The 139,093-nt window shown below is 45.9% G+C and overlaps 13 protein-coding genes across 21 annotated transcripts; 7 read left to right on the forward strand and 6 right to left on the reverse strand.

Moving 5' to 3' along the window:
* Positions 1-4,226: 4,226 nt before the first annotated feature.
* LOC120691410 (protein DETOXIFICATION 42-like) lies at positions 4,227-13,210 on the forward strand. Its single transcript, XM_039974464.1, has 14 exons — positions 4,227-4,398; positions 8,735-9,131; positions 9,226-9,347; positions 10,184-10,390; positions 10,486-10,679; positions 10,779-10,914; positions 11,444-11,540; positions 11,643-11,743; positions 11,828-11,991; positions 12,099-12,170; positions 12,275-12,391; positions 12,484-12,579; positions 12,674-12,795; positions 12,885-13,210. Exons 2-14 carry the CDS (start codon positions 8,932-8,934, stop codon positions 12,925-12,927), a joined length of 1,671 nt encoding a protein of 556 aa, XP_039830398.1. The 5' UTR covers positions 4,227-4,398; positions 8,735-8,931; the 3' UTR covers positions 12,928-13,210.
* Positions 13,211-13,682: 472 nt separating this feature from the next.
* On the reverse strand, positions 13,683-17,747 carry LOC120688281 (probable glucan 1,3-alpha-glucosidase). Its single transcript, XM_039970535.1, has 6 exons — positions 16,104-17,747; positions 15,704-15,977; positions 15,491-15,626; positions 15,072-15,282; positions 14,775-14,981; positions 13,683-14,333 (listed from the first exon to the last, which is right to left on the reverse strand). The coding sequence occupies exons 1-6, from the start codon at positions 17,664-17,666 to the stop codon at positions 13,965-13,967; spliced, it is 2,760 nt and encodes a 919-aa protein (XP_039826469.1). The 5' UTR covers positions 17,667-17,747; the 3' UTR covers positions 13,683-13,964.
* A 1,151-nt stretch (positions 17,748-18,898) lies between these two features.
* Positions 18,899-20,455, forward strand: LOC120693416. Its single transcript, XM_039976840.1, has 2 exons — positions 18,899-19,766; positions 19,877-20,455. Exons 1-2 carry the CDS (start codon positions 19,026-19,028, stop codon positions 20,180-20,182), a joined length of 1,047 nt encoding a protein of 348 aa, XP_039832774.1. The 5' UTR covers positions 18,899-19,025; the 3' UTR covers positions 20,183-20,455.
* An 89-nt stretch (positions 20,456-20,544) lies between these two features.
* On the forward strand, positions 20,545-22,112 carry LOC120693415 (pentatricopeptide repeat-containing protein At2g13600-like). The gene has a single exon (XM_039976839.1). The coding sequence runs from the start codon at positions 20,760-20,762 to the stop codon at positions 21,939-21,941; it is 1,182 nt and encodes a 393-aa protein (XP_039832773.1). The 5' UTR covers positions 20,545-20,759; the 3' UTR covers positions 21,942-22,112.
* Positions 22,113-25,337: 3,225 nt separating this feature from the next.
* Positions 25,338-35,202, reverse strand: LOC120688635 (pentatricopeptide repeat-containing protein At5g65560-like). Of its 2 annotated transcripts, XM_039971029.1 has the most exons (11): positions 33,098-35,202; positions 32,926-33,011; positions 31,736-32,194; positions 31,088-31,656; positions 30,434-30,862; positions 30,086-30,342; positions 29,727-29,990; positions 29,573-29,631; positions 27,017-27,089; positions 25,910-26,836; positions 25,338-25,795 (listed from the first exon to the last, which is right to left on the reverse strand). In XM_039971029.1, exon 1 carries the CDS (start codon positions 34,876-34,878, stop codon positions 33,193-33,195), a length of 1,686 nt encoding a protein of 561 aa, XP_039826963.1. In that variant the 5' UTR covers positions 34,879-35,202; the 3' UTR covers positions 25,338-25,795; positions 25,910-26,836; positions 27,017-27,089; positions 29,573-29,631; positions 29,727-29,990; positions 30,086-30,342; positions 30,434-30,862; positions 31,088-31,656; positions 31,736-32,194; positions 32,926-33,011; positions 33,098-33,192. The 2 variants fall into 2 exon arrangements, with proteins under 2 accessions (XP_039826963.1, XP_039826962.1); XM_039971028.1 differs by having other exon boundaries at positions 25,338-26,836.
* Positions 29,569-31,653, reverse strand: LOC120689347 (KH domain-containing protein HEN4-like). Its single transcript, XM_039971635.1, has 7 exons — positions 31,272-31,653; positions 30,664-30,744; positions 30,434-30,558; positions 30,282-30,342; positions 30,086-30,171; positions 29,727-29,990; positions 29,569-29,631 (listed from the first exon to the last, which is right to left on the reverse strand). The coding sequence occupies exons 1-7, from the start codon at positions 31,651-31,653 to the stop codon at positions 29,569-29,571; spliced, it is 1,062 nt and encodes a 353-aa protein (XP_039827569.1).
* An 11,243-nt stretch (positions 35,203-46,445) lies between the features above and the next one.
* Positions 46,446-49,878, forward strand: LOC120692906 (zinc finger protein 8-like). Of its 2 annotated transcripts, XM_039976292.1 has the most exons (2): positions 46,446-47,779; positions 49,462-49,878. In XM_039976292.1, the coding sequence occupies exons 1-2, from the start codon at positions 47,008-47,010 to the stop codon at positions 49,821-49,823; spliced, it is 1,134 nt and encodes a 377-aa protein (XP_039832226.1). In that variant the 5' UTR covers positions 46,446-47,007; the 3' UTR covers positions 49,824-49,878. The 2 variants fall into 2 exon arrangements, with proteins under 2 accessions (XP_039832226.1, XP_039832227.1); XM_039976293.1 differs by lacking the exon at positions 49,462-49,878 and having other exon boundaries at positions 46,462-48,001.
* Positions 49,879-54,268: 4,390 nt separating this feature from the next.
* On the forward strand, positions 54,269-72,432 carry LOC120689348 (pentatricopeptide repeat-containing protein ATP4, chloroplastic-like). The gene is made up of 3 exons (XM_039971636.1): positions 54,269-54,291; positions 54,389-54,899; positions 72,361-72,432. The coding sequence occupies exons 1-3, from the start codon at positions 54,269-54,271 to the stop codon at positions 72,430-72,432; spliced, it is 606 nt and encodes a 201-aa protein (XP_039827570.1).
* Positions 72,433-76,444: 4,012 nt separating this feature from the next.
* LOC120691253 (cysteine synthase 2) lies at positions 76,445-79,412 on the reverse strand. 2 transcript variants are annotated; one of them, XM_039974284.1, is made up of 6 exons: positions 79,107-79,411; positions 78,936-79,010; positions 78,488-78,631; positions 77,732-78,223; positions 77,412-77,647; positions 76,445-77,011 (listed from the first exon to the last, which is right to left on the reverse strand). In XM_039974284.1, exons 1-6 carry the CDS (start codon positions 79,329-79,331, stop codon positions 76,792-76,794), a joined length of 1,392 nt encoding a protein of 463 aa, XP_039830218.1. In that variant the 5' UTR covers positions 79,332-79,411; the 3' UTR covers positions 76,445-76,791. The 2 variants fall into 2 exon arrangements, with proteins under 2 accessions (XP_039830218.1, XP_039830219.1); XM_039974285.1 differs by having other exon boundaries at positions 76,455-77,011; positions 77,412-77,641; positions 79,107-79,412.
* Positions 79,413-80,624: 1,212 nt separating this feature from the next.
* Positions 80,625-85,883, reverse strand: LOC120691254 (microtubule-associated protein 70-4-like). 2 transcript variants are annotated; one of them, XM_039974286.1, is made up of 11 exons: positions 85,867-85,883; positions 85,550-85,766; positions 83,519-83,604; positions 83,094-83,159; positions 82,810-82,980; positions 82,537-82,707; positions 82,279-82,434; positions 82,048-82,194; positions 81,877-81,948; positions 81,121-81,770; positions 80,625-80,957 (listed from the first exon to the last, which is right to left on the reverse strand). In XM_039974286.1, exons 2-10 carry the CDS (start codon positions 85,653-85,655, stop codon positions 81,213-81,215), a joined length of 1,533 nt encoding a protein of 510 aa, XP_039830220.1. In that variant the 5' UTR covers positions 85,656-85,766; positions 85,867-85,883; the 3' UTR covers positions 80,625-80,957; positions 81,121-81,212. The 2 variants fall into 2 exon arrangements, with proteins under 2 accessions (XP_039830220.1, XP_039830221.1); XM_039974287.1 differs by lacking the exons at positions 85,550-85,766; positions 85,867-85,883 and adding an exon at positions 84,732-84,878 and having other exon boundaries at positions 80,650-80,957.
* Positions 85,884-89,993: 4,110 nt separating this feature from the next.
* On the forward strand, positions 89,994-96,749 carry LOC120691252 (probable methionine--tRNA ligase). Of its 3 annotated transcripts, none has more exons than XM_039974280.1 (17): positions 89,994-90,201; positions 90,299-90,443; positions 91,227-91,380; positions 91,459-91,611; positions 91,714-91,944; positions 92,023-92,166; positions 92,827-92,917; positions 94,107-94,213; positions 94,301-94,415; positions 94,546-94,664; positions 94,790-94,855; positions 94,947-95,075; positions 95,164-95,307; positions 95,383-95,509; positions 95,793-96,022; positions 96,112-96,213; positions 96,338-96,744. In XM_039974280.1, exons 1-17 carry the CDS (start codon positions 90,084-90,086, stop codon positions 96,566-96,568), a joined length of 2,406 nt encoding a protein of 801 aa, XP_039830214.1. In that variant the 5' UTR covers positions 89,994-90,083; the 3' UTR covers positions 96,569-96,744. The 3 variants fall into 3 exon arrangements, with proteins under 3 accessions (XP_039830214.1, XP_039830215.1, XP_039830216.1); XM_039974281.1 differs by having other exon boundaries at positions 89,995-90,201; positions 94,552-94,664; positions 96,338-96,749; XM_039974282.1 differs by having other exon boundaries at positions 90,041-90,201; positions 91,201-91,380.
* Positions 96,750-101,929: 5,180 nt separating this feature from the next.
* Positions 101,930-109,484, forward strand: LOC120693088 (MADS-box transcription factor 1-like). 2 transcript variants are annotated; one of them, XM_039976493.1, is made up of 8 exons: positions 101,930-102,356; positions 106,790-106,865; positions 108,045-108,106; positions 108,172-108,271; positions 108,356-108,397; positions 108,483-108,524; positions 108,775-108,917; positions 109,105-109,484. In XM_039976493.1, the coding sequence occupies exons 1-8, from the start codon at positions 102,172-102,174 to the stop codon at positions 109,187-109,189; spliced, it is 735 nt and encodes a 244-aa protein (XP_039832427.1). In that variant the 5' UTR covers positions 101,930-102,171; the 3' UTR covers positions 109,190-109,484. The 2 variants fall into 2 exon arrangements, with proteins under 2 accessions (XP_039832427.1, XP_039832428.1); XM_039976494.1 differs by having other exon boundaries at positions 108,781-108,917.
* Positions 109,485-127,320: 17,836 nt separating this feature from the next.
* On the reverse strand, positions 127,321-132,142 carry LOC120687647 (protein DROOPING LEAF-like). 2 transcript variants are annotated; one of them, XM_039969677.1, is made up of 7 exons: positions 131,853-132,142; positions 131,014-131,151; positions 130,196-130,295; positions 129,953-130,001; positions 127,973-128,048; positions 127,754-127,843; positions 127,321-127,627 (listed from the first exon to the last, which is right to left on the reverse strand). In XM_039969677.1, exons 1-7 carry the CDS (start codon positions 131,919-131,921, stop codon positions 127,562-127,564), a joined length of 588 nt encoding a protein of 195 aa, XP_039825611.1. In that variant the 5' UTR covers positions 131,922-132,142; the 3' UTR covers positions 127,321-127,561. The 2 variants fall into 2 exon arrangements, with proteins under 2 accessions (XP_039825611.1, XP_039825610.1); XM_039969676.1 differs by having other exon boundaries at positions 131,014-131,157; positions 131,853-132,133.
* Between the last annotated feature and the right edge of the window lie 6,951 nt (positions 132,143-139,093).

Below are 139,093 nucleotides of genomic sequence, written 5' to 3' on the forward strand. Positions count from 1 at the left end.
ACAACATAACACGACAATGGAATTGCTTTTTCCCCTCTAAAGGTGCACGTACCACTGCCCTTTTTCCAATTCTTGCTGGCACCCCTTCTTCGATCATGCGCTAGATGTCACCTCCCATCGCGCTCTTTTTCGGCGTTCGATGAACTAGCAAGTGTAAAGAGCAATCAAGTACATGGCCGGCCGGCGGTCCACAGCGTGATTGGAACAAGAAACAAGTCCACTCGAGAAACTGAACCATCTCGCTATAAACAGGAACACTGCACCGAAGCACTCTGAAACTTGGATATGGAATTCCCCCACTTAGCCAATAAAGCAAGCCATGTTGTTCGCAACCCCTTTCCGAAAAGGATAGAGTCGATATGAGCACTTGCATTTTCTTTGGGTAGAGTAGAGAGATGAATGCGGGAGTTGGAATCGGAAATGCTACTAGGAGTTTGGCAATGCATGATCTTTCGGGAAAAAAAAAGAGTTTGGCCATGCACAATTGGACATAGAACTTTCTTTAGCTTGTAATTGTATATTTGCATGTCTAGCTAGTGTGTGAGGTTGGGAGCTGCCTGCCGTTCAGCTGGGCCGGCAGCACGAATGGTGCCGCCTCCGCCTAAAGCAGCCGAGACACACGGAGCCATTCAGGCCAGAAAGGTAATCAATAGATCAGTTTATCAAAGCGGCGCAGTGCTCCCCGCAAAGCGCTCCAACTCGGGCTCGCAGGGGATTTTTTTTAAAAAAATACCCCCGGCGTGTGCACCACACTGGGGCGGTTATTTATTTATTTATTTATTTATTTATTGTTTTTTACAAAAATATATTTCGATTTGAAAATTTACAGGAATATAACCGGCCGCCCCGCTGCCGGGCCGCCGGGACCTAGCCGCTCGGCAGCGGGGCGGCAGGGACATTTCTGAAAAAATTCACGGAGAAAATTGCGCGTAGATCCCTGCTGGCTACAGGGCGACCGGCTCTCCCACCCTTATATAAGGGTTGGCTGGTCCCCCACCCCTCATTTGCATCACTAAAATTCCAGAAATCAAGAAAAAAGATGGAGGGAGGGAGAGAGGCGAAGCCCTACCGAATTTTCGAGCCGGCGACTGCAGATAACCAAAATTCTTCTACGCTTTATAAATAGATTATGTTGTAATTATTTTTGTTGAAACAGTAGATTAGCAATCAATTTAATTATTGTTAGGAGTGATTAGTGGTACGTTTAGATGCAGTTACTTGTAATGATTAGCGTTAATACAGTATATTTAGTGTTAGATTAAGTATTAGAAAGTACCAGAAAATTGTTAGAGAAGTATTAGAAAGTCTTAAAAATTGGAAGATAATATTAATTTTTTTAGAAAATGTTAGAAAATTGTAGAAAGTATTTTGTTGAAACAGTAGTTTAGCAATCAGTTTAATTATTATTAGGAATGATTAGTGGTACATTTAGGTGTAGTTATTGATAATGATTAGCGTTGATATAGTATATTAGCAATCTGATTGCTCACTTGTGATTGTCAGGGCTCAACACCATGGCATCCTCAGGATCCACCTACATTCCATGGAGTAAGGTGACGGAAACAGTCCCCCAAGGAGTCCAGGTGCCTATGTGTTTTTGCGGATCCTTGTGCAAACTAATGAAATCAAACGTTTTGGGGGACGACTTTGGCAAGAGGTTCTTCATGTGCGAGAATTACGAGGACGACCCGCCCAAGCATTACGGCAAGGACCGAGCAAAGGTACTACAAAACACTATCAGAGTTTTGTCACTTTCAGATCTAGTAATGACTTCTAACATGATTTGGGAAAAGACTCCACCGCCTCTATGTGATTTCGTGCAGTGGTTAGACACCGAGCAATCTCAGCAGGATAAGGACCACGTGGAGCGTCAAGCAAGGTGGGCTGCACAAAGGTGGCAACGAATGCTGCATGAAGAACAGATGGAGGAGAAGCGCAAGAAAAACCAAAAAGAGATTCAGAAGAGAATTGCAGAAGTGGAACGTCAGAAGGCAGAGGAACGTGAAGCTGATAGGGAGAGGAAGCGAGAGAGGGCCCGCCGTGCTAAGGAAGCAGGGTCTGAAGCTATTAGGAAGGGAAAATATCCCCGGTGCACTCGGTAAAGCACCACCATGTAATCCCGGCATTTTACATTTCCTAAGACATGTTAGGTTTACTCACAACACGAACACGAGGTTATCGTGTTGCGCATGCCATGCTTTTCATTGTTCAAGTACCTAGTAGTACGAACGTCTTATGCCTCTACTTTGTAATCGCAGCATTGTTTACAAAACTGTATTGCAAACCGAAAATTTATGATTCGTAACTACCCTTCTATTTTCAGTACACTACATTCAGTGAGCAATCTAATTGAACCAACCTACACATTTAGAACTGCAACTAAGAAATCTTACTACACAAATACATTCGTAATATTACATGCTACAATCTGGTACAAATACATATCCATACATAACGAAATGTAATTATCACATACAGGTCGGAATACATATCCATACATCTGGTTCAAATACATATGCACACATAACAAAATCTAGACGCGACGGGCTCCAAAATCTGGAGGCAATTCATTGGTGGGATTTCCAGAAGGTCCAACCTCAGCACCAGCATTATCTTCTTGCATTTTAGCGCACTTATTGTAAGTGTGATCATCTCCTCCACACAGGTTGCATCATTTTTTCTTCTTTCCTGCCTCAGACTCATCCATTCCGTTACGAATACGAAGGTCCCGGCCGCCCGGCAGCGGGGCGGCCGGGGTATATTCCTGTAAATTTCCAAATCAAAAATATATTTTAGTAAAAAACGAAAATAAAAAATAAAAAAATAAAAAAACCGCCCACACTACGTCGCTACCACTGCCGTCCCTCTTCCGCGTAAGGCCGGACCTAACATTCCCACGGGGTTGTAGAGCTAGTGCTCCTGGGTGTCCCTATATGTCTTCCGGAAGGTAGATAAGCCAACCATCTATAAAGCCCAATAAGGCCCGTTAACAGTAGCCTCTGGCCCACACAAAGATTTTAAAATGTTGAACTAGCATTTTCTAATGTTGAACCAATAATTTGAAAATGTTGAATCAATAGTTTGAAAATGTTGAATCGGTATTTTAAAAATATTGAACATCAATATTTTTTCTCACCTTCTTCCCCGATGCCGGCGACAGCTCTGGGGCGCGCGAGCGGCGCAGGGGCACGCGGCGGCGGCTCAGGGGAGCGCGAGCAGCGCAGGGGCCCACGGCAGCACACGTGGTTCGCGGCGGCGCGCGTGGCCGGCGGAGGCGTGCGAGCGGCGCAGGGGCACGCGAAGGCGGCTCAGGGGCGCACGAGCGGCGCGTGGCTGGCGGGGGTGCGTGGCACACGCAGCGGCCGGCGGGGTACGCGGCAGCGCGCATGGGCGAGCGGTGCGCAGGGGCCTCGGGGCGGCAGGTTGCGGGTGCCGGCGGAGTGCGGGAGGAGCTGGGAAGAGAGGAAGGAGAAGGAGGGGAGAGGAAGAGAAAGTTAGGGTTTGGTTGGATCTTAGGGTTATAATTATTTGCACGAATCTCAAACACTGGAAGGTAAGTTGGAAAAAATATTGCGGAAGATAGAATAGGTTTTCTTAGTGCTCCTCCCCTCCACTGGCAGGCCCAATCACCAGGCCCCGCCGGAGGCGGGCGACGAAACCGGCGGCGGCGAGCGGGCGGGCCGAGTGGGACGTGGGCTGAGATAAGTGGGCCAGGCTTTCCATTGCCGGCCTTTCCCTAATCCCGACTAGCTCGAGATATATATATTATCCCTCCGTTTCTACAGCGGAACACACACAACCCCGCGCACATTGCCGCGCTCCGATTGGCACGGCCCCGCCGCGCCGCCAGCGATCCGCCAATGCGGCGGTGACACGTCGGGCACGGGACCGGTGCTCGGTGCTCCGCCCGGGGCGCGGAGGGATCCGGCGGGCGGCGACAAGCGAGGGCTCGTGGAGACCACGCGGCGCGCGAGTAAACAAGCCATTCTTTCCCGTGCCCCCTCGCTGTTGCGACTCCGTCCTGGACTCCATCCAATTCTGTTGTGGCAAACAACTGCGCCGGCAGGAGGGAGCCTGCCTGCCCGAGAATCCGCCGGGCCCTCGAGCCGTCGCGCGACCGCGCGGGCAAGTACACGCGCACCCGCCCGGCAGCCTGCGCACGCCTCCGCCTTTGCGTTTTGCCCTTTTGCCCTTGCATGCCGCCTATTTATACAGCCCACCAGCCAGCCCCGGCAAAGCAAGTGAGCAGCAACCAGCAGAAGCAGCAGCAGAAGCTCGACGTCAAGAGTGCGAGTGCGAGAACGAAGCTGATCGAGCGGAGAGGAGGGTCAGGTGGGCACCCGGGCCGCCGGGCGGGACGACGTGTGGGTGCCAGCCAATCCGATCCCCAGGCCAGAGGTACGTGCGCACCACCGCGATCTCGGCTCCCGTTCCCGCTGCTTCGGCTCGCGCGGCTCTCCGACCATTGATGCGCCGTGTTCGTTACTGCTTTGGCTCCGGAATAACCGGACGGCGCCGCGAAGTGCACACGTACAGGGCGTGACCACACGCGCTGTCGCGCGGCGTGCGGCGCCGACGTTTCTAGCGACCAGGCCGGCTTTGGCGGTGACGTCATCTTCGTCCCTGGCAGGTTTCCTTGCGACTACGGCTCACTGACTGATCTCTCCTGATCCTGGAGTCATGCACGTTGATGGTGTGAGTTAACTGGCTCTCTTGCGCCGTACATGGATGTCGCTGTTTTTTTTCTATAGGTGCACGTCGCTGTTTGTTGGGGGTTAGGTTTCTATCTAATTTTTTTAAGAAAAAGAGCTTCATTTCACTATGCTCATCTCAATCGGTTCCATTACCGAAACATTTTTTTTTTGAAACGGAAATTCGAAACATCACCAACAAAAGTTTCATTGGAAACAATATCACGAGGCGAGTTCCTGCCCGGCCATGTTGTTGGGCCTCAACAGTGACTAGTTTTTTTTTCCTCTTTTTTTTTTTGAGGCAACGAGCCAACGAATCAGCAAGTGGCCCACATTTCAGTTTCAGGAGATGCACGGCTGGCGCGAACCTAAAGCTCGCCTTGCCGTTGTGTTGAAGAAAACAGCGGTCAGGCTAGGGCGCCAGGCACACCGCACACGCGCACGGCACGGTGTATAGCTCCCTCTGTTTTATGTGAAAGACATTTGCCCCCTTTTGCTGGCTCGTTTCGATCGCACGTCGAAAAGCTGGCGGATACGAGATCACCGGAAGCGTCTGGATGGAGGGCATTAGTTTCCTAAAGGCGCTTAACTTGGCTGTGACGCAGCTCGCACATTTTAGCGAGCTTTTCTTGGGTACAAGAACCGTGATCGGCGTTACAATCTTTTTTCTCCTTTTGCTTCTAGATAGAGTGGCTAAACAGTCAAAAGATTGTCGCCACCCCTGAACCTTGCAAAAAAAGGATTTCCATATCAATATTTTGCTTCTTTCTTTTTGGTGATCGAATCTTTGGGGACATACTCTCGTTGGGAGATCGATTACAAGGGCATGCATGATGGAATAACAAGTGACCGAATCTCAAAAAAAAGAAAGAATAACAAGTGATCACTATGTTGAAAGAGAACCCGAACAATTTTCATTCTAGTTTGGTGGACTTTTCTTGTCTCGCCACTAATAATGTTGAACGCGTGCTTCGGAGAAAATACAGAATATGAACCTGCTAACATCAATCGATCCTGCATATACAGTACTACACTACTGAACATATGAAGAAGCACACTTTGTGCAGCCAGAGAAAAGGTATGAGTTGCCGATCGAATTGGTGACCCGAAAATATCCATCACACCTCATAATTCAACTAATTGGTTCCAAAATGGGGCACATGCATCTTTGGTTATTTAAGGAACTGAGGACATCCATTTGAACCAAAATATAATAATTTACATATGCTGTGTGGGTCTATATGACTTCTTTAATTGTTTTCAGACGTTATTTGCATGTATCTTTTTTTTATAGAAAACCCATGAACATTTTAACTAACGCGTGTGCCCCTAGGAAAAAAAATAAAAGAAGAAGAATTTTTCTCATTTTTTTTTGGCGGATCAAAGTTATCCAAAGATCGTACACGTGTTCCGTAGACCAAGGTGCAAAATAATTGAGGTCGGGACAGTAGACGTGCTCAAGGATTTCCTCAAAACGTATCTATATATTGTCCCATCACTCGAACCTTGCTATAGGATGTCTTCATTTTTTGGGACCTAAATGTCACAACTTATTTGACGTCTTGACGAGACATCCTCACCCATGAACAAACACTAAAGCGTGCTCAATGCTTGCACTTATGGTATAGGCTTAATGGAGTATACATCAAGTGGAAACAATCCCTTCGGTGGACTTATTGCATGATGCCTTCTGTTGCTCTTACTTGTACGGAGATATCCAAGACCACTTTTTACCATGCACGTTAGGAACGTACTCTTTTTAAAATAAGAGTAGGAGCGTACTCATGATCTTTTTTTTTACTTGGCACCTATATAAAAATGATTCCACTTTGATGTCGTTATGTATGGCCTAGATTAGAAAGGTACAAGTCACATTGGCAAAGAGCTACTACCCACTAACCTTCTTATCATTGCAATAATTTACATCCGTGATCACTCCAAACATTGCTAGTGGATTAGCATCATGCCGGCACTAATATGACATATAGTTAGTGGAGTCAGATAGAATGATAGATGCTGTTTTTTTTCCTTTTCCTTTATTGCGAGGGATTACATAATTCACATATGATTTTGGGGGGGGGGTGTTATTAGTTTGCTTGGCAAAGTTAACAGCGAGAGGTAAGACCAATCTTAGTGGGAGTTTCATAGGCACAATTACCAAGACTGGAAACTAGGTAGCTATGCTAGATAGGTTTTATGGTGATGAAACTCTCTTCACATCTCATAAAACTTCAGCCTTCTCTCTCCTTACCATATCAGCAAAATTGATAATATTTAATGCTATGAAACCCTCTATAAAACTCCCATTAAGACCGGCCTAATGATGTTTTGGCTTCTTTGAACTGAATATGAAAGGAAAGCAAACGATTACCGATGAAGGAAAACTAGTGCAACACACTACACCTACAGAGAATAAACTAGCAATCTATCATGGAAACATTGATTACTTTGCACTACCATGTTTCGACAATAGAAAAGAAAAACTAAACGGAACTGAGGAATGATAGTCCTCCACTTTTCATCTTTCTCCTTGGGAGGAGTGAGCGATGGAAGAGCTCCACTTCAAGTGGGCAAACCAAGAGGACTTGCCTCTTTTCGTTGCCCCCAAAAGGAGAAAAGGAGAAGGGGGAACCCGATCGAATGCAACGCGCTATTAGAACTTTCAAGGAAATAGAAAGCACCTCGAAAAACTCAGGACCCTACTCTGCTCAGCGCAGAATCGTTTTGGCAGACAGTTTTGGTGACGAATCCATAAAACCGTCCCGTCAAGCCAGACCGGCAAGGCCATTACGAAAATATTATTGAAAAAATCTTTCAAAAATACATTAAAAAAAAGAATCTTCGTTGTGGATCGCTAATAACTTAGCGACATACTAATCAACACAATTTCTTCCCTGCAAAAATTACCTGAGTATACTGTTGTAAACACGGCATGAAACAGACCTGAAACGTTCTGTTTTGCATCGGAACATCCGGAGCAGAACGAGCTTTCATCCAGGCGACAAGGGCGCGAGGCGTAAGCCGCCACCAATCCAATCCACCCTGCACCTGGTCAAAAGTGTCGCCGCAAATCCTTGCCTGCCCAGCGCCTATTGCTGCCCATGTCCCGCTGCCGCTGTTGATCCCGAATCTCTCTATCCGGTCGCCGAAGAGCCGCCGCCGGATTTGCGGCTGTGCAGGCGGCGGCTACCTGATCATCAAGATTCAAGACATCAATCTAGCGCCGCCGGCCGGCACCCGCAGATGCCCTCGGAGTGGTGGCCAGCAGTTCCACACTCCCGGTCCCTGCATCTGCATGCGATTCAGCCTGGGCAGTCGCTTCCCGTTTCCCGTACGAGAAAACAGGGTTGACGAGGACCGAGCAGGGCTTGTTAACGGGCGTTTGTCACTTTTGGTGCGGAGTCCAGCAGAGGCTGTCGAGACCGGCACAGGCGCCCGCTGCCCTCGCCGGCCGGCGAGAGCCGCGCCCGTACGTATCATGATCATGACACAAGCCACAACACAACTACACAAGGCAAGGCAAGGTTCGAGAGCGAGCAGTCCTAACGGCGGTGTGTGCAGGAGTGGCAACTGGCAAGTGCCGATGCTGAAGTGCAGGGTGCAGCAGCAGCAGCGACGCCGCCGCGGCCGACCGTGGCGCGCGTCACTTTGCACCGGCAGGCACGCAACCTCACAGCGGCCGTGGATTCCCACAGCATCCCGCAGCCCACGCCCCCGCGCATGCCGATGCCGGCGCCAGGCCGAGGCGTCTCCCCACTGCCGCGCCGCGCAGCCCCCCGCCTCGGGTCGCGTCCGTTCTCGCCTAGAGTAGCTAGTAGCTGCCGCCACGATCGAGGCCCCGGCTCGACAGCATGAGCCCCACCCCAGGTGACGGTGCCTGCACGCTGCGTGGCGCACGTCACGTTCGCCTTTCAGTTTCGTCGGCGCTCGCTCGACGGGGTGCTAATTGTAACCGATGCTCCTGTGCTGTGCTACCAGAGACGAGACGAGACGAGAACACGCCTGAGCCTGACACACCCGCCTCGCCTTTTCCCCTGTGGCAGCTGATCGGGTGATCGCCTCCTGATAAGCAAAAGGCAAGCGCGGCAAGGCACGGCACGCGCGGCCCGGAGGTGTTTAAGTACGGGAGCGTCCTCCGCTCCGCTTGCCGCGACGTCTCCCCCTCGCTCGCTTCCGCCGACTGCTCGATCGGACTCGAGCGAGCAAGGAGCATCGAGCCACCACACCGGCCGGTCGGAGCATGGAGGACAACGGCGCTGCGGCTGCTGCCGACGCTTCTGCGACGAGCGTGCCTACCGAGAAGCGCGTGGCGATCCCCGCCGCCGCGGTGGCGGCGACGGACGGCGAGGGGGACAAGGCGGCGGAGGAACTGCCGCCGGCGCCGGCATTGCCGTGCGGGCCCAGGAAGACGGGGCTCCATCTGTTCATCATGAACATCAGGTGCGTGCGTTTCCTCGGGGACTCATGCGCTGGTCGACCGATCATGCTATGCGCTGTGCTGATGCCTGACTCGGTTGCAACTTCTTTGCCGCAGGAGCGTCTTCAAGCTCGACGAGCTCGGATCCGAGGTGCTCCGCATTGCGGTGCCCGCGTCGCTGGCTTTGGCGGCCGATCCGCTCGCTTCCCTGGTCGACACGGCGTTCATCGGCCGCTTAGGTAACTAACCTTCCAGCTCAACATCTTCCCGTCTACGAAGATTATTCATCATTCACCTGCGCATTACTATGGCTGCGCTTGCCGCTTGATGATCACCGCGTTTCACAGTCAGGCTCTCATTACCTGCTCGTTTCCTTCCTGTTTACACGTCAGTTCTTGTGAATGGATCGACGATCGTTAGCTTACTTCATTTTTCGATGTCAGCCTTGTGCGTGCTCTCGAACGTCTCATGTTTACTAATGATGCTCACCGGGTCATTTTCTGTTCTTGTCAATGTTGGTGAGATCTGACTTGAAGGTCCTCACCTAGACGGCTAGACCTATTATTGATTCCACAGCATTCCACTTTTACTCTTTCTTCCTTGAGCTTCATCTAGATAGGCAATTGTACATATACTTTCATCAGGAGCCTTCAGGTAACTGTCCTTTTCTTTTGGCATATAGAACTCCGTCGGCAAGCATATCTGCATATGTCGTTTTATACCTACATATCACAATAGCGTCCTTTCTGAATCTTCCTCCACGTGTGCTGCTAGTTCCACATTACCATTGGTTACCTCAGATAGGACCAGGTCATGTGCACGCCAACAGAATCATTTCTGTTTTGTTCTTTATTTGATATAAGAAGGTTATCATTTCCTTTTTGTCAAATTGCACCATATATAGTAGCCTCTTTCACCATTTTTCCAGTTTTTCACGTTTGTACTCTTCTAATTTGTCAGCTCGGCAACTTCAGTTTGCCACTGAAAAATTAAGTTACCTTTCAAGCTATAAGTGGAAAGAAATACTATAGCCGATAAGACCAAATTAACTTGTGTACAATCGATTGATGATCAGGTTCGGTGGAGATTGCTGCTGTTGGTGTCTCAATTGCCATATTTAACCAAGTCTCAAAAGTCTGCATCTACCCTCTTGTTAGCGTAACAACATCATTTGTCGCGGAGGAAGATGCTATCATTAGTAAAGCTATCGAAGAAAACAGCAGCCAGGACCTGGAGAAAGCTTCCTGTGTGGATTCAGAAACCAACAATTTGCCTGTAGCTGGTACCTGCTAGTTCTTGGCACATAATATGGTTTCAGATTTTGAGTCATAACTTATTCCACCTCTGCATAGATCTAATGTCAAGCTTTGTTTCCAGGTCCTGATATGGCAGAATGTGTCAACTCATGTATCCCCACAGAGTGTACAGATCTCTCTAACCATGGGAGCAAGAAGAAGTACATACCTTCAGTCACGTCAGCGCTAATAGTTGGTTCAATTCTTGGGCTACTTCAGGCCATATTCCTGGTTTTTTCAGCGAAATTTGTACTAAGCATCATGGGTGTGAAATCTGTGAGTGCTATTATGTTACCTTTTTCTTCTCAACCGTTATTTGCTAGTGTAGTTTCATACATCATAATACTTCTGTTTTGTTTCTGTTGTGCTATTAAGGGTTCGCCAATGCAAGGGCCTGCAGTTCGCTACCTAACAATAAGATCACTTGGTGCACCTGCTGTGCTACTGTCACTGGCCATGCAAGGGGTTTTCCGAGGTTTCAAGGACACAAAGACACCGTTATATGCTACTGGTAAGGCCTTGTTTGGTTCGCGCTAGGATTTTAGCGTGCTAATGAATAGTGACATTTTGACCGCTAATTACGGTGTCAAACAAAGTCAGTTTACAAAACTAACTCTAAAACCCCCGCGCTAGTGACCCTGAATAATCTAATAAGGCCTTTGGCCGCACGGTTAGAGGATGGTTACTGTAGCATCACTGTAGCCAATCATCGTTTAATTACCGTCGCTAGATTCGTCGCAAAAAGTTACACTCATCCCTAAAAAAAATTTACAAATAGACTTCATTTAGTACACCACGCATGCGAGATTCTCTTCTCGGGAAACGTGCGCGCTAGAATCGTGGAATAGCCGAACAAGAACAAAGAACAGTGTCCCTCACCTGCAGCACCAATGAAACTGAGGAACTGTTCATTCATCCGACAAAATTCACAGTAGCAAGCTTAAAATGCAATTTTTCTTTTTGAAGTTGAGCTTTATAGTGTAGATTCACTGCCTGCTTCAAATATATCGTAGCTAACAAAGCAACCTTTTTCTTTTCAGTGGTTGGGGATGCGGCGAACATCATACTAGACCCAATTTTGATGTTTGTTTGCCATATGGGTGTCACCGGCGCAGCTGTTGCTCATGTTGCTTCTCAGTAAGTTTCGGACAGCTTCTTGTTTTTCCCCAGAGAAAAGCTACAGCGTCTGTATTCCGATGATAAGCTTACCCTGATATGATATCTTTCTCCTTATTGCAGGTACCTGATAACATTGATACTGCTTTGCCGGCTCGTCCAGCAAGTTGATGTTATCCCGCCTAGCATTAAATCTCTGAAATTTGGGCGATTTCTTGGATGTGGTGAGATACCGTTGGAATCCTGAAAGAAGATAACAACTCTAACGGATCCTCGAAAAAGGACTCTGAACTTTCTTTCTGTTTCAGGATTCCTACTGCTAGCAAGGGTTGTGGCCGTGACGTTCTGTGTCACCCTGGCGGCGTCGCTGGCTGCCCGCCATGGACCAACCATCATGGCTGGTTTCCAAATCTGCTGCCAGCTCTGGCTCGCCACGTCTCTTCTTGCCGATGGATTGGCCGTCGCAGGACAGGTCATATTACTGTTTCGTTATCATGTAGACTGGTTCACGGAGAAATTGCATAGCAGAAAAGTCCATTACCAACTGAACTGAACTGTTTTGTCAATGACTGATTGCAGGCTGTGCTTGCAAGTGCGTTTGCCAAAAATGATAACAAGAAAGTAGTAGCTGCAACATCTCGTGTGCTTCAGGTAATTCACAATTTATTGGAGTAGTAGCATTTACCAGATTCTTGTCAATTCTTTTCCTTCTACTGCAAATTGGGTTCATGCTAATGGTCCATTTCACCTTGCAGCTGAGCATCGTTCTGGGCATGGCTCTCACTGTTGTGCTGGGACTTGCAATGAGGTTTGGAGCTGGAATTTTCACAAAGGACCTGCCCGTGATTGAAGTCATCCACAAAGGCATCCCAGTAAGAACCAAGCCTGGCTGTTAAAAGAGAGCTCTGTCCGTGAGCATTTCTTAAGGTCCAGACACTGAAAGAAAGTGCTATTTTTGGTTCAGTTTGTTGCCGGCACGCAGACGATCAATGCCCTGGCCTTCGTGTTCGATGGCATCAACTTTGGAGCATCAGACTACACATACTCTGCTTACTCCATGGTAAACTCTCTTCTCATCTGATAAAAATCACCCCATGTTTCAGCTCTAAAACTCTTCGCATCAATGAACCTCTGAACCCAATGAGAATCTTCAGGTTGCTGTTGCGTCTGTGTCGATCCCATGCCTGGTGTACCTTTCCGCGCATAACGGATTCATTGGTATATGGGTCGCATTGACGATCTACATGAGCCTGAGGACCATAGCTAGCACCTGGAGGTATGATACTACTAGCTCCTGTGATTCAGCAGCTTCTAGCTCTGACCATTAGGATGCAGGCTCATGTATGCTGCTGCTTTTATCTGCAGGATGGGAGCAGCGAGGGGACCATGGAAATTTCTCCGGGAGTGATGAACTGATGATGTATTGGCTTCAAAGATGATCCGCGGCACACTGCTGATAGATAGGCTGCCTGCGCATGCTCGTCTCATGTAAAATCAGCACAGTATAGTATGTGTCGAGTTGTTCAAGGCTTCAAGCTACGGATATAGAATGTAGATGGAGCCAGTGCTTCTTCCTGATCGTTGACGTGTGGGGAGAGTTTACGTTGCCCCTGTGATTCATGATGCTGTAGTACGCCAGTGATGACAGTTTAATATATCATACTACATGAGTACAATGGTCTTTCTAGCAATTCCACTTTTTTTTTTAAAAAAAAAATCTTGTTTGACGTCATGCAACAACTCTTGCTTCGTGAAAGGAGCGATACAACAGCGGGAGAAGAGAGAGATGTCAAGTTCCTTCTCAGTTCCAGTTCAGGTGAAAGCGGTAACCAGACAATTCAAATTCCAAATCCTACGGGTACCACAAACACGCAAGTTCTGGAATTCCAAATCCTACTGCCTAATGAATCTGGTGAACTTAGGGCCAATTTACAGATAAACAGTATTGCACAACATTGTACTGTATAGTCAAACCATACTCAGTTTACTAGGTTCAGAAAGATTTCTGTACATGTATAAAGGCTTTCAACCTACATCTGAGAATATAGAAAAGGTGGAAACAACATGAAATCATTCTAGTTACATGTTGGAACAATTATACGAATAATATGATATAACAGAGTGGCCAGTCACATTATAGTATCAGCTAAGGAATATAGAAGATAAGAAAATTCGATTGTTATGTTCTCCGGAAATTGTATCTTTCTTTTGCAAGATAAAAAACTCAAATATACACCAGCAATCTGTGTCTCGATTTATGTCAAAATTGGGAGTTGGAACAGCTTGAGTACCAATTACATAATTTTGAGGCCACAAAAGCGTATTGATTTGCAGTATCACAGACATTGCTTGGGCCAAAACTAAACTTCTACAAGTTTGGCCTAATTTTCCAACCTGACAGTGACCAAAAGAGACATCAGGCTCCAGATGCGAATGGCCTACCTCTTAAGCTATCCTTATCGTCCAATCGTCCGCAATGCGAACATTGGGCCTCCGGATTGTTGGCGCAACTGGGCTAGAACCACTCCTTAAACTAACCGGACCTGATTCAATTTCCACTTCTCGGTTTCCAGGCTCAATAATAGCCTTCTTTGCTCCCGATCGTAAGCCAAGGATTATAATTCTTTCAACCACACAGTCACTAGTAAATTTCTTCTTGCCCAAATTATCAGGTGCAATATTCAATGAAGTTAGCTTACTGTCTGCAAAAACAAAGCGGCGATGGATGAATGCCCCTTGCTGGTAATCATAACTTTTCCCATCATCCACATAAAGTTCGCCTTCAGCAGCATTTGAGCTATTGAGGGCTATCACCTGGTCAATGCAATGTAATACAAGTTAATTAGTTTCTTTGGATATACTTGAGACTGGATTGTACCAGTAGCATGGCTACTTCAATCAAACAGGCATACGTAGCTGATACACAATTTGAGGAACATATATATATGTGTTCTACTTCAAAGCATCAACTCACGTGTGCCCTTGTCAAACAGACAAATGAATCTGGTACTTTAATTGGAAATTGATGTATTAGTTGAGCATCAGAACTAGCAGGAATGTAGCTATCAACTAAGGTTTACATGCAACTTGTCAAGAAATATCAGCCATAGGGTCTATATTTAGTAATTATTTGTACATCAGTTAAATAAACAAGTCAATGGAAACCCAATCATACCAAATAAAAGAAAAGAAAAGAAAAGATGTGTGTTGAATTGATTAAATGCATTTTAAAATAGGAAAACATGCATGGCATACCAGGGTGTATGGGTCGTTCACCATCTGAGTAGAACTGCGCCTGAATCTATCCTTTCTTGGGACAATTGTGCCACCCCTTTGGAAGCTGGGAATGCTATCTTCTAGAACTTGTAGTTTGTGTGACATGCTTCCCTTGTATGGAGATCCATTCCTTAAGTCATACCATGACTCCTTCCCAGGAAGGTAGACGGACACTGATTTCTGGCCCTGCATGAAGGTTGGCATATTACCAGATAAATTATTTTATTATCCAGCAAATGATACATTAACCATGAAAAACATAGTACTTTTGCTTACCTCTTCATATATTCCTTGAGCTAAAAGGCTTGACCCCACCATAAATGCCTCACCATTGTTATATGTTTCTTTGTCATCAGGGAATTCTAACCATAAAGGACGCATGACAGGAATTCCAGATACACTAGCCTCTCTGAACAGCGTGTAGAAGTAGGGCAACAATGAATATCGTACATGAATTGCTTCCCTTATGATGGCAGTTCTTCGCTCTCTAAAGTGAGTAAGAAGATTGTGTTAGTATTGCAACAGCACATAGAATGAAATTTTATGTTTCACAACCTTGCATCTAAAAAAGTTTAAATCACAGGAGTGAAGTCAAATCCTGTGACTTCTTCCCCTCTAATATCAGGCACGTCCAAGATAAGTTACAGAACTTCAAAGGTTGAAACTTTTACAAATTTCAGCTTCTGAAGAATTACCCGAATAACCATGGCTCGCGTCTCTTGGTGTCATGATGAGCGTGACCCCTAAAAAAAGGATAAAAGGCTCCTACTTGGTACCAGCGCACCAATAGGTCAGGTTCTGGATTTCCAAAGAATCCACCAACATCCGCACCTGTTGAAGCTTCAAATGTTAGTAAGGCTTCTAGCATCAGGATTGCTGAAATGAAGATTTAAGGTAGTTTGACCCACCAGAGAAAGGCAAGCCAGTAAGACCAAGAGTTAAAACCATCGGAATAGAAGATTTGAGGTGATCCCAGTCCGCGGAGTTGTCGCCTGTCCAAACTGCACCATATCTTTGAGTTCCAGCAAAGAAAGCCCTTGACAAAACGAACGGTCTATCTTTCCCCTCGCCTCGCTTGAGAAGCCCATCTGCAGTAGCCATATGGAAGTAGTACCCATATGCATTGTGCAATTCTCGGTGTTCAACATCTCCATAGTGCAGCGCATCCCTTGGCATGGTGACCTATTTGCGGGGGGAGGGACATTTTATCAAGATTGATCCATGCACCGGTTCCATGTTTTTTTTTCTATTTACTAAATCATCACAGATCACAAGAGAATGCAAGGGCATCACATATCAATGACATACCTCAGGACCATTGAAGACGGATGGTTCATTCATATCATTCCAAATGTACAGTGTTGGAGTTGATCCCTTGTAGCTTTCATAGGAGAACTTGTCGGCCCACCACTCACGTATCTCAGGGTTCAACATGTCAGGATACGATGATGATCCAGGCCAGCACCATCCGTCATAGTCATTCCCATTAGCATCTTTCACATAGTACCCCTTCTCCGTTGCCTCCTGGTGGAGATGGAACGAGCTGTCCCGCTTGATATGGGGATCCACAATGGTCACCATCTTCCTCCCCTTATCTGCTATCTTCCGCTGCATCTCCTCCGGGTTGGGGAAGGCTGAATGGTCCCATGTAAAATAGCGCTTCCCATCAGTATGCTCAATGTCGAGCCAGAGCACATCATATGGAATATCATGCTCATCAAAACCAGCATCCACTCCATCAACATCTGCCTCATCTCGGTAGTTCCATCGGCATTGGTGATACGCTGTAGCAAATTGCTGTGGCATTGCCGGTGTGCCTGTCACACTTACGTACTGCTTCACCACATCCTTCGGCTCAGAACCAACAAAGAAGAAAGCATCAATGACACCAGCCTCAGCCATCCAGAGAGTGTCGATCCGCCCATTCTCCGGGGTAGTGGACCCATCCCAACCTGGTGCAAGTACGTCGATCTGCATCTCCGCGGCGTTGAGCCAGAAGAAACCTGACGACGCCCGAGCACCGTGCCCAATCATGAAGGGGATCGAGCCATACAGCCCGAAGGGCGATTCGTGGAGGTACTCGAACACGTCGAGGTTGAAGAGGCGGTACGGCTCGGACTCCTCGACCCCCGGGCCGCGAGTGGGACGGAGGGCGAGCGAGGTGGAGCCGTGCTCCGGGAGACCGTAGACGAAGTCGGCGCCATAGAAGGAGACGTCGAAGGTGATCGACTGCGGGCCGCGGGGGCGCTTGTCCGTGTGGCTCCGGAAGTGCTCCTCCCAGGTCTCGTCCTCCGGCTTCGACTCCCGCAGCGGCTCGAAGTCGAAGAGACCGTGGGAGTTGAAGGAGAGCACGGGATCGCCGGACCCAGCTCGGCGGACGGTCAGCTCGAACGGATCGTGCTTGACGACGACGTCGAGGTCGGAGGAGAGCGCGACGGTGGAGACGCCTCCGGCGGACTTGGGCTCGGGGAGGTGGAGCGTGCGGGCCTCGAGGTCCGGAAGGAGGACGTCGGGGACGTGGAACCGGCGGTGCGGCGGCGTGGCGGTGGAGTAGTCCTCGTCGATCTGGAGCCGCAGCGCGTGCGGGGGCAGCGCAGAGAGGCGGAGCACGAGGGGCCGCGGGCGGGACGGGTGGGAGAGCTCGGCGGAGATGGAGCCGTCGGGGGAGACGGAGAGGGAGCCGGCGGCGAGGGAGAGCGGCGCGTCGAGCGAGTGCGGGGCGCGGGTCCGCGCGCGCTTGCAGAAGGGCGTCTGGTTGCAGTTGCGGAACTCGTCCTTCTTCCACGCGCGCGCGGCGGGGGAGGACGCGGCGATGAGCAGGAGGAGCAGGAGGAGCGGGGCGGCTAGCCGCCGCTGCGGCGGCGGATCCATGGTGCGCGCGGCGGTGCCGGGGGCGGATGGGTGAATCTGGGACTGGCGACAGTAGTAGACTGCCTCGTTCGTTGTTGCGTCGGCCGGAGTTCTGGAAGGAAGGGTCAGCCACCCGAGAGAGCAGGCTGGGCTGGGCTGGGGATCCCGCGATGGAGTTTTTAGCCCGTGTTTGCGAAGGCCCGGTTCGTGTCATCTTGGGCTTAAATTCGAAGATGTTTCATGGGCCAATTCGATCTTGGGCCATAAGCCATTTATCTCTCCCCCGTGATTGCGAAGGCCCAGTTCGTGTCAGCTTACTGTGGCGCTATCATCATGATCATGATGATAAGATGATCATGGCTTCCATGAGGCAGCAGCCCACAGGCTTCAGCTATCATCTGTTCGGCGCGCACACTTGCACCTCCTGCCTTGCCATCTAAGTCACTCGTCGCCGGGTCGGAGCAGAGCACATGCGCCACGGTTGCCATCCATCATGACGCATGATGGCGTGGCGCCGGCCGGCCCGGGGCGGGCGTGCCATCTGCGTTGCTAATCGTCAAGCTTGCGAAAAGCGCAAAGATCTCTGGAGCAGATAGCCGCGGAGAACCCACCAAACCCCCGTCGATTTGCCATGGAGCGGAGCAATATTCAAATGGAGATGTGTGTTTTGATGCCCAAAAAGGCTAATCTGGTGCATTTTCAGTTAAATTATCCATTGACATGCTTGCTTGGTTACCCATCATTCGGGGCTGCCTCGCCGGCACGTTCCTCGTTAATTATTCCTGCTCGAAGTGGAAGGCAAGAGATTTGGCCATCATAATTAGGGCGCGCGTGTATTCAGAGGGCAAAGCGCCCGCCCAGAAGGTGAGTGAGGTCCATGAATTGCGGCATGCATGGGTACTCATCACTTAGCCCGGCCCGTTTCACTGCTAAGTGTGATGGATCATCATGGGCATTTGCCACCATGCCACCCGGCTACTCGATGAAATCCTGCCTGTAATCCATGAAAAGTAATCTTAACTGTTTTTCTGAACTAATTATATCCCTACTCGCGTCTGTATCATCATGCTTACGATCTCTGAAAAATCAACCCCCTTTACTTGTTTAACTGTTAAAGAAAAAAGTAGGAGCTCTGACGTTCAGTTAGCCACCGTCGCTTGACCGGTGTGTCAATTGAAGTTCAGAGATTCATAGAAAAAATGAAGAAAAGAAAGAGTAAATCATTGCCGTCAAGCTCGACGCAGCTCTTTTGCTCCTACATAAGCGATCGAAGTATGTTTGGCATAGCAAGGCCAGCAGCACAACCAATTGGCGCCTTTGGCAGCAAGTGGCGCGCGCGCTGAGCTCGGAGCCTCGGACAGCAAAAAAAACTGTGTCCCCATGGCAGCTGCGGCCAATGGCGCGGACGACCATGAGCTGCCGCTCTTCCACCCGTCCCCTCCGTGCGCGCACTACTACGTGCAGAGCCCCTCCGCGGCGTCGCACACGCTCAGCCACCCGGCGTCCGAGTCCATGGCGCTCATCCTCTCCCCGTTCCCCAACCTCCACCACGACGCCGACGACGCCCGCCACTCCCGCGACGGCCGCGACCACGACCACGACCACGACCACGAGGAGGCCTCCCGCCTCACCCTGTCCCGCTACTCCTCCTCCCGCGGCTCCAACAGCTTCTTCCCCGCCGGCGACAAGAAGCCCGGCCGCCGCCGGCAGGTGCTGAGGGTGCTGTCGGGGCGCTCATCGGGCGGCGACGACGGCGACGACGCAGACGGCGAGGCCCAGCGGAGCGGAGCGTGGCGGTACGTGAAGCTGGACCCGGAGGCCCCCTGCTGCTGCATCGCGTTCCAGGTGGCGTGGCGGGTGGCGGCGAGCGCGGCGCTGGCGCTGCTCGTCTTCGTCCTGGCCACCAGGCCGCGGCACCCCGGGGTGTCCTTCCGGGTCGGCAGGGTCCAGCGGTTCGCGCTGGGCGAAGGCCTGGACGGCTCGGGCGTCGAGACCAGCTTCCTCAACTGCAACTCCTCCGTCGACATGGTGGTCGAGAACCACTCCAAGGTCTTCACCCTGCGCGTCCGCCCGCCGCGGCTCGAGATGTCCTTCGGCCGCTTCGTCTTCGCAACCTCGCAGGCACGCCTCGCACTCGCACACCCCTCGTCTCCATCGATCAGCTATAGCTGATCGCCAGCACGTACACGCGCACGCAGCGACAAAGCCGACTGATTTAGCTGCTGCTGCAGGGGGACGGCGGGTCTTCGCACGACGTCGGGCCGCGCGGCACATCGACGGTGAGGCTCTTCGTGGCGGCGCAGGAGAAGCCCATGTACGCGGCGGGGCGGGGCATGCAGGACCTTCTCGAGTCCAGCCGCGGCCTGCCGCTCACCATCACGGTCCGGGCGCGGTCCCGGTACCGAGTGGTGGGGAGCCTGGTCAGGCTCACGTACCGCCACGACTCCCAGTGCGTCGTGCTCCTCAGGAGGACGCCCGACCGGAGCAACGGCATCGTCGCCGCCGCCGGCAGGGACACCTGCTCCGCCGCAAGCTAGCGCACGCGTGCCCGGCACATAGCTGCCGCTGTCTCTCCGATCCTCTGCTTTGCCCTTTCACGTATTTCTCCTGATTCCTTACCAGGATCGAGTACAGGAGCAACCGGAATTTCTAGACGTGTTGTGCAACCATGACCGCGGATGTGCAACCATGAATTGTGATGCGTTGTAGTGTGTGACCCTGAGCAACTGTGATGTGATGTGTTGTGCGTGTACAGTGGTGTTTCACCGAAGTGACAGTGCATAGTGGCGTGCCTCTTCCCTGCTTTTCTATTGGTTTCCTTGTGCACTGCGTGTGTACTCGTTCCGTTCCGCTATGTTTGTCCAAGAGACCAAGACCTTGGGAGAATACGTCTCTCGATGTTTGTCCATTAAGGAGCAAACAGAATTTCAAGACGTGCCGTAAGAGGCAGGATCACGGGGCTCCGTTTCAGATCGCAGGCTAGGACCTTGCCCTACCACAGAGCCAATCAATATTGGACTCATAATATCTCCCAGGAGTATGTTTTTTCCGCTTGGAGCAAGGAAGGGGAAGCCCAGTATGGTGAGCGTCCGAGCGATTTTGATGGCGGGATGAATGATCCGCTCGCGCGGGGACGTGGTGTCATGGACGAAGCGCGTGTCGGCGCTGGCGCGGAGCGGCCGCGCGGCGGAGGCGGTCGCGGCGTTCGCCCGGATGGACGCGGCGCCGAACGCGCTGACGCTCGCGAGCGTGCTCCCGGCGTGCGCGGCCCTGCGGAGCCTCGGCCCGGGGCGGGCCGTCCACGGGTTCTGGCTCCGCCGCGCGGGCGCACCCGGCGCGAACCTCATCGTGGACAACGCCGTGCTGGACATGTACGCCAAGTGCGGCGCGCTGGGCAGCGCGCGCCGCCTGTTCGACGAAATGCCGGAGCGGGACGTGCGCTCCTGGACCGCGCTGGTGTGGGGGCTCGCGAGGGGCGGCAGCCCACACGACGCCGTGGGGATGTTCCGGGCGATGCTCTCGGGCGTCGGCGGGGCCGCGCCGAACGAGGCCACCGTCGTCAGCGTCCTGCACGCCGTGGCGCGCATGGGCTCGCTGGCCTGCGGCGAGGCGCTGCACTCGTACGCGCTCAAGCAAGGCCTCGCCGGCGAGCAGGTCGTCGGCAACGCGTTGATCAACGCCTACGCCAAGTGCGGGGACGCCCGGATGGCGTTCAGGGCGTTCGGCGAGCTCCCGGAGAAAGACCTGGTATCCTGGGGCACCGTCACCATGGCCATGGCCGTGAACGGCCGGTGCAGGGAGGCGCTGCTGCTGCTCTCGCTGATGCTGCGCCGCGGGGTCCGGCCGGACGGCCCGGTGTTCCTGGCGCTGCTCTCTGCTTGCTGCCACGCTGGGCTGGCGGACCAGGCGCTGCTGTTCCTGGACGCCATGACGAGAGTGTACGGGGTCGCGCCGGGGAAAGAGCACTACACGTGCGCGCTCGATGCGTGCGGCCGAGCGGGGCGGCTTGACAGGTTTGAGGAAATTGTCAGCCAGCTGCCGGTGGAATACGACCAGCAGGTGCTTGGAGTCTATTACGCCTCTGCGAGTGAGTGGCGAGCCAGAGGCGTTGCCAGCGTCGGAGGCGAGCCGCTCTGGGAGCGGTTTCTCGACGGAGAAGTGGACGCCGGCGGAGGCATGTACGCGCTCATGTCCAAATCGCTGGCTGATGCAGGGAGATGGGAGGATGCATGTGCTGTCAGGGAGAGGATGGCTGCAAAAAGGATAGAGAAGGATGTTGCATGTACTTGGATTTAAGTGAAGCACAAATGTTCTGATGGCATCAATAACACAATTTATTTTCGATGAAGCCAGATAAAAAAACATATGCGAAGTTTCATAGACAGTTCCAGATCAATATGTTCATAGACAAATTATTCCCTCCGTGCCAAAGATGTTTTGACTTTTCTAGATACATTGGTTTTACTATATACCTAGATAAACTATTAGTCGTTTTAAATTTTCTAAATGCATAATTTTTGCTATAAGATATATATATATATATATATATATATATATATATATATATATATATATATATATATATATATATATATTATGTCTAGATGTGTATGAGGGAGTGAGACGGAGGGAGTACCTTCTGATGATGAAAGATTGAATGATGACCCCAAACTTTATTTTCCTTTCCTAGCTTGGGGTGATGGTTACAATAAGGCAGACCCAGACAAGCAGATCAACCGATGCGTTGCTGCAGTTATGCTAATTTTTTTTATTCATGTATATAACTCCAAATATACAGCATCCATCGGTACTTGATACAACTTATGCATCCATCAGCATAGATTACAGTGTCAATCTCGTGAGCTTCATATTACAACAATTTATTCTTGCTCAGTCCATCAAACCTACCAAACGGTTGATACAAGCCTGATCCAAGTAGGAAACAAGTCGCTAACATGAAAACTATTTGGTTACGGACCACCTCTGAATTCGGAAAGCATGAATGCAGCACCATCAAAACGAGGTGATTTCCCAGGTCCTAAAAGTTGAAACAGGGTCAAGAATTACTCCAAGGTCATGACACATTCGTTAGTCATCCAGAACCTATTTCTGAAGTAGAACTATTGGAAAGTTTTCAAGAATCTGCACAGTTGCACAAGCACAATCAGTGACTAGAAACCTAAATGGTGACAATAAGATTTTGCAGCCCAGAATTCAGAGTGTAAGAGATTAAGAGAACTAAAAAGATGGTAGATTTCAATATAAACTTTCAACCCACTGATCATTCACTACCAGCTACCACTAATGACAGTTTCCTCTCAACAAGCTAGTAGTCAATAACCTTGCTCCTTGAGATCACTGATTTCTTCCTCTAATGTAACAGCTGGACCCAAAACAACAAGAACGATAAGCTTGACAAATCATGGTGATGAGGAAAACAGAAAAGGTTGAGAAGCACATACAGAAGGTGATGTATATCTCTATTTTTAATCTCTAATTTTTATCTTTATCTATTTTTAAAGAGCAAACCGTTTTTGCGGTACTTTTAACTTTTGGTTGGTTTTTAGTCATTGACATATGGGCCCATATCACCTCCGCATGCCTGCCTCGGACTCTTTGACGAGAACCAGAAGCACAACAATGCAATATGCAATAGTTCCTCTTCTCCCTTCCGCAGGCTACTCCCGAACCCCGCTTCCGCCTGCTTCCCGGATGCCTGCGCCGCAATGCCGAGCCTTCGGTCATCGGCCAGCCCCCTCCCACCTCTTCTTCTCCCTCAGGGCCAGATCCGCGCGGAGCTCAGGGCGGGGCGAGCTCGGGCCGCCACGGCTTGCCCGGGCGGAGGAGCGAGCGGCGCCGCGGCCAGCAAGAGCTTCCATGTGGGCGCTCGGCTGAACCCCGCCGACGCCGGCCCCGTCCTTGCTTGCTTGATTGATTGATTCCGCTATTAGCTTGCTTGCTTCCGTCGGGTGACTGGCTTGCTTGCTTGAATCCGAATCAATTCCGCAAATTAGTTTGCTTGATTGATTAGCAGCTGGCCACCGCGAGCTTCGAGTGCGTCGCTACTCTGGAGGTGAGTCGCTAGCCTTGAGAATCGTGGTTGGGCAGCACCACTTGCGGTATTCCTGTGAATGCTGACTCTGCCGCCGCGGGTGCGTGGGCGCGCGGCCAGCAGCTCGCGGCGCACGCAGCAGCCTTGGACGCGGCCAGCGGTGGCGGTTCGCGACGCGGACGGCAGGGACGAGCAAGCGCGAGGCAGCAGCTGCTCGGCGGCGGACGGGGCGGGGCTGAGTCAGAGGAAGGGGATGAGAAAAAAAAACAGAGTATGACAGGTGGGGCTATAAAACATGTAGGTTTTTACTTAAATTTTTAGTTTAGTCCACTTAAATTTTTAATTTGATCTGCTTATGTGACTGGTAGATAAATTTATGCAAGTCAGACTAACCCTCTGTCGATCACGCAGGTTCCTACAAATTAACGCACGAATAACTATTTGCATCTGACTTTATCCATTGCAAGTATATGCGCACATTTATCTATCTCTATCTCTTCTTTACTATTTCTAAAGCAAGCAATAATTTCTTGGTCCATCAGTCAAAAATCTAATGGGAACTCGAACGAATCAATTGGAATCCTAATAGGAACCCCAAAAATCAATCTGGATCCCAATCGAAACCCCAACAATCAATATTTTGTGTGTCATAGAGTGAAAGAGCAAAAAGTTGGTGGTCTCTTATAATTTTAGGTAAAATTTATATTACCCGTAGCAACGCACGGACATTATACTAGAATTTCTAAAGAAAGCAATGTTTCTCTGGTCCGTCGATCGGAATCCTAATCGGAATTCGGACAAATCAACCTGAATCCTGATCGGAATCCCAATCAGAACACGGACAATCAAATATCCCGTACAATCACGACACGTCCGGTATATGAAGTGAATGAACACAAAGTTAATAATATAATATTGATCTATTATATTACCAGTAGCAACGCACGGCGACTATATTAGTTACACTAATATGAAGCATGGGGGCTTCGTGCTTACCGAGCAAATTCTCTTGTGTTTGGCATCATTCATGCTTCTTGTTAAAAACCATAAAAGCCACCAACGTAAATACAATAGTTTACAATATTCTGATTCCAAAGTACAAACGTATTGAATGGTTCACTTACAATTAGAATATACTCCCTCCTTACAATTAGAATATATTCCCTCCGTCCCTAAATAATTGTCGTTTTCGTTTTTTGAGAAATAATTTTGATTAATTTTATATAAAAAATATTAATATTTATGACACATAATTAATATCATTAGATAGATCTTTTAATCTAGTTTTTTAACAAATGTATTTGGAGATACAAATGTTGCATATTTTTTTCTACAAATCGAGTCAAATTTGCGACACGCGCACCAACGGCGATACTTAAAAAGAAACAGAGAGTATTTTATACCAACATTATTCAACAATTTGGCCATTATAACAACGGGGCAGGTCGGGGCAGGGTTTGCTCCCCGTCCCCACCCCAAGACCCGAACTTCAATCCCCGCCCCGACCCCGAGTTGCATATCGGGGCAAAATCCATCTCCGTCCCGACCCGTCGGGGCCGAAAGGATCCGTGGGGAATCATCCCATCAGAAATTTAAGTACATGTGCGTCAATAAAAATTGCAGATTTTGATTTGATCAAGTAAAGAAGAAACCAAATCCGCCTCTAAACTTCCAATTGATCAAATCAAATCAGCAAGCTTATCAGGAAAGAAAAATCAAATCAGCAGCCACGCAATGGCCAACAATCAGCTTTCCAATTTATCGATGCAAGCAAACAAATACAAAGGAATCAGATCTTGGCGTTGATGCGGCTTGCGACGAGCCAATGAGATTTCTCTCTTCACGATGATGTGGTTGTGGATCTGGACAAGGCGCGTGGAAGGAAGAAAACTGGTCGGTGGACGGAGTACATCTGCTGCACGGCGATGCTTGCCCATCAGCCCCCGCGGGATCTTGGCCTCGCGCCCTCTCCATAGTCGCCCGTCGCCTTGTGTCTTCCTTGCAGCTCGTCGTCTCGCGCCCCCGTCGCAGGCTCGCAGCCCCTGTCGCCTCGTGCCTTGATGAGAGAGTGGACGAGAGTAGGCAGCAGCCGCCGCCACTCGTTTCCATAAAGTGGGCCAGGGTTAGGTTCCTGAACTGTATACTGAACCTATACTCATATTGTTACCTAGTCCTGTAAACTTCTAGCATCTAGATAGAATAAATTGTCAACCTGCAAAATATTGGGGGGTGTCTTCACCACGTGAACTGCTTCCTGTGACTAAAACTGAATACCTTCAGTTAGGTAGACTTTAGCATACAGTTCAGCCAACACGACGAGTGTATAACCAACATTAAATCAGCAACACTTATTTTAAGCATCAGAACAACAATTGCATGAGACTGAGAGGTCAGAAGGTTCAGTAAGATCATGAGATTTCCTAGTGCATTTCAAGGTCATTGTGATATAAACCAATCCATGCTAAGTTTCCAGCTATCTACAGTTAAGCTCTTAGCTGTCACACAAAGTACATAATAAAATCTATAACCAATTAAAAATTTTGTGCTCCAAAACATCAGTTGAAATACATAAATGTCTTTCTATGCTGTAGTATATTTCAAGCTCATTTGAGTATCATAAGGATGTTGCAAGTTGCAGCGGTGCAATCATCTTGTGAAATGTCGGCCAACAGGAACAAGGTTGGTATATGTGGTCTCTGGTGCTACTTTCAAGAATGGCATGTGGTTCTAGTGTTACTTTTAAGGATGGCAGTCGCACATACCACGGAGAAGTAACCTGCATCTCAAAGAATGACAAGTAACAACTCCCTATGTTTTTTTTTCTCAAGTAAATCTTCCTGGCTTTTGGGTGGCACATAGGAAACAAGTATTTCAACAAAAGCGGCTAAACTGAAGCAGGTCTCAAACGAGTAATACACGCAATCTCGACCTTCATCAATCATAGGTTCGGAAAATTTACGATAGGGTTACAAACACAGGCCCGGTGGAAGATATAAGTAATGTAGTGTGAGGAAAATCAATGGTCTATGGCATCCAGACAGGTCCTCTTAAACAAGCTTCCAGGATGGGCAATAATACTCTTGGTCATCTGGTTTGGGAAGGGGCTCCAATAAGCAGGCTCCGAACTTCATTGTCTTGGCTGTTTTTAGTGCGGGAGGGGAGTGGGGGGGGGGGGGGGGGCAAAGGTGAAAAGAACAGGTCCATCAGAAGATAGCTGAGCTGGTTTAAATGTGTTAAAAAAGGCAGCAAAACATTAAAGCAAGCAAGGCACAATCACATAATCATTCTTACAAGTCAAGACAAAATTGAAGAACCATACCTGAGTTATTCAACAAATCTAGATCCTGATAACCATGACGCTTTCCATAGGAAGAGAACTATGACCAGACAACCTGATGTCCGTTATTTGTCAATTACAAGGAAGCTGAGTGAGCACAATGTTCAATAAAAAGATAAATGAAAAGTAGCTGTACTCAATTATGTATCAAATTCAATTTTTATTGCTGGTGGATAAAAAAATGGCTATCCTTACTATTAGAGTATATTTGGTAGTAGTAGATATACGTATCGTAGACTGCCATATGTATCCCGGGGAGTCTTGCCCCCCAAGTCATATACTCTTATATATACCGGCCGAGGCCTCAATGCAATCCATCCATTATACACCAATCATATTATTCTACATGGTATCACGAGTTTGGGTTCTAACCTTAGGCCTTAAACCCTAGTTTTCCGCTGCTCGCACCGCCGGCGCCCCTCCTTTCCCCGCCGCCGGTGCTCCTGACCATCACGACGCGCATCCAGCGCGCCCTTGCGACGATCCGCTAGAGATGTCGATCTCCGCCGGGGAGCGCGCCCTCCTGCTGGTCTTCTAGGTGTCGCGGTAGATCAATCTGATATGCCGCCATCGTCGTCAGGCAACAACAGATCGTGATGGAACTCACCTTGGATGCGTCATCCTCGCCGGGATCTGCTGCCGCGGGGATCTGACGCACCGCGCCTCCAACCCCGGCGGACTTCTCCGCAATACGCCACCGGGAGCCTTCTCGCCCCACGTCGCCGGCCGACGGGAACCGCCGCGCACTGCCCAGCGGGATCCGTTGCCGTCGAACCACCTTCCCGGTGGGATCCGCTCCGCCCTGTCCTGACGCCTCCACCCCTCCGCCGGCGGCCCAGTGCCGCCCTCTTCCTTCCCCGTCGGGGGAAGGGGGGTGCGCCTGGCCACGGGCCACCTAGTCTGGCGCGGATGCGCCTGGCCGGGCTGCCCCGGCGACCTCTTCTCCAGGCCACCGCCGACCTCTTCGACCAGACTCCGACGCCCACACCCTCCTCTCTCTGTTTTTCTTTCCCTTCTCTCTTCTCTAGTCATGTGCGTGCGGGCATCTTGCCTGTGCTGTGCGTGCAAGAGAAGTGACGAGGGAGTTAAGACGGAGGGGTGTGCTACGTGCACCCAAGGACATCCCCACGAGATGTTGCTGTTGTATCTCTTTTTAGGTTTACCCGATCAGAGATTGGGATTGCGTCGCCCAACGCCTGTCGACCTCACGCCTCTACTTCGACGTCGGCGTCGACTTCACTGGCTTCTTCTTCATCCACGACTGTGCGGCATGGCAACATGGACGGTGCCTAGGGGACGCCCGTCTGCACCGCCTACCTCGCCGCTTCGTCCGCATGTCGTCCTCCACCGGCTCGTCGTCGCCTCCACCGATCGGGGCGCCTCCGCCAGCTTCGCCCATGGTCGTCTCGCCTCGCGCATACTCGGCCTGATCAACCGATGTGCGTGATCCACCCGGCTCCCGTGACGTCCATCCTCGTCGAGCGCGCCCTTCACAGAGCACGGAAGGCTGCCGCTGCATCGCCTCTTCGGGCAGCAGTGGCGTCACCCCGTGGTCTTCGTCGCCGTTGCTTCCTCACCGCCACCGACCACGTCCCCGACCTCATCGTCGACCCATCGCTACGCGCCCCGCGCATGGTCTTCGTCAAGCTGTACGACTTCTTCGCCGTCTCTTTCGAGCACCGCTGCCGCGCCATCCGGATCATTCGGCCTTGTGCTAGAAAGTCTGGGTTCCCCTTCTCGTTTCGTCTAGCACAACCACGTCGCGAGCGTCGCCATCTCGTCCCCGACTACTTCTACTACTCCAGCAACAGCAGGTGTTGGCACCTTCTACCCCGCCTTCTTCTGTGCCTGCGACCGCCATGGAGGCCCCCCAGGCGACGGCGTCTGGTTTTGCATCCTCCCTTGCACGTCCGGTATTGGCAACACCGGTGCGTGCCCATCATCCCCGGTGCATTCCCGAGCCTGGCAAACCTGGGCATGTGTCGCCCGATGGCCTGACTGCATCGACTTCGGCATCGCTCCCTCTACGACTGCCTTGATGCGTCGCCATCTTCGTCTCCGGCGTCTTCTCCATTACGCCACCATCATGGCGCCTCCTCCTGCGTTCGCGGCTTCATGTGCGGCTACCTCGTCTTCGGCAAACTCGACAGCTCTACTTCGACCACGGCTACTCTACGCACGGCATCTTCGACCATGGCTCCTCGTCCTCCAGCTCAGCTACCTCGACATCGGCACAAAGGGCCACCATCCGCATGAGTTACTCGCCGGTTTTCTCTTCAGTCGCAGCATCCGCACCACATAGACGTTATGACTGCGGGGGGATGTTAGTCCGTTGGCTCAGTCTCAACGTTTGCGGTGCTCCCACTGTGACTGCGGGGGAGTATTAGAGTATATTTGGTAGTTGTAGATATACGTGTCGTAGACTGCCATATGTATCCCGGGGAGTCTTGCCCCCCAAGTCATGTACTCTTATATATACCGGCCGAGTCCTCAATGCAATCCATCCATTATACACCAATCATATTATTCTACACTTACCCACTGCCGGTTGAGAGGCCACTGTACCCACTGTAAGTCCCACATCTGCCTCCAGGTGCCTAGAGAAAGTTTAGTTGATAGTGGGAATAAAAAAAACTTGATTAGTAAGCTGCCAACATGCATAGCAAAGAATACAACATGGCATATGTAATACCTGGGAGCTGCTATAACTTCCATAGCTGTCAGACGGAATCATATCATCTGATTCACGAAAACCACTAGAATATAGATAATGCCCAACAGGCTTCATGTCTCTGCTTAGATACTTTGGTTCATCTGAAACACCAGCAGGCAAAGGATGATAACGGATCACAGGTGGAAATGCAGATAAAGCAACCTCTCTTTCAAAGAAATTGGCTTTCAGCCTTGTAGCTATTTGCACAAGAGCATGTCTTGCAACATCAAGGTCTCCACTGATCTGGTGCACAGGAAAAATATGATGTAACTTTTGCTATAGCACAACTGCACAGAGACTCAAAAAAATGAAGAACATCAGAAAGTCCGAACTGATACCTGAACCATCTCTTCATCTTCTGCTGCTACCTTTGGAACATTTCCTTTGAAAGAATGCGTATGCTTGCTCTTGTTGTTCTCCGTATCTCAGTAATGATTGAACCACCTTTGCCAATTAGGCACCCAATACGTGATGTAGACATTAACAAGCGTGTTGTGTATGATGGCTCTGCTGATTCTGCATCACTTTTCTCACTGCACCTAGGCTGCAAACGAATTGCAGCATCAATTGTTGGAGAGACAGGATCTTCAAAGAACTGCATGAAAAAAAAGCAGCTGGTCAGGAAAAACAATAAAGTATAACTAAGGAGGCACAATAAAAGCATGCCAATAGGAGGAAGAGATCACCTCTTTTGCAGAAACTGTAATTATGCAATAATCTTCAGCACCTGAATTGGAGCTATCCACTTTAATAAAAGCCCCAGATTCCTGCCTAATCTGTTTGATAATTCCACCACCCTTCCCGATTACACCTCCCACATTCACAGCAGCACAGAGTAAACGCAAACAAAACTCCTTTGCAGAGCTCTCATCCCTCCGAGGTTGATATACAGAGGGCCAATCTCCTGCAACATCACCTTTGTATCCTCCAAAAGCAGGAATTACATGAGTAATCCCAACAACAGGTGCAGTGGAGGAACTACCAAGGTGGGAGCTCCCTGCATAAGGTTGGGTCAAGCTGGATGCAAGAAGATGCTGTGACATAGATGGATTGTCATGGACGCGAGATGACACTTGACGAAGAGCCCTTCTGACAACTACGGCATCCCCGGATATCTGGTGTCCAAAATATTGGAAGCATTGTCAGTAAATATTAAAAAATTGCACAGACAGCAAAACTTAGAATTCCATACATCTTCATGTTTTGATGACAATCAAATGCTGCAGACATTTAACAAAGCTACATATACCACCAATATTACGCAAAAAGTAAATTTAGACAGACATGCCTATATAGTACCACTTGTTTAGGTAATGCAGGAATTGACATGGGCCACCAACCTGGAGTTCATCACTATTAATGGCACATGCTGGAATGTGATCATTACTAAGCACGCGTATTTGCGCGCCAGTCTCACTGCAGATTCCTTGGATGATATGCCCACCGGCCTTTTCCAATAATGCATCCAAATCTGGTCTGATGGCACAAGCAAACGAACAGTAACTTGAGGTACAACTTCTTAACTGTCTTCATTCCCTGGACCCTCATCAGAAGCAAGCCTCTCATGAACTCTAAAGAGAGCATCTTGAGCAGGGCAAACCTTATCTTCAGCATCGTCAATAGTATTAGTTTCCCTGCTTGAGCTAAATATTGTGATAACCCGCTCTTCACAGCCAGAAACACTCTCGCCAATCCTAATCTTAGCTTGAATCTCAATCCTCAACTGCTTCGCATTCTCTCCACCACGGCCAATGATACTCCCAATTTTTCTAGAGGCGCAGAGGTAGCAATACACAGTATCATCGGGACCAGCATAGGAATCATCACCAGAATTTCTTCTCTTACCGCCTCCATTTTCAGCATAATCAGAGTGCCGTTTTCCATGACTGTTTCGGTGTCCAGCCATTATCTGGGAGTAGAGATAAAAGAGTCAGCAACACAGAATATTGCCTCAAGTAGATGCAAACTTAAATACCAGAAAAGCACACCATTAATAGCAGAGCATGTGATGCGGTACAATATAACCATCTTTTGCATATACAGGGTAATCTTTTTGCACATCGAATTCCTCATGAAACATCTGAACTGCAAATTCCGTTATTCCCATCCAACAGGGAAAAGATGTGACCTTTCCTAAGTTAGGCATACATTAATTGATCCTTCCAAGTGTATAGTACCCAGGCTAGCTCTAGTCCTCTGTATATACATCCAAGGGTTGTTGGGCCATTGGGCCGTAATGTTTTTCTGGGCCAGAAGTTTAGCATCTGTTATTTCGGGTCCCCATGGGTGAACCACGGGGCAAATATCGTCCCCAGCCCGCCCCGATTGATTTTGGGGCCCCGCCCCGCTCTCCCCACGGGGAAAAATTTCCCCCCATTTTGTTCGGGTCGGGTCCCCGCGGGGATCCGCCCCCACGGGGAAAACTGCCATCCTGACATTAAACCAACCTGCACCAATTATGCCATTGGTGAAAATGTGTTCTTCAATTCGATCCAACGCAAGTTAAGATGAAATTATATCCATCCAATACCCCACATTTAATATTTGACAAAACATACACACGTCAAGGACAGTGCAACTTATTTTATGTTTGGCTCTTCAGTTAGATCCAGGGTGAATGACGAAATTTATAAAAAAACTTTCATAGTATATGCAATACAATATGTAGAAGACTGATCGTAAACATAACATGAATCATAATTCTAGACTAACGAACACCACATCTTCAGTTTCCTTAGCAGTATCAATAGGATGAACAATAATACAAGTAGCACAACCACAGCAATTGAGATATTCTTGTCTATTTGGTAAGGATTATGAGATATAATGATCAGGTAAGCAATATGCTTGACTACTGACTGAAGAGTAATACATAGATGAGTAGCCACAAAATATGCTCTTCTAATTATTATCAATACAACAAAGAGGCATGCTGAACCCTTTTAGTTGACATTGAAATAATTTACAGCATAATGCCAGTTTAGAGGTTACAGGAGCAGTGGGTGCATACCAGAATCTCTATGTTATACAGTAAAAACGTGACGATGAGAAAATTAATCTCCAACAGCATATAACACCAACATGATTAAAAATCTTCTCGACCAAAAGCAAAAGAGTATGACAAAAAATAATGATGTATTCAGCAATTGTTTTGTCCACGAGAAGCAAAAGAGTATACCTTTATGTCAATCTTAATAATCTTGTTCCGACTACTTGAATCTGTGTCCCATAAAGTGGTTTGCTAGCCGTAACTCAGCTCCTTGCCTGAAAAGTTAGATGAATTGACATCATGTATAGGATCCAATAAAGCATAGCAACAGGAAACTTTGTCATTATCAGTGCCAACTGACCTTGTAGTTCAATCTATCAATGGACAGCTAGTTGAATAGCTTAGGGAGGATGAGACAGCAAACTGGATTTTGCACTACTTGCATTGCTTGCTGAGTTATGTTGTTTGCTGGCTGGAGAGGCATTCCAGCATTCTGTCAAGTATAAAAGAAACTTCATAGAAGTTCTCATGCTTACAGTACCCTTCCCAGCAAAATATCCTAACCAGTGGATTAAATAAGAAGACATCTAGTGCAAGACCTTTAGAACGTATCTTACGGAGAAGGATCAGTACATATCCCAATCCTTTTGCTTTTACCAGCCAATTAGTCAGGCGAATGAAATGATCCGGAACCAAACATTTTCTCGAAGATTCAAGATCAAGAACCAAACATTTGCTCAAAGATTCATGACCAGGAAGCAAATATTCTACCGATGGTTCAAGAAGAAAATTGATTGCGGTAAGAAACTTCTTCTGTTTGCATAAACTGTCGATTACCATAGCAAAGGTAAAGTTATTTGGAATAACATTCCTACTGGTCATGTCCATATAAATTTCTATCACTCCATGTAAATCCCCAACCATGCATAATCCATGAATTAAGGTATTGAATGCCACAACATCATATGACATTGCCTCGTTATCCAGTAGGTACTTTGCCACCTGAAACTTCCCAGCCCCACAGAGGCTCCGGATTGCAATTGTAAAACTGAACATATCTGGCCCAATGCCCTTCTTTATAAGATCAACCAATAGCTTCAAAACCCTAGCAAAATCACCAAACTCACAGAGCCTACTCATCAGTGTGTTATAGCAGAACACATCAACCTCCCAGCCCAGCTCTCCGCTGTATTCCAGCAAGCACACTGCTTCAGAAAACCTCGAGTCTCGGCACAAGCAATCAAAGAGAATGTTAACTGTCTCAACTGTCATGGACAATCCTCTGCTCCGCATAATATCTACTTGCCGGAATGCCTCATCCAAGAATCCCATTCTGCACAGGGCAGACATGTATATAGTATAGGTGACAGAATTTGGCGTCCACCCCATCTCCTCACTCTCTCCTAAAACCCTTTCCACCTTGCCGAATTCCCCTACACTACAAAGCCCCTCTATGAGAACGCTGTATGTGATGACATCCGGCAGACACCCTACTTCGATCATGGTATCAACTAACCTCTCTGCCTCTAGAATCCTGCTTTGCTCACAGTACCCGTGCAGGATCGTGGTGTAGGAGCGAATAGTGGGCCAGATGTGGTTGTCTAGCATGAGGTCAAGGACGCCCAAGGCCTCATCGACCCGCCCGAAGTCGCAGAGCGCCGAAATGAGGCAGTTGTAGACAGCGGCGTCGGCAGAGCAGCCCGCAGCGGCCATAGCGGCCAAGAAGTCCGAGAAGACGTGGTACACGGATTCGACCGAGGCGGTGCGGTGGGCCTTGAGCAGCGCGGTGAGGACGGAGGTCGTGGGCGGGAGGCCAGAGACGAGAAGGGAGGAAAAGGCGGCGCGCGCGGCGCGGTGGTCGCCGGAGTCCGCGAGGGAGGAGATGAGGGTAGTGAAGAGCGGGGCGGTGGGCTGGAAGGGGAGGGAGCGGAAGAGGCGGAGGACCTCGTCGGGGCGGCCGGCGCGGGAGTAGGCGGACATGAGGGCGTTGTAAGCAGCGGGGGTGGGAGCTGCAGGCACTGCGCCGGCGGGCGGCGAGGGCGTCGGTTTGAGAGGGTCGGAGAGGGAGGCGACAGCGGCTAGGAAGGAGGTGAGTTTGCGTTCGCGGGGGCAGCTTCGCGGGAGCGTGGGGCGGAAGGGCATAGGAGGAGGAGGCGGCGGCGGCCGGCGAGGGGGGCGGCCGGGCGGGTAGGGATGGCAACGGGGCTATCCCCGAGCGGGGATCGCAGACCCACCAGGGACTCCGGCCCCGTTTAATCCCCGAGGCGTAGGTGTGGTGGGTGAGCTCGCGCAGGGGCGGCGGCGCTGTCGTCGGTCGCGGAAGCCGCCGGAAGGGGAGCCGCGCGCAGGGGAGAAGAGGAAGGGGCGGCGGCCGCACAGGGGAGAGGAGGAAGGGGGCGGCGGCCGCACAGGGGAGAGGAGGAGGGGGCGGCGGCCGCACAGGAGAGGGAGGCGGCGGCAGCTGGGCGACGTGCCGACGCGCGACTCCCGCCGCCCCTCCACGAGCTCAGTTCGAACTCTGGACGAAATCAGCCCGCCAGATTGTTGGGCCTCTCCGGCGGGGCTGTTGGATTGTTGGGCCGGGCGAGTCGGTGGTTTCAGCCTATATTAACTTTTTGATCCACGCCTAGATTTCTTTTTTTTGTTTCCACTTTCCAGCATAACAATCCACTACGCTGGAAAACGTTCAAAATAGCAAGGACGGGGTAACACACTGCCAAAGAGCTTGTCCATCTTCATACATGTATAGACTTAGACCGGCATCTAATAAGCCATAGCGGAGGCGCGGAGCCAAGAGTGGTTTCTCCCTGAATTTCTTTCCACAGGCACAGGCTCGTCGGCTGCAAGTTTGGACGCCGGCCGGTCGTCGAACTAGCGGCGGCAGTCACATGGATGGACGGGAGTACCCGCAGCACTGTAGCGCTTATATTTTTCTCGGGCCGGCTTACCTACCTTAAACTCGTGCATGGAAAGGGCAACGCAAGCTAGTACAGGCGTACAGCCGTGCGGACGCTAACGAGGGATGATTTGGGGCGCTGTTGGTGAACAGTACAGGGCGCGCGAAAGCGGCACCGTACGGCCGGCCGGGGCGCCGATTCATCGACATCAATCACGTTTGCGGAATGGCACAATCAGTGGCGCCTGACGACGCTGCACCCCGCCGCGCGCGACAGCTAAACGCCAACCGGAACTGTTGCCCGCGAGCGGCAGGAGGCGCGCCAATGGCGGCACGCCGCACGCCGTCCATTCTCTCTCTCTCTCTCTCTCTAGCTCGATCGGCTCCCGGACATGGCCATGAGCTCCCATGGCCCATGGAATTTCTGCCCAACAGCGACGGATCTCCGGCCAATCGGCAGCCGCTGTTGCGGCCCGATCGGAGCGGAGCTCGCGTGCGGCCAGCCGCGCGGGGCGCGCGGTCACGCCTCACGCGCGCGCAAGCTAGCTACTAGGCCCTGGCCCGCCCCCACAACTCGTGCCCGAATTGAACACCCCGGCGCGCACGCGAGGAACTGAGCGATCAATACTGCAAGCCTCGGATCCAGCGGCAACGTACGAGGCGCGCGCAGAGGTGGCAGAGCGCTACATGACCCGCCAGCGTACTGGATCTGGCGCGCGCGCGATGGCTGGCAGCCGGGGCGCATCGGGATTGGCCGGCACCAGGCACCACCGTTGGCAGCGGCAGCAGCAGCTAGCAGACCGGCCGTACGGCGGCGCTGGGAGATACAGCTAGCTTTAGCTCGCTGGGCCGGCCTTCTGGGCCAGGGCGCGCACATCGACAGCGTCGCGTCAGCTTCAGCCTTGTTTAGTTGCGTAAAGATTTGGGTGTAAAACACTGTATCACTTTCGTTTGTATTTGATAATTATTGTCCCGTCATGGGTTAACTAGGCTCAAAAGATTCGTCTCGCAAATTACAATCTAACTGTGTAATTAGTTATTTTATTTAGCTACATTTAATACTTCATGCATGCGTTGAAACATTCGATGTGATGGGAAATCTTATAAAGTTTTGGAATTTTGAAGGGAACTAAACAGGGCCTTCGTCACGTACCCTTCATCTGTCGAGCGAGCCAGAGCCCGCACCTGGAGAGGGCGCGTACGTACATGCATGTGTGCTGGCGCTGCCGGCGGCTGGCTCTCTGCTACTGCTACTAGCTGCTAGCCGAATTATTCCTCCGATAGAGAGAGAAGAAGAAGAGAGAAAAAAGGGGCAGCTACCTGAATTATTATCGGCGATCGATCGGCTCCGATCCCGTTCCGTGTCGTGGCACCCATCATTCCTACCCCGACAAGCTCCTGTTAGCCGCCAGTGTTCGTTCCATAGGGAAAAGGGGAGGCCGGGCAACGTAACCCTGTCGTGTCGATGTGTCATGCGGAGCACAGATTTGGGGGTGCCCTGCTCCATGCAGGCGAGCATGTGCACGGACGGCAGCTTCATTTTACAGCCGTGTGGTTGTCGATCGCCCTGTTGTGTTCATGGCCGGACCCGATCGACCTGTTGTGTTGTGGCCAGGGTTAACCAAACCCATCGGTCCGGTCAAACCGCCGCCCTCCGGTAGCGGTTTACCGGACCGGTTTGACCGGTAACCGGTGGAAACCGGTTGAATTTAAATCCAAATTCAAATAAATTCAAAAGCACCCGTGCAACCGGTTCCGACTGATTTACCGGCCGGTTTTACCGGTTTACCGGTCAGTTTGACTGGTTTGAATTCAAATCCAAATTCAAAAACTCCCGTGCAACCGGTTTACCGGCCGATTTGACCGGTTTGACTGATGGGCCTTAATGGGCCGGCCTATTTTTTCTTTTTCTTTTTTGATTTAACTTTAAATCCCCGCAAACTATACTAAATGAACGGATTTTTGAGAAAATTTGACACCATTAGATTCATCGTACCTTGAAGTATTTTTAGTAATTTTTTGTGAATTTTTCATTTTTTGAATTTAAATTTAAATTTTGAATTTTGGCCAGTTGGGTACCGGCCGAAACCGGAACCGGCCCGGACCGGTTTGACCGGTAATCGGTCAAACCGGACCGGTTCCCACCGGTTTGGTGAACCCTGGTTGTGGCTCGAACTTGGAGCTGTATCTCGACCAGCTGCTGCCTGTAGCGTGCGTTCTGCGTACATGTCTACAGTGTACGTGGGTACTTGCCTGGTGTATGTACGTGCGTAGTACGCATCCAGCTAACTCACTACGGGAGACTGCTGCTTTGCCGTGTGCCAAAGCACACGGCAAAGCCCTATATGCACACGGCAAAGAGCGCACGGCATTCAGACGTCGGCAAAGGCGTCGTTTGCCGTGTGCCAAAGCGGACACTCGGCAAACAATTATCCAAAAAAATAAAAAAACATCGGCAGCCGCTGCAGTGGCAGTGCTGGCCACCACAACCACGCCGCCGGCCATCGTCACCACCACCACACCGGCCCGCCAGGAGAGGAGGTGCCGCCGCTCGTGGTCTCGCCGTCGCCGCCGCCCGCGGATGCCCCCGCCGGCCCGCCAGGAGAGGAGGCGCCGCCGCCGCCGCCGCCGCCCGCGGACGCCCCCGCCGGCCGCCGCCTCTCACGGGCGCCCCAGCCGGCCGTGGCCGGGCCGCGACGCCCCCGGGCACCCCGCCGGTCGGCATTCGGGGCCACGCCGCCGCCGCCCGCGGGCGCCCCTGCCAACCGCCGTTCGGGGCCAGGCCGCCGCCTCCCGCGAGCGCCCCGGCCGGCCGTGGCCGGTCCGCCGCCCGTGGCCGCGCTGCCGCTGCCCCGCGGGCGCCCCCACCAGCTGCCATTCGGGGCTGCGCCGCCGCCGCCCGGAGCCACGCCGCCGCCTCCCGCGGACGCCCCCGCCGGCCGCCGGCCGGGGCCACGCCACCGCCTGTGGCCGCGCTGCCGCCGCCTGTGGCCGGGCCGCCGCCTCCCGCAGGCGCCCCCGCCGTTCGGGGCCGCGCCGCCGTTCGGGGCCCTCGTCGCGCCGGCCACCACTCGGGGCTGCGCCGCTGCAACTGTCGGCAGAGATGGAGGGAGGGAAGGAGAGAGAGTGAGGGGTGGGAGAGAAATGAGAGGGGGCTGATCTGGTGGGGGAGGAGGGGACCAATAGGAGAGCCCCATTTGAAGGGATGGATTGATGACATGTCATCTTTGCCGTGTGCCCAATTCCAACCCACGACAAAGTTCTATTTTTCCAAAATTGTTTGAAATGTATTTATTTAATTAAATATAGCAAATAAATACAAAAAATTCCAAATTTTAACATGGAGTACCACATGTTGTATGTGAAGAGTAGAAAAACTTTCAAAGTCGAACTCAAATTCGACCGTCACTTTTACTCTAAACTGAACTGCATCCTTCTCAAATCTCCGAGTCTTCTCGAGAGATGTTTCCATTTGTAAGCATCGTACGTGAAAAAATTACGAAACCTACTTAATTTTTTACCATTGCCTCCACATATAATATAACGAGGTATTGACAAATATCATAATTTTCAGACTTCATTTGCTTTTTTTAAAATTTTAAAATCATTCGAACACACGTTCGTGACCGTGTTTTCTAGACAAGATGTTGAGAATTTCTTTTCATTTCACGTGTAAGGCCTCAAACTGAGCTAAATAACATGAATATTATTTTTTCACTCATTTTATTCTATTATTTGAATAACTTGCAGTTCAAATATGACTTGATTCAAAAAATTGCTCGAAATGCAATTAATTAGTTATATATAGCAAAAAAAATTTTAAAAATGTACTCAATTTTAACTTGGGGTACTACATGTTGTATGTGGTGGGTAGAAAAAGTTTTGAGGTGAGAAGAGAAAAAAAATTATAACTTTGCCGTGTGCCGAAAATAACACACGGCAAACTATTTACTTTGCCGTGTGAAAAAAAAAGCACACGGCAAAGCATGAATTTTGCCATTTGTTTTTTCATGTGTTTTCACCATGGCACACGGCAAAGAACCACTTTGCCGTGTGCCCAACAAAAAACACACGGCAAACAGAGAGGCACACGACATTCTAGCAATTTCCGGTAGTGACTGTAGCAGCATGTGTAGCTGTAGCTTGTAACCTGTAACTAACAGCACGTACTACGCACGTAGGCATAACAGCACGTACTATACACATAGGCAGAGGTCTGGAATGGTCACCGCACGTCGGCACGCGTGTGTTAAATTAAATTTTAATTTGTGAAACCCACACTGTTGGGCGTGACGACCAAGCACACAAACTGCTGTTGGGCGTGACGATCGAGCACACAAATTAAATTCGTTTTGATTCTTTTAAATACATATATTTTGCAATGTATGCATATACATAGTAAAAATTATGTATTTAAAATTTTTAAAATAAACTATAATTTGAAACGGAAGGAGTACTATGGATGGAGATCCGATCGACGGCTGACCAATGACACCGACCTGAACGCATATGTATATATAGTTACGTAGTGCAAAGACGCGGACGCGATAGAGTACAGACGTACGTACACTCTGGTCTTGCATCGGGACCCACTCGATCTGTACACCGCCGGTCCCGTGCAGGCGGCGGTACCAGCGCGGTACACGCATTCCGGCATGCATGCAGGTACGTGCGTACGCCCGCGGTTGTGGGTCAATTAATTGAACAGTCCGCCGCCCGGGCCGGACGGACACGCTAGCTAGCCTGGTCGATCTGGTCGCCTCGCCGCCGGGGTGGTGGTCCTGCGTGCATGCGCGCGCAGCCGGCCGGCCGGGTGAAGGCCGCGAGAGCTAGGTCTCGAGATCTCTACCCCGACAGGGTCACAGGCCTATAACGCCGTGCCCATCGACCCGGCCGGCCGCAGCGCCAAAGCCTGTGACGGGGATCAATTCGGACGTAACGCACACATTGATGGACGGGAGCCGCGACTGGCAAGGGTCCCCCATGCAACTGCGTGCAGGCGATGCGCCCCCCTTGTGCAGTTGTGCCCGGCCCGCCACGGCCGAGCCATGGACGATGACAAGGACCCACGACTGCGACGTACGCGCGCGGTAGGACGCGTACGCCGTCGGCGTCTCGTCGTCTCGTGCATGCATGCAATGGAGATGATGGACCAGACGGGCGGTGGAGCGGCCAAGGCTGAGCAAGATGGAAGAGAGCGCGCGAGCCAGTGTTACTTGGCCGCATGCATATCAGTCGACCAATGGTTCCAACTTCCGAGGGTTAGCTGACATGCATGTTTCTTAAATGAAGAGGGGGACTTTTGTCACCAGTCACCAGCTTCGTCGTTATAGGTCGCCAGCATGGCCTTCGGTGCAGTACGTGGTTCTAACGGCTAATTTACAAGTACGTCTGGCAATGCGCGAAGGACCCCGTTTCCAAATATCCAGTTCCCCACTATTACAAGCAAGGCTGTGTTTAGATCCTAAAATTTTACACCAAAAAACGTCACATCAAATGTTTAATTATATGCACGGAGTATTAAATAAAATCTATTTACAAAACTTTTTTGTACAGATAGGTTGCAAATCGCGAAATGAATCTAATGAGCCTACTTAGTCCATGTGTTTACAACAGTGATGCTACATTAAACATCGCTATCGATGGATTAATCATGAATAATTAGGCTCATTAGATTCATCTCGCGATTTACAACCCATCCGTGCAAAAAGTTTTGTAAATAGATTTTATTTAATACTCTAAATTAGCAAGATTTTTTTCAAATTTTTTTAGGCAAAGTGATCTAAACACGGCCTTAGGTCCCAGTCTCCCAGATACTTGAATTTAGCAGTTAAGCATCCCACACTACTGCAAATTCGCAACTTTGCATGGAGCGAACCTGCTTGTGCGCACGGAAATATGAGCTAGGGATGCAAGTTCCATCTTTTTTGGGTCATTGGGTCAACCCAAAACTTGATAAAATGAATTAGAATGGCTTGTTACGTAATTAGTTTGGGAGAGAAAATGAACTAAAATGAGAAACCCAATAACACCAATGGGTACCCACTTGCATCTCTAAGAACAAGTATTATGGTGGGCTAAAAGCAGACTGAATGCTGAGGTGGAGGAGAGAGAAAAGGAGAGAGGGGGAAGTGGGCTGTTAGCTTACAGTCAGCTTGAACACAAGAACCAAGAAATTTTATGAGATAGATAGTGGGCCATGTATTTATGGTGGAGAGCTAAACTATTATACAAGTGGACTGAGAGATGAGCTGCAAATGTTCTTGCAGCCAGCAACAAGCTAAATCATTAGCCTTGCATGATGAATCAGGGGTGGAGTTGAGGAACATCACTTTGTTCATAGTATAGGGTGTATTAGGATTAAAGGAACTCAGGCACCAGTTGCAAGATTTGAAATATCTTTCAGTAATATATTTTAGTTTCATAGCGATCGACAACATATTATAGGAGATTGATGATGGCCAAACTATATATAATTCATAAGACTTTCTCATTTCCTAATAATATGCCTTATAAAAAGTTGGAGGGATCGGAGTATTACATTGACTACGTCCTGTGTGGCTTAGTATTTCCCTCGCTCTCGCCCACCTGTCCAAGCGGGGAAACCGCAAGGAGAATCACATAATGATGAAGTGGATAGTGGCATCCTAAAGACACTTAAGGGTTCATTTGGATAAAAAAAATAGTTCCTCACGAAACAAATAAATGACTTACTGGAGAATAAACTAGCTTCCCTACCGATCCCTCCCAAATACATATACATAATTAACCTCTATCCAAACTAAGTTTAAGGTGTGAATTTACAAAAGGGTTAGACGACATGCCAGGTGCTGTGAACTTACAGCGCGACTAGTTGCAAAGTAGGTACTGATCGGTGTTCATGCAATTATTTCTCCAAGTAAACTGCGTGTAGCTGCTGTCTAGGCAGATATTAACTTATAATTATATGATAATGGAATAACGCGGCCGAATAGCAGTGAAATGGAGTATGCAGTCCTTGCATGTATAGGAGTTACTTAAACACCTAATGTTTGCACTGATGCATAGAATAGCTGCACACCTAATGCTGTTTGTTCTCAGCTTCTTTAACACGGGTCCAACTGGTAGCTGTTGAGTTGCAGATAGCTAGTAATTCCTTTTACCTGCGCGCGACAATAACAGAAACTTCTCCATCTTGTTCCAAAGGGTCCATGGTCCATATGCAAATCCATCTAGTTGTTGATGTCTGGTTGATTGATGACTGATGAGGACATCCCAACATATATAGTAATACCCGATAGACAGTCCTAGAATTTATTTCCTTATCGACTTTAGATTTGGCATTATATTGCACACTGAAGCCTCAAGGACCAGAGAGAAGTTTTTTGGTTTAGTGTCAGACCCACCAAACCTCAAAATAATCTAAGATCAAATGTCATGTTAATCCAGCTGCCTGTGTATTGGAGACGAAGTGGAAGCGGTTCAGGAATCAAGATCCCTCTCGGCCCCAAAATATTGCAGTGCAGCTCTTGTCAGCCTGCCCGTCAGTAGTGATATGCGCCGGCGACAAAATCAGCAGCATGTGTCACCCACCTTAAGTTACTGGAACTTACTTATTGGTAATTTATAATTTTTTAAGCTTCCTTGTGTAAAATGGGATGCAGTCAATTTACTAATGAATAGATTCCAGCTCTTGAGGGCATTATGCCTTAAAAAGAAAAAAAAAGAACGAACAAAAGTACACCATTTATGCTAACAAAACAGGTAGGCCCACGACTGGCCAATCTATTGATGCGAGGCTGCAGGCAAGTACCTTGTTCCACCGTCTAGCAGACTAGCAGGGTAGCAGAGATGGGGAGTGGTTGCGCACCTGTGTGCTGAGCTGAGCCTGAGCAGCCGAGCCAATAGCTAGGCTAGTGTCCATGTCTCACAAGCCCAGGAAGGTGGATGGGAACTGCAGAATGCAGAGCAAGTGTGAGCCTTTATGCTAGGAGGAATAATTGCATATGAGTCAGGAATTGCATGAGTAAAGCAGCCACATCGTTCACACAGTTTATATGGATCATCAGTCCCTGCGTGAAAGTTTGGGCACTGGCCAGTAGTGGTCAGTAACATAGGTTTCATCATGGAAGCATCTAGCACAACCAAGCTGGCAAGCTCTGTATATTTTTGGAAACTTTTCATATCAGTATGATGCTCATGCCAAAATGACCATGATTACACCAAAGTCTGGGTTCACAACAAATATATTCCCAGTGTAAAATGCATTAGTCTCAAATATTTTTCACCGATCAGTATCCTTGTGTTCCATTTCCTCAGTTTGTGCCAAGGGACACTTTAGTATATATGCAGAAACAGCCATAACTTTTACTTTTTATAAGCTTTACTGTAAATAGCTAAGAGAAACAATCAAAATGCACATGGATGGTTATGGACACTCCCACTTTATCAATATAGTATGTAAAAAAGATCGTAATGTGGGAGGCCCCATCCCCATGCCTTAATGATCAAGTTGCTGCTTTGGTAGGAACATATGTAACCCACAGTCAAAAAAGTCAGTACACACGCATACTGCATATATGAATGAGAATTGATAGCGAAAGAGGAGCAACTGGCAGTTTTTCCCAAAAGAAAATGAGAGAGGAATCACTACTAGAGAACTAGCTATTGCAAATTGCACAAGCAGCAGTCCTTTAATAACCTTGCTCCATTGGACTGCTGACAAAAACTGACAAGGTTCATTATTTTCTCTCTTTCCATATGGCCCCACCACCAAGAAGAGCAACTTCCTCACGAGGACAAGGATGGTGGAATTTTTCCTGGGAATGGCAGGGAGGTCCCTTTCTGATTAGCACAAGTAGCTGTTGATCAAGTGCTGCGGAGTGCTGGTGAGATCTAGACCTCTAACCAACCACACAACGATTTGTATGTTTTTGGCTCTGGTCAAGTGGGTCTTGATCAATCAATTAGCAACTATTCTTTCTGTCCGGATCATTTAGTACGACTGGTTAGCAAGTAGTACAACGCACCTAGCATGATTTAGTCCACAGACTCCTGGATAGCAACCCCAGCTGCTGAATCTAGAGAGCTTCTACACGCAAAGTTATGCAGGTTCAAGTTCACCGCTATGCTGTGAACAGCTTTAATATTTTCACAGGAACAAGCAGAAGGCCTACATATGTTATACGCCACATGTACGTGCACAAACAGATACTTGTCGAGAACTTATGTCCTTGTCCAACATACGGTACTCTCAGCGCACATAGCAACCTTCTTGAAATAGTTGGGTGATTTCTCAAGTGAGCGCTCTAGTTCTTGGGCTCAAAACCATATAGTTATGGTATGTGCTTGCAACATGATTTGGGTGACAGCAGTAGTGGCAGTGCTTGCGAAATGATTTGGGCGACAGCAGCAGTGACAGTGCTGATAACTAACTAATCATTCTGGGGTCATGTCTACATGGATTCTCAGCTGCTGCCGACTATTACCCTTTTCTTGGGAAGCTATAACAATCCCCAAAGCCAGGATACGGGTGGACAAGATGAGAAAAGTATCTAGTAGTTGATCTTTTGACAAAGGTATTTATGCTTCACAAAAACAAAGGTTATGGAGGAGCGCACCTTTCGATATAGCAGAGCAGGCAGCATACACGTTGCTGCAGATCAGCAGAATAATCCCCTTCGCCCAGGAACGTGACAAGCCCGCAAGAGGAGAAACAGCCATCTGCCTTTCTCACCTGAAACGATAATATATTCTGGACAAATTGTGAGAAAGATCAAAGCCATGACCTGATAGAGTAGTATGTTACGGCTGGGGTAGCATCTATCATTGATTTTGAATTTTTCAAGTGGCGAATGGTTCAATTAATTCCCTTAAGATAATGAGACGTGTATGTGTGTGTGTGTCTATATATATATATATATATATATATATATATATATATATATATATATATATATATATATATATATATATATATATATATGACGAACCAGCAGCAGACGGAAGGACGATGAAACTACAGCGATTTTTGTTTCAACTCACGCTTGGATGATGGATGCTTGGGAATAGTGGGTTTAATTAACTCGAACATTCCTTTCTTCCTCCAACCATTGAGCGCATCTGCAAAGCATGCATGTCGCCGATACATCAGGTGAGCCTCGCTTTAATCATATGGACAAAAAAACCAAAGCGAGTGGAGTAGCTTGATTATAGCAAAAGGCCAAAGCAAAACATTGGATGATGAACCTAGTTATAACATCCTGCTGCACCGATCATATGTCGATCTGAGTGCCTACATGTAGGTCTCTCATTCTGTCTAGCTAGTCAAGTCATTAGGTTACCAAGTTTTATTACTTAACAACCTAGGCAGGTGGACTGGTGGAGGCTTGCTCTCTGATGAGTGGTAGTAACAAGAGAGATATTTTAGGACGTTCCCATATGGGGTATGACTTGAGAAAAGAGAAAAACAAACAGGATAAGAAACGACTAAGGCACAGACTCCTTAGAGGAGGTAGAGAGAAATCAGTCACGCGCAGGGGCAGCAGCTAGCCAGGGCAGTAAGGCACAAGGCTACAACTAGATCTGTACGCAGGACCACTTCCAAACACAAGCCTGCAGCTCCAGATGTAAAGAAGCCAACAGCTATAAAGAGCCTCCATAAAACAGCCAGTACCACCCCCACATATAGCTATATAACGCGACAGGCCCACGCTCAGAGCTTGTCACGTATTCACTGATGCTTACACATGCATGAAAGCCAGAGAAATGAAGAATGCAAAGAAAATCATTTCAAAAAAAATGCAAAGAAAAAAGGAGGAGGAGAGAGAGAGAGGGGCTACGTCTGCTATGTGCTTATGCTGTGCGTATGCAGAGAGAGACAGTGAGAGAGAGATGGGCAGATGGCCTTTCCTCTCCCAGTGACAGGTACTTGTTTGTTATGAGAGCGCAAAAGCCTCCGAGTGCAGTAGTACTTGCCAGAGCTTACTGTGTACTATGGCCACCCGACCCCTGCTCAAGAATTTACTACAACACCACCGTGGACGATGTATCCACACATCTCCGATCCTTTCCCCCTATCCTCCCGGCAGGCCCACCCTCCTCCTAACTAACGTTACTAACCACGATATAGTAAGGTGACAATTACCCTGCCTGCTCCACAGGCAGTTGGCACTCCTTTGAGCAACACGAGCACAGGCCTCCCTGCTGCTCTTTCCATTCCCTAGCTCCCTTGTCTCTCCCCTCCACCCAGTTCCTCTCTCCTTGCCATCGCCGAGGAAGAGTGCTGAGAGGGTTCCCCAACCTCATTGCTAGCTAGACCACCTTAGACACCAGCCAGTTACTTCGTACTGCAAATTATTCCGCAAAGACACGAGAAATTCTGTACCTTGGCTTGCATGGGGAGCGGCAGCGAAGGCGGCAGCGGTGGCGCCGCGGCGAGCGTTCGGGAGCCTCACGACTTCAGCAACGTCGCGTCGTCCTTCTCTGAGCTGCCGTTCCTGCGCTCCGCTCCACCTCGTGAAAGCCCCAACTCCGGTATCCGCATCTTCGGCATCGACGTCCCGCATTCGTCACCGGAGAGCAAGGCTAAAGAAACAACCGCCACCACGGCTGCCGCCGCCGCCGCCGCTGCCGCTCCCACCGACAGCAGCCGAAAGTTCGAGTGCCACTACTGCTGCAGGCACTTCCCGACGTCGCAGGCGCTCGGCGGCCACCAGAACGCGCATAAACGCGAGCGGCAGCACGCCAAGCGGGTGCAGATGCAGTCGGCGATGGCCGCCGCAGCGGCGGCGGCTGGCGGCGCGCACCACCACCACCTCCTCGGCTACCCGCAGCATCGCTTCGGCGTGGCAGGCCCTACGGTGGCGACATTGTACCCGTGGCACACAACAATGAGGGCTCCAGGCCCCGGCGGTGGCGTCGCCATCGGCCCGCAGGTCTACGGCGGGGCCGGGTCGATCGCTCAGCCGATCAACGGGAACCCCCTGACGGCTGGGCTCGGGAGGGGGCCGTCTGCTGGGCATGGGAACACGAGCATGCCGCCGGCTGGAGAGCGGCGGCCAGTCGCGCTGTCCGTGTTCCGCGGAGACGAGTCAGACCCAAGGGCTTCATCAACGTCTCTTTTGGTGTCGCCCTCCTCGTCTTCCTCTTTGCTGCTGTCTCCACAAGGTCAGTTTGTTTGTGAGCAGCCAGCAACCACCGCAGCCGAGGGCGTGAGCTTAGATTTGCATCTATAGTTGTTACCTTTTCTCTGCTGCTTTTAGCGGATCAACTCGGCCAAGAACTCATTTCAGTACCTTTCCCATATCTACGATTACTCTTCACTGAATCCAGATCTTGCCTTATTTTCTGGCATAGTGCAAAAGAAGTCCATTTATCAAAGTTTGAATCTTTTATTTGCGTGCATATATACATATAGAAAGAAATTCAGATTATATAATTAGGGTCTCGGGTTTTACCATTCAACAAGACATCAATGAATTTCAACTAGGGCAACTTGTACTCAACTGTACATTTCATATGGAACTTACAATGTTTTAGACTCTAGAGAAAATAGGCTAACATCAGGAGAAGTTTCTTGTTTAATTCATAGAAGCATCTTAGGCAAAAACAGATTGCAGGCTACAGCATCTTTAAATAAATACCTGGGTGAATTAATATCCCACATAGATAAAAACAATATCTCAGATGAGATAATGGAACACGATCTATTTCTTGTATTATGAAATATTATACTTTTTATTTTGCTTTGCTAACAGTCTGCATCTGTGTGCATACTATGCACGCTAGCTAGAAAAGGTACATGAACAAAAGGTGAAAATAACAAAAGAGAAATTGAAGGCCCACAAGTCATACCTTGTAGCTTTGAACTGAACGTATAGGTATACAGTTACTGCTCCATGATGCATGGGCAACGAGGCAATGCTTTATAATATATATTAAGAATATCTGCATCTGAAGAAATACATAATTATATATACATATATGAATGACGGCTGAACGGAGAGAGACCATAAAAAAACAGTGTAAGCTCTTATCAGTTGACTTCCGGAAAAAAATTTAATAGCGACTTCTGAAAAGTTTGAAGATGTGCAGTGTTGACTATATATATATGTAAAAGGTTCAACATATAATTTTAAATTCACCAGTCCTACAAAAGAATCAATTAATATATATAACAAAAAGATTAAAGCGTCTACACACTTGCAACAAGGAAAGGCAAGGAAAGTACAAGTATGACGAGGGAGCAGAAGGGATAAAGAGTGCAGAAAGACTAGGCACATGAGAAATGACAGATCAAGCTGGTCATAAAAAAATGACCTGATCTGAAAAGGCCAACCCCCCCGGGTTACTCCCACACTAATTCCATCCAAGATTGGCTTTCGTACTGTTAGTATATGCAAGTAGTAACATATAACTGGGATTACGGCCACCTAGCTCCTGCAACTTAATATTGCCCTAGCTAGGATATTATATATTTCACCCTCAATGAAGCTCTAAACTGTCGGGCTGAAAGGATAGCCCTTATCTAATGTCTAGTGATAGTAAGACCGAAGACCTTGTGCTTGGTGGGGTTTTCTCTGGCTGAAGAACTGTTGTTTTATTCTTTGAATATGCAAGCTTTATATTGTATAAAGAAGGAAGGGAACAGTAGAATACAGCAGACACGCACCCAGAATACTGGAAGCACGAATAATGCTCCACGAAAAATAGTAAAAGATTTTTTTATTAGCAAATACATAGAACAAATAGTACTTCAACCCATGAAACAGTTGGTTATTAAACTGTACATGTAGATGTATGATGAAAATGGCTATGGAGTAAATGAATGTTTACCAACCATGCAACAGGTAGCAGGCACCCAGCTTCCTGCCTTAAGCAAGTGGTCTGTCCTGCTTTGGAGCTTTTAACGTTCAATGCTATCATTTTTGATGTTGCTGCTCCTGTTTCTGCTGCACTGCTGTTCCTGTCACTTTTTTTGTGGAGCGGAAGCAGGAGACCCCTACTGTCACTATTGTTGGTGATAGATCCAATGCAACTTCAGGATGTGTCGTTTTCTCCCTCCTGCATGCAAACACGAACTGCCTACAAGATTCAAAAAATACTGGGGACAGAATCTAGCACTTTTATCTTGCATGCAGAAAACCTTTGTACTATTCTTTGGAGTTTGGACATGCAACATCTTATTTTATTAAGTAAATCACCAATGTAATGAACACCATGAATACTCTACTGCCAAATGCTAAGGAGTCACTATTTTGGTTAAACATGCAACCGGGATGAAAAAAATCTAAAGCAGGTGCGACTGTGAAGGCTGACAGCAGAGTAGGAAAAGAAGGAAACACCTAGAGGCAACATTTCAGGCACAAACCTCCCATCAGGCCATCACCAGCAGTTTCCCAAGACAAGATTGAAATTGCAACCCTAGCTAGTCCAATTGCTTCTACCTGTGCTGCAACTGTACTACCCCCATGTTATACTACAGCTAGACTTTTGCTCCTAGACCATATATAGGTCCTTGCCTGGACAACACGCCTTTCTTTTCTCCAATATTGCAACCACACAGATTTGCATCCTGTACTGCATGTATAGCTCACTCAGTCAGTACTGAATCTAGCTACAATGCTACATAGGTGTGCACCACCTATCTTTGCCTATATGGGCAGATAGAGTCCAATCGAAATTGCAATGATAATTAAAAAGTATTGTTCAATCTAATTAAATGCTACATTCCTTTAATTATTTGAAGTGAGAATATGTTAGGCCTGGGAAGTCTGGACATTGAAATTTAACGGCAACAACCATGCATCATGTCAGCCCCAAAAGAAAAGGGCTTCACAAATTTAAGGGTGTGGAAGATGGCAGTACAGATTGTACAATGCTTGTATACTAGATGGCAGGCTTTGGCCCAGGGTGCGCCAGTTAAATCCTGGTTCTTCTGCTCGAGACATACACAAAAGGCTGGGCATGTAAACAGGTAGCAGCAGAGAAGGAACCCACACGACCTTCTGACATTAAAACTCTTATCTTCTAGTTCCACCACACAGCAAAGCAGATCAAGTATGTGTTTTAAGGCCAGAGTTAACAGCTGCTTACCGTCATAGCAACATGAATCTATAATGGCCACTACCCCCTCTCAGGGCAGGAGCCTTGTGCTGTCCAGTGGATGACCGATGTGATGCTGGTGCAGCTCTTCTACATCGACAGATGTTTCTGTTTTGCATACACGAGAAAGGCAAATAAGTGGCTAATAAGTACCAACCAACATTTAGGGAAACTGAAGAAAACATGTCACGTGAAAGTGAGTAGTGACAAGAAATGTTTCTGTCAATTCAAAGTCACTGTAACCCACTAACTTCCCTGAAACAATGAGTACGTTAAGCTTCAGATGGCATGGTATGCAATTCTTAGTAGTTACACATCTCTGAATCAATTTTCTAGTGCTGCAGTCACGTTGAGCTTAAAAGCTTCTAGGGCTAAGCTTGTGGGCTCATATGACTGCTTAAGATCAGCATTGCAAGATATTGAAAATCAGCAAAGTTCACATTGTCGGGTATGGATGGGCCAGCACATAGATTGTTCACTACTGATGCCTTTAGATGGGATGCTGAAGCAACGATTGGTTCATTTCCACTATTAATATCAACGCATTTCAGTGTGACAAACTTGGTTTGAAATCAATTTATGCTTATCTGTTATCACCATAGCATCCTCCTTATTCTGAATTAAGGTCAACAATTGTGACTTCACAGGCATGCAAAAGCAGCTACAGGAAAATGTTCTTGCTCAGACAGGCATATACATAGATGGTGTGTGGATATATACCAATGGCTCAGCGAAGGTATCATGTATCCTCGTAGCAAGACACAAAAAAACCTTTGACCCATGTTCCTTACTCGTTCGACTGACAGGAATCCAATGTGCAAGTGACACATATATTTGCAATGGCCTAAGAAAGAGGGTTATGCTAGGTCTTCAAGCATTTTAAGCTTCTGTGAAACTTTAAACTAAATAAACCTTTTACAACTTTTAAACCAATGATAAAACCTGCTTGAAAAAGGTGGAGTTGAGAATGAAGTCTGCAAAAATATAGGTAGTTCAAAACATTTTTTAAGCCCCCATTGGTCTAGGGACCTCTTGTAACATTACATATGGAAGCTTGCAAAGGATAAAATAACGAAAAGTATTTTAAATGTCTCCATTGCTACTATAGTTGTATATGCATTGTATATGACTTGACTTGTAACTCAAGCCATATTCTGGCTTATATAATGAAAGGTCACCCAACCCTATGGGTGTGTGGTGTTTTCCCAATCTACTTGTCTCTCACAATTGCAATAGGTAGCAGACAGTATTTGTTCATTGCTTGCAGAAAGTTAACCAACATTGCTCACGAATACAATATAGAGCAAGGAAATTGGTACTAGCATAGATTAGTGCTTGCATACACAAGATTGAAGATGACAATGGACCTCCAGTTGTGCAAGCTGATAGAGATTGAAATCGCGCAAAATGATCAATGCATTCAACTGAGGGTTCAGGATTACATATATAGCCCAGGATCAAGGCAATCTCAACCACCTTGTTTATAAAAACAGAATCAAGGGGGAGATTGCTGATCTGGGCCCACGCATGATTAACGCAAGCAACAAACCAGGCAAGAACCGTGGCGTGCAAGCCTAGCTAGGTTGCTAACACAAGCAAATACCACTTTCTGGTCAGCCACGCTTAATTATGAGCAAAGATGACTAATATCAAGGACAGAGCATTGCAGTGATACATATGTTCTGAATATGACAGCCAAACCTGAAACAGATTTCTGCATTTGATACTACTAAATGGACTGAAACAATAACAATATCAGTTTGATGGAATAGTTTTTAGATGCTAATGAGTTCACCAGCACCACGATTAAGAATGATCATGAATGGCGCACATTATTTGTGGACATGATTGAATGCTTCATTGTATCATACTGATACACAGATGTAACAAAGAAAAAGGGTGATTCACTGACTGAATGAGCTGGCATCCTGCTTCCAGGCAGCAGTTAAAGATGTACAGAACTTGTGATGATGGTTCCCACTCTTGGCAGCAATCAATATTCATGACAAATGAGCTCATGCTTGGATGTGAGTGAAATGATTATACGAAGATTGCATACCGTGTGTTTGGTTGCGGGACCAATGGGTTGGGTTGGATCCAACCCGGATTTTGGGGACGGAGCCGACCCATCCATTGTTTGGTTGTACTTCTGATTTTGGGGACGGAGTGAACCCATTTCATGTTTGGTTGAAGAAATTGGGAATACGGGTTGGATGGCATGATAACACCGTTAATGAGGATCCCACTTGCCACCAATGGACCCCACCTGTCAACCTCTCACTTTTTTCTTTTTCTTTTTATTTTTCTCTCTCCCTTATCTTCTTCCTCAGCCCGTGCGCCCGGCCCCCTCCGCCTTGCCCCGGCCTCCTCTGCCCGCCATGGCGTCCGCCCGCCTCGGCCTCCTCCGTCCGCCGTCGCCGCGGCCTGCCCCACCTCCTCCTCCTCCCGCCGCCGTGGCCGGCCCGGCCTCCCGCCCGCCGCTGCCCCGTGAGCTGCCCTGCTCGGGCCACCGTGGGCCGCCGCCGCCGCTCCCATCTCGCGGACCCTGCCGAGATCGGCCGCCGTCCCGCGGGAGCCCCCGGCTGGATCTCCGCCTCTCGCAGCCGCCTTGATGGTCGGGGAGCCGACGGGGCGGCGGCGGCGGCGGAGGACGGCGCGGAGCGGCGGCGCGGCGCTGGGCACAGTAGGGTCATGGAGATGGGGGGCGCCCGGGACGGCGTGGAGCAGCGCTACGTTGGACGACGGCCGGGGATGACGCGGAGCGGTGGTGGCGGCGCCGGGCGGCGTCGGCCCTCGCGACGGGGAGGCGGCGGCGGCGGCCGGCGTGCGTCCTTGACCATGAGGGAGAGGGGGAGGAGAGCACAAGCACAAGCTGTGGTGTGGTCGCGGCGGCGGTGGCGTCGGGGGTCGCGTGGAGGCGGCGGTTGGGGGGGAGGCGAGCCGAGAATGGCGGGAGGGCCGGGGCGGGCGGACGGACGGAGACTTCACGGGAAGAGCGCTCAGCGACGGAGCAAATCGGGGTTGGCTCTGTCCGCCAGATTTCAACGGACGGAGGCGACCCGCATATAGACCGAATATTCCCATCTGGGTCCGCTCCAACCCGTGCTCCTCCCCATCCAAACATCCTAAAAATGGGTTCGACCCGTCCGGGTTGGATTTCTTCCACCAACCAAACACACGGATAGAGAATAGTGCTTCTAGCTTTGAGCTACTTCAGCTAATACTACATAGCAGCAGAAAGAAGATTAGTTTTTTTGTCTTTATTTTATTTAGGTGTGAGAAGATCAGTCATATAAGGGTCACAGTTGAATGATACTTTGATACTAAAAGGATTATGTAGGATTAGGGCAGCCTACAGCAGTATATGTGCCTCTAACGCATCCTCAATGCTCCTCGAGTCCTTGTTGGCTTAATTTTCTTTACATACTATTACAAACCTCACTGAATCCAAACTTTTGTTATAGTATGCAGGGTTAATCTCAACTGAAAACGTCAGCACAAGTACTAGACAAGTAGCAGATACCAAGGTAGGTACCTACTATAACTTCAAGGATGGCCCAGTTACAAGAATTTCTGTAATTGATGTTTTTTTTTATAATCCACCAAGGTTGCTTTCTAGCGATGCCTAAGAGCAAGATGGAATAATAGGTGCACTATTATTTCTATTGCCAGGTGCCACTGCAATATCACAACATGCTGCGGCCTGCCCAGCAAGGCCGTGGAGTGGTTCGAGAAGATGCCGGAGTTCGGGCGCTCCCCGGACATGCTCACGTACTCCGCGGTGATCGACGCGTACGGCCGCGCCGGGAACGCCGAGGCGGCCCTCCGCTTGTACGACCGCGCCCGCTCGGAGAAATGGCAGCTCGACCCTGTGATCTGCTCGACGGTGATCAAGGTACACTCGACCACCGGCAACTTCGACGGTGCACTCAACGTGTTCGAGGAAATGAAGGCGGCCGGGGTGAAGCCAAGCCTTGTCGTGTACAACACAATGTTGGACGCCATGGGCCGTGCAATGCGACCATGGGTGGTGAAGACTATACACCGAGAGCTGGTTGATCAGCAGGTGCAGCCCAGCAGGGCGACATACTGTTGTCTTCTGCACGCTTACACCAGGGCGCGCTATGGTGAGGACTCCATGGCTGTGTACCGGCTGATGAAGGGCGAGGTGATGGACATCGATGTGATTGTCACACCCGGTTTTAAGGACAAAACCGAATGTATATCTATATGTATGTCAGAATCAAGTTTCATACATATAGAGACATCATAAGTGAATAATCAGTAACAGTATCACGTAAAAGAGAAAATAAAACAATTAAAAGACTATCAGAGTTATACAGCTTATCCTGGAAACGGAGGCTTCAAACTTCACAGGCAATCGACTGGGGGTTGCGTACACCTAGAACTCAGTATCATCTTCAAAATTCTTCACAGCAACTTTCTCTTCTGAGCAGCAGTAAGTAAGGGTGAGTACACTTATGGTTGGTACTCAGCAATGCCACAAGAAATAACCAGAATGTGATTTATATCCATCTTTAAGTTTATTAATCATGTGAGGGTCCAAGCCTGTAACACCCCGGGTGTTTACACAGTAATTTAATTAGGTGCCTGCACAGTAATTGTGTAGGTTTGCTATACATTATGTGCTTGATTTAAGTAAAAAGGATCTTTTTGTAATTATGAAAGGTTATATGTGTAATTATGATTTTATGTAAGGTCCTTTCTGCAGTTGTGTTGAATAGGTTGTGTATTTATAGCTTTAGTGGAGGGTGTTTATGCAAAATTGCAGTGCATTTAATGCATGGCAGCCATTTTTGCTTTTGAGTCTAGAGTTGAAGTGATTTTGCGTTGAAAAAGACAAATTTCCTAGAATTTAAAATCTCTTCAATGATTTTAATTTTAGCTCTTGAATCTTTGGTCAAATAAATTTTTGCACAACATCAAAGTTGTAGATCTTAAAAAGTTGAACAACTTTCATGTTGGGCACTTTTTCATTTGAGCTTTAGTTTAAAAGTTATTGCTTGTTTACAGAGAGGTCCCTGGAATTTTTGGTAATTACAAATCGACCCTTATGACCATCTCCCACCTCCCTGCTCTGCTTCTCGCCGCCGGCGCCACCGACAGCGCCGCTGCCGATGCCTTCCCGGCCATTCCGGCCATTACTCCGCCGTGCGCTGGCGCCCACGCGTCGCGGACGACCACCTCCCCCTCCTGTTGCCTCGCGCTGGCCCTCTTCTTTCCTTGCCACGCGCCCCGCCGCTTCCAGAACCACCCCGTCGGCCGCCACCGCGACGCCGCCGTGGAACGGCCGCTGCAGAGCACGCCGCCCTCTTCTAGCGAGCGCCTAAGCACTACATAAACCCCAGCAGTCGATTTCGTTCGTCCCTTCGCTCTCTCCTCGCTCCCACGCCGCAGAACGCCTCCGCCGCCCTGCTTGAACCCCGGCGAGCTCCACCCCGCCACGGAGCCGCCAACCCAGACCCGCTCCACCCCTACAGCCCCCACTTTTAGCACCGCCTCGACCTCGCGCAGCTCCCAGGCCTTTTCCCCTCGCCTAAACCTCACCGGAGCCACCCCGCCGCCGTGCTCCGAGCCCGCAAGCCGCCGCTCGCCGTCGACACCCCACCTCCGACCGCCCTAGCCTCGATTCCAAGCACCCAGAGGTGCGCCTTGAACCCGTGAGGCTCACGCACCCCTCCACCCTCGCCGCCGGTGAGCCCCTCGCCGGGAAACGACCGGTCAAACCCCTCCTCCCCTCTCTGACCCGGCCGGGGACGTCGGTGTTAGAATTTGGAAAAGCCCAGGGGGCTGTCTGCGAAGCTCTAGACTCAGAGGAATAGTGCTCTAAGGACTTGTTTGAAATAGTTTGCTGTGATCTTTGAAATTCAATATCAATTTGTAGAAAATTCGTAAAATAGCAAATCTTGATGTTTTGGAATCCTCTTGAAGAGCTCTATGCAGTAGAACCATAATATGTTAGGCTTTAGTTACAAGTTTTTGCTGTAGATTTTGATTTGTGTTATTAGGTATATAAATACTTGTTCTTTAATCTTTTTCTTATCTGATGCTTGAAAGCTTGTATTGCTCTGAAATTTTTGTGGTGGTTGAATCATGTTACACTAGTTTTGCTATAAAAATTTCATGATCAGTTCTTTGTTGTAGCTATTTATTTGATTTAATCCTTGTTTAGTATACTTTATTTATAATAAATAGTTTCTGTTCTTGTTAAATCCTGAAAATATTCCTGAGTGTTCATCTGGAGAATATTAGCTTTTCCAGGAAGTTTGAGCCTTAGTTCATTACTAGAACAGGAGCTAAAATTGAATCTTGCTAAACTGATGTCTGTTTTGTTTATTTTCTCAGAATTAATTCCGTGTAGATAAAATCATGAAAAAATTTACAGTAGGTAAATCATCCCTGTGTAGATCTCCTGTTAAATTTTAAGCTTCTGTTTGGCTCTAGTTTGATCTGTATAATTCAAGCTTGTACTAGGTGTTTCCTGCATAAATGATTTATTGTGATTAAATGGTTACATATCTTGGCATGATTTTTGTAGAGTAGATTACTTTGTTCATGTTCTGTTTAGTGTAATTTTAGTAGATTTTATTACTATTTGTACTCTGAGTTGTTGATTTATTTACAAACCATGATTTAATCGTATAGGAAATCACCACCACTCATTTTATGAAGTTAGTTAACTTCTTTTGTGCTGTTAATCATGATGCCTTGTGTAGTTAAATTTGTTATTTAACTACTCTATAAACGATTGCCCATGTTTGTTTATAATGTTGTTCTTGCATTACATATAGACACGACTACCTTATCGGACGGGACGTACGAGCTGATCCCGGAATCTGACGGAGGTGATCTCGAAGCTCAAGTGAACACTGCGGAACTAACTGAAGCCCCGGACCAAAGTTCGGAAGAGCCTAGAGCTGAAATAGTTAGCAATTATCGAGAAGGCAAGCCCCGGACATAACCTATACTTCAAATTAATATCATTTACTGTATTATTTTACTTGTGCATTTACAGTTCATAGGAGTTGAATTGAAACCCTAGATGCATGATCCTAGGAACCTATGTACTGAACACTAGACTTGAGTTCGAATAATTGCTAAGCTTATAGGACCGGTAAAAGTCGAGTGATTGCCTGTCACTCGCGAGCTTTATAGGAATTGATTGTTTACTTTCTGTTATCAATATAAGGACGACGGACGGGGTTGTGATCGATATCATGACCTTATGTGATACCCCGTCTGTGTTGATGAACTTACTAAGGTCGCGGTGTGTGGTAGTGCCGGTTAAGTTTTTGAAAGTACTAGCCACATGCCGTAAATATGGTACGCGGCAAGCCTAGTAGCCGATTGGACCGGGGAGTGGATATACCTTTCACTCTCTCAGTAGGGATAGGTTTTATTATTATGTTGCGCAACACTACGACTTCAAGGGACAAGGTTCGGCCTTGGAGCCCTGTAGTCGGGGAGAGTGACACTATCCACAAGCCGGAAAGAAAGGTCAACGGTTGTTTGGGAATGACCCGACGGTGTTCCAGACGTGTGTGTTAGGTTGTCCTTGCAAGGTTGAATTTCGATTCAGAATCGTCCGCCTCTCACGATGAAATGAGACTGCTTAATTGATCTGCCACACAGAGTAATAAGAGCATCAATATTCTTATTAATCTTGATGTTTGCTTAGAAGTTCCACCATGATTGGATAGTAGCTGCTTACATAGAATGGTTAATCAACTAGAATCTTGAAAGCTAAAACTTGAAAGTAAGGACATACTCTTTATTGCTTTTCAGCAAAAGAAAACCAGAGCCTCACAAAGCCTTGCATAGTCTAGCTAAGGTGGGCTACTTATACCCGTTGACGGTTAAGTCTTGCTGAGTATTAGAATACTCAGCCTTGCTGTTGAAACCCTTTTTCAGGTATGAGTTTTGAGGATCAGATCGCTAGCTTGACCTATCCTTGCTCGTTGCCTCCTAGCTGGTCCGTAGAATGGGATACGTCTTCGGCCGGCAATGACTATGACGAGTGATACCATGCTTGGGCTAGCTTGGTATACTTTTGCGACGTGTTGTAGTCATCGTGTTTCATCTTCCGCTGTTTAGACTCTGAACTTATAATCATAGCTTGTATAACTGTTATTTAAGTTGGCTTTGTAATAATGTGTTTAACTAGTTTGTAATCGTTATTATGCCTGAGTTGTAAAATTGTGGTTGTAATATCTCTGAACTTGCCTTCGTGCGGGGTATGCTTGTTCGATCCGAGAATCGGTGGTTGTATCGGGACGTTACCCGACAGACCAAAAATTGTTCCGTTTGAAGTGCGTTTAAGCTAATGTTGCCTTTATGGTGATGGTTTACGCACTTGAGCCGGGATAATTTAGGCGGTTCTGCCACAGCTGGTATCAGAGCTGCAAGCGTACATCAGAGGTGTTGGAACCTTAAAAACCATTTTTCATATAAAATTGGAACCATAAAGAATTTCGGAAAACTACGTTGGATTCGTTAAGAGTTGTGCTTAGAACGTAAAGTCCTAGGGAATTTATGGGAATTAATAGGTGGTTATTTCTGTATGGTTTATGTTATCTGACTTCCAGCACTTTACATTTTGTCAAACCATACTCACAAGCAACTCTTAATTCTTGAAACGACGCACCTACGTGAGGTAAGATTGTAAGGATCCTCAGTCAGCTGAGGGAGTCTGACCTTCCCGTCGGTGATGCGAGCCGAACGCTGCCCTCAAGCAGTGGCTTACTTGAGGTGCTTCCAATATACCGACTATTAGTTGACTATATTGGAAGTAAAGTGTGCTCAGTCAGCTGAGGGAGTCTGACCTTCCCGTCGGCGATGCGAACCGAACGCTGTGCTCAAGCAGTGACTTACTTGAGCTGCTGCCAATATACCGATCTCGATCGACTATATTGGGAGTAAAGGAACTTGTGAATACGCCTCTGAGTAGCGTATGTTAACGTTGGCCATACGGCGGAAATTGTATGGCTGCCGCTTCTATAGTGAGCGGTAATGTTTGGGAACGCTTTCATGAGTGCTGGCATGAAAAGTTCATTGGGTATATATATTTATGTTCTGTCAATCTTAATGCAGGTACGCTAACCACGATTCGATAAGATAAGAACGGTTAGATTGTATCGACTAGCTATATAGGGAGAGCCGTATTTATGAATACTACCGTGCTAACTACGTAAGCCCAACGATAGTTGGCATTTGTTTATCTTGTGAGGACGGTCAGGACGTGCATACATATCTGGTTGATGTTTGATTGGTTCATGATAATTGAGGTTGCTACGTGAGCTTTTTAAGGAATTTCTAGTATGAATCCTTATAAGATAACTGTTAGTGTGCTTAAAACAGGAATGAGTGAAAATTTGATTTTAGTAGCACACTTGTAAAATGTTTAGGTTTCCTTGGATGAAAAATACGGTTTTGAGTCATGCTTTCCTCCTAAGCCCCATCTTGTTGTTTAGTGATCTTTTCATTCCTTAGAATCTCAAATGATGAACCAGTACCGATTGTGGTTTATTATTCTTTGAGTTTGGAACTATATCACCTTTTGACTTAGAATCGTATTTGTTTTTCCGCAGTCTTCTTAAAGCTTTATTTGAGAAGTCTTGAGATAATCACATTACTCACATTTGAATCCTTTTTGATTCAGATGGCGACTTGTTCCCAGGTCTTTTGGGATGAGGAGGGAAATGCTCATACCGACTGTCTGTACTGGGAGGGTTTTCCGAGGATTCTTTGGGATTCACTTCGTATCTTCCACTACCCAGATCCACCCCAGTACACGGGACGCCAGTTTTCGGAGGATGGAATTAAGAAGAACAGAGTTAAAATGACCATTCCTCAGCACCCCACCTTGGAGTGGCCACCGATTGAGATTGAGGTGATTGGGTACCGTCTTGTGGATGCGTTTGAGAAAGCAGCTCTCAACGCTATCACCAGTTTTTGTGAGCACCATCCCGAGGAGGTAGCAGCATATCCTATTGGTTTGTTTCCAGCAGTCAGTGCTGGCAATGCAGAGTGGCTGTTCAGGGTCACACACTTTGGGCACTTGATTGGAGATGTAGCGGATGAGACTATCGAGGCAGTAGTCAGATATATGAATGCTCAGTCGCACTACCAGATACTTCAGCAGCGACACATGGACCAGGTGATAGACTTGGCCCAGAGTTTTCAGCGAGGTCTTCGTTTGAGAGATACCCAGATTCAGGGACTTCAGGATGCCGTTGCTGGGAGGGATCTGGCCATTGCACAGTTTGAGCATCAAGCTATGGAGCATGGTGCTGAGATAGAGCAGCGCAACATAGTTATTGGTTTTCTTCAGGGGCAGGTGAATGAGCTTCAAGCAGATTGGGCTGATGCTTTAGCACATGTTGGTATGCTCCAGGAGCAACTAGATGCCCCAGCTGAGCCTGCAGCAGCAGAGGAGGACCCAGAGGAGATTGAGGGAGTATCTGACTTAGATTCAGAGCACGCACTTGCTGAGCCTAACCCTCAGCCGGATGACTCTTCTTCCGGCAGTGCCTCTTCTGTGGGCAACCTCGACGACTTCTAGGCTCCTTAGACTAGTCCTAGATAGTTCGTGTTTTCTCTTGTTGTAGCTTGTACATAGGAAAGAGATGTTGTAAGATAGCCCTAGGTAGGAGTACCACTTGTTGTATTATATGTGGTAAGGGTGAGTAATATTAGGTTGTAAGACAAATGCTGCTTTGGATGTAATATAAGTAGCGACTACCAGTTTGGAAATCAGGATCTTCCTACTTACCAAATCTCTTCATTTGTGCATGTTCACGCTGTTTGATGAATACAAGATGTTGCAAATTTTTGTGACATGTGTGCTCATCAAATTTAGCATATTGAATCTGTGAGACTAAATTTTAGACCAATCACTTCTATGATCTTTGTTGTTTAGCAGCATAGCACATAGCGATGAAGAGCAAAGTGATAGATTATTTTCTTTACCTTTGGTTCTCAGCATCGAGTCTCTATACGATGGAGCTGACCAGTTTTGATTTATGTGGGTTGCACGGTTATGTGTTGTGCATATTGTGCTACACCGCATCTGATTAAATTTTGCTGATTTTGTTTTGACCAATGTATAATCATTGCACGTACCATTGATTTTGGAAGCGAGAAATATGTATCTAATGGATGTCTTCCATAATTACAGATGGTTGGTCATACACGCGGAACGCCTGATGGCTTCGGTTGTGAAACTGGCAGTGGATCTCAGCAACCACCGCCACCCCCGTCGAATCTGGCCGAGTTAATGGCCATGCAAACAGAGTTGCTTCGCCAGCTAGTCCAAGGGCAACAAAATCAGCCACGCCAACAGTATGGAGGAAGGGAGGCACAACCAGCGGGTTACCAGGAATTCTTTGGTACCCAACCTCCGCTTTTCAGCAAAGCTGATGACCCATTGGATGCCGATGCTTGGCTCCGTACAATCAATTCCAAGTTTGCTTTGTTAGCAGTACCGTGTGTTGATGCAAATAAGGCCCCCTTTGCCGCCCAACAGCTGCGTGGTCCTGCACGTATATGGTGGGATAATTATTGTGCAATGCAGCCTGCTGAACATATCATATCTTGGGAGGAATTCAGAGCTGCCTTCAGATCACTCTTACTGCTCTTCAGCTTTTGCTCACTAGGAACTCTTGATATTCAATCTTCAAACAATGATCCTTCTACTCGGAGCAATCAACGAGCAACCATACAAAGCAAACAAAAAGTTACATCTAAGAACAATACACCAAAATAAAAAGAAAAGCTTTAAAAGAGCGTACTAAAGGATAAGGCTCGCTGCTACGATGATGAGAGCGCAAGAAACACGGAAAACGGAACTAAAACGACGATTCTATGGGATAAACAATGCTTTAAGGATCTAGTCGCGATTAACTATAGAGTTAAGAGCTAGCGGAAAAGATTTGCAAGACACAGAAAACTATGCTAATAGAGGATAACAAGGTCATAAAGCTATCGCACACGTTTCAAGGATCACGTGAGCGCGAGAATCGATGAAAACGGAGTTAAAACGAAGAAGTTATGGCTAAAACAAAATTCTAGGGGCTTATTTGTGAAGAAACAGGGCTTCCAGGGGCTAGATCTGAAGAAACCAGGGACTAAAACGAGATTAAACCTAAACTACAGGGGCTAGCTTGCAAAACTAGGGGTCTCGGACTGCGCGTTCGATTTGAGGAAAAGGCAGGGGCTAAACCAGAAAATAAAGGGCTACCTTGTAAATACTTTTGAAAATGTGTGGATCGCGGGTTGATTTTAGCAAAACAGAAGGGCTCTTTAGCAAAATCGCATAGGGTTGACTGGTATGAGCTTCTTTGACTTGGTTTAGATCTAAACTGGCCACCCGATCTAGATCGAACGGCTAGGATCGATCGGGGCGAGCGGCGGCGCAAGCAGCCGGCGGCGAAGTTGGCGGCGGCGGTTCGCCGGAGCAGGCCGGGATCGGCCGTCCGAGGCTCGGTTCAGCTCGGGACCAGGTCGAGGAGCATGAGCGCGGCACGCTGAAGCCAACTAGGGCTTCCGCGCGGGGCCTAGGCGAGCGGAGAGCGAGCGCGGCGGTGCATGGCCGAGGGGCGGCGCCGGCGAGCACGCCCAGCCGAAACAGAGCAAGAGGGAGGGGGAAGACGGGTCGGCGAGTTCCCCTACCTCGACGCGAAGCTCCAGGATGGCCCGAACTAGGCGAGGGAACGGCGGAGCAACGGCACAATAGTGGCTCCGAGCTCCAAAGCCAACAATGGCGGCGGCGCGCGGAAAAATAGGGTTCTGCGAGGGGAAACGGCGGCTGCGGCTCCTCGATGGGGTTCAAGGGGGTCTAGGGGGTGCTATTTATAGGGGCGGGGCGAGGCCCTTGGCGTGCGGGCCAAGGCAGCCGCGGCGAGCATGGCGCAGGCGGACTCCGGGAGAGTCCGGGTCCTTCCAGTCGGGGAAGAAGACCCCGACAGGTAGACCCCACCTGTCGGCGGGAGAGGACGGGAGAGAAGAGGGGAGCGCGGGCTGGGCTGGCACGCGAAACGGGCCGGGGCAACATGGGCCGCGCGGGGGGGGGGAGGAAAGAAAAAGGAAAAAGGAGGGGGAAGGGAGTTGGGTCGGGCTGAAAAACAGGGTGAGGAAGGAAAAGGTTTTGCATTTTCTGAAAACAACTCAAACACTTCAATTCAAATTCGAATTCAAGAATTCAAATTCGAACCGAACAACAAGCAATAAAACAATGCATTGCAACATGAATGCAAAACAAAACAAACAACCTCATTTAATTCAACCAATCTAATTTTCTTTTATACAAATTTTCCTGTGAAGAAAAATAAATGCTGGGAAAAATTTTAAAACTCTGAGAAAATTGTTGATTTATTTTTAATTTTAATCACATCCTGAAATCCAAAAATTTCAGGGTGTGACAGAACTACTCCTCTTAAAAGGAATCTCGTCCTGAGATTCACAAGGCTAGCAAGAGACAAAGGTTCAGGTGGGCAGCATCCGACACATGTTAACTGTCTTCTCAGCCAATCCTTCTTACAATGTATACTTCTTAATTCCTGGTAACTCATACAAAACACTTCACAGACACTCCGTCTAATTCCACCTTTAACTATCAATTCTCTCCTCAGCTTCGTTGGCACATCTTTCGAAGAATCATTCTTCGTACCTTGATAAAGTGATTTGAGTAGAGTTTGGTTGTTTCTTTCTGGCTTGGGTCTTGTATCACCTCTCAAGTCTTCATGTACTTCTGTCATGGAGTTAATTATCACTTTCTTTTTTTTTACACCAACCGGCAAGATGTCCATCTTCTCCACACTTGAGGCAGTATACTCCAAGATCACGGGATCTGGCCTTCTCATGCTTTGTTGGACATCCATTGGCATAATGCCCTTCTTTACCACATCCAAACACACTCTTTTAGCATACCCATTTCGAATTTCTCATTTTGTGGGACATCTATTGGCATAGTGGCCTTTTTCACCACATTTATAGCACATTACTCTTTTAATACGTCCATCCCGACTACTTTTCTGCTCCTCCACCACTCTTGGTGGAATGGCTTGTACATCAGGATCCTTTTTGGCGGAGGGGTCACAAGGCAGTACTCGGCTTACCGGTTTCGACTACCTCCTACTCCCAGCATGCGGTTAGTACAGTTCAAACATGATCAGCAGGGCCAACAACGGCTCGGTCCTTAACCGACACAGGCGGAACTACACTTCTCCCGCCTGGTCTCATATTCTATTCTTTCTTTCATTCCAAGACTTTCATCCAAAATTAGTACTCATACCTGGGAACATAAAACCATCCTATATCTCGCGAGCAACCAAGAATTACTCGACTTCTACCGAACCCTATCTAGCATAGCATTTCTACCGTCCTATACATACTAGTACAACTCAAGGACACCTAGGGTTCATGCAACTAGGGTTTCAAACAACTCCTAAACGTAATGCATAAGCAATAAATACATATATAGGTGTCATAATTTAAAATTAATAGGATGTGCACCGGGGCTTGCCTTCGGGCCGCTGCACTGAACTGGGGTCAGACGGGCCTTGGGGCGGGTGCGCACACCTCTCCTCTTGGGCTTGCGTCAGCTGCTCCTGCGGTGCCGCGATCACCTCAAATACGGCGCCCTCAGCTGCGGATGCTACACGTATGCATATGAAATAAATGAGTGCAGCCCAAAGATGTAACTATTTTACTTTAACTGAAATACCCTGCGGACTGTCCGCGCCCAAGTGGCGGACCGTCCGCCGTTCACGTATTCAATCCACCAGAGACGACAACGTATCTGGACAAAATCCTAGACTCTACTGCGGACTGTCCGCGCCCAAGCGGCGGACCGTCCTGCAGTACACCTGCACCAGCCTACCCGAGACAATAACGCCTCTGGAAAAATTTCTAAGCTCTACTGCGGACTGTCCGCGCCCAAGTGGCGGACCGTCCGCAGTTCAATCCTGCGAACCCCACCAGAGACACCGTCTCTGGACAACTTTCAACTTTCAACGGCGGACTGTCCGCTCCCCTATAGCGGACTGTACGCAGTTCATTCTGCTAAACCACTAGAGACAACATCGTCTCTGATAAACCTCCCAGGCGGACCGTCCGCGATACCTAGCTTCTGACCCTCGCCCCAGGCGGCAGTAAGTGCGGCGGCGACGGGGGCGGCCGTTCTCCGGCGCCGGCGACGCACCACGGAAGGGGAAAAAGACCGGGAAGCACAAGGAACTCACCACGAATCCATTCCCGCGGTCGGTTCAAGTGCAGGACGACCAGAGAGGCAGATCGACGGTGGAGCAAGCTTCAAGCACCTCCAATGGCGTCCGGCGGTGGTGGGGGCGATTCCGGCCGGGGAGAAGCCGGTCTAGAGGTTGGGTAAGGTGGAGGAGGTGCGAGGAAGGTTCCCGCGCGAGGAATCGAGGTTTGGTGGCCGGAGGAGGGAGATCGATGGAGAAGGGGCGACGACGGCGCGAGCGCTCGGCTCCGCTCGGCTCTGGACGAATTGAGGAGGAAGAGAGAAATGACGAGTGGGTCCCACATCCATCCAGATAAATATCTGGGCGATGCCTGGCGGACTATCCGCCGGCCCCGAGCGGACTGTCCGTGAGGCAGGTGTTACAATCCTACCCCCTAAAAGAAATCTCGCCCCGAGATTTAATGAATGGCAAAAAGGGAGAGTTAGAAATTGGCGTGTACCTCGATAGGCTTGTAGTAATTCCGGACACTTGGATTGGACAAATTCGTCCGTTTCCCAAGTGGCTTCCCGCTCGGAGTGATTGCTCCATTGCACTTTATAGAAATCACTGGTTTGATTCCGAGTGACCCTGGTCTTGTGATCAACAATTTTGATTGGGTACTCCAGATAGACAAAATCGGGCTCCAGTTGCAATTTTTCTATATCAATCACCTTTTCTGTAACACGGAGGCATTTTCGGAGCTGAGAGATATGGAAAATATTATGAACCGCGGATATTTGGGCAGGAAGTTCCAGGTGATATGCTACCGGCCCACACCGCTCAATGATAGGAAAAGGCCCAACATAGCGAGGGGCGAGCTTTCCCTTCACACCGAATCGCTGAACTCCTTTCATTGGAGATACCCGCAAATAGACATGGTCTCCCACTTGGAATGTGACAGATTGACGTTTCTTGTCCGCATAACTTTTCTGTCGAGACTGGGCTATTTTCAAATTCTCCTGTATGAATCGGATTTGTTCTTCTGCCTCACTGGCCATCTCAGGGCCGAACACACTTCTTTCTCCTGCTTCTGACCAATTCATTGGAGTTCTACACCTCCGCCCATACAATGCCTCAAAAGGAGCCATTTTGATGCTTTCCTAATAACTGTTGTTATAAGAGAATTCCGCTAGAGGTAGGTGTAAGCATCTAGGCCCTCAAGGTATGTTTCAGTGATTAATGACAACCATTATTGTGACTAATGAGTTTGTGCAGCTTAATAGATCTTTATCACTCATTTGGTCATATGTCAAAAGAGGCCCCTAAGTTTCGTTATTCAAAAAGGCGATCTCGGTATTCATCTCAAATATATAACAAGACTAAGTATCTTTCTAGTCCTAAGTGTCGTAAGGTTGAGAAGGACACTTAGGTTAGTATAGGTTTTATAGTTTTGTAGTGATCGCACTATTAAGAGGGGTTAATGTCAAGTAACTTGAGCATGGACATGGTCATTTGAAAAATGGATGCACACTATGGTCACTCAGGTTTCTAGAAGTTCAAATAAGTGGTTTTCAACTTATATCTCAAGAATATTGGGATTTCACTCAAGACTCAAATCAGAAAAGGCAAAATCAGAAAAAGTCTATACACTGGTTTAACCGACGCTTCCACTTTTCTATACATCGGTTAAACGCAGTCAGCAGAGTCTGGACAGGTTCTATACACCGGTTAAACCGATGTTGTTTGAATTAACGTCGGTGCATTAGTCCAGAGTTGGTTTTTCCAGGGCATTTCAAGTTCAATACACCGGTTAAACCGATGCTGTTTGAAATGAGACGTCGGTGCAATTGACCAGTGAGATGGTTTCTTCAGGGATTTCAGAAGTTGTACTCACCGGTTAAACCGACGATGGATTTGAGTTAACGTCGGTGCAGTTGTCCAGAGACTTGGTTTTTCAGTTGATCAGTGGACAACTACACTCACCGGTTAAACCGATGATACGTCGGTTAATCTGCCCGAATTGTAACGGCTAGTTTTCAGAATGGGCAGTTTACATTCATCGGTTAAACCGACGCTGGCTATTGGAGGATCGTCGGATTAACCGGCGCTACGCAGTTTTCTGGCAGCTTTTCTCCAACGGCTCTATTCGTGTGAGCTGCCTATTTATACCCCTTCAATGGGTCATTTTGCACTCTCTTGACACCAGGCAACATTCATACACTCATATATTGTTGAGAGCCAACTTGAGCTTCATCATTCACATATTTGCTCATTCAATCATTTAAGGAGCAAGACTAAGGACTTGAGTAGAACGAAGCTTATGTGCATCCGTTCTTGGTGATCGGTTCTTGCTCAAGTGAAGACCCTAGCTTGTTACTCTTGGTGATTGGCAGCACCTAGGCGATCTTGGTGATTGAAGGTGTTTCTTCCGGAGCTTGCCAACGATTGTGGGAGCCCGAAGAAATTTGTACGTGGCTTGAGCTCCACCACGCTGGGAAGGTGAATGGAGACTCTTAGTGAGCGCCCTTGTCTCGGTGACTTGGGAGGTGACAAGACTCTTAGTGAGTGTCACAACGTGGATTAGGGGTGTGTGCCAAACTGCCAATACATCGACACCACGGGAAAAAATCCGGTTGTCTCTTGCCCACTCTTTACTTTCAAGCACTTACTTTCATGCAATTATTCATGTGCTTGACCTTAGAGATCATAGCTTAGCTCTACCTTGCTTAGTTTCATATCTAGTTGTATCTTCATAAGCTTGTGTAGTTTGCTTAGCTAGCCGGTTGGTGAATTGAGCCTCACTAGTATTGCATAGGTTAAGGTTGCTTTACTTTGTTTTACAATTTTGAAAAAGGCTCAATTTACCCCCCTCTTGGTCCATCGATCCTTTCAGTAGGCATTCATCCCATTTCTTGCTATAAGATAGCACACAGGCTCTAAGCATATCCTCTAGAATTTGATTGATTCACTCAGTTTGACCATCGGTCTGAGGATGATAGGCTGAGCTGCGAATAAGCCGAGTACCCAGAGATGCATGCAACTGCTCCCAGAAACGGGCAACAAACTGTGTGCCTCTGTCGGAAATAATCGTCTTGGGTACACCATGAAGACTCACAATCCGAGCCATATATATCTCTGTATATTGATGAGATGAATAACGTGTCTTGACTGGAAGAAAATGAGCGGACTTAGTGAGGCGGTCAACGATAACCCAAATAGAATCATATCCCTTTGACGTGGGAGGCAAACCAACAATGAAGTCCATACTAATATCCTCTCACTTCCACGAAGGAATATCCAAAGGCTGTAGCATACCAGCAGGTTTGAGGTGACTTGCCTTTACTCTTCGACAGATATCGCACTCGGACACACATTTAGCGACCTCGCGTTTCATCCTGGTCCACCAGAACCGCTGCCTAAGATCTTGATACATTTTGTTACTGCCCGGGTGAATTGAATACCTAGAAAGGTGAGCCTCATCGAGAATTTGTTTTCGGAGCTCAAAGTTCTTAGGCACCACTAACCGATCTTTAAACCAAAGAACCCCCTCACTATCTTGATGGAAACATTGCACCTGAGGATCATCCTCACTGAGCCGTTGCCTGATCTTATCCATGCCCACATCATTCTTCTGAGCGGCAATAATCTGATCTCGAAGTGTAGGTGTGAGGGTGATATTAGCAAGTGTGCCCTCAGACACAATAGCCAATTTCATCTTCTCCATCTCTTGACACAAGGTTTCATGTAGAACTGTAGCGGACACGCAGCTACAACTTGCTTTGCGACTTAAGGCATCGGCTACAACATTAGCCTTGCCCGGGTGATAATAAATCTCCAAATCATAGTCTTTAATCAATTCTAACCACCGTCTCTGGCACAAATTTAGCTCGCTCTGGGTAAAAATATACTTGAGACTCTTGTGGTCTGAGTATATATGCACTGGATTGCCCAGAAGGTAATGGCGCCAGATTTTTAATGCATGCACCACTGCCGCTAATTCCAGATCATGAGTAGCATAATTCTCTTCATGCCGTTTGAGGGCTCTGGAGGCATAGACAATCACGCGCTGATCCTGCATAAGGACGCAGCCTAGGCCCGTACCTGATGCATTACAACAAGCATTAATGGCCAAATTAATATCCGGCGAAGACAAACATGAATGAGAATGCAGCCGAGATCCGTACCTGATGCATCACAATACACATCAAAAGGCCGGGTGATATCTAGCTGAGCGAGGACAGGGGCAGATGTCAGAAGCCTTCTCAAAGTCAGAAAGGCTTGCTCACATTTGTCGTCCCAACTAAATCTCACCCCTTTCTTGAGTAACTCAGTCATGGGCCTAGTAATTTTAGAGAACTCTGGTACAAACCGGCGATAATAGCCTGCTAGCCCAAGGAAACTCCTGATCTCTGAGACAGACTCTGGAGTTTTCCAATTCAGGACATCCTGAATCTTGCTAGGATCAACAGAAATCCCCTTGTATGAGATGATGTGGCCCAAGAACTGGACTTCCTTGAGCCAGAAATCACATTTACTGAATTTGGCATACAACTTGTGTTCCCGCAGGCGCTGAAGCACAATGCGGAGATGTTCTGCATGCTTTTCTTCATTCTTGGAAAATATCAGGATGTCATCAATGAAAATCACGATGAACTTGTCTAGCTCGGGCATGAACACCGAGTTCATGAGATACATGAAATGAGCAGGGGCATTGATTAGCCCAAAAGACATGACCAGATATTCAAAAAGTTTGTATCTGGTGGAAAAAGCCGTCTTGGGAATATCTTCAGCTCTAATCTTTATCTGATAATAGCCAGAGCGGAGATCAATCTTGGAAAATACTTTGGCCCCGAATAGCTGATCAAACAGAATATCAATCCGGGGAAGTGGATACTTATTCTTGATTGTGACGGCATTCAGAAGTCTATAGTCCACACACAACCTGAGGCTTTAATCTTTCTTTTTCACAAAGAGTGCAGGACAGCCCCAAGGTGACGTGCTAGGACGGATATAACCCTTATCAAGCAATTCCTACAATTGTTTCTTTAATTCTTCTAATTCATTAGGTGGCATCCGATATGGCCTCCTGGAGATTGGTGTCGTGCCCGGTTGCAGTTTAATAGCAAACTCCACAGCACGGTCAGGTGGCATGCCCGGCAATTCATCCGGAAAAACATCCGGGTATTCACATACCACTGGTATATCCTCTAGCTTCTTGCCCTCGGCGTGGTGCACCGCATGGACCAACGGGGCGGAGCTCATAAGACTCAAGATCATCGAACCATGAATAGGAGAGTTGATGTGCACAGATCGAGAAACAGTGTCAAGAATGACTCTGTGAACTCCCATCCAATTCATGCCAAGAATAATATCTATCTTCTGGGATGGCAACACTATAAGCTGAGTGGCAAAAATCCTTCCCTGTAACTGCAAGGGTACTTATCTAACAAGTTGATTAGTAATCAAGTGCCCCCCGGGTGAGTGAATACTATATGGCCTGTATATGCTCTCCACATCTAATCCCAATCTGCTTACACATTCCTTGCTAACAAATGTGTGAGACGCCCCAGAATCAAATAGTACAGAACGGGGTGTCCATTAATAGAGAACGTACCCGACATCACTGATGCTCCCTCAGGGATGGCCTCGAAGGTGGTATAGTGCACCTGCCCTGGCTTGAAGTGAGCCACTTGCTGCTTTTGGTTTTGCTGGCTTGATTTCTGACCTTGCTTAGGTGGCATTGGGTAGTTACGGGCGAAGTGTCCCGATTGCCCACAGTTGTAACAAGGGAACAAATTGGGGCGTACCCCCAGCTGCTGCACCCAGACCTTCTGCTCATTCTGCTGAGGAGCAGGAGGCCTGACTGTCCCCTATGGCTGAGTGTACTGAGGTGCCCGATAACCCCACTGCTGCTGTGGTTGGTGCTGAAAAGGAGCTCGCTGTGGGCCCGACTGCACCAGGCGGAACCTCTGAGGAGCACTACTAGAAGACCCCACGGCCGGTGACTTTCTCTTCTTCTCTTCTTTATGAGCTAGATGGGCATCCTCCTGAACGATAGCCCCATTGACTAGCTCACTAAAAGTGTTGAACTTGAACATCGCCAGGCGATCCTGGAGCTTGCTGCTAAGCCCCTGCCTGAAACACGCCTGCTTCTTCTCATCAGTATCCACGTGATAACCGGCGTACTGTGAGAGCGTATTGAAATTCTGGGCATATTGCATCACATTGTTGTTACCCTGCTTTAGGGCCAGGAATTCAGTGAGCTTCCTGCGAATGACCCCTGCAGGAATATGGTGTGCTCTGAAAGCTTCCTTGAACTCATTCCAAGAAAACCGAGTGCCAGCAGGAAACATAGCCACGTGGTTGTCCCACCACGTGCGTGCGGGACCCCTGAGCTGTTGTGCTGCATATGACGCCTTGTCATTGTCATTGTCATTGTAGGGGTACAGCGTGAACTTGGACTCTATGGTCTTAAGCCAGCTGTCGGCCTCCAACGGCTCGTCGGCCTTGTGAAACAGCGGCGGCTAGGTCCCCAGGAACGGGTGGCTAGTGGTGAGGCTCAGGCCGCGGCGCTCTGCCCTGCTGCACGAGCTCACGGAGGAGTGCGGTCTGCTCGTCGCGACCGGTGAGCATGGCCGCAATGGCCTGGGCCAACTCAAGAGGGTTCGGTGGTTCTCCCATTCTGCATTCAACCATGACGAGGTTAGTTCCATAATTCAGATAAATTAAGACAAAACCGATAGTAACTAATCTTTTCTATTCATGGCACAATGCAGAATGTAGAGCCTCAACACAATTCTGAATAATGCTGGCAGGCGGGGCCAGGCGATCGATCGGCGCAACCAGTTGGTCTGACCGAGCTGCCCTGGTCCAGCCGAAAATGGTATGGCGGACTGTCCGCAGTACATGGGCGGACCGTCCGCTTTACCAAAAATCCGGCTAACCGAACCGTCCGCTGAGATTCTGCGGACTGTCTGCTGTTCATAATGTCAACCCAACTCCGTTTCAAATGGTTCTGGGAAAATTTTCTTTAATGTCTGGCGGACCGTCCGCTTGTCAGGACCGGACCGTCCGCGCAACACATTTTAGACTGCCTAACGGTGTTCTCCGGTCCGACCGAAACGCTTTCACAACCCACTCGCACCACGCCCCTACAACCTTACGACCCGAACGTCACCTACAAAGGTCCTTAAGACCCTAAACCCACCCCCATCAACTTCTATGTAAAAGTTTCAAAAACACTATAACTGAGGTGCATGCTCGCCCTACGTTCTTTCTAATAAATTTTTTTATACTTTTGAAAAACTTTGAAACTAGTCATGCCCGTACCACCCTCGGTGCGTTTCGGCTCTGATACCAGCTGTGACGGAACCGCCAAACTAAAACTCTAATTAAGTGTAATGGCCGTCATTTGAACACATCGGGCTCATTAGCTTAACGGCTTAATTTGGCGATCCTTTCTCAACCCACGTCCCGATCGAAACATCACCGATAGTCTCACGCGAAGGTGGGCGCAGATGGTACAAGCACGACACATATTTGAAAATACAACAAATATACATAATACTTTATTTTAAGTTTTACAAACCAAGAGTGAATAAATATATAATTTACAAACTTTGCATTACTGAAATCCGGGTTCAACTAGAGGAAAGAGACCCTACAACTAACAAAAGTGTGCCCTAGGAAGATCCCTAACTAAACGTGTGGCTCCACAACCTCCCATCCCTCAGCATCCCGGCGGATGAACTTGGCGCGGCAGGGACAGAAGTCTACGTCTGCGTGCCCTGAAATAATTGTGGCAATAAACCCTGAGTATACTAATACTCAGTAAGGCTTACTCGACCAGTGGGTATAACTTAGCCCACATAGCTAGACATGCAAGGCTTTTGGCTGGTGGTTATTTTGCTGAAAACGGCGACTAAAGTTATTCCTCACTTTCCTTGTTTTAGCCCAAATTCTATATAAATTAACATAGTCTAATATTTGCATAACCAAATCTAGAGCAAACATAACGTAACAATAAAAGATATATCAAAAGTTCATCAATATGGGTATAACCGTTTTTCTCCAAAACAACACTACGCTGCGACGCAGTGACCAAGGTGCTCATATCCGAGAGCGACTGACGGCGAATCGATTCGATTTAACCTTGCAAGGTGGACCTAACCAACACGGCACGCATTTGCCCCGTCGGACTATACATGCCAACCATTCCCCTCCCTGCCTCGAACTAAAGAACCGCCCCACCTGCATATAGTCAGCCGAGCCCTACGAGAGACCACCAAAAGTAAACATATGCATCCCAATTCTCCGCGGCCACTCGACTCGCCCTAAGGGGTGGGTAGAAGTTCTGTACTTTCGAAACAAGGCAGTACTCGGCTTACCGGTTTTGACTACCTCCTACTCCCGGTATGCGGTTAGTACAGTTCAAACATGATCAGCAGGGCCAACAACGGCTCGGTCCTTAACCGACACAGGCGGAACTACACTTCTCCCGCCCGGTCTCATATTCTATTCTTTCTTTCATTCCAAGACTTTCATCCAAAATTAGTACTCATACCTGGGAACATAAAACCATCCTATATCTCGCGAGCAACCAAGAATTACTCGACTTCTACCGTCCTATACATACTAGTACAACTCAAGGACACCTAGAGTTCATGCAACTAGGGTTTCAAACAACTCCTAAACGTAATGCATAAGCAATAAATACATATATAGGTGTCATAATTTAAAATTAATAGGATGTGCACCGGGGCTTGCCTTCGGGCTGCTGCACTGAACTGGGGTCAGACGGGCCTTGCGCCGGGTGCTCACAGCTCTCCTCTTGGGCTTGCGTCGGCTGCTCCTGCGGTGCCGCGATCACCTCAAATACGGCGCCCTCAGCTGCGGATGCTACACGTATGCATATAAAATAAATGAGTGTAGCCCAAAGATGTAACTATTTTACTTTAACTGAAATACCCTGCGGACTGTCCGCGCCCAAGTGGCGGACCGTCCGCCGTTCACGTATTCAATCCACCAGAGACGACAACGTCTCTGGACAAAATCCTAGACTCTACTGCGGACTGTCCGCGCCCAAGCGGCGGACCGTCCGCAGTACACCTGCACCAGCCTACCAGAGACAACAACGCCTCTGGAAAAATTTCTAAGCTCTACTGCGGACTGTCCGCGCCCAAGTGGCAGACCGTCCGCAGTTCAATCCTGCGAACCCCACCAGAGACACCGTCTCTGGACAACTTTCAACTTTCAACGGCGGACTGTCCGCTCCCCTATAGCGGACTATCCGCAGTTCATTCTGCTAAACCACCAGAGACAACATCGTCTCTGAACGAAAACTATTTGACCGGCGGACTGTCCGCACCTCCCAGGCGGACCGTCCGCGATACCTAGCTTCTGACCCTCGCCCCAGGCGGCAGTAAGTGCGGCGGCGACGGCGGCGGCCGTTCTCCGTCGCCCGCGACGCACCACGGAAGGGGAAAAAGACCGGGAAGCACAAGGAACTCACCACGAATCCATTCCCGCGGTCGGTTCAAGTGGAGGACGACTGGAGAGGCGGATCGACGGTGGAGCAAGCTTCAAGCACCTCCAATGGCGTCCGGCGGTGGTGGGGGCGATTCTGGCCGGGGAAAAGCCGGTCTAGAGGTTGGGGAAGGTGGAGGAGGTGCCGAGGAAGGTTCCCGCGCGAGGAATCGAGGTTTGGTGGCCGGAGGAGGGAGATCGATGGAGAAGGGGCGACGACGGCGCGAGCGCTCGGCTTTGGACGAAGTGAGGAGTAAGAGAGAAATGACGAGTGGGTCCCACATCCATCCAGATAAATATCTGGGCGATGCCTGGCGGACTGTCCGCCGGCCTCGAGTGGACTGTCCGCGAGGCAGGTGTTACCCTCTCCGTCGGCACGGCACTGACCACGCTGCACGTCTGGATGAACGACCTGGACACGGCGCTGCAGAGCGGCGGCGAGGGGCTGCCGCCTTTGCTGGGGATCCACACGGGGCAGGGGAAGAACACGTACTCGGACAGAAGACTGGCGGCCATGTTCGAGGCGCATCTGAAGGAGCTCGACGCGCCGTTCCACGAGGCACCCGACAAGGCCGGCTGGTTCTTGACGACGAGCGTTGCTGCCAAGCACTGGTTGGAGACGAAGAAGGCGTCTGAATTAGTAGCTGTGTAAACTGGTTAATTTAGGGCGTATACATAGGATTTTTCTGTGTATAATCTGCAGGTGCTCTCGATCCTATACCTTCTCGACAGATTTCTGCAGGTAGATGCTCTATTGCTTCCTTGTAGTTTCAAAAGACCCCTTTGTACTGCTTTCATCAAAGATGGTAACAGACCAAGGAGCACCAGCTTCGGCTCACCATTCAATTGAGAAAGTAACAACTGTTTTTTCAACATTAGCATGATTTTTTTTCAGAACACAAATGCTTGGCCACTAGGTATCGGGAATCAAAACTTGATAACACCAAGCAAGTAAAAATGAAAAGTATAGTGCTCGAGCAAAATGATGTCATGCAAAGCGTAAAACAAAATAGCTCCTTGAAACCATTTCAAAATGAAAAATGTATATATAACAGTTGTTTGCAGTAAAGATGCTCAATGCAGCATTCTTTACTGAACACAGCCTCAACAATTATATTGAAACAATAATAATTAAAAAAAACTGGCTATCCGAAGCCTATCAAATATCAATGCCTAGTTATACTATTATTAGTACTAACATACATCAGTCTTTCGTCCATTAGGGTTTATCGAGAAATTATATGTAGGCATATTCTCATGCTGTGAGCTATTCAGTGTTCACTGCATCATTTCAGTCGCAGGGAGCATGCCAACATTGCTCAATTTGAGAATTCCTGTGAAATTTGCTCATTTATCGAGAAATTCCAGACCAGTAGCTGTTGGTGTCAATCCATGATCAGCCAAATACTGGTCATTGAAGAATTTGCTTAGATGCCTCATCCCACTGTCACAGAGAATTGTCACAATTGTATGCCCTGGACCCAAATCTCGAGCAACTCTTACAGCTCCAACACAATTCATGGCTGAAGAACTCCCAAGAAATAGCCCATCATTTCTCAGCAAGAACCTAAGTTATGTTCCAAGTAAATTGAGGTCATATAATCCGTATTTCGCATCCAAATCTGTAAGATGAAATACTAAAATCTGCTAACTACAACCATTAGCTTTCCATTCATTGCTCCCAATTCCCCAATTCCCATCAAGTGGGATGTTGATAACACTGATTGTTACTTCTAACAAATGCTTAATCCAACAGTTGATTGTTGTGAATTGTGATAAGACGAAGGCAGAATGCAACAAGTGAAGATATGTGGAATGCTGTAACAAAATAAAAAATGCTTCTAGTTGAATATATTAACAGGTAATACGAAGCAAAAATTGCAATGCTGAGCTAACTTCTGCATGCCCATTGTTATAACAGATCAGAACGCTTGGACATCGACAAAAAATTTCAACTGGGTGTGTACCTTGACATCTCGACAGCTTCCCTATCTGTTCCTCGATAAGCTCCATCCAGTTCCGCCATCATGAAATTTCTAGTAACCCTGTTGATTCCTATTCCTTCAGTAATAGTATCAAAGGGGTTCTTCAGCCTTTTCCCCTCAGCCTCCTCTTTTGTGTACATTACCCCTCTAGTAACCTTATTGAACAGACCAGATCCAGGTGGGTCCATCAAAAAACATTTGATGCTCCTGTTCTTTTCCTAAGAATGGGGTATCATAGTGATAAAAATATATTTACCAGAGAGAAAATATATAACAAACAAATAAATAAATAAGCACCTAACCTTAAGATATCGTGAGACTCCAGCAATTGTACCACCAGTACCAGCTGCGGCAACGAAGGCATGCAGGGATCCTTTAGTTTGTTCCCATATCTCAGGACCAGTCCATTCATAATGTGCTCGGTAATTTGCCATATTCTCAAACTGGTCGGCAAAGAAACCTCCTTTCGAATCAGAACTCGGATCACATCCTTTTGAATCAGAACTTGGATCACATTTACTGTTGTGTGGCATTTTCGTACTGACATGTGTTTGATCATTATTTTGTGTCTTTTTCGACTCACTCTGCATAGTTGCCAACTTGTCATCCATCATCTTAGAATTTATATGATCTAAACCATTAGTTTGTGTCTCATTTGATTCTCTCTGCTTTGCTGCTAATTTGTTTGCTTCTAATGCCCTTCTTCTGGCAATATTGACAAAATGGTCTCTGTGAGTGATTGAAACAGGGCGCACTCGTTCAACTGTAGCTCCAAGCGCCTCAATTATTTGAGACTGGAAAACAATATCATAAGTAAATTATATGCACAGGAACAAAGCAACAAACACTAAAAAAGAGAATTGCTGACTGCTAAGCTGCATAACCTCGTATGGAATTACAGCCACTAGCTTGTGACAGTCTTAGCATAAATGCTAATTGAAGCATCTATTCAACTGGTCATATCAAAAGAATAAATTGAGTAGCAGTACCAGATGCTACAAGATAGAATGTTCTACGAGGCAAAACAAAAATTCTCAGAAATCATATAACTTCCCTACCTTCTCAATGGCAGCATCATCAGGAATAACAACATGACACCTACAGCCATAAGCGGGAGCAACAGTAGCCAAGCTAATAGCTGTGCTTCCAGCACTCCCCTCTGTTACAGTACCACCACAGATGAGATCTCCAGATTCTAAAGCCTGGGAATGATAAAAGCTCTAGTGTCATTAAGTTATAGCAATAAATAGAAGAACAATGAGTGGATATAGCAAGGATCCTACGACCCATCAGTTAAAAAGGTGAAATAGAACATAATTGTGCTTTTTTCAATTGGAGATACGAGGTCGAAATTAAAAGTTCCATGCTTTCTCCAGAAACTAAAAGACGTAACTTAATCCACCAACATGCTAAGTACCAATTCTGCGACTTCTCACCATGAACTCTGCAATTATCCCCCTCCTAACAAATCATTTTTTTCGATCTAGATAGAATCGCGGAAGTTACCTCCTCGATGATCTTAACCGCAACGCGGTCCTTCACGCTGCCTCCCGGGTTCAGGAACTCGGCCTTCCCCAAAATCTGCAACCCAAGGAAGAACAGTTGCAATTCGCCCACCTCCAGAACTTGCTCAGGCAGCAAAGCCGAGAAAAATAAATAAAATATCCACATGCCTACCTCGCACCCTGTGGCATCAGAGAGGCTGTTGATGCGGACGAGGGGCGTGTTGCCGATGGCCTCCACGAGACCCCTCCGTCGCGTCCGCCGGCCGCTCGCGCAAGAGGGCCTAGCTGTTCGAGCCCACGGGAACTTGAGGATACTATTGTGGAAGAGGAGATAGCAGGTTATCAGGGAGACGGCGGCGGCCGCGGCGGCCGCTCCTGCCGCCGTCGCAGCCGCCATAGCGAGCGAGCGAGCGAGCAAGGAGCAAGCGAGAGAAGAGAACCAGCGTCTCGACAGCCGTGGTATAATGGGCCAGCTGAAGAGGACTAACGGACCGCGGTATAAGTAATAGGCCAACAGCGTTGAGGCCCATCCCGCTATGACGGTTAAGTTTTTTTTCTTAAGAAATGACGGCTGTTGTTTTTTCTTTTTAAGAAAAAAGGAAATGACGGTTGTTGATTCAGTTATCTCTACAAATTTTGAGCCTAGAAGAGACGTAAAGATATAGAGTAACATGGAATTATTTTTTGGAACAAATAACATAGATTTTAGTGTCGATCATATTTCGTGTACAAAGCAAGAGGTTAGGGAGGAATTAGGTTGTGTCATTGTGTGTCAAGATGAGGATAGCTAGGGCCGTGATTCCGTGAACGATTTCGAAGAGAATTAGGTTGTTGGAGGGGATTGGACAAGGGAGGGTCCTTAGGTAGGGGTTCTATTTTTAGGAATGATAATAAACCCATATCCAGATTTTCTTTGGGAGTGCTTGGGACAGTTTCAGTTTGCTGCTGCTGCTGCAGACAAATTGTTTCTTCACGGTGTAAAATCGACTCTACCAATCACGATGCAGAGCGGCTCAGCTGTATAGCAGCCTAAGAGGAAGTATTATAGCAGGATGTAAGTAGGCTGAATGGTGAGGTGGAGCAGAGAGGAGGGGAGAGAGGGAAAGTGGGTTGTAAGCTTACAGCCTGCTTTGACATAAGAACCAAAAAAAATTTGTGAGAGAGACGTGTGGGCCATACATTAATGATGAATAAACTAACCACTATACAAGTAGACTGAGAGGTAAGCTGCAAGTATCCTTATAGCCAGCAGTGGACTAAATTATTATCCTTGCTCTAAGCGGCCACAAAAAATCTAAAGTGGTCAAACTGGTATGAATACAAAGTTCCAAATCAAATTCATTTTTTTTTTTGCAAAATCAGCTGACACGATGATGGATATACAACATTGCATATCTAGGAATATAAGCTTAACTCCTTTTGTTACTATATATAAAATTAACATCTTTCATAAATCGATAGATGAATGAAAACATGTTTTTCTTAACTACAGTATATGACAATGGTTTTTGCCAAAAACAGGTGTGATTTCAGATGGTAATATACTTTGTATATTTTATATGAAAATGTTGTTTAAATTCTCAATTTATCATAGTAAAACTTTTATATATTTGGATATATGTGGTTTCATAATAGATGAAACTCACCGGAATGACGGATAGAAATAGAAAATGAGAGTAGATAACAGAAAACGATAAGATTCATTGTCTTATTGATTTGACAATGTCACGCCATTCACATTTTTTTTCTGCTTCCATTACACTAGTAACACCTCTTATTTTACAAAACGAACAATTTTCTCAAAAGTGGACACAAATTTATTTCTTTCTTTTTCAGCAGTCACACAAAATAACTTTTGTAAAATTTGAGGTATAGGTATAGCTTATATGTACAGAAGATGGCAAAGAAACATGACAAGGTGACGAAGCCACAGCTGGTTTTGTTGTTCAAACAATATCCCAAACGGAATAAATTACGCTGTAGATGGGTGCGCACGCTCCTTAAAATAAGTCAAATGTTGCATCTGTAAGAAACAAAGAAAAATGACGATGTCAGCAGGAGCTAAAACATTGTATGTGTCATAAGGTTTTATGCAAAATCTTTGGAACCAACTTTTCAGCTTCCATGGTCTCAAAAGAAAATTGTTCAGCTTATCAATCACATAGTTGTGAATTTAGAACTCTCACCTGTACATGACAATGTTATTTGTACTTCTATTAGACTATTAGGTAGCCACTTGCAAAAGGAAATCCCCAACATCCGAGCTTGTGCTGTTGTCCTAAGGGCTACCAGAACTGGAGTTGTTTGCATTTCTCTCATTCTCCATTGCTTCTTGATGTTCGCTACATTGAACTCCGCATTCGTCATTTCCATCGAATACTTTTCTGTCGCCATGCCCTTGTGAATGTGAAATATTCTGATGCGCCTTGGGATTTGGGTTTTGTTCTTTGTTTTCTTTCCCACCATCAGAGGGCATTTTGCTTCTTGGCGCCCACAGATGATTTTTCGTAGGACGCTCACCTTTACCAGCCACCGTTCTTGTCCTTGGGCTATCGAATCGCTTAGCAATCCTAGTCTTCTCTGCAGATTCTGTTTCTGAATTAGGTTGCTTCAACACTTTCCCTGCTATTGATGCCCTTGGTTGAGATATTGGCCTTCTCCTATCAATGGCTTCAGGTGAGGATGGTTGAGGCGACGCTCTGGCTGTGTTGGGTTGTCTTGGTTGAGATGTTGATCTTCTGGAAGCAACTTTTTCGGTAATTTCCTTCGTGGATGAGTTGGATATTTCATTTCTCATGTCTTCTTCGAGTGATTTCAGCCTCCTCTTTAGTTTGTCCTATAAACAAACCAAGATTAAAGAGATCACTTTACGAACTGGATGGTTTCAGTTGCTCGAAATAGTTGTTTAGTACGGAAAATACTAGCTATTTTGTATTGCTTACGTTGAGCTGGGCTTCAATCTTTGCAGATTTCTCTGCTATTGTTATCTTGTCACGCAGTCGTTGTATATCTCCCTGCGCATGATTGTTAAATGGTTAATTCTCCATGTACAGTAATAACAACATCTTTCTTTATCATGCCATTGTTTCAAAATATAATACGGCATAGGGTACCTGCAAGAGCCTTCGTTCTTCAAGCCATCTCTTGACAGGCATCAGCTTATCAGAGTCGTCTTTCCATTCATTCGCCGCTGTTGATGCAACACGATTGACATAAACCTTGGCTCGAGCTAGCTCCCTCTCAAGAGTTTTCTTTTCCTCCTACAAATTATAATATCATCTGAATAAACAAGAAATTGATGGAATTCAGCATATAAATTGCTTGCTCTCTAGTACTGCACTTACCTTCAACTTGGCAGCTTGATTCTGATAGAAGTGAACTGCATTGGCAACCTCACCAGTCGCAAGAATGGACTCCTCAAGCTCACTAATGGTATGCGAGAGCTTCTCGACCTCCAACACCTTCTGTCTGTTAGCCTTTTCTAACAATTTGTTCTCTTCCTACAGAAGAATACAAAAAATAAGGATAGTACCACAAGATTGCACTAGCACACATAGAAAGATTTGATTACTATGCGAGTAAACAATGGGTAATGTAGGTACATGGTATATCTCCATCTGTTTCTTCAGTTCGATGTTCTGGTTCTGAACATCCTCTACAATCAGTGCCCTCTCAAGTGCGCTACGCAAAATGTTCCCTGCTTCGACAAGCGCCACCTCATTTAACTTTAGATGTCGTTCTAGGGCCTTGTTGTCGTCCTGGAGAACTGCAATCTAGTGACCAGAAAAGCGTCCATACACAAGTTTTTAAGTAAATTAGGGACCTTCGCTAGTGGTTTCAATGTTGAAAAACACTCATCCAGAGTTTCAGACTACCTCATGTCTGTACTTTCTTATGTCTGACTCCAAGGGTGCAATGATGGCATCGAAAGGAACTGATTCCTCGTCCTTTTGAGAAGAGTGAATCCTTCGGAGTGTTGCTTCTGCAGCGAACTGCGCAGACAATGCTTCTTTACGCTCATTGCTTAATCGTTTCACATCCAAATTCTGCCATATCAAGTAATCTTGTTACATCAATGAGTAATACTGTAATAGTAAAGCAGACTTCGGTTTCTATGCAAAAAAAAAAGAGGACTCAAGCCAAAATGAAACTAATCAACCTTCTGCTCAAGCTGTTTTTCCAAACTTCTCATCTTCTCGTCCTGTTTCTTTAATTCCTTGCTCAGCTACAAAATACAAAGTTATGTCAATACAGTAAAAGACTAGACTAGGCATCATTCGCTTTGCCGTGAAGAAAAGTGGAAGTTTACTTGCAGTGGACAATGCAATGCAACGCAACTCAAGCACAAGGGCTGGCAAGTAACTGAGTAGCTAGGTGCTTTCTTGGTCCATGGCGAGGCCCAAGATTTGTTTGGTGTGTCGGTGCATGGTGTTTGGTATTTCCCCTTCTGGATTGTCCAACTTGAAGGATGATGAAATTTTTAAACAGTATACTATATTTTAACGAATGATAAGCGATCCTGTTACCCTTTTCAGAAAAAGGAAAATACACTCAGGCTGGAAGTTAACACGTTGAGAAAATTACCTCAGCAATAGCCTTGTCCTTCAGTGCTTCCGTTACCTTCAAGCCTTTGATTTCACTGTATGCATTTCCTAGCTCTCGCTCCTTTTCTGCATGAACTTCAAAGATTAGTTTCTGACAGACATGGCATCAACCTATTTTATATCTATAGCATAACCTTTTCCAAAATATATTCTTTGAAAGCTTATGTTGTTCTGCTTGACACTTGCCCTTGGAAGGCTTGGCAAAATAAATAAATAATAACTGGCTCTTGTTATATTATTAAGATTTACAATTTTTTACTTGAACATCCTTTTGGAGTCACTGAGAAGTGGTTTGATAAATGTGGAGTGGTTGAAAGAGACATGCCACAACAAACGATTTGGACAAGGAATTTCTGCACTGAAAAGTTCAGAGTACGGCTATTATAAACCATTAAAGTTTGATATGATGATTCTTCCTTACAGTATAATATTTAATAAAACAAATTTGGTGAATCCACTATTATAAAGGTAAGTCAATAGCATTTTTAAAAACTTGTAAAATTACTCCCTCCCTCTGTTTTATGAACTAATTAGCTTCTCCTAAACATCATATTTAAAATGGAGGGAGTATTTGCCTATGAATCAACTGTGACAACGTGTAATTCATAGGTCACAACACCACCAGGGCCCTGCTCCGTCAACGGACATAGGTAACTGTCCTTAATTCTTGATGATAATAAACTAGGCTACAACTATACTTCGGGTTACATTTAATCGAAAATCATGAACCAATTAAAATGGGTGCTGATAGACATCCTACCAACTAGGCATGCTTATTCTCCATTCAATTTCTTGACGTCCTACCAACCATGCATACACTGAAAATTTCCAAAGTTTTGTCACAACTGTAACTTAGAATCTGAGCAAACCTCTCCACCAACTACAGAAACAGGGTTACTTGTACCCCTCTGTGTTCCTTTTGTACAGCAGAAAAGGTAGTTTCATCTGACTAAAACTTTTTATTTAGAATCTAGAATCACAATCATCCAAAGCGACCATGCTAAACTTTTTTATGTGAATAAAGCGGTGTTTCTAAAGTAATTTTGGATGCTTTACATAATAGCTAATGTTCATGCATCAGAGGTATTTTCAGCATGCTGCGAATTGCGTCAAAAATCTGGCAAGGTAAATGTAATTTTTTTTTCATCAAAAAAAGGTAAATGTTTTTTTTGGGGGGGGGGGGGGTTACTCACAAACTTTAGTCTCTTCATGGATACACCAACCAGTTCAATCCAAAAGTTTAAGTTGATGGGAAGATGTGGGCAATTCACTTATATTCCACCACTCCCCCTCACGTGGAGGCTGCCTAGGATTCGGACTCAAGACCTCTGGCTTTCATACCATATTGAGTTGCATGCACCGACCAGTTCAACCTAAAAGTTTAAGTTGATGGGGAGAGGTGGGCAATTCACTTATATTCCAACATTCATTCATACTGATTGATCAGACAGTTTAATCAATCTTGCACCAGCTGGGTCGTCAGAAGTTTCTACTAATACATCTTCCCAAGACAGTCACGCACTTGAGTAAAATGGTGCGCTTGTTTAATTAGCCTTAGACGTTTGCACACATATGAAAACCTCCTTCCCAGATTCCAACCTAACTGTAAGACTTAGTTATAACTGTGCCAATGCAAAATACTTCAAATAAAAGAAAAGGGCCCTAGAAACGTGCATGACTTCAGTGCATATGTTCCTCTAGGGCTTCTAGGCCATCACTCCTGGTTAAAAACTGAGGCATGAATTAGGTGCTCACAAGGAATTGATAACCTAAACCAGCAAGACGAAGTATGCAAATTCCTCAAAAGTATGTGCTACATAATAGCAAGGTCTATAGTGGCGACTGAGTCATACTAACGGAAACCATCGTAAACTTATTCATCATTCATGTTGCGCAATGCACGATCACTGTGGAATTGTGGAAGCAAAGTGTAGCATAACTAAGATGACGGGTACAGTTATCAATCCAACGACGAGCATATGCATGCATGCATGCATAGGGAAAAAAAAACCTCTAAGGAGATTCTCCAGCCGGTTGAGCTCGTCGACGATGGGATCAGAGTGGCCATGGCCATTGAACTTCTCCTTGCCATGATCAACCTCTCCCAGGCTACCCATCTCTTTCTCCCCCGCAATGCTAAGGAAAGACTCGACCACAAGATAGCTATAGCTCTGGATGCTACAGCGCTAGTGGTTTCTGCTGTTCTCACCTAATGATAGGAGGAAGAGCTGCACATCCAAACGAGCCAGTGTGGTTGGATTATATGGCGCTGCAGGTTTCTTCAGGGGCACCCCATTGTCGCCACTCAGCTTACGCGAGGAAATTGACCTGCGGAGTGGAGGCCGGATGAGTGCGGTTGAAGAGAAGGCACGGCGGCCGGGCCGCGGCGACAAATGGAGCCGTGTCCCAAAGTCACCCGTGTAGCACAGAGCTGGAATGAGAGTGACGCCGATTTTGGTGACCTTTTCTTGGAACCGATTACACTGCAAAACAAACATTTGAGCCAAGCAAGCATAATCAGCAGATGATGGTTTGGTATATACCAATTATTCATGTTTCACTGCTAGAATTCTCAAGACTACGGAATGAAGTAACGTGGCACCAGATTTTAAGTGCTGGTTAAATATTCCAAGAAGGTTTCTCGAGATTTTAGAAGCTAAATATGATTAATCGAGACGATCAATCTTCTCTGGGAACACAGCATGACATGACAGAACAATGTGTTAAATGCAACGTTGAATGGGCAATGGATACTGTAAGGAATAATTAGCTAAGCACAAGAGGATCGCTTTTAAGGTACAATGCACTGCACCCTCTCAGAACCCAAAAAAGCAGTGCATCGTAACCGTTACAGAGGAACCATAGATATATTGATGCACACTGAAGCGTGTAACGCCCCATTGCTGATGTTGACTAGGGAAGGAGCCTTCCCTTTGTCGTCTGCGTCGCCGCAGAATTACTCATTGGATAAACTCCAAGGTTCCAAATGGCAGAGGGGAGAAGCATTGCCGATTTGTGGGCATAAAGTCTTTTAAGGTAAGAAGAGGAGGCTTTACTTCTCTTATTAAAAAAAAATCGGCGCTTACTCTTAGCAAAAGGTGGAGCTAGCCAACAAAGTGCTAACCTACCCCTTCTGTGTGATATACTCTTAATCTAACCTATCAGTCAGTAGGTCATGCACATATATAAATATATTTTATTTTGAGAGTGGTTGTTCGTGTGCATATTTTGCAGTTAAAATCATTTTTTGAGATCACTACTAGAAAACAAGTCTTAGGTCCACCCCAAAAGTACCGGTATGAAGATGAACCGGTACCAGCATAGGTACCGGTTCATCTTCATACCGGTACTTTTGGGGTGGATGGAATTTATGGATGAGCCTTAGGTACAGGTTGATATTATCAACCTGTACCTAAGGCTCACCATAGATACCGGGTGGTAATTTTTACATTGGTACCGGGTGGTACCACCAACCGGTACTAATAGACGAGTCTTAGGTACAGGTTGATATTACCAACCGGTACCTTAGAAGCCTTAGGTACCTGTTTGTATTACCAACCGGTACCTTAGGCTCATACATGAGTTACTTTAAAAGGAAAATATCTCCTTCTCAATCAGAACTGCTGTGTAGTTGAGATGGTAAAGGAGCAGCACGTGAGGCTAGAGGTCATGAGTTCAAATCCCAGCCAAAGAATATTTTGCGTGATTTAAGAGGCCATAGGTACCGGTTATTTTACCCAGTACTAAAGGCTCGGCTCGAGCCTTTGGTACCGCTTTCGGGGTACCGGTTCAAGAAACCGGTACCAAAGGGCATCTCCAACCGGTGCCTATGGCACTTTTTCTAGTAGTGGATAAAGATAGAAATATAGGTGGTTTCAAAAGTCAATATAGTTTGGAGATTTTTTTTTCTTAAGAGGGTTCATGAGTAAGTCTTCTCCGTAGATATTTTCAAGATAAAGTTAGTAACTAGCTTACGTGGGGAGGTCGACCCAAGATAGTTTGGAAACTAATATAAGGTGAGGTCTGGGCAAATCATAATCTATTCTGGTTGTTCAGAACGTGTGGACCTGTTCTTGTGGTCTGTGCTCTTTTCCAATAACTTACGTCTTACATGGCCTTTGAGTTAACCCCGCAATTAGTAATTTAATTATGATGTGCGTATTTTGCTGTTATAATATTTTTTCTGAGACCACGGTAATAGCTGCTTTACTTATTAATCAAACTAGTATATTATGAAAGCTCTGGACAAGGTGTATACAAACCAATCTTTTCGAGGCCTTTCAAACTAGAGGAACTGTGAATATTTTCTTGTGGTTTTGGCTTTGCCTTATCGGCAACCTGTGTTTGTTAGGGGATCGAGATAATAAAGAAGTAAGAAACTGGAGCCTCCTACTAATCTGATCAACATAGCTGTAACCATTGGTTAGCTCGTTAAGAGAAAATATAGCTCATGAATCATGATAGCCTCCCCCCCTTTTTTGTGTTGAGGAGATTTGAGGAGGTATATATTTTTGGCGCTAGCACAAAAGTACCAAAAGTACTCTACGTTTGCAAGTTTAACTACTCCAGAACACCTCTCTTTAGCAACACTTGTAGCTAGAAAAAGCAGCACTGGAGTCGCGGTGCTAACCCCTACAAAGAACTCCTTCAGCTCGATCTCCAGTAGATGTGCCCTAAAGGCGTAAAAGTTAAACAAAAATGTTGAATATTCAATTAAATAAAAAATGGTTACTTCACTTCAACCCCAGATGAATTGAAGCTGATAGAAGTATCCAGGAATATTGAATATGAATATTACCACCTATTGAGCTAATGATGATGCATGAATTGGTGTTCAAACATCTGGAGGTCGAGACTCAGGATATCATGACGTCAGTTCTAGTTGTTAATAGTCATATCAAGATCAACCCACTAATCATGCTTGTCCGGAGCCAATAATTTGGATTAGGAACATGATTCTTCTGACTTGGGACTCGGACCTAACCCCGCATGATGTAGTGATGTTCTGAGTGTCCTGGTGTGTTTCCCTTTCATCCTTTGAGCCTATGGGACATTAATTTTATTGTAGAGTTTAAAAAGTGATAATCCACAGGAGGGTTAATTTGTAGGTCAAGCTGCAGTAGTGCTCATGCTGTCCTTAATATTGCTCAGGGACACATGTACTCAGCTTTTAGTAATGTGACACGAACCAAACAACATGATGTACTAGTGTTTTATAATTGCTTGCACCTTTCCGTCTCAATCCAATGTGCAAAGGACTTTATCTCTTGAGTGGCCCATAATTATGAGGTAATGTTACTTGATAATGGCATTTGTTTGTAGGTTAAGCTACATCAATGTAGTTCTGAAAATGTTTTATCATCATAAGATGTTTTTTTCAGAATGATTTTTAACTCTATTTTTGTATTTTTCAGACAGCAACACAATGTGCATTGAAGTAACAGAAAACGAAATTTATAATACATAGAAGGAACTACACATCACTTTTGAAGAAGACTCTGACCATAACATGCACTCTACCACAACAGCTTACTCTTCTTCTGCACTTTTCTTATATATAATTTTCATAGTGATAGAGAAAACATAATCTTTTATAGTTGTTTCAATTTCACAAAAGGCTTTGTTGTTATTATCTTTGACAGTTTTTTTCAAATCCACAAAAGAATAAAAGTGAACTTCATTAATCAACTTTTGACGGTACAGAAGACTGAAGCTCTTCAAATCATTAGAGGATATAAGTGAGGAGTACCTTGTTGAGGACACCTGCATCAAAGGTCCTCTGTACTGCGTGCTTTTAATTCCAGGGGTGAAAGGTTCATCTGGAAAATAAAGAAAAACAATTCAGACGGTAAAACGGCAAATTCAAACACAGCAATCACATAGAAAGTTGAGCTGAGTCTGAAATTGTTTAGGTTTCAGCGCGAAAATCTTGAAGGGCTAGCAGTATGTGTAACTACAGCAGTATTAATTCACAACCTCTGAACCTCGCATTAGCAACCGGCAAGACAAGATATTCAGCGTTGAGTTTCCCATCCTAGTTACCATATTCACGTCCTGAAATGCCCAATCCATGGATGAGAAACATGAAATCCAAGAACCAAAAGCCATGAGTTGGGCAAAGACCGAATTGATCGAAGCACACGAGTTGACAGCTTATTCCTTAGTTGACAGCTTATTCACAACGAAACCTAAACGAATTGTTCCTGATTCCTTAGTTCTTCTGAAGCGGTGTTATCATGATTGGCGGAGACATGGGATCCATGGATTACGGACTTACGGCGAGGCTTCGGAGCCGTGGACGGCGGCGGCGAGCAGGGGAAGCGTAGAAGACGACCAACGCCGGTGGCGCCGGCGCGGCAGAGCATCAGAGGAACGCTTTACGATTCCAACTCCAGTCGAATCGAACAAGCCGTGCTTTACGATTCGAGCTGTTTCTGACAGGCGGGTCCCGCAGCCAGAGGGCCGGAGCGTTTCACGGGTGTGGACTTGAGAATAGTGACCCACTCACGCTAAGCCGCCTCCTAGCCCTAAACCCTTCCGTCCCGATGGCGTCCTCCCCGCCGCCGCCGCCGAAGCTGCCGATCCCCGGCCGCCGCAACATACTCATCACCAGCGCGCTTCCGTATGTGAATAATGTCCCCCACCTCGGGAACATCATCGGCTGTGAGCATCCGCCTCCTCCCCAATTTTTTCTTCGCCGCTTCTCTTCCTTTGCTGTTTTCGGCCCGATGGGGATTCGATTCGATGGCCGTGTGCGCAGGTGTGCTCAGCGCCGATGTGTTCGCGCGGTACTGCCGGCTCCGCGGTTACAACGCCATCTACATATGCGGTACTGATGAGTACGGCACGGCCACCGAGACGAAGGCCATGGAGGAGAAGTGCACGCCCAAGGAGATCTGCGACAAGTGAGCATGCTTCCATTTCACATCAACCTTTTTTTTTTTGCTTCCTAGTTGCTGTAGAGGAATCGGTTTGGATATGGTTGTGCTTGAGCTGTCTGATTTGGGGTTTTTTAGGTTCAGGATGACATGATGAAGTGATTGAATTTTCCTGGGATATCATATTCTTGCTGTATGTGACATGAATTCGTTAGAATCCTCATGCGCCGGTTCTGAATTTTGGTGGTACGAAGATCGGGGTTTTCAATAATTAAGAACCTAGTTAAGTTAATGCACAGTTAGAGAACTGATAACTTGGACACGCAGGGAATTATGGCCAAATCGTTAAATTGCTTCTCATATCAGTTTATTTGCTTGCTTCAACTGATTCTATTGATGAATTTTGGTTTCCTAATCCTAAATCACTAACAAGAGGATTAGTGATGTAGTAGTTAGTGGATACTTTGATTTCTGCATGAGTTGATTGGTGATTTCATTTGTGATTATGAAATAGTTAGCATATAACATAATCATTGATCAGATGTTTTTTTTTCATTTTTTGCGAGTTCAATGTGCATATGTTAAATAAGTCTAAATCTGCAACTTTGTTGCTTCGAAAAATTATATATCTTTCATGTTTTTAAAGGTTGGGCTCTATGATACCACTGTATTTTACGTACTCCTGTAACTTGCACACGTGAAAGTTTATCAACCTTTGATTTTCTATATGCGTTTCTTGAAAACCTGCATATATCATATTAATGAAGGAACACTTTCTTCATAGGAACCTTTTCCTGCTGAAAAATGTAGGTACCATGCTATTCATAGTGAAGTTTACAAGTGGTTTAACATAAAATTTGACAAGTTCGGACGCACATCCTCTCCTGAGCAAACAGAAGTCTGCCATGCAATTTTCCATAAATTAATGGAAAACAATTGGCTCACAGAAAATACTATGCAGCAGGTATAGCTTATTCTTGATGTTGTACTTGTATATTCATCTTTGGATGTTGTCTATATCACAAAATTTATCTATTTGCAGCTTTACTGTGATACATGTCAAAGATTTTTGGCTGATCGGCTTGTGGAAGGAACATGCCCAAACAAAGTCTGCAATGCAGCAGCACGTGGAGATCAATGTGAAACATGCAGCACCTTGTTGAATCCAACCGAACTGATTGACCCGAAGTGTAAGGTAAGCCTGTACATTACTTGCTGTGCGCTGCCATTATTAATTGATTTAAGCATATAATTGTGAATTATGACCTGCCTTCTTGTCTTCTGACTTTGTATCTAGGTTTGTAAGAATACTCCACGTGTTCGTGACACAGATCACTTATTCTTGGAGCTTCCTCTGTTAAAAGATAAGTTGGTAAACTACATCAATGCAACTTCAGTAGCTGGTATGTGGAGTCAAAATGCTATTCAAGCAACAAACGCATGGCTGAAGGAAGGGCTAAAGCCGCGCTGCATCACCAGAGATCTTAAATGGGGTGTTCCTGTACCTCACGACAAGTATAAAGACAAGGTTTGGGCATAGATATTCTACATGTATGAATTTTTCTCACTGTTCGGTTTCCTCATTTTCATTAATGATCATTTTCAGGTGTTCTATGTTTGGTTTGATGCACCTATCGGTTATGTGTCTATTACGGCATCATATACACCTGACTGGGAGAAGTGGTGGAAGGATCCTGATAATGTAGAATTGTTCCAGTTTATGGGCAAAGATAATGTGCCATTTCACACGGTAAGAGGACTATATTGTTGCAGCATTTTTTTCCAACTTTCAGATAGTTTTGGAATGATATGATGTCCGACTCCCATAATGCTACTATAATAGCTTCATTATTTATCAGTTTATCATCTATCTGAAGTCATTTCCCACTAGGGATACAGTTTGCTTGGTTTTCAACATACAACATAACATGCATATTGAACTCTAATTTCTAGCTGAGTTAGAATGATTGGCCAGTATTTTTTCAATTTTGTTCTATAATTGACCACATTTAATTCTCTTTATTCATTTAGTGTTAAGGATGTTTTATATATTCCAGCACCTTACTCAGTTTCATTATGTTTTTCCATGGCCTCGAGAGAACTCGAATCACAATGTTTGTCCATTGAGGATACCAAGAATGTAGCTATTGCAATTCTTGATGCCCCTATTTTTTTCGAAGGAAGAGAAATGGTTGCATCATGTTATTTGATAGGGGTATGGATGGTTATTTCACAATGGCTTTTTTTGGATCTCTTACTTCCTTTGTTAGTGCGCATGGTTAGTGAAGGGGAGGGAGTCTTAAGGATTTTAACAAAAAAACATTCTCTTGAGTGTATAGATTTGGCACTTACGACAATGCATGTTCTCCTTTTTGTGTCAAGTTTTCATCTGATGAAATACAATTTTCAGATCATGTTCCCTTCAACATTACTTGGAACTGGGGAAAAGTGGACAATGATGAAGACAATAAGTGTTACTGAATATCTAAACTATGAAGCAGGTACATGACACAGTTGTTACATATTGCTTTACCCAATGCGAATTCATGCACAGTTCATGTGGGTTATCAGTATTTGCTAAATACCTGCTTACTTGAACAGAAAAAGTCTAAATTACTCCCCTCGAATATGGCCAAAGTCCGGATAACCCCCTTAACCAACGCTTGGTTCAATTTGGCCCCTAAACTAGGTCATTTGGTTCAATTTGGCCCCTAAACTAGGTCATTTGGTTCAATTTATCTCCTAATACAATTTGCCTTTTTTAATTCTCCATATAAAAGTGTAATCTTAATTTAAGATTTTGCAGGATTATAGTTGGCATTTCAATGTATATATAAAAAATATATTATGAATTTTTTGTCATTATTTTTTCTATATTTTTTTATTATAATGGTTAATTTATTTATTTATTAAATATCATACCCTATCAAATTAATGATGAAAAATTCTTTGCATATTTTTCTAAAATGTGTTATGATGTCCGCTATCATCTTGCAAAATTTTAACTTAAGACTTCGCTTGTGCATGGATAAATAAAAAAGATTAATCTTAAGTAGGGGTAAACTGGATCAAATGACAGTTTGTGGGGGGGGGGGGGGGGGGTAAATTGAACCAAAAAATAGTTTAGGGGGTTATCCGGACTTTGATGATACTTGAGGGGAGTAATATGGACCTTTTCCTACTTGAATTGGGTCCTCTGGTCTTGGGAGAGATGTTTGTTCTTTTGATAAAAAGAAAAATCAAATTTCCGTTGTTTGGCATGTTTGCACCAAATACTGAGCACTTTGCCGTTTGGCTGGTTTCCTGTTGACCGTGTGCTGCAAGATAATAGTGGCATGAAACTTTTCTGGTGCTCATACGACAAGATTGCTTATCAGTATTCATTGTCCTAGTCTGGCTTTTGTCTTTAGATACGCTTCTCTTAGTCTTTGTTTGTTGTACACTTGTACTCAGCTACCAATTTAAACATTATTTCTGATAAAATATAAAATATAATTTAAGTGGTTTCTCTCAGATGGCCTAGGTATGTCATTCACATCTTATTACATAGGAGAATGGCTAATATGCTATGATCCAAATTGCTTTTGAATTTTGCCTGTGCTTCTTTGCATGGAAATTTTTACATAGGAGAAATATATATATTTTAAGCACTTAATATTCACATTTATTGCATGGAAATTATTGTAACAGGAAAATTCTCCAAGAGTAAAGGTATAGGAGTCTTTGGTAATGATGCAAAGGATACAAATGTTCCTCCTGAAGTGTGGCGATACTACCTGCTTATGAATCGCCCTGAGGTCAGTAAAGATTTTTGTTTATATCAGTTCAAATTTGTGGTAGCACTGGTTACTTTTTTTTTGACATGTTTAATCTGATACATTCAGGCATCAGATACACTCTTTACTTGGGCTGATTTGCAAGCAAAATTGAACAGCGAGTTGCTGAACAACTTGGGGAACTTCATCAATCGTGTGCTAAGTTTTGTTGCAAAACCAGCTGGTTAGTCAATCTGAACCAAACATTTTGTGTGTGTACGGGGATTATCAATTGATAGGTTAATCATATGCGAGTCATCAATGTTCTTATTTGACACTTCTGTGTAAGTTCATTTTTATATGTTTTTTTGTAGGAGCAGGATATGGTTCTATTGTACCTGATGCTCCTAATGCGGAATCACATCCATTGACAAAGGCATATGCTGAAAAAGCCAGTAAATGGGTTGAGCAATATCTCGATGCAATGGAAAAGGTAACTTATTTCGAACTATTCACATAACAATTCCAGCACTGCTATGTTTAGCATTCTGTTGTCATGTCAGACGTGGTCAGTCGTCAGGTAGGTTTCACAACACCGTGTTGGTCTTTTTATGGCAGGTTAAACTGAAACAAGGACTGAAGTGTGCAATGGCCATTTCTAGTGATGGAAATGCGTATCTGCAAGTAAATCTTCTTCAGTGTTTGTTTCTGCTAAGGATTTCGCCCTGTGACTGCAATAACACCGAGTTATCATTGCTTTGCTAAATTTATATAGGAGAGCCAGTTTTGGAAACTTTACAAGGAAGATTCAGCAGCATGTGCGATTGTGATGAAAACTTCACTTGGTCTTGTGTACCTCCTTGCCTGTCTGCTGGAGCCTTTCATGCCCTCCTTATCTGAAGAAGTATGATCCTAGTTGTCACTGTATCTTGTCAGACTTTCTTTGAATAGCATTCTCTCCCTGAATCTCATTATGTGATTCTTATTGTAAGGTGTTACGCCAATTAAACTTGTCCCCTGAAGAAAACCTGTCATTCAGTGAAGAAAAAGGAGAAATCACAAAGGCAAAATCTCCTTGGGATTTTGTACCAGCAGGGCACAAAATTGGAAAGCCTGTTCCCCTATTCAAGGAATTGGTGTGTCTTTGCATTTCATAAATATGTTTACTGCTTGGCTATAATTATACATGTTTTAACTTGTTGTGAATGCAGAAAGATGAAGAAGTAGCTCTCCATAGAGAAAAATATGCGGGTAGCCAAGCTGAGAGAAGCTTGAAAGCAGCAGCTGATGCTGAAGCCAGCAAAGTTGCTAATAAGCTCAAGGGCACGAAATTATCTGGTAATAGTTTGGAGCTCTTATTTGTTTTTCTTCTTGGCTAGAATCATTAGGGGGAAGAGCTTTTTTGTTGCACATTTGGAGATATAAACAGAAAAAATCCGCGTTGGCTATTGATGAATTGCCTGCTAGATTTTCTTTTCCTTAAAAGAATCTATGATTTGAGTGTCTTCCATAGCATATTGCAACCTTTCTCTTTGATGTGCTTTGACTCAGGTGTTTTGTGCCAAGCTGTTTTCAAGTTCCAGCAAGTAATTGGCTAGTCTTCGTTTCACGTCTCTTGCAGATGGAGGTCCAAAGAAGGAACAAAAGAAACAATCTGGTGGTTCAAAATCAAAGACAGCAGAGGCAGATATCACCGTTGCAAAATTGGATATTCGAGTGGGGCTTATTAGAAAAGCAGAGAAGCATCCAGATGCTGATTCCCTTTACGTAGAGGAGATCGATGTTGGGGAGGACACACCAAGAACAGTGGTCAGTGGTCTCGTGAAATTCATACCTCTTGAAGAAATGCAGGTTGCTCTTTCTAAGCATCTCTTGGTCTTTCTAGATATTCTTGTGATGCAATGTGTCACTGGTTCTTAACACCTGTTATGCATTAGCAGAATCGGAAAGTCTGTGTTCTCTGCAACCTGAAACCGGTGGCAATGCGCGGTATAAAATCACACGCCATGGTTTTGGCTGCATCAAATGAGGACCACACGAAGGTGAGGCATCTGCCTAATTACCTTCAAATCTGACGAACTCTATCTAGCCCTCAAATTGGACACTATCACTCGATGGTGGCATCAGTGACTTCGATTTCTGATTATGATTGCTCTCACTGTGAAGGTTGAGTTGGTGGAGCCACCAGAATCTGCTGCCGTGGGGGAGCGTGTCACCTTCGCTGGGTACTCGGGAGATCCCGAGGCTTCCCTCAGTGGCAAGAGCAAGACGTGGGAGAAGCTGGCCGCCGAGCTGCACAGCAACGGCGAGCTCGTGGCGTGCTACAAAGACGTGCCCTTTACAACCTCGGCCGGAGTCTGCGAGGTCAAGACAATAGCGAACGGGGAGATTCGCTAGGCACATGGCCGGACTGCAACCCAGCTGACAGAATCTGTGTCTGGTTTCATTGGAAGTGATGGTTCCTGATTTTCATTTTCGAAAATTTTGGCATTTCCAATTGAAAAAAATTATACTTTGAGTAAAACCGGTACAGATGCTCCAAAGCGACCATGATTTAAAAGAATGTTTTCTAATGCCCTTTTGTACCTCTTTATTTTTCTTTATAATCATCGTTTCACTCCTAGGCTCCTTGCACCGTGCTCTGCTTCCCTCCCTTGTTGATTCGCTGCACCCATCCATATAGCCCTGCCTGTTGCTCTGGATTGCTGCGTAGCTGCTGCCTCCCTGTCGATGCGTGGAAACAGGCAAGCAAGCTGGAACTGAATGCTGCGAGGGCCTGCTGTGTAAACGGAGCTTGCCCAGTACAGAGGCCGCAGGGGCCCTACTGGTGGTGCCGTCACGGCGTCACGGATTCACGAGCGGCCATGATTGCCGGGTAGTTGCATGGCGTACAAATGTCATTTGTTGCGCGCCCCTTGGGAGTTGGGAGCTGAAGCGGGCGCGCGGGGGCGGGGCATGCCATGGGCGCCCAGTCCAGTGCTGCGCACTGTTCACGTATGGTCGCCAGCCGGTGCCCGGTCCTCCCGTGCTGGGGCCCCGCGCGCTTGTTTTTTTTATATATATACTTCTTGGCCCTCCTCTCTTTGCTCCACCTCTGCGACGGCCGGGCTGGCGCACACCATCTGCTAGCCGCAGCGCAGGTCTGGGACGCTGGTGGGTGGTGGCTGCTGCCCCTGGTGTGATGTGTGTGCCGCACCACGGCAGCAGTGACACCGCCACTTCACGAGCTGCTGGTGCGGTAGCTGTTGCTCGGGGATCTAGGAGGACTCAGCTGGTCTGTGGGAGACGGAGACCGATGCAACAGCAAATGCGTCCAACCGAGTAGTACTTCCCCCGCCAACGCAAAGGAAAATAAGAGAAGGGGGATATGAATACTTCCCGGCAAGTACTCTCCCGGTCTTTTGCCTATGGCAACCTTTTTCTCCACGGATTAATGAGCTCCTCCGGGGCCCGGCCCAATGCGGTGTACCGCATGCCAAATTTAATTAATCGAAGTGAGAAAACGCGATTGAGAAGGCCTGCAGTTTTTTTCTTTCAAGAAAAAGAAGGCCTGCAGTTTTTTTCTTTGAAGAAAAAGAAGGCCTGCAGTGCACGCGGGCGTATCTTGAGAGAGAGAGAGAGAGATGACCGGTATACAACTAGTACGCCGGGGCTAGTGGAAAATGAGTTTTTTTTAAAAAAAATCAGTAACAGTATACAGTAAGGTATGTATATTCTGCAAAAGATTAATTGTGGATGGTGTTCTGGAACAATGTTCAACTTGAAATAATGGACCTAAAAGAACAGGTCACCCGAAATCTGATCGTGCTACTACAGAGTATTTGTTTCGCTACGTATGATCGCACTAGCCAGTGGCGGATCTGGCCAAGTGGATACAGGGGGCTGATGTCTTTTTCTCTGCTCTTTCCCACCCCTTCTCTCTCTATTTTCTTGTTCTCCCCTCTTCGAGCCCCCTCAGCCCCCTACTGGATCCACCCCTGGCATTAGCTAATTTACGAGCCTGATGCCTACCTAAGTAGTACTGATTACCCCAAAATAAAGAAAAATGTACTTCTTCCTTGATTTATAAAATGTAGAATCACTGTGAATGTTAAGCTTAATGATTCTGTAAAAAAAAGTTGAAGCAACGTTTCTTGTAAAAAATTGTTGCCCAGAAAGGAAAGAGTTGGGAGTAAGTTGGATAAAAATATAAATTGACCACTATACTTAATAAGCCAAGTAGTGGTGCACCCACCAAATAGAAAATTAGATTACTACTTACACAGGTCAAACCGAATGTTACTGATTACTACTTACACAGGTCAAACCGAATGTTACTGATATATGTGGTGGCACATATTTTTTGTATTCCGTGAACATTCATGGGTAAATTTTGGTGCGCAACTATGAATCTATCAGTTTTGTTTCAATCTAAATTAGTATAACATTCAGTCGTGTGAGGGTCTGTTTGTATCCCATCTCCTAAAGCAAAAGTGACTAAACTTTAGTCACTTTATTAGGGACTAAGGTTCCAAACAATATAACTAAAAAGTGACTAAACTTTGTTTTTATGGACAACTTTAATGACATTTAGTCACTTGATTGTTGATTCAAATAGGAGGTGAGACTAAAATTTAGTCAACGCTTTTAGTCGCTTTGCTTTATTAGGAGGTGGGATCCAAACAGAGAGTGGAGCTGTGAGCGTATGAGCTCACCGCCTGCTACTACAAACCATAGTCATAGCTACTCTACACGTGTTGTTGCTAATCTGTCTCAAGATGCATACTTGTTGGAATGCATGTGAGAACACACTGCGGGCTGTTCATTTCTCCTATCTAGTATATACTCCCTCCGTCCTGAAATATAGTGAGGAATGTTGAGTATTCTATCCTGCTTATGATGAGTGAATTGTCAACCGTACGGTGTGATCGTGCGCTTGGTCTTTGGATTGCAGGTACACGGGCGTCGAGTGTCGACGGGGAGCTGCCGTGGAGGTGCTGTGGCCGATGGACCAGTGCGGTGGATGGCGGTGAAGGGCAGCCGGGACCGGAGCTCGGACCGAGCGGCAGCTGTGGCGTCCACTCCTGGATCGAGGGCGCAAGCGGCGACGGAAGGCGGGTTTCTTGGTTTGCGCCACAAAACCAAGGAGGCGGACGGCGGTTGAAGACGCCAAGTCGTGGAGGCACGGGCGTCGGTCTCGAGACTGACGGAGGCGACAGGCGTCGACGGCGTCTAGGGCCTCGCTGCGGGCGAGGAGGTGACGGGCGTCGGGCGGCGTCTAGGGCCGTCAAAAGGCCGAGGCGGGAACGGCGTCTAGGGCCACGGCGTGAAGGCGGGAATCTTCCCGCGCGTGAGGTTTTGGCGGTTTTCTCAAAACCGGCCACCTACCCGGGTTTCGCGGACCCTCCAAAACCGCGGACCTGATCTTCATCAAGATGGCGGCATCGCAGAGAAGACTTCGTTTCGAAGAAAGAACCTCAGCCGTCGGATGAGATCGTGTACAGGGGGTGCTGCAGGCCAACCGGTCTGACCGGTCCCTGGCACCGGTCTGACCGGTCTAACCAACCGGTCTGACCGGTCCAGCGTACCGGTCGGTCTGACCGGTCCCACGGGTATAAATACCCCTTCACTTGTGTTAGGTTAAGTGCGGCTTTTGTATTTCGTCCATGAATTGTTCTATCTCCCAGGCGCCGCCCCTGTGTTCCTCTCCCTCTGTTCTTCTCTTTAGAGTAGATTTAGTTGATGGATTTGTGAGACCTTGTGTGGATTTGATTGGGAAAGGAGGCCCTAACCTCCTCGTGCCCTCTGGGCTTTTTGAATCAATCCCATCTCCTCGTTTTGTGCCTTGTGCGATGTATTTTCGACTTCGTTTTTGGCGCACTTGATTGCGAGGAGGCTACGAGTTCTTTGCTGTGATTACCGTGCTTCTAGCCCCGTTCTAAACCCTCTGGAATCACTAGCTTTTTCGAATTGGATTTATTGAGCTTTTGAGAAAACCCCAATCCTTCTTGATCTCCCATCGAATTCTCAAGATTCTTTGATCTTTAGGACGAGATCTCTTGGGGATATGTTCACGGGTTAGGGGCGAAGCATTTCCCCCAAGTTTCATCGATTTTCGTGGTCGTTTGGTCGAAATTCACCGTTTGAATCAAAGCTTTTCGGGGTTTTCTAGGTGCCACCGGTCAGACCGGTAGGCAAGACCGGTCAGACCGGTAGGCAAGACCAGTCAGACCGGTCTGCTCGCCTTTGGACAGACACGACCGGTCAGACCGGTCCAGTGCACCGGTCAGACCGGTCCAGTGCACCGATCAGACCGGTCCAGGCAGAGAAGTTTGTTGTTTTCCCAATTCGCTTCCGAATTGCTTCGTGGTTTCGCTCGCTCGTTCGAGGCCTTTTGTGTTGGTTTAGCTTTTTCATAGCTATTCCAAACTTTGGCTAGAACGCTTGAGGGCTTGGGTGATTTTCGGGATATAGGCCAACGGTTTGAATTTCTGAAGAATTTTTTATCGGCTCCCATTCACCCCCCCCCCCTCTGGTCACCGGCTTCGGTCCCTCATATAGGTCATTTTAGGATTCAAAATTTGTCCTCAAATATAAGGCATTCTAGGTTGAAAGTAGATCCAACCATCTTAATTGTGCATTATTTTTGGGTTTTTCTCAATAGAAAGACGTGCATATAACCATGTAGAGAGGAGGTGCATGGGGAAATTGCATGCTACCTTAATTAATACATATTTAATGACCCAATTAGAGTTCCAATACATAATAATTAGGGGTAGGAGAGTCTTTTTTACACAACCATAATCTGTCCTAAAAACTCTAGAATGACTTACATTTCAGGACAGAGGGAGTAGTATAGAAGAAGCCACAATAAACACCCATAGAAAGGTCAAATAATAAGCTTTGATGAGATCATCATGTGTCCATGCTCGGTACATGCCACATGGCTGATTTAGTAACAAGTGACAAACATATATACCAAAACAAAAACACTTGTGCTTCTGATGAGCACAAAAGGTTGTAATTTTCTGCAACATACTCAAAAGAAATCCAGCATTGGACCTTTGGCTACAACAAACGTTTACAGGATCCAAAAACTGACATTATTACATTCTACCAAAGTTGCCAAGAAGAAAATGCATGTCATCCCACGAATCAAGCTGTTGCACGCGAACGCGAGGATTCAAACTTGAAACTCCACCAGCATTTTGAACTCGCGAGATGCCAACCAAACCCGCGAGCTCCAATTCTTTTCCTAGATAAAACCAAGGGAAGTCACTGTAGCAGAGAGCAGCCAAAAGAAAGCCCCTGACAGGAAGGAAAGCCGAAGTCCTACGAGCCCTAGTGCCGAACACCTACGGCGCTAGGCCAGCAGGGCATGGGGTCAGACGGTCAGTCCTGCCGGTTCCGACTCTCCAGCCGCACGCGCATCGACACGCGTCGCCCACTTCCTGACATGCTCTGCTCGGCTGCTCTCTCTTTCGTCTCTCTCCGACTCACCCGGCGTACGGCTACGGCTTCCTTTATTGCATGCCCCCTCCCGTCTCCCTTGGGAGATTATTGCAGCGGCAGCACGCAGCGGTACGGGCGAACTGGCGGCACATCAATCGGTTATCACGCGTCGATCAGGCCATGCCCCGTCGCCTCGCCCTCGCGGGCGGCCCCCACCGTGCAGGAGGGCGAAAAGCTAGAGGGCCTGGTGGTGGGCGAGTGATCGATCGCTAGCCCGGAAGATCACGGCGTCACGGCGAGGTGGATAGATTGAAAGATACTTGAGAGTGAGAGGGAGAGAGAGAAGGAAAGATGGGTGACCAAGACATCTAGAGAGAGTGAGCGAGGGCGGGGGAGAGGGGCGGTGAAAACTCTCTCCAAAAGCACCAAAAAGACCTCGCCCCAAGGGTACGATCGCATAACAAGCATCTCGTTGGTTAAAACAAGCCAGATTCCAGGTGAGCGAGAGAGAACTTGCTTTATAGCCAGAGGGAGAAAGAGAGAGGAGAAGGAGGGCGAGAGTAAGGAAGATGGGGCGCGGGAAGGTGGAGCTGAAGCGGATCGAGAACAAGATCAGCCGGCAGGTGACGTTTGCCAAGCGCAGGAACGGCCTGCTCAAGAAGGCGTACGAGCTCTCGCTGCTGTGCGACGCTGAGGTCGCGCTCATCATCTTCTCCGGCCGCGGCCGCCTCTTCGAGTTCTCCAGCTCGTCATGGTACGCACGCGCGCGCGCCTGCCCTACATGGCTACATCTACTCCACGATGCACCATGCATCCCCAAAACGAACAATTAAACGAGATCAAATGTGCTTTTGGGACGTTTTTCCGTTGATTTTTTCTTTATATTTTGCTCGAATAGTCTTGTTGGTCGGCAGACAGCTATGGCTTGTTAGATTTGTTTTCTGGCTTGAAAGAATTGGGCTTAGTTCGGCTACTTGCTTACAGATCTTGTCACTCTCCTTGGGAAGCTTTCTGTCTTAGCCTTGGAGGCTTTGTTTTCATGCATGGTTGCTGTTTATCTGTTCATCTCCGTTTAATTTGGAGTTTCATGGTCACTAAACTCGATCTCCTTGGACAATTTTCTATCTTTGTTTTGACCTTGTTGGCTGCTTCGTTTTCCTATCCTCTCCTTGCTGATTATCATTCTTTTTTTTGAGACCAACTGATTATCATTCATTTACGCCCTCGTTTGATCACAGAAGTAACCAAGATCTGGCCATATATAAACCTAGATCTTCCTGTATTAATTGTGTTCTACTTCTATATAGCAATAAGGAACACGATAATATGATCTTCTTTTCTCTAAAAGGACTAGCTAGTATATATGTTCTCACTTTTGGTCACAGTAACATAGCATAGGTTTTTCTTTCCTAAAAAAACCATAATTTTTCTTCACAAATACAATGATATATACACCAGTTCTTCCACTTCCCAAGGTAGATCTCCTGAGCTTCACGGATATAGTAGCTAGACCTGTACCTCATCATACAAGATTTGTGTTTACAACTTGTTCTTTTTTCTATAAGAGGCAAGAGTAAGAAAGCAGCAGTCCATTTAGTGCCTTCTTCCTTCCCCTTTTATCATTGCCGTTCCAAATTCAGTCATTCAGTCCCAAGTTCTCTTTGCTGCATGTGTTCCGTTCCTTTCTCGTTTCCGTTCGTCGTCAGATCGACCATGCCTATCCTTTATTTCTCAACTCATATTATGTTCATAAAACGAGTCGATCTGTAGCTTCAGCCCCATGCACCGGTTCAGTCATGGACATGTGTTCACTAGAGCTTCTTCAGTGAAAGCCCTCGTCTGTTGGTCTATATGCTACTGTTCCATTCGTTACTGTTCCATTGGAGGAAGCGCGTAGCAGCTGATGCTGGAGATCTCTCGCAATGCTATCTTATCTTTCTTGAGTCCCGTGTAGAGCCACTCGATTAACGATCTGACTAGATCCCGAACCACTGACAGAAACGCCAAGCGGTAAGCTTTTTCTTCACACGTCATATCAAGCATCTCAGCATCGCATGCAATATTGGCAGCGTTTAGTTCTCAATTTTTTGCACAGTAGCTGTCAAATCAAATTTTCAAACACATGCATGAAGCATTAAATATAGTTGGAAAAAATAATTAATTATACAGTTTAACTTATTCATACGAGATGAATCTAATGATGTTAATTAATTTATGATTGTATATTAATTGTCAAGTAACAATGAAACGTGCTACAGTATCTAAATCCAAACTTTTTCACCAACTAAACACCCCCATTATGGAGTTTCAGCGTCAGTGCTTTGATCCATGATGTGCATAAATCTATTTGCAGCAGTGCATTTAATCGCATGCAGGGGCATTTCGTTTCGTAGTTTTTTTTTGGTTCTGAAGAAGCTAAGATTGCCCGGTACCTGCACAGTTCTTGCCTGTCAGCTTTTCTGCAAGTTGTCGTAACTCGTAACTATATAGTGCCTTCAGCCTTCTCTTCCAATTCAGACCATGTCCACGCAGATTCTACGCCCCCCCCCCCCCCCCCCCCCTCCAGTGACTCCAATCCATAGATCTGTCTGCGATTTTAGAGTTTTATCCTTGTTGATATATAGGCGATTCATTTATACAGTTTTGATCCAGTAAAAAAAATACTCTATCTCCTGAACAAGATTCATTCGAACTTTTGAAATTTTACCTGTCAATAAATTTTATAATAATCAGTTTGAAAACATAAAAATGCATATATTCTTCTTGGAAAGTAAAACCCATAATCTCAAGAATTTGTCAGCTCTCCAAATATATTTTAACAGAAAATTAACAGCGGTCAAAGTCTTGACTCAAAGCAGTGAAAAATCAGTGACATCAAGTATTCTGAACTTAAAAAGTACTAGGTGTATGCACCTTCTAGTCACAAAATAAAATGTTTTTGGTCATAGTTCTTAAACTTCGAAGATCAATGTTTTTAAAGTTCTTTAGTTTAGAAGCATGAACAATCATATATGAGACTTGTTGTGAATACCAGTTTCATGGTACCATAAATTCAGATTTTTGTTTTCCAATATATTTTAAAAGAACAACGGTCAAAGTCAAAACTATGTATCTGTAGACCATGCCTTTGCCCAAAACATCAAACATTCCTTTACATTGGAGTGTAGTATAGTTTATTTAGCTGTAAGAATCGTGACAATAAGTATCAAGCAAAGGGCAAACATATGAAAAATGTGCTTTTAGCTAATAACATCTGCTTGCCATGGAAATACGTATGTATACATCTTGACTTGATTGATAGATAGTAGACAGAGATTGCCCAATCAATAATACCCACCCCCCTAGTATACAAACAAAATTCGATTCAAAAACATTTTCAGAAGTGTAAATGTTGTAACACCATGTCCGGTGGGATTAGCAAAGAGCCAACACCAAAATTTGATTCTCAAATTGATTTCAAAATAAAATTAACATTGTATATTGCCTAAATATTGTTTATAGAGATAGACAATGGGTATTAGACATGAAATCTTGACATAAAGAATATATAGTTTGGTAGGATCTATTAGAGATAACATCTACTAATAGATAATTGACAGACAATAATAATCACTCCTTTGAAAGGTTGACGTTTCTGCCATTTTTTTTGTTTGAGTTTGTGGGCTTAGACAAGGACAAGGTTAGTATTATTTTATCAACTTAGATTCACTCATTAAGACATCCAATTATGGGTCACATAAATAATTATGTATGGTCACCGAACTATTCCTAATATACATTCCTTGGATCAAGGTGCTTTTTGGTTGTCGTTGCTTTTGTGTGTGTGTGTGGGGGGGGGGGGGGGGGGCTTTTTTTAAGAAACTACTGGCATGGAGTTGCTATACTAAAACCTTTATAAATTGAATTTGTGCCATAGTAAACATTTCTTCTTACTGCATTTATTATTTAATTAGTGTTATGGTCTGACAGTAAAAGGTCAATTAATTGGGACACTAGAAAACCATGGTGGAGGTGAAAATTATTTAGATAATCCTCAGAGTAATGCCGTGAGGCACTGAGGTAACGAGGTCTGTTAAACCTCCTATGGATAAATTAGGGGTAACATATTTTTCTTATAATTGCAAAAAAGATTCTAAAATATTATATATATGCATACCAGTTCACAATACAGTGAGCTGTCATGGCTACCTATGGCCTATGCCATAGCATCAATTGCTGTGATGCGCCTGCACGCCTACACCCCTCAATCTTGGTCGCTATATATGCCTAGATGAGGTCTGCCACCGGCCCTAGGACACACAACATCACATCCTCTGTTGCGTTCACACTCAAATTTGGATCATATGATGGGGCTCAGGGTCATGGCATCGGAGGTCCTCTCCCTCTATATCACCATTTTTTTTGTACTGACAAGGCTAACTAAAGTATTTTCTATTGCTTTGATTGGTGAATTCAAACTAAGAGGATGGGTAAGACATGGTGAGGAGATTAAAGAGAACGAAGGAAAAAAGGGCATGATGAGAACCCTGTAAATCAGTCTAGTTCCAAATACTTCCATCTGTTAAATATTGGTAGATTTAGTATGCTCAGCTCGTGCACAAAAGCAGCAACAAATATACATAAATGTATCCTACTGTTCTACCTTTACACTAAAAATATATAACTAATAATTGTGGAGTTAAGTTTACAAATTTTTATGTCGTGCTGACATTTGGTGTGGATACTGATTCTGTTTTCTTATGAAAACTAGAGGTAATTAAAGTGCTCAAACACAAACATGAGTTAATTATTCTTGTTGAAATATTACCAAAGAAATGCAGTTCTTAATTAATTAATTAATTATCAGTGCTTTGTTTTTAAAAAAACCCAACTTTATATAAAGTATCTCTATCTTTTTTGTTTGCTTTAATCATTATTCGATCCTTATCATTCTATGTTTCATGTGTTTCCTTAATTTCATGCTAGAGGATTGTAAAGCATGAAAGTATAAAAAGGTTTAAGACAAAATGGTGCTCATGCTGTTATACAATAGCTAAACAACTTCTATATATGTGGTTTTCTGGATGTTACTTTTTTTGTGTGAAATATCTTTGTTTCTTGTGAATGGCTTTCTGAACATAATTTTAAAAGGATGCTTGTTCAATAATTAACCATCCACTGATCACTTCAATTTTCTTGTGCCAACAGCATGTACAAAACACTTGAGAGATACCGCAGCTCCAATTACAGCTCACAGGAAGTAAAAACTCCATTGGATGGTGAAGTAAGCTTAATAAATTCCTCAGATATCCTTTTTTTCACATAATGCTTTTGTACTTCATTTTTTAGAGCATGTAACGATTTTTATATGCAGATTAGAATATAATACAGATGGCTAAAATAATGAACCAAATCTACTTTCTCGTCGGTCGGGATAATATCCATGTCCCTTTCAAACTAATTGATATCTTATGCTTAAAATTTCGCCTATTTTGTTTCCATTGTAAGGCTTCATTGACTATCAAAGAAGTGTGCATGCATTCTTGCTCAGCATTGTCTATTAGGTCATGTTTTATTTGATTATGTGCTGTGTTTCTGTGACTTATGTACCATCAAGAAACTATTGCCAAGATAACTGAATGCCAGCTCAGTTAGTTAGAATTAGCGAGGGATCCTACCTTTCCTCAGTTTCGAGTTCGATTAGATGCAGGCTTTTTTATTTTTTTTTAGTTCAATGGTAAAGCGCATGTCCATGCTATTGTTACATGTGTGCTCGATAGGGCGCATCCAACTTGTGCTCTAAAAAAAAGAAGTTTGTTCATAGTTGGGTTTTCACCAATGGGCTGGCAAAAGGCCAATATTTTGCATATCCAGTTTTAGACCCCACCAGATAAGTTCGAGGGCGCAAGCTGAAATGATGTAATATATTGGGCTGCGAGTAGAGATTAGCCTGTGGCATGGTGAGCTGCTCGACATCTGGGCCATTCACGCATATCCTTAGCTGAGCCCGTCATATACAAGCCCGGCCCATGTTTCGCCAAAAATACAAGCCCGGCATATCCTTAGATAAGTTCGTATTTTCTTTCCTTCCACCAAAAATACAAAATTTTAATCTCAAAACCACATCATAATTTGATCAATATACGATATTATGTGCTAGTTTCCCAAAATGATATTATTTTACATGATTGAAAAATGCTTTTTTGTTAGATAGATGCTGAACTCTTAATTTCACCATTATACAAAATACACCAGGCCTGTGATTTCTTGAATGCTGCGTACATCCTGCCTGATCATTTTCAAAGAAATTCTGTTGTAGAAACAAGACGCAACTTTTTATATTGTTTGTTTGGAGAACACGATCTATATATATACTAACCTTGAACTCTGTATCTTCCCTTCCCCAAGCATGACCTCACTTGGACTTACTCTGTTTCGTTGTGATCTTTCTTGTTGATACTAGATCAACTACCAGGATTATTTGAAGTTGAAGACCAGAGTTGAATTTCTTCAAACTACACAAAGGTAGTCTTCAAAATTCGTTAATGGGCCTGTGATATATGAGATCTGGCACTAATTCATTATTGTAGAAATATTCTTGGTGAGGATCTGGGTCCACTTAGCATGAAGGAGCTTGAGCAGCTTGAGAACCAAATAGAGATATCCCTGAAACATATCAGGACAAGAAAGGTAGAAAACCTAACTAGCTCAATTTGTATATCTATATACACTGTTTGGCTTGCTTATAACGAGAGTTGATATATGTGTTAACAGAATCAAATGTTACTTGATCAGCTCTTTGATCTGAAAAGTAAGGTAATAATGATCAGTTTCGATTACCTTCTTTCCATTGCATTCATATTAAACACTGTAATAGTGTGGTAACCATTGTGTTTTGCAGGAGCAAGAATTACAGGACCTGAACAAGGACCTCAGGAAAAAGGTAACATCATCGGCCTTAAAATTTCTTACAACGATGAACTTGGATGTTTTTTTTCTCCCTTTGACACGGCAATGAACTTGGGAAGTTGGATGCTAACGCTTAACACCATGTATCTTTTCCTGTCCTTGGTGAAGATCTGGCATAATTCTTTTTTTTTTGTGTGGAAGATCTGGCATAACACTTGAACCAAATAAACACAATTTTTATGTGATAATAAGGCTAGCTGAATCCATTACTGATCTGTTGCAAGTGCCAGTTGCAAGAAACCAATGCAGAGAACGTGCTGCATGTTTCCTGGGAAGAAGGTGGGCACAGTGGCGCCAGTGGGAATGCCATTGAACCATATCAGGGATTCCTTCAGCACCCAGAGAGTGATCCTTCCCTGCAGATTGGGTAAGTTTCTCCAGTCCTCGAATACACCACAGTCAAGCTCCCATGACCCCAGCACATTTTCTCTGACGAAACAGGATCCCAGCACTTCAGATTCAGCATTTCAGAATTCAGATTTTAGCATGCATTGTTCTTTTCTTTTACACTTTTATTTACTGATTGAGTAAATGCATTTTCGTCCTCGGCGAAGGTATCATCAACAAGCCTACATGGATCAGCTGAACAACGAAGACATGGCGGACCCAAACGAGCACGGCCGATCCGGATGGATCTGAAGTGCTCCGATGCCTCAATAAGCCGGTGCATGGCAGGCCCAGCAGGACCTCATCATCCTGCGGGCGCAGGACGCATCTCCCGGTCCTCTTATGTATTGAAGGTTTGAAAAAAAATTGAAACTGCTCTTGAGACTCCCCGAACGATGGAGAGCGCGTATTGTACCGTGCTGGCGAACGGCAGCGTGCGCGTCGCCCGTAGCCTGGACGCACCGTGTGTGATTGTAACGGTAAACGGTTAGCTTTGAGACCTTGGTGTGTGAAGCTTGGAACTTTATATAAATGTTTGTCGATGGTATTTGTGTGGCGATTGTGCAAGAATAGCAGGCGTCGTGACCGGAGGGCCGCGGCAGCGCACCATGGCGTTCCCGTTCTTCCGGTCCCGCGTACCGGCGTACGGGCACGCTGGCAGGCACCATGCTCCTTGGGCGCGCGAGACGGGCCCCTCCGCGTCCGTCCTCGTCTAGGCCTGCGCGAGCGCGCGTCGGCTCTCAGTTTGTGCCGCCATGCGTCGGTCAGCAACGACTGGTGCGCGAGCTGTTCCCTTCTCGGGCTCGCGTCTCACCCCTGTTGCCTGTTGGCCACTGCGGCTCGCGACTCTGTTCTGCTACTAGTGCGTGGCGCGCGCCCATGCGCGCGAGTATACATTAGATACCCAATATGATTACAACAGAATTATCTAGGGCGGAGCAGCAGTATATTACAACCGTAGATATAAGTTTAGCTAAACAAATAGCAGTTCTTCTACAGCTATTACATAGAATTGTGACGTTGTGGATCATAATCTGCTTGGTACGTGCTGATGAGGTAGGTAGATTATAACGTGTGGTAGGAGATGTTGACTTAGTTTTGTAGTCGGTTGATACATGATCTGTGTATGCAAATGGAGGAGTAAGTTTTTTTAATGCAGTGTTAGCATGGTACAGTAGTTGAAGTAAATATCGATCGAAGAAGTTCTTGCAGTACCTGTGTAGCATTTGTGCTTCCATTCCCATGGCTCTCGGTTGTGTTGTTTACAGAGGCACTCGTGCGTCTCGGCATTCTCTCCCATCTTCCCATCATTGCCAACGCAGTAGACTCTCGGTCGAAGGCATGCAGACACCATCCCTGAGCGCCTTCAGGGCCCTGGGCTCCAACCAATCGCTCTTCTTGTCATGCATCGTTATCACTATGTCCAGCGCCCGAATCTACAGGTTGAGGAAGACGACGAGGTCCCCCGGCTGTAGACGCGAAGAAGTAGGCGGGGACGCCGAGCTCCGCAGCGCGTCGACCGCGTCAACGCAGTGAGCCAGTGAGCGGAGGAGGCGGCCCCGCAGCGCGAGAGTGTCGCGGTTGCGCTTCACTGGGTGCGCGCCGCGCGCTGGCAGGAGGCGGAACGCGATGCTAGTTGGGGCTGTTAAATTCTTAAGTTCAAGGTTTCTGCACAAGATCGAAACTAGCCATACAAATGGGGTTGGGGTTACAACTTCTGAGTAGTAAACAAGGGTACATCTGAGTTCCAGTTGAGCAGAAGAGAGGGAGAGGAGAGCGCAGACCATCGGCGGCGGGTGCCGCGGGTAGCGGTCGCCTTCGGGCTTCCTGTGGGATTGGCCGGAGACGGGAGTACTGGATCCGGTCGTTGTGGTGGACGTCACGCCGCTGGCGGAGATTTCCGTCGGCCTCGCGCTTTCTGAGATCGGATCGGGATGTGGGAGAGGGAAGTAACGGCGGTCTTGCTCAGGCAGTTTGTGCCCCGACCCCTCTCCCGTATAGCGCGGGCGACGGGGGCCTACCAGCCATATAAGTTGGACACCCCCGCTCACTCGATCAGGGCACGTTCAAGAGGTACGGCCCGATCTTTGGATCGGGCTCTGGAGATCAACTCCAACATTCTCCCTCTTTATCTCTTATTGTTCTTATTCTTGTTCTGTATCTGAGTTTGGTCCATATCATTGCAGATCAGTGTATAGGACGTGCCTCATCATAACAGTTATTACCGTCAGATTAACAGCCACAATCACCTTTTCGGTCTGAAATGGAGTCTTATTCTAGGACCCTCTTTGTCCAGGAATTATAGGCTTTCCCTTAAACCCATGACGGCTAAGTGTTCTCTGAACACTTTGGGTGGTAGGCTTTTTGAAAGCGGATCCACTAACATCTTGTTTGTTCTGACATATTCTAGATAAATCATTTGATCCTGGACTTGCTCCTTAACAACATAAAACTTAATGTCGATGTGTTTGGAAACACCACTCGACTTGTTGTTACGAGCAAAAAATACTGCTGGCTTGTTGTCGCAGTATAATTTCAGTGGTTTTTCTACGCTGTCAACCACTTTCTATCTGGGTACTAATTTCTTAAGCCATGTGATTTGCCTTGAGGCCTCATAACATGCTACAAACTCAGTATACATCGTGGATGATGCTGTGACTGACTGCTTGGAGCTTTTTCACGAGATATCGCTCCCTTTGCAAGAGTGACGATATGTCCAGACGTGGATTTTCTATCATCCGCATCTCCTGCAAAGTCTGAATCTGAATATCCTTCTATTTTTAAAGATTCTGATTTTCTGTATGTCAGCATGAGACCTGTTGTACCCCTCACATAGCGCAAAACTTTCTTTACCATTTTCCAGTGCTCTATGCCTAGATTACTCTGGTATCTGCCAAGTACCTCGGTAACAAAACTCAAGTCAGGGCGTGTGCACACTTGTGCATACTGTAAGCTTCCGACAGCTGAAGCATAAGGCACTGTCTTTATTTGTTCGAGCTCGTATTTGTTCTTGGGACACTGATGTTTCCCGAAACTGTCGCCCTTGACTATTGGAGCAGGTGTGGGTTTACTCTTATGCATATCATATTTTTTAATATCTTTTCTAGGTATGCTTTCTGTGATAATGCCAACACCCCATTTCTTCTATCTCGATGAATCTCAATTCCTAAAATGAATGAAGGTTCCCCGAGATCTTTCATATCAAACTTCGAGGACAAGAATTTCTTTGTTTCCCGTAGTAGATCGATATCACTGCTAGCTAGCAGAATGTCATCCACATACAAGATGAGGAAAATGAATTTCCCATTCTTGAACTTTACATAAATGCAATTGTTCTCTTGATTTTCTTTAAATCCAAACTTTCTTATTGTTTCATCAAATTTCAAATACCACTGTCTTGAGGCTTGCTTCAAGCCATAAATCGACTTCCTCAGGCGGCACCCTAAGTTTTCTTTGCCTTCCACGACAAAACCTTTCGACTGTGCTATGTAGATATTTTCATATAAGTCCCCATTCAGGAATGTCATCTTCACATTCATCTGATGTAATTCTAGATCATAATGTGCCACTAAGATCATTATTATTCTGAAAAAATCTTTACATGAGACCGGAGAAAAGGTCTCATTATAATCTATCTCTTCTCTTTGCGTAAAGCCTTTCGCCACAAGTTGCGTTTTAAATCTTTCTATGTTCCCTTTGGAGTCACATTTAGTCTTGTAGACCCATTTGCAGGCTACTATTTTGGCTCCTTTAGAAATTTCTTCTAAGTCCCAAACTTTATTGGCACTCATAGATTTCATTTCATCTTCTATGGCTGCAGTCCACTTGGATGAATTCACGCTTCTCATGGTTTCTTCAAAAGAGGTGGGATCATCCTCCATTTGAATTTCTTCGCTATTATAAACTTCATAGTCATCAGAAATAGCTGATTTTCTAATTTTTTGTGGCCTACCCGGGGCCACTGCAACTGGTATTTCTTGCATAGGAGGCTGCTGTTGCTCCCCCTCATCCATGGCAACGGGTTCTATTTGGTCCGGAGTAACAGGGTCCTCATTTCCATTTGTTGCCACGTTAGGAGAGCTAACAACAGGCGTTGGCACTGCAGTTTCCAGCTCTATCGGTGCCGCAACCACATGCAACGAGAAATAAGGCTCTTGACTCATCGGAGTGGGAACGAATACCCACTTCTCTTCAAGATCAATTTTTCTGGCTACCATGCTCCCCATAATCATCTGATCTTCTAAGAAGGCAGCGTGTCTTGTTTCTATAAACTTTGTGTGTCTGTCGGGACAGTAGAAGCGATATCCCTTAGACTTTTTTGGATGGCCAATAAAATGGCAACTGACTGTCTTGGGATCTAATTTCCCAATATTTGGATTAATTACCTTAGCCTTAGTTGGACAGCCCCACACACGAAAGTGATTAAGCGAGGGTTCTCTTCCTGTCCATAATTCATACTTCTGACCATATCCATCAGGGTGCGGTTTCTTTTTTTCTGCTACTCCGTTCTGCTGAGGCTCTCCCGGTGTCGAATACTGGGCAATTATGCCATTTCCATAAGGAACCTCGCAAAAGGTCTAGGAACTTGGTCATAAGGGGTGTGCCGACCGTAGTACTCCCCCCAACGGTCGGATCTTACTATCTTGATCTTTAAATCATGTTGATTTTCTACTTCTGCTTTAAATATCTCGAATTTATCCAATGCTTTCGATCGTTCTTTATTTTCTTAGCAAATTTTCTTTAATGCAATCAATACATTGTTCTAATTCTGAAAATTCTAATGGCGGAAGAATTGATGCTTTCACTAAGTGCTCTATTCTCCCCCTCGAAATATAGCCTAAACGACAGTGCCATAATTTCGACGAGATTGCATCAATTCGTTTGCGTTTCTTTGTAACATTCTCATATGAGGAAGAATTCTTATTCTTAGAACTTGCGACATTCACATTCTCTTATAATGAAAGCAAGTATATCTTGTCTTGTCGGAAGGCAAGACCAACACATTCTTTATTAAACTGTATTTAACACTTCCCATCACCAAAATGATAATCAATAGAGTCATCATCTGATTGTGACACATTTATCAAATTCCTTCTGATTTGTACTAGGTGGGAAAAGTTTCTTATTGTTCTGATAGTTCTTGTTTTTCTGATGATCATGGAAGACTAGCTCACCTCTATTGGCGGCCTTGAGTCTGTCCTATTTTTTGACTTCACATGGTAAACAGTTTCTCAATATTCGTATTTTCTGGCTGAGTGTTCTAATTGACATGAAAGGTCGAAAAGTCCTTGGGAATAGACTTGAACAACAGCCGAACAATGAAGGGATTTGGAATTGGCATGTTCATTGTCTTAAGCTTGTTTACCATATGGCTCATTTCTAGAATTTGTTATCTTATTCCATCGCAAGCATATTTCATGGTCATATGCTGCTCAGCCAAAGTGGCAGCATAAACTTGGAAGAATCAGTGAACTAACTCTTCACCATTGCTAGATACTTAGTAGCGGTGGCTCATTCTGGAATTGTCATTCTTATACCATCTGAAATGGTACATCTGATGATCATCAGGTACTTGCGGTTTGAAATATTCCAACGTGCCTGCTAAATTTTCTATTTTGGTCCAAGCAATGTCATGGGCTTTCTGTCGAATAGCCCATGCATCGTCTGCTTTGTTCTGAGCTCTTACGGGATTTTCTGGTTCTTCTGGAGCTGGCATTATGATGGCCAAATCTATATTAGTCATCGTCAGAGCATTTTGTAACTTCTAAAAATCATTTCCCATAGTTCTGGCCATTTAATTCTGGAATGGCATTCACATGTGACATAACATTGGATCACAAAATTTGAAAACTTGAGTACAAATTCAAGATAACAATACTGGCATGTTTAAATTTAACTTTGGTCAAAATTCAAAACATACAATATTCTGTGCATCAAGTCTAAATCACCTTTGGGCAGAGATAGAAAAAAATGCATAAAATTTCTGGACAAGATTATAATATTGTAACATCAACTTTGGTCAGAAATTACAATATCATAATTTACAAAATTCTGTATTCAAGTCAAAATTCTATATTCAAAATTCAAATTCACAATATTCTGTGCATTAAGTCTAAATCACCTTTGGGCAGAAATAGAGAAAATGTATAAAAATTTCTAGACAAGATTATAATATTGTAATATCAACTTTGGTCAGAAATTACAATATCATAATTTACAAAATTCTAAATTCAAGAACAAATTCTATATTTCTCTATGTCAATTATCTCGTTGGTTTAAATTAACATGGAGAAACAACAAGAATAATTCTTCGCAGCAGAAACATATAAAGTTCTTAATGTTCATAAACATATTTCTGTAATTTTGTGCTCCTTAAATAATACACGTTGGTGTATTTATTTACTGAGAACAAATTCTAAACAAAATCACATTCTTAATGGTTTCTAGGAAACAAATTTCTTAATGGATACTGTTCATTTGGCCCAAGGCCACTTCCGGCCCGAGTCCCAAAACCGCGCTGCCGCACCGCGCGCGCGCCCAGGCCGCAACCTGGGCCTGGGCCGCGTTTTCGGCCCAGCGCGCGGTCCTTCCTGGGCTGTTTCCGGCCCGTCAGCCGGTCGGCCGCCCCTGACCGTCGAATCGAATCCGATGTCTGGGCGCCGATCACGGCGGATCAAAAACCGGCGGAGCACCGAGTTCCCTGGAAACCCTACCACATTCTTCTCCTCCCTCTTTTTCTGCTCCGGGCCCGGCGGCGGCGCCGCCGCCGGCGACTCTCACCGGCGCACGGCCAGGTCTGGTCGCCGGCCCGCTTCTCTTCTTTCTTACCTTCCCGGTTCTTCGGCCGCACACGCAAGGCGAGCGCGCAGTAGCCCGCATATGAGGAGCGGCGACCATGGTCAGCGGGGGAAGTAAACAGCGCGGCGGCGCCACCTCCAGCCCCCTCACCGGCGTGTGCGCTCACCCGAGTGGCAGCGCTCCGCCGTCGAGCGGCCTGACGGCGGTGCCCGAGGTGCACCGGTTCTGCGTGGCCGCGTCCCCGCGCGCGGAGGCGCGCCGGCGAGCGGCGGCGGCCAGTTCTGGTCAGCACGCCGGCGAGCAACGGCGGCCAGTTCTGGTCGGCGCGCCGGCGAGCGGCGGCGGCCGAGGAAGGTAAGTCCCCCCCCGGTGTTCTCTGTTCTTGGTTCTGCAAAGTCTAGGGTTAAGGTTCTTGAATTTTCTCTTCGATTCGAGGTCGATTTCGCCTCTGATTCTTCGATTCGTGATCGATTCTGGATTTCTTTCTTAGATTCTTTCCCAAAATTACCCGATCTATGCACTAGATCGGCTGATACCAATGTTAAATTCTTAAGTTCAAGGTTTCTGCACAAGATCGAAACTAGCCATACAAATCGGGTTGGGGTTACAACTTCTGAATAGTTAACAAGGGTACATCTGAGTTCCGGTAGAGGAGAAGAGAGGGAGAGCAGAGCGCAGACCATCGGCGGCGGGTGCCGCGGGTAGCGGTCGCCTTCGGGCTTCCTGTGGGATTGGCCGGAGACGGGAGTACCAGATCCGGTCGTCGTGGTGGACGTCACGTCGCTGGCGGAGCTTCCCGTTGGCCTCGCGCTTTCTGAGATCGGATCGGGATTTGGGAGAGAGAAGTAGCGGCGGTCTTGCTCAGGCAGTCTGTGCCCCGACCCCTCTCCCGTTCTTTATAGTGCGGACGACGGGGGCCCTCCAGCCATATGAGCTGGACACCCTCGATCAGAGCACGTTCAAGAGGTACGGCCCGATCTTTGGATCGGGCCCTGGAGATCAACTCCAACAGGGCGGGGCGGGGCGAGGCGCGCCACTGCGGCGGCCCCAGCCTGGTGGGCAGGTCGACGACGGCGATGAGCGTGTCATGGCCGCGGAGTGGGTTGTGCTTGATGAGACGCAGCTCAGCCACCGTAGCAGTAAAAAGGACACGCGGCGTGCCGAACGGCACCAACGCGTCGGCAGAAGAACCACCATCAGGAACAGCCGAGCAGCGGCCGCAAGTTTTGAAACAGCGTGAGCCAACCGATCGGCATCACAGGGTCAAGAATTTTCGGGTGACGTGTACCGGCTGCGCGGCCGCCTCCCCCGCCCGGTTTGTTATCGTAGATGCTCTGCTCACCCTAGTGCTGAAGCGGAAGCGCGTCCGCGCTACATGGGCCAAATTTTCTCTACTCGCGTGGGCCGTCTCTAGAGTGGGAGCTCAGCCCATAATTGCGTCACCAGGGAGCCCACGGGGCCTACTCTCTCTCTCTCTCTCTTGGACTCTCATGGACCGTGGGCCGCGGCATCTTCACACGGGCCATGAACTCCTGGGCGTTCAGGCACCTTCTTTTTTTTTTTTTTTTTGCGAAACGTTCAGGCACCTTCTCTTGGACTCCTCATCCTCCGAGTCCGAGCGTTCGCGACCTCCTCGAAAGCGGTCGGGGCCGGCTTTTTTTTCGCGATCGTGCTTGTGAACGTTTCTCATAAGAAAAAAATATTTACAAATATAATTTTGATGCGGCTAAATAAAATTTGACCAACAAAAAAAGCACAAAAGACTAAAAATAGATAGAGAAATACTGAAAAGAGCACATACACAAACGAGACACAAACACAATCCAAACTACAGCAAGCAACACGAGGAGGACAACACGCTCAGCCTACAAACCAAAGTAACCCACAACACAGCCACACCCGAATCTGCAAAAAAGAACACAATAACACTATAGTTGCACAGCCTTCGTCGCAGCCTACAAGACCGCTTCAGGGCCGGTCTTCGCCCGGCTGCCGGCAGTCTTACGCCCGGCTGCCGGCAGTCTTTCGCCAACCTTGTCCAACCTGTTGCACTTAATCGACCAGGGTGCCCACACACATTACGATCTGTTGAAGAAGCAAATAAAAGGAAACTAGCTAATCACTAGTGCAGTACTATGCATTCGTCTTACTCTGTGTCTGTGAAACAAGAAATGAGATCATAACAGCAGTACGTTTTTATATATGGATGTAAGGGCATGGCATCATCAGGCCCTGAACTTCTGAACTTTGAAGGTGAGGAAGCCTATATTGAGCGCTCTAAAATTAGGTACCATGGACTCTTTTTTTTTTTTGACAAAAGGTACCTAGTAGAGAGGTATGTGGATATACATCCTTGGGCACAGCAAAGAGCTTGCAACATTCTAACAATAATAACTAGCAAGGTGGCCCGCGCTAATAGCGCGGGTAGCTAATTTTTTATTTATTTTTTTAAAAACATTTACATTGACAAAAGAGATGTATTTGATAATTTATGTACCTTTCTGTTGGTATTTTTTAGCGCAATTACTAGAAACGGGGTGTTAAGCTCGTCCCTAGCAACGGCGCGGTGTCAGAAATGCTGGGTTGGTATGTCTTAACATTTACAGAAAGATCCGCAAGCGCACAGATATACCGTTGTAGCATTTCTCCCGGAAGTATTCAAGGTATCGTTATTTATATTTTCCCAAGGGATGACGAGGTTGTGTAAAGATATTTACTAGTTACATAACCATGACTTCATGAAATAAGGTGCAAACTGCTGATTATACAGGGGCAAGTGATAAATAAAGGATAATCAGGGGTAATGTGACACACACAGAACAACCAACTCTCATGAATAAAGAATAAACAAGCACACCTAAGGTTAGTGGGAACATAAGCACAGATCCTAGTATACTATTCATGTCAGCAGATAAGTTATGTTAGCCACATGCTTAGAGCTACAGGTGAGAATGACCCGCACTGGAGAACATCCAGTCCCGTTTCATCTTTGCATGAACTCCTACACGATACCCGAACGTCAGGGAGTACGCTAACCGAGAAGCAGCTTCCCGGCGGACCGATAGGGCTGTCACCACCTGCAGTCTACCCCAGTCAAATCGTGGAGCACCGTCATATCCGAGGGATCCCGCATACCTGGTCACCATGCCCGCATATGAGGTTATTACCCTAGCACCCCCGGGTCCCCCACCCTTCGGATTGAAAGGTAAGATGCTAAGGTAAGCCCGAAAGCACAACGAACCGATATCCTTACCCAGATCATCTAATCTAAGCAAACAACTAGTATAACTTGATAAAGCACAGATCAAGGCTAAGCATGCTAAGAACCTAGCAAGATAACCAAGAACGAACTCAGTATGAATAGCACAATGAAAGTCGGAATACAAAACCATACCAGAGGTCGAGAATTATCGCCGACCCCGAGGACACTGGATTTGTTAAAGAAGATGAAGTACTAGCCTAGCTCTACTACCCTAAGGAGTACAAGTCACAAGAGAGTGTGAGAGAGAGGCCTTCAAGTGGTGTGTCTGGTGAGCGGTATGAGAGGCCCCTTATATAGCTTGTGGAGGTCGGTTCCCGCCAAGATTAATATGGAAACACTTGAAACCGCCTTCAGGAGGAACAGAGGAAGCTTCCCGCCAAAATGCACCTAGACGGGAGCCAGGGCAGGTTCGGCCGACCCCACCTTGGCGCCCCTGGCCACCGCCTTCCTTCATGTGTCTGCCTGGTGGGCCCTGATGTTGGTACGTTGGTGCCAGGGGTCCAGTTGGTCGGTTTGGTCTGTCAGGTGGGCCTCTTTTGCATGTGTTACGCAGGATGCGATCTTCTGCGGCTTTGTCTGTGTATTCTTCGTGTTTTCTTCTTATTCCGGACTTGTGCTCCTGAAAACATAAATCTTCGAAAACAACTGTGGAGCTAGGTTAGTGATACAAATATGCAAGTAAGAGGTATGGTTTTCCTTCTTTTATGAGTATAGTTGACGGTCATATTTCGCACTTAACGACCGTCAACACTCTTGTTTGCTCTTGCTGAATACTACCTGCATCTTTCTATGCATAGGAGTTTATGTCAATCATCAATTTTTATGTTGCTTTGCTCTATATTATAGTTGCATATTTTAGTACTTTAACCTGCAAAATCTAAATTTGAGGATTGAATTTAATTTTGGGTCACCTTGAATACGGATGCATACTGTACATATTTTTATTCATATAAAGTTTTGTATGAGTAGTTATGAAATATATTTGTATATATGTGTTAGTTATGTTTGCCAGCAATCTGTAACTTAGATATTGGAGTTCGATTTGTATCTTGCAATATTTTGATTATTATTTAGCAAAAATATGTCTAGTGTAGTTGTTAGAGCACTTAAGTAGCATCGACCTAGATCTGACTCATCACGGGAGCGAAATAAAAATGATCATATGGATTAGACAAAAAAAATTATGTTAAAAAATAAGCTGGGGCCTCCTGCTGACTTTGGTAAATAAATGTTATGCAAAACTTATATATATGTGCGCTATATTAATGTATATATGTTTTTTATTTAACCGAACCTATTATTATTTTTCGCACTTTGGTTACTGCACAATTTATTAGTTTTTAGCCCAAATGACTGCATAAATTGGCCTACTTAAGAGTTGTGTCATCTCGGTGATAGATAGTTCCATATATGTCTTTGCTGTTGTTTCTAACTCTTTTCTTTATCTTTCATTTTCTCTAGCTATTTCTATTGATTTCTCTATCTTCCATTTTGTTCCTCCGTATATTGTGTATCGCGTTCGATGCATCTAATGGAGAAGTTCCCTGTTAGTATTGTGCCTCAGGGCTTTTGTATTTTCTGAGCAAAGAGGAGCAGTAACAACGTGTATTGTTTGAATACAACGTGTATTTTTGAATCATTTGTATTGTAGGCAATCGACTTTGGGATAGATTAGCAGGGCTCCAGGGCTAAAGCTGTGGCTAAAATAACTCTGATTGTGGCTTATTTGATGGAGCGGATTCTCTTATGGATATAGAGGTTTTTTGAAAACTGTTCGGTAGAACTGCTTCTCCTATTTGTTTTCATGAATATATGGAAGATGTCAAATGTCCAACGTGCCATGGCTATAATTTAATATTTTTCTAATAATCTATAATATGATTTTGTAGGAACATAGTAGTGACTAATGATATAAATTTATAGACTAAACCAATAAATTCATTTTTGTTCTTTTCTTTTGCCCTCATTTTCTCATTTTTCCTGCCTTCTTTTTCTGTTCTCCTTTTTTTACTTTCCTTACCCGTTCAACCTTGCTCCTTCTTTATCCTTTTTCTCTTCTCTTTCTCTATACTTCTTTAGAGGTATAGATCATATTTGTGTTCTGTGGCTAGTATTTTTTTCATGTACTTATAGAAGATTAGATGGGAATAATAATGTTAAGAATTATTTATACTACTTGATTCCTCAAACGACTAAGTTCTTGATTTTCCCCATGCATCTATTTAGATTGAGCTAATAAATAGTCACATTTATTTGTAGCTTTCAGTGCTTTACCCTTTTATCCTAGTGATTATTATTTGTATGGAACTATTTGTATGCCCACAGAATCGTGAATCTTCATTGACCACCATCAGATTAGTTTGTATAACTGAAGATGTTCAGGAATATGCAACATTTATGCATGCCTTTCTTTTCTATTCTCTTTTTTATACTTTCCTTATCCGTTCAACCTTGCTGCTTCTTTATCCTTTTCTATTCTCTTTCTCTATACTTCTTTAGAGGTATAGATCACATTTATGTTCTGTGCCTAGTTTTTTTATGTACTTATAGAAGATTAGAAGGGGATAATAATGTTAAGTATTATTTATGCTATTTGATTCCTCATACCACTAAGTCCCTGATTTTTCCCCATGCATCTATTTAGATTGAGCTAATAGCAGTCACATTTATTTGTAGGTTTGGAGCTTTAATCTTTATCCCAACGATAATTACTTGTATGGAACTATTTGTATGCCCACAGAATCATGAATCTTCGTTGAGCACCATCATTGTATAATTGAAGTTGTTCAGGAATAAGCAACATTTACGATGATAATCCTTCGTATTCATTGGCCCACACTGACATTCATAAGGTGCTGATGGTGTTGCAATAGATTGCAATATCTGAAACTCAGCGCATTGTTATTATTTTTTTCATCCCTATCTTGACGTTTGGTTGCTCCAGAAGAAATGGATTGATTGAGTTCGGCAATGATTTTGAATAGAATCCAGTGTGCTTCATGCAAGAGCAACATGTACTGCAGGACCTTCTTGAGACTCGAAAAATTGGGATTCGAAATCTCGAGCAAAGACTATGGTCACGCTGTAGTGCAGGGCATTTCGTAGATTTTTTAAAGCGATTATCTCTTTCTATAGTACAGATACAATACAACTATAGTCGTGCTGTCACGCTTATGCTGCTGCCATATATTTTTGCATCTTTAAGTAGGGCTAATGCGAGACATAGATTGTAACATGATTTTTTATGTCATGCAGACTCTGTATTTAATTTTAATTGGATACATACATTTTTGGGTAGTTTAGGTATTGCATCTTCATTAAATTGGACATGGACTCCTTTGGCCAATTTAGACGGTTAGATCTTAATTAAATTGAAGGGTGTAAATTATATACACAAATACTATTTAGATCTTCGTTAAATTGGAGTATTTAGTAATTTTATTTGGCATAGAACTCAAACTTTGGTTTTTACCATTGCATTTGACCTATATTATTTATTTAGTTATTTTCCTTCTTAATATGCTTCTTAATCACTACACACATCAACAATAATTTTTTTGTATTCTAGTTGTTGCATTTATATATTTATTAGTCATATTTGATGCCAATTTTTTATACTTTTGATTTTTAGTTTAGCTATTTGGCTTATTTTGTTGAGTGCTAATGCTAATTTTCTTAATTTTATAATTCCGAATTTGCCTATTTAGTAATTGTATTCAACATGGACTATTTGGTTAAGTCCTAATTTCCTTATTTTTTTAATTTCTAATTAAACAATTTACTAATCGTATTCAGCATGGACTGTTTGTCATGTCCTATTTTTTCTTAATTAGCTATTTATTAATCATATTTGATATGGACTCTTGAGTTACTTTGAATAATTAGATCTTCATAAAATCCAACAGTGCAAATCATTCTCTTTTTTAGATTAACGTAGAAATTTCTAGACTCTCTCGACGAACGGCTTCTTTTATCACTCCCTTAATAATATAATAAATTTTATATTTTTAATTTTTTGTTTAGCTATTCGGCTAATATAATTTTTTGTCAAGTGCTAATACTAATTTTCTTAATTTTATAATTATGAATTTTCCTATTTAGTAATTTATTCAACATGGACTCTTTGGTTAAATCGTAATTTCCTTATTTTTTAATTCCTAATTAAGCAATTTATTAATTGTATACGGTCATGTACTCTTTGTCATGTCCTAATTTTTCTTAATTTTTAAATCCAAAATTAGCTATTTATTAATCGTATCTGATATGAACTTTTGAGTTTGTTTGAACTGTTAGATCCTCATAAAATCTAACGGTGCAAATTCTTCTCTTTTTTTAGATTAATGTGAGAATTTCTAGACCCTCTCGGTGAACGTGGTGGCTTTTTTTAACACTCCCTTAATAATATAATAGATCTGGGACACAAGCAGAACAGTGGAAAACAACCCATCGGTCCACCCTAAAATACATGTAGGTATTGGACTCGATACTAACACTACTATAAAAAATGAGGATTACCGCGACCTTTTTAAAACACCTCCGAGACGAGCAGGAAATTCAACCGCCTCGGTTAATAGTATCAATTAACTGAGACGATCATTTCCTATTAATCGAGGCGGTTAAGAAAATAAACCGCATCACAAAATCAATCAACTGAGATGGTCAACATCAAGACGACCGCCTCGGTTAATAGCCCTAATATTGGAGGCGGACCTCTTATAAATGTCCGCCTCGATCAATAGACCAAGCCCAACGAGGCCCATATGAGCCCATTTGCTGAGAAGGAGTATATAATGAAAGAAAACCCTAACTCTCCCTCCCCTAGTCCCCTCCCTTCTCCCAGTCGCACTACATCCCCCCCTCTCTCTCTCTCTCCACATGCCGCCTGACGCCAACCGCCGCCGCGTGCCCCCGACTCGCATGCTGGAGGTGCGCGCAACGGCTAGGGCAGGCAGGGAGGAGGAGGGTGCACCTGTCCATGCCACGTGGGAGCCACCGCCTCGATCCACGTAGGGCCGGACCGTGGGCGCTCGATCCGCGGGCAGGGCGGATCCGGCGTCGGGCGGGATGAATTCGGCGTTGGGTGGGGCAGATCCAGCGGCAGCGAGCGGATGCGGTGGGCCGCGGCGACGGACTCGGCGGCCGCGGTGGAGGGCGGACACAGCGAGCAGCGCCGGGATGGGCTCGACTGGCCCGTGATGGCTGAGCGGGCATTTTGTTTTTTTTTTAATTTTTAATTTGATTTACCGAGGAGGGAAACAAACCGTCTCGGAAAATAGGATATTTACTGAGACCTTACTTCCGAGGCGGTTGCCAAAAACGCTTTGGTTAAACGTTTTTGCCCGCCTCAGTAAATAATTTTTGGAGTAGTGTAATACTAATTTTACTGGTACTTTTGGGGTAGATGAAAAAGTTTGGAGACCTTTAGTACCAGTTGGTAACACCAAGAAGTACTAAAACCTAAACATTAGGATGATTATCGTCTATTTCATTATTGGGGTAGCTCAAGATCTTCATTGGGGTGTAGGGAAGAAGAAATTTATGATTGGGGTAGAAGGAGAAATTTGTGATTGTCGTATATTTCATTAGGGGGGTGGAGCTCATAATCTTCATATTGTTGACAAGCAAAAATTTTGATACCTAGTTAAATTATCATGAAACTAGCAAAATCGGGTATAGTTGATTAGGCACGAAACAAATAAAGGGTAGTCAGAGTGAAATATAAAGGGTATAGTTTGGACTTTCAAGCTATAAATAGGAGACCATATTACCACTCGCCAAGTATTCATAGATAATAATTAATGTTCTTGCATGCTTGAGGGGGTAAAAATAATGGGTACCCCCTAATTACCTGTCAGCGCTAAAGCACCGGAAGGATTAGACTAGCACGGCCCAACAAGAGCCTGGCCCAAGTCAACCTCCGTCCGCCAGGTGCGGCCCTAGATGGGGCAAAGAGGCCCATCGGCAGCGATCTCCGCCATGTCCGACCCTTGTGAGAGTGCCTCTCTCCGACCGACCCCTGCAAGGAGGGCTCCGCCTCGCCCAAACTCTGCGGGGGGACTCCGCCTCGCCCGACCCTCGTAGGGCCGGGGGAGTGCACTGCCACATGGCAGCCTACCTACTCCTTAGCACGGAGAACGTCATCGGTCAAAATAGGACCCACGTGGGTAGACGTGACCGGTTGCCCACGCCTCGGCACGAGCCGGGATAGCCGCGACAGGACCCGGGCTCACCGATGGGACGGTGCGCAACCACTTCCCCAGAAGTCAGCACTAAGGACGGGAGGACCGTCCGGATAGACGTGAAGACTGGACGGCCATCCCCTGCTGACACCAATGTCATTGACGGGGTGCCTGCTGACACCAACACCATCGATGGGACGTCATCTACAGTGCGCCAGACCATTTCCCGTCCGCCATGACTGCTACAGGGCGGGGAATGGGGAAGGATGACTGCCATTGCCATCAGCAAGGACCCAGGACCCCACCTTGATTGGCAGATGAGGGAGGAGGGTTGGATCACGTCCGACCCCGCGGCTTCCCTTTTTTACCTTTCCGCCATTTTGTATCCGACCCCCCGCTTTCCCTGGGACTATAAAGGGGAAGGGGGATACCCCTGAGTACGGGACCGAATTCTGACACACACACACACACACACACACACACACACACACACACACACACTTTCACGCAACTAGAGACTTGGGAGCCCATTGCCTCTCTCGCCCATTTGTAACCCCTACTGCAAAATTGAGTGCAAGAGGCAAGAGCTCGAACTGGACGTAGGGACATTTAGCCCGAAACCTTGTGTCGAATCCTTGCATTACCATCCGAACCAGTGATGCGCGCACAAATTTACTAGCCGGTGATACGTAACACTGACAATGCTTCTCTATGTTACTATAGTCTAGTGCGATTATGAGTAATTCTTTTTGTGAAATTAAAATACACTAGAAAGTTTGACATTTGATGAAATTTTGGAACACAGTGTCAAACAAACTAAAATAGTATGACAACACGATCCTAATTTAATTCTTGAATATTTCTAATAGTGCAATTCCTACAGCAATAGGTAACTGAATATCTCTGGAGAGTATGTATACTGTGGGCTTTACTCATTAGTCCGACAAGCAATTACTAATTTGCTATCAAGGTAGGCTGTCGGTATTTCCCTATATGTCCTGGCAGAAACAATTTTCCTGTCCCTATTCTGAATTTTCCCATCAGGTTTTCACCCACAGGGAAAACATGGTTTCGCAAAGGCCCGAGACCATACAAACCAAATCTAAAGATGGAGATACTAGTACAATAATATATACTCCTAGATTGTAATATCAGATCTGTGAACGAATAGCGGACCTGCGCGCAGCAGCAGAAGATTGATATTGTTCTGCTGCTAATCATTGAAATGCATGGTTGCCCTAGTTTCGCACGCATGAAACACTGTTCTCCCTATATATAGTACTCATGCAGTTATGATTATATACTGTCTTGGGACCAATGTACTAGCACACTATTAATTATTTGCATGCCGAGTTTTCCTATATGTTATTGAATGATCGTATTGATGTCACTGCACTTTTATTCCAACGTATGATTTGGTGTCACTTTGACATTGAATTAGTTATATGTATTCCCTCCGTCCTACGAAAAGTGCAATTCTAGATTTAAAGAAAAAAATCCCACATAAAGAGTGCAATGCTAGAAACTGAATCTCAACTGCCTACCTATTTAAGTTGTCAGATTTGATTTGCATGATGGAAAAATAATTGCTTTTAGCCAACAAATGAGGGTATAAGAGTCTTTTCGCACCATCACTCCTCTGTCCAAAAAACTAGAATTGCACTCTATATGGGATGGAGGGATTACCTTCTAAACATAATCAAGATCATGTCTTGTACTCTTGTATGTTAATAAAATAGTACAAACCAAGAAAATTAATTCCTTGGGACCCACTACTCTATATTGAGTGAATGATCGTATGCATCACCTCTCTGTATCCGCACAGGGAATAATGGAACGCTACTACATGCATATAATGAAGAATGAAGTAAACACAAATAACCAAGCAGAGTAATAATTCTTAGGCCCCGTTTAGTTCCAAAAAATTTTCCTACAGTACCCATCACATCGAATATTCGGACATATGCATGGAGCATTAAATGCAGTCGAAAAAATAACTAATTACACAGTTTAACTAATTAGAACGAGATGAATCTTTTAAGCCTAACTAATTCATGATTGGATATTAATTACCAAATAACAACGAAAGTGCTACAGTATCAAAATCCAAAAAATTTCGTGAACTAAACGTTAACCATAATATATATAGGGAATGATAGGACGGCAAATATTATATAGGGTAGCAGCTGTTCATAATTAAAGAGGTGCGTACACTGCAACAAACAACAAGAACGTACAGGAACAATAATAAACACGTACGGGGTAAAAAAAAGTACAGGATGGGGGATGGCATGCATATAACGGCGATATGGGATAGGTTATCTTCTGATGATACTGCTAGCTCGCTCGATCCTGGGCTACTACTGCACCATCGGTCGACCTGATCTAGATACTGCGCTCAATCTGCTTGAAGATGTCGAAGCTCTCAATGACTTGCTCCTTGGCCCTCTCCTGCAAGAGCAGCATGCATGTACACGTAAGATATAGGCATGTGGCACGCATATACATATATAGAATCTCGAAGCATAGGCTTTATTTGCATTGTACTTCCAGATCAAAGCGTCGTCCAGTTGTTACCTGAGGAGCGGACACAACTCTAGGCTCAGGAGCGCTGTTGGAAGTGGCAGTAGAGACAGTTGTCGAGCAGCGCGGATCACACTTTGCCCACTGGTGAATGCAACAGTACGTTACAGAGAAAATTTATAGAGCTATTTATGTAAATAATAAATGTTTTCAAGGTAGAATTAAGTTATAGGGAGGCAGGTAGCTAGGTTAATTACCCAGCAATAATCTTACGTTCTTGGCAGCCATGCTGAAGGCCTCCCTGTGAGGGATATCTGGCTTCGCAGCTTTGATGCGCTGAATCTCCTCCCTGCCACACATGGAATATAATGAAAAGGGTAATATGCATGATCTAGTGGAAGAAAATTAATTAACCATGTGTGAATTTTAATTTGTTTTACCAAAAGAGAGACTGCTCTCTTGGGATGTGCGTGGAAATGGAGTACGAAACTAGACTAGTTAATAATTGTCATGATAAAATTAGTACTCTCTCTGTCCCATAATATAGCTACTTGTAGAGTTTTTTAGACAGATTAAGGATGGAGAGTAAAAGTCGATATTATCCTTATTTATTAGTTACCATGCACTCATTAAGGAAATAATTATGGTTTTCCTATTTAGCTTACATATGCTGCAGATCTGCATATACCATAATTAATTTTCATGTGAGGAGAGACATTTTAGACCTCGCGATCCCATACTAAAAAATCCACTTGGGAACTTAAAAGTAGCTATATTATTAGATAAAGTTTGAATGCAAGCTACATTTTGGGACGGAGGGGGTAGATTGGGAAATTAACTGCATGTAGAGCAATAATTAAATAGGTGAAGCAACATGTTTGGAAAATGCAATTGTTTTACATTTATCAGAACCACACTACATATAGAGGCGGCATAGCTTTCTTAGCAATGGAGTATTGGAACTCTGGTGACATGTCATTCAGTAAGTCCATTCTTTGAAAATGGTATTGTCATCAGGTGTGCGTGCGCGCTCATTTTGGTTATTCTTATTGTTGTATACGCCCTTAGGTTTATGCAAAGTATTCTATATTTTTTTTATTTCTCAAAGAACTAAATCTATAGCTACTCAAAAAATATAATATCATAAGGGAAAAATATAGAAAATCAAAACTCAAAATGATTGCTTACAATATAATACAATGCATGTCTCTTAGGTAAAAATTTGTCATACTTGCTCTTTAGCATTTGTTGAATACATAATACATAAAAAGATGGAATGAAAGTACAGTGTGTGATTTTGTTGATTTTTATTCCCATCTAGTAATGATTTTATTGGTTAAAATAATGAAGTTTATTGAGTTAACAAGGAATAAAAATAACAAAATTGCTTTCATGTTTGCTTACATGATATCAGTGGACCGATTATTCTAGAAACAATTGCCCCAACTACATTGCTGACTTACTATGGAGTCATTATCCATATTTAATTTGTTTTGTAGATCTCAACAACGGCTGTAATATTGGAAAAGTTTACTCTTAGTACTTTACTATGGAGTCATTATCCATATTTAATTTGTTTTGTAGATCTCAACAACGGCTGTAATATTGGAAAAGTTTACTCTTAGTACTTGGCTTGGCTGGACTAATATTGTTATCCTTGAGCTTATCCAGAACTTGTCTTGAAAATAATCTGGAAAACCTAGTGTTTTTCTGGATTGAACATGTATTTTATAAAGTAAGATATATATCTTTGTTCAAAATGGTGCGAACAGTTCGTTTCTTAAGGAATTTAGTGGGGAAGAGGGATGGGAAGGGGATATCTATTTAGTAGCGCGGCATTTATAATAGTGATGCAAAATGGTGTACCATGTGTAGAAGAGTAAAAGATAACGTGCGAACTATATGTGGTCTAGCTAGTTATTGTACTCAGAGTCTTTGTACTTGGGTTTGACAGATAGAAAAAGATTCAGACATGTGCACAGCGCAGGTTTCGTTATTATATACTTCTGTTACTGTACACACACCAGGCTTATATAGTACACATTTGCAAGCCTAGCTACTACTTGGGGAAGGTGTAAGGGGAGGGGTATCCCTAACGAGTGAACTTAAAAGTTTTATGATTTATAAATATATAATAAGAGAGATACCGGACACTCCTGACCCAAGATTATGTATGAGATCACATGTGTTAGTATTCGAGACCATGCATCTGAACAACCTAGCTAAAAGTAAAAGAGAAAAATGCTTCCTCACCTCATGAAGCGATTGTAGGCAGATGGAAGACGGTGTTTCTTCTCCGGGGCTGCAATAAATGAAATCAAATGCATTGAGCACAAGATCGAACAAACATATTTATCTGTTGCATCAACTAACAGAAAGAAAGATTTTGTTGAGAAGAAAGTAAGAAAGATCACGTAATAAGGACAGAAAGAAAACGAAGCATGGAACAAGGAAGAGGAGTGGAGGATGGAGTTGCTTCTTGCTACTACTACTTACGCTTGACAACGAAGGGCATTCTCGGGCTGACCTCAGTTGATGTCGGCGACGCCAGCGGCATTGGTTGGTTCCTCCTGCAGTCGTTGCAGGGTCCCTGACACTAAGAAATGGAAGGCATATGAAACAAAGTTAGGCCCAGCACTTAAAAATCTAACAATGTTAGCGATGCACCATCATGACCAGATATGACTAAATCAAGTCCTAATCATTGTTGACTAGTTCATCAAAAACTGTAGTCATATCCCTATCTTTCCAAAATAAAATGTGTTAGGAGAACCATGCATGCAGCCACAGCAGAGCTGCTGCAGCAGCTGCTGCTACTGCTTCTGCCGCCTTAAAAAGGCTCAACTGCCTTTTGCAGCGACGAGGGCTTTCCAGGCCGCAGATGAGCAAAAGAAATCTTTTGTAGTCCAGCGTTGTTTAATCTTGCCTTGCAAACAGTACTTTTGAGTTTTGAGTAGTTCAATAAAGCAGAGAGAGGGGGAGAAGGGGAGACGGAGAGAGAGAGAGAGAGAGAGAGAGAGAGAGAGAGAGAGAGAGAGAGAGAGAGTATAGCACACCGATGCAACTGAAAGTAAAACAAAGCATGGCCATATTTCATGAGAAAAACCCCCATGATCTATTGCTCTGTCATGCGTGCAATAATTTCTTTCTATTTCTCAAATCTTTTATATTTGTTTTTCCCTTCTCCAAAGGGCTATTAGCATAACCGAGCTAGATCGAAGAATGAGAAGTGACCCGCAGATCCATGCACGGCATGCAAATATGCTGAAGAGATGATCGAGTATGTGACTAATTAAAGAGTTGTAACTATCCACCTGAAACGGCCCCAGGGGGTGATCAGTCGGGGAGAGCGGCTGCACCATCGGCGGCCGTGGGCTGAGGTAGGAGAGGTTGTTGCAGTGACCGCACTTGACAGTCACCGTGTCCATCAGCCTCTTGCATGGAACCCCAACCTGCAGCTACCCAAGAAAAGCACAAAATTAATCACCGCATGCAATTAAACTAACCACCTATATATTTCTAGATTAACTTCCTCTGCATGGCACTGTCTAAGCAGTAGCAGGCTAGCAGCTAGGGAAGAAATTCAAGGAGGTGCAGAGAAAGGTAAAGGAGAAAAGAGCAGAAGTTTCTTGTCCAATTGACACTTCAGCATGCATGTCACAACAAAGAAGAGGAGATATGGAAGCTTGTGAAGCACCAAACAGATATATGGAAGTGAAAGATGGAACATGACACTATCTATCAGGAGAACCAGTAAGCAGAATACTCCACAAAGAAACAACAAGCAAGAACCAATGAAACACCACAGCGGAAGCATAACACATCAATCACTGCACATGTCCCATGCGTGGATTCTGCCGGTAGATTTTTGTGTGCTCCTCCAATGGCAAGACAAGAAAGAAAAACTGTGGGGATGATTTCATTGGACGCCTTGTGAATGAGCTTGTCGTAGTACCCTCAAAGAAATTAAAGCAAGGATGTGTGCAGAAAAAGAACAAAAGAAAAAAGGGAACCAGACAGAAAACTTGTCGAAGTAGTTAAAAGAATCAACGAGCGAAAGAAATAATGGCGTATCTGGCGACCATTTCTTTTGCTGTGTCATGATCTTCCCCATAGATGTTTTCACACGGATTCGATTTCTCGAGGAGTTTACCGCGAGCACGGTGTTGCAGTAGGTGCAGCGCACGTAGCACAGGTGCTCGGACTGCGAGACCAAATCCATGCTTAGCTTGCTCGGTGGCGACTGGCCGGCGGCGGGAAGGTGGGCGGGCGCTGGTGTGTGATGATAACCGGAGCTCTAGCTCTAGGAGAGGAGGGCGGTGGAGAGCAAGCAGTGTCTGTCTGATCTGGTAGCCGTGTGGTGAAGCGAGAGAACTAATAAAGGAGGCAGGCAAAGAGGAAGGTGGGCGGAGGGGAGGTAGAAGAAGAAGTGGAGCTCGGCCCAAGCAGAGAGAGAAAGAGTTGGGTTCCAAGATCGAGAAGATGGGGTAGGGTTTCTATTCCTGCAATAATGCCTGGGCCCCACGCACACATGGCTCCGTACGCGCGAGACCAACCACGGCGATCGGCCGGGCGAGAGCCCGAGCAGCTGGCCGCCGCAGCACACCATAAATCTTTTCGAGACAAGCCAAGGGGCACAACATACACGGCCTAACCCTGTATAGTGATCCATCTCTTGCTCGCCCATGTTAGTGTACACACTACACATCAAGGGAAAGGAACAGTCCTAGCTAGCATCTCGGGGCCGGGCCTGGTGGCGCCTCCACCCAATTACGCGCCCCTGATCGATCCACGACCACTGCTAGTAGCTCCCTGTGATAGGGTACTGGTGCCTATGATGTGCGTGTGCGATTGATGAACAGATACATATGATCTCGATTCGATCGCTCGAATAAAGGGTGATCGGCCAATCAATTTGATGCGTCCAAGTCCCATGATTTGCATATATATATATATATATATATATATATATATATATATATATATATATATATATATATATATATATATATATATATATATATATATGATGTGGTGTTTTAATTGGTAGAGAATTGTTGGGATGTCGTGATCGATGACATCTGACAAGCGAGTAATCTGATCGTTTTTAATATGGTGCTCGATCGATCTCGATCTGCATGGAATTAATTAACTAAATGCCTAGCTTACAAGGGAAAAAAATCCAGTTTACTCCCTCCAATTATCACAAAAATCTAATTTTAATTTCAAATTTTAACTACAAAACTGGATTACGCAGGCCATATCCAACTATCAAAATTGAAAAAATTTGGCCCTTTGGGTGGTTTCGAAGTTGGTTTTTTATTTTGTAAAATTAAAAATATTCAAGGTTAAACTGAAAACATAAGTTATTCACTTTTAATCAAAAAATACGAAACGGGCGCCAATATTTTTCTAAAAATGTAATCTATATCTGTTGGCACTCTATTGATTAGTTATTCAGATCCAATCTTTTCATATTCCTAGCTAGTATTTTTGAATAAGTAAGATAGAAATAGGGCAACAACAAGTGTGTTACATTTTTTAAATTTGGTACTAGATTCATATTTTTTTGATTTAAAATAAATTAATTTTGATTTTTTAGATCTAACTAGAATTTTTAAAAAAAATACAAAACCACCTTTGATACCACGCTAAACTTGTCCAGTTTCGATAATTGGATGTCCCTTGTTATCCGGTTTTGTATCTGAATGTTGAAAATTGAATTTTTATCTTAATTCGAGGGTGTAAACTGGACTTTTCTCTAGATATCATCATGTTGGTTGATGCAGACGCTAGAGTTGTATACATGCACTGGTCTTGTATATATGTGAAGTAGTATTGTCTTATTAATAAATATTATTTATTTCAATTTCCCCTACAATGATTTTATTTCAATCCCCCCTAATTAGTATAGAATTCCTAATATTCCATGTATGAATATTCCTAATATTGTACAACATGGGATGTAGGCATGTCACACCCGGTTTTAAGGACAAAACCGAATGCATAACTATATGTATGCCAGAATCAAGTTTCATACATATAGAGACATTATAAGTGAATAATCAGTAACAGTATCACGTAAAAATAACAATTAAAAGATTACCAGAGTTAAACAGTTTATCCTGGAAACGAAGGCTTCAAACTTCACATGCACTCGACTGGGGGTTGCGTACGCCTAGAACTCAGCAACATCTTCAAAAGACTTCACAACAACTTTTCCTTCTGAGCAGCAGTAAGCAAGGGTGAGTACACTTAAGGTTGGTACTCAGCAAGGCCACAAGAAATAACCAGAAAATGATTTAAATCCATCTTTAAGTTGAGGAATGAGAGTACTCTATCTTGCCTGTGATGAGTGAATTGTCAACCGTGCGGTGTGATCGTGCGCTTGGTCTTTGGATTGCAGGTACATGGGCGTCGAGTGTCGACGGAGAGTTGCCGTGGAGGAGCTCAGGCCGGGCGGCAGCTGTGGCGTCCACTCCTGGATCGAGGGCGCAAGCGGCGACGGAAGGCGGGTTTCTTGGTTTGCGCCACAAAACCAAGGAGGCGGACGGCGGTTGAAGACGCCAAGTTGTGGAGGCACAGGCGTCGGTCTCGGGACTGACAGAGGCGACGGGCGTCGACGGCGTCTAGGGCCTCGCTCCGGGCGAGGAGGTGACGGGCGTCGGGCGGCGTCTAGGGCCGTCAGGAAGCCGAGGCGGGAACGGCCTTTAGGGCCACGGCGTGGAGGCGGGAATCTTCCCGCGGGTGGAGTTTTGGCGGTTTTCTCAAAACCGGCCACCTACCCGGGTTTCGCGGACCCTCCAAAACCGCGGAACGGATCTTCGTCCACATGGCGGCATCGCGGAGAAGACTTCGACTCAAAGAAAGAACCTCGACCGTCGGATGAGTCCTTGTATCTTTTTCCGGTTTTGCCCCTACGGGCTTTCTAGTGTCTAATAGAGTATAAGGGTAGTTTAGTCTTTTAGTCTAGAGTTAGTGGGGGTTAAATATCTCTCTCCCTCCCCACTCTCTCTCTTTTGGCTGTGCATCACGCCACCTCTCTGGTCCTGGCGTTCTTCTCCTCCCTGTCCCTTCCTTCCTCTTCTCCTCTAGGGTTAGGATTTTGTGATGGGAATTTGAGACCTTGTACCATGGATTCGCTGGGAATGGAGGCCCTTCCCTCCTCTTGACCTCGGAGCGGTCGATTTTGATTCATTTCGCTGGCTCGTTTTGGATTTGGTCCCTTTCTCTGTTCTTGCGCGTGCAGGTCGGGGAGCACGCTTCCGCAGCAGCAAGAGCAGCGGGTCCAGCCAGAGGCCATCGCACGGAGGCACAGCAGCACTGCAGGCCAGCTCTGCAGCGGATCAAGGCGGGGCGCTGAAACACAGGTTTGGTCAGCTGAGCTTCACGCCCGCACAGTGCTCGACGAATTGCTGCACCGGCGGACAGCTGCAAGGCGCACGCCAAAGCGACCCAGGAGAAGGAGCAGGTCTGCACGGCAAGGTGTCCACACGCACTCAGACCCAACTCCCAAGCTCAGCGAGGTTTGCATGCATGCTTGCTGTGCTCACTTTTGATTGGTTCTTTCAAATGTGAAATGTTGCTTTCATGATACAGTAAGAATGGTTAGGCAATCATTACTTGCTGAATTAGATATTCACTTAAGCTTGGCATGATTCCTGAGCACCAAAGCATAATTCTCTCTCGGTGTGCATGCTATATGTCTGCTCTGTAGAAGTGTTTGTTTTGGAACTAGTGAGGTATACTGCTTTTGTTCACTTTCGTTCTACACTCATCAATTATTTATTTGGATGATTAATGAGCTGAACTATCTATGTGGATTTGCTTGCATTTCAGACAAGTTTTAATTCTTGGTTAAGTGAAAGCTTTTGCGGGCACTTGGTAATTGTCGCTTCCGCTTTGTGTTGTGTCAAGCATATAGCTTTTTGCGTATTTCCGCTTTGCGTCGAGTTTTACCAAACCATTCTTAGGTGAGCTCGTCGTGAGTTGGCCTATCTCACCTTGGCGGTTAGAAGAGAGGTGTGTAGGGTTTGAATTCGGGACATAGACATTTTTCTCATCGAGAATTTTTAAAGGCTCCCATTCACCCCCCCTCTGGTCGCCTTTTCGGTCCCTCAATTGGTATCAGAGCTTGGTTGAGGTTTTCAGTACCTTAACCGGTTCGAAAACCACTTGGCGACCATGGCGAGTCTTAGGTAAGATCCCGGTGTTTTCCGGCGAGGACTATGCCTACTGGAAGGTTCGCATGAGAGCTTTCTTGCAGAGCATGGGAGGCGAGGTCTGGGAAATTACCACGAACCAGCTTTACGAGGTGCTGGCTGTTCGGACCACGCCTCTTCAGGTGACCCAGCACGAGGCTAACGCCAAGGCCGTCAATGCCTTGTTCGCTGGCGTTTCTCGTGCAGGAGTTCTCACGCGTCCAGGGTTTTCAGGAAGCTCACAAAATTTGGACGTGCCTTGAGAACTACCACGAGGGTACACCTCAGGTGAAGGCCAGACTGTTCGAGACTCACCGGCGTGAGTACGAGAACTTCACACAGGAGCCGGGTGAGAGCATTGACCTGATGTTCAGTCGTTTTCAGTCGATTGTGAACAAGGTCAATGCGAACAGATCTGCTGGTGCCCTTGAGTACACAGAGCACGAGAAGGCTCTCAAGTTGCTCTACGCACTTGACCGCTCTGTGTGGGATCTCAAGGTGAACACGATCATTGAGTCTGCAGGCTATAAGACTCTGACCGTGAACGATCTTTTCAGCAAGCTCAAGGCCACGGAGGTGGATAACCAGACACGAGCCAAGCTCAATGGTGCCCCTCCTTCCAAGAGCGTCGCTCTTGTGACTGGCTCAGGTGGATCGAGCTCTAACGCTAACCCTGCTCTTGGCTTTTCTCTTGCCTCTTTGCCTTCTATTTCAGATGAGCAGCTGGAGACGCTGGGCGACGACGACTTGTGCCTCCTCATCAGCAAGTTCCAGCGCGTCTACCACAACAGGCAGAGGAAGAAGAACCCCGGGTGCTACAACTACGGCGACCTGAACCACTTCATCGCCGATTGCCCCAAGAAGTCCGGCGGTGGCCAGAACAACTCCTTCGACTACTACCGCCACCGCGACCGCGACGAGGGAGGCTCCAACAAGGAGCGTCGGCGCCACAAGCACCGCAGTCGTGACCGGGGAGGACGCTTCGACAAGGAGTCGCTCAAGAAGCGCTTCCAGTACAAGGCCAAGAAGCGGGAGAAGGCCTTCCTGGCGCAGCTCAGCGACCTCGACAAGAGCTCCGACACCGACCGCTCTTCTTCACCGACCTCCAACGACGACGACAAGAAGAAGAAGAAGCGGGACAAGGAAGCCACCGGCTTCATCGGCCTTTGCTTGGCGGCCGGTCGACGCAAGAGCTTCTGCACCATGGCGGGCGAAGCCAATGGTGCTCGTGCATCTTCGGGTGGACATGCTACACCGACGCACTCCGGCTCTTCTCCTGGATCCGAGAGCGATTCAGAGGTAAACTCCACGATTGACCTGCTTGATACAGAGGTTAGGGAGTTGTACGCCGCTCTCGACAACCAGAAGAGGCTGCTTAAGGAAGCAGCTAGAGAGCGTAGAAAGCTTAGGGCTGAGCTGGCTTGTGCTAGGGAGAAATCTAGTGAGGATGAGTGCGCTGGCTGCATATCTCACATGAACGATCTTGTTGCTCTCCGTGCCAAGCATGATGAGAACGTCGTGAACTTAGATGTTGCTAAGACTTCGCTTGCTGACGTGTCTCATGAGCTCGCTAAGGCCAAGCATGAACTAGAACTGGTTAAGGACGCTCCTATTGTTAGCGATGTGCTTGAATGTGACAAGTGTCCTATATTTAAATCCGATCTAGCTTCGTTGCAGTCCAAGTTTGCTACTGTTGTGTGCGAGCTAGAGGAGATGAAGTCTAGGCCAGTTCTGCTTGGTGCTTGCAAGGTTTGTCCCACGCTTAGGTCGGAGCTAGATGAGAAGAACGCCTTGATTAAGTCTTTGGGGAAGACTAAGGTCGTGGAGTCTAGCCCACCTATTGACTGCTCTGTTTGCTCTGGTTTGATTGCTGATCTGGATAGTCTTGCGGTAGAGAAAGCCAACTTAGAGAATGAGAATACCTATCTTAGGGCAATTCTGAGTTGGGTTTCTAGCACTGAGCCGCAGTTGGGCATGATGATCAAGCAGTTTAAGCGTGGTGATAAATTTGGGGTTGGTTACACATACACAAAGTCAGACTTTGACAGGTTGTATGGTAAGATTGGCAAGGCTGCTGGAAACACTGCTAGCTCGAGCACGCAGCCTTCGCTTGTTGACCCCGCGGATGGTGTGCTTAAAGAACCACCGAAAGCACCTCCGCAGAAGCAGGTTTGGGTTCCAAAGCCCAATGAGCTGAGGAATCCCCTCGACACGCTCCCGGCTGCCACAGCCCAGGTTGCCCAGAAGAAGAGGGCTGCTCCTCCCCGTCCGCAGGCTAGGCCTCCACCTCCCAAGCGTGAGGTGAGGTACCACTGCGAGTTCTGTGACAGGGAAGGTCACCTGGAGGAGTTTTGCTTCAGGAGGAAGCGGGCTGTGAGGCGAGAGCAGGAGAGACGGAACGCGGACATGTACTCTGCTCGGGTGCATGGTCCTCCTCGGCGTGGTGGTAGGCAAGATGCTAGGGCGCGCCGTGTAGGTGGAGGTCAGGGAGACGGTGGTGGTTACCGTGCTCCAGCGGGTGGTCGCTTTGCCGGTCGTGCTCCTGGTCGTTTTCAGTACGGCTATGGACCATGGGACCGAGACTTTGGAGGAGGTTTCGATGCTCCACGCTTTCCTCGCGGTGGTGTTCGTCAGTCACGCGGTAGACGGGACGAGGGACACGCTTTGCCTAGTTTTGCTAACCCTTCTGTAGAGCAAATGGCTCGACACTGGTTTGCTTCTCACTTTGCTAACCCCAGTGTTGAGACATTTGCTCACCCTTTGTCTCACTACTGATGTGCAGGTTGGAGGCTTGGAGAACAGGTGGATCATGGACTCCGGTTGTTCGCGCCACATGACCGGAAATGACAAATGGTTCTCCAGCCTCACCCCGATGCGCTCAAAGGAGTATATTGTGTTCGGGGATAATGGAAGAGGAAAGGTACGTGGACTTGGCGCTGTTCGAGTTTCTGATCGCTTTACCCTGAGAGAGGTTGCTTTGGTTTCGAACCTTGGGTTCAATTTGCTTTCTGTTTCGCAACTTCTTGATGAGGGGTTTGAGGTTCGCTTCAAGGAGGGTTGTTCGCGTGTTCTTGATTCCAGAGGAGATTTGGTTTGTCGGATTACACCTCGCGATCGGGTTTTCTTGGTTGACTTTTCTGGAACTCCTCTTGGCCCTTCTCGTTGCTTGTTGGCTGGTCCTTCTTCTGATCTG

The sequence above is a fragment of the Panicum virgatum genome, chromosome 9N (genome assembly GCF_016808335.1).
Source record: "Panicum virgatum strain AP13 chromosome 9N, P.virgatum_v5, whole genome shotgun sequence".
NCBI lineage: Eukaryota > Viridiplantae > Streptophyta > Magnoliopsida > Poales > Poaceae > Panicum > Panicum virgatum.

Coding starts and splice junctions, on each gene's coding strand:
- LOC120691410 (XM_039974464.1), top strand. CDS start 8,932: ATGGAGGACAACGGCGCTGCGGCTGCTGCCGACGCTTCTGCGACGAGC. Junction 10,391..10,485: donor CAACAATTTGCCTGTAGCTG/GTACCTGCTAGT, acceptor CTTTGTTTCCAG/GTCCTGATATGGCAGAATGT. Junction 11,744..11,827: donor TGGGCGATTTCTTGGATGTG/GTGAGATACCGT, acceptor TTTCTGTTTCAG/GATTCCTACTGCTAGCAAGG.
- LOC120688281 (XM_039970535.1), bottom strand. CDS start 17,666: ATGGATCCGCCGCCGCAGCGGCGGCTAGCCGCCCCGCTCCTCCTGCTC. Junction 15,978..16,103: donor CCGTCTTCAATGGTCCTGAG/GTATGTCATTGA, acceptor CCCCGCAAATAG/GTCACCATGCCAAGGGATGC. Junction 14,982..15,071: donor CTCAAGGAATATATGAAGAG/GTAAGCAAAAGT, acceptor ACCTTCATGCAG/GGCCAGAAATCAGTGTCCGT.
- LOC120693416 (XM_039976840.1), top strand. CDS start 19,026: ATGGCAGCTGCGGCCAATGGCGCGGACGACCATGAGCTGCCGCTCTTC. Junction 19,767..19,876: donor TCGTCTTCGCAACCTCGCAG/GCACGCCTCGCA, acceptor CTGCTGCTGCAG/GGGGACGGCGGGTCTTCGCA.
- LOC120693415 (XM_039976839.1), top strand. CDS start 20,760: ATGATCCGCTCGCGCGGGGACGTGGTGTCATGGACGAAGCGCGTGTCG.
- LOC120689347 (XM_039971635.1), bottom strand. CDS start 31,653: ATGGCTGGACACCGAAACAGTCATGGAAAACGGCACTCTGATTATGCT. Junction 30,172..30,281: donor TCGTTTGCAGCCTAGGTGCA/GTGAGAAAAGTG, acceptor ATCATTACTGAG/ATACGGAGAACAACAAGAGC. Junction 29,991..30,085: donor AAGATGAAGAGATGGTTCAG/GTATCAGTTCGG, acceptor CCTGTGCACCAG/ATCAGTGGAGACCTTGATGT.
- LOC120688635 (XM_039971029.1), bottom strand. CDS start 34,878: ATGCCCTTCCGCCCCACGCTCCCGCGAAGCTGCCCCCGCGAACGCAAA.
- LOC120692906 (XM_039976292.1), top strand. CDS start 47,008: ATGGGGAGCGGCAGCGAAGGCGGCAGCGGTGGCGCCGCGGCGAGCGTT. Junction 47,780..49,461: donor TTTGCTGCTGTCTCCACAAG/GTCAGTTTGTTT, acceptor ACCATGCAACAG/GTAGCAGGCACCCAGCTTCC.
- LOC120689348 (XM_039971636.1), top strand. CDS start 54,269: ATGGCCCAGTTACAAGAATTTCT. Junction 54,292..54,388: donor GCCCAGTTACAAGAATTTCT/GTAATTGATGTT, acceptor TTCTATTGCCAG/GTGCCACTGCAATATCACAA. Junction 54,900..72,360: donor GCGAGGTGATGGACATCGAT/GTGATTGTCACA, acceptor TTGTCATTGTAG/GGGTACAGCGTGAACTTGGA.
- LOC120691253 (XM_039974284.1), bottom strand. CDS start 79,331: ATGGCGGCTGCGACGGCGGCAGGAGCGGCCGCCGCGGCCGCCGCCGTC. Junction 78,632..78,935: donor CGGTTAAGATCATCGAGGAG/GTAACTTCCGCG, acceptor TATCATTCCCAG/GCTTTAGAATCTGGAGATCT. Junction 77,648..77,731: donor GAGTCTCACGATATCTTAAG/GTTAGGTGCTTA, acceptor CCCCATTCTTAG/GAAAAGAACAGGAGCATCAA.
- LOC120691254 (XM_039974286.1), bottom strand. CDS start 85,655: ATGGGTAGCCTGGGAGAGGTTGATCATGGCAAGGAGAAGTTCAATGGC. Junction 83,605..85,549: donor GCTGGAGAATCTCCTTAGAG/GTTTTTTTTTCC, acceptor AAGTTCATGCAG/AAAAGGAGCGAGAGCTAGGA. Junction 82,981..83,093: donor AAAAACAGCTTGAGCAGAAG/GTTGATTAGTTT, acceptor TTGATATGGCAG/AATTTGGATGTGAAACGATT.
- LOC120691252 (XM_039974280.1), top strand. CDS start 90,084: ATGGCGTCCTCCCCGCCGCCGCCGCCGAAGCTGCCGATCCCCGGCCGC. Junction 90,444..91,226: donor CCCAAGGAGATCTGCGACAA/GTGAGCATGCTT, acceptor TGAAAAATGTAG/GTACCATGCTATTCATAGTG. Junction 91,612..91,713: donor TGATTGACCCGAAGTGTAAG/GTAAGCCTGTAC, acceptor CTTTGTATCTAG/GTTTGTAAGAATACTCCACG.
- LOC120693088 (XM_039976493.1), top strand. CDS start 102,172: ATGGGGCGCGGGAAGGTGGAGCTGAAGCGGATCGAGAACAAGATCAGC. Junction 108,398..108,482: donor TCTTTGATCTGAAAAGTAAG/GTAATAATGATC, acceptor TGTGTTTTGCAG/GAGCAAGAATTACAGGACCT. Junction 108,918..109,104: donor GATCCTTCCCTGCAGATTGG/GTAAGTTTCTCC, acceptor TCCTCGGCGAAG/GTATCATCAACAAGCCTACA.
- LOC120687647 (XM_039969676.1), bottom strand. CDS start 131,921: ATGGATTTGGTCTCGCAGTCCGAGCACCTGTGCTACGTGCGCTGCACC. Junction 130,296..131,013: donor ACCCCCTGGGGCCGTTTCAG/GTGGATAGTTAC, acceptor TCCATTTCTTAG/TGTCAGGGACCCTGCAACGA. Junction 127,844..127,972: donor TCAGCATGGCTGCCAAGAAC/GTAAGATTATTG, acceptor TGCATTCACCAG/TGGGCAAAGTGTGATCCGCG.